The following is a 144,179-nucleotide window of genomic DNA, read 5'->3' as shown; positions in this document are numbered from 1 at the left end:
CCATCTTTGTTCACCGAGCGAACGGATGGAACTTACTCATCATATAAGTTGCAGCCTGTGGAGAAGGGCATCTGCTAAATGTCTAGCTATAGGGTGCGTTCGGAAATTACGCACCGGAGCACACTCGCCTATTAGTTTGTATTGGCCAGTGCGCTCAGTGCTGTATTTTCGAACGCGCCCATAGAGTAGCATATAAATATAAAAGGAGCTGTATTGGATATTTTTTGGTGTGTGTGTCGGGGGTGGGTTTGGGATTTTTTTTTAATAGTGAGGTATATTTTGTTTTTTATTTGTCTGCGTCCCCATGCTGATACTTCATTTCACTTCATTATACTGAAAATAGCAGATCTACAAGCTCGCAACCCGTTGAGAGCTTGAATTCTTGTTTTTTAAATAATTTAGTCCCCTTTAGTTGTTGTGGTATTTGTTAGTCTCTTGAGACAGACTGTATTTTCAAATGCTTCCACCTAGCAGTCTACTTTGGAAATGCTGAAAAATACAAAGAAATTAAAGCAGATGTCCTGCCTCCCCGCCACTTCCATTTCACCTTTGCAGTCCCATAAATAAGTCCTACTATAAATCCCTCTAGCTTGATGCTTAGCAGAAATGGAGATTCAATTATTATTGAAATTCTTTATTAGGAATAGCCCCTTGAGATGTAGCATCTCGTTTACGAGGGGTTCCTAGTCAATCAATATGATTTTAAAGTAAAATCTTGTTTGTCGCGAATTCGCCTCAAACCGCTCAAGGGGTTAATGGGTTAATGCAGCTGAGGGGCAAATAAGTGAGGGTGGGTGGTGACGGTGGTGGTGAGGTGGTGACAGGCACTCATCCCTGGGCCTGTACCAAGGAAGAATAAAGGCACTTCGACACCATCTAGTGGTGAGGTGTGCAAATTACATATGTTTAAAGAACAAGGAAGTGTTCACATCTCCATAAGGATTTCAGCTCCGTTCCGGTAGCAAATATAACACATCCGGTTTCTGAGCTAGCAAATATAAGGTTTCCGGTTGCCTTCAAAGTAAGAGCATCACATTTAATGTTTTATGAAAGACATACATGCATTTCGAAAAAGACATTTATACAGTGGTGGAAAGTAACTAAGTACATGTAATCAATTACTGTACTATGCATTTTGAAAAATACACGTATACAGTGGTGGAAAGTAACTAAGTACTACTCCACTACATGTCAGAGGCAGATATTATACTAGTTACTTGTTACTTTGTATATTTTTGATTATAATTACAAGACCACTTCAGCCCTATTTAAACTTTGGAAATTTGAAAATAGCCGATCTACAAGCAAAAGATTTTTATATTTATACAAGACCACTTCAGCCCTATTTAAACTTTGGCAATTTGAAAATAGCCGATCTACAAGCAAATATTTGTATATTTAATTACATTTTGATACCAGTACTTTTACTTAATTACATTTAGAATTCAGGACTTTTACTTTTGCAGAGTATTTCTACATTGCAGTATTGATACTTTTACTTAAGTAAAACATTTTAGTACTTTTTCCACAACTGCATTGATGGATGTAAATATAAGAATTAGCCTATACGCCCTAACAGGTCGTTATTGAAATTGGCCTTTGATCCACATTCAATGGGCACTTAGCACATTTTCCATACACCCATGTTTAACCACTGTGATTAGACTGTAAACAGGTTTCAGATTTAAATTGGAATGCCAAAGATGGCAATCCCCTTTCTATAAATAATAATAGTAGCTTGTACAGGTGTAACATGTGGGGGGTTTATAAACATATTTAACAATACAATACAGTGTGTGTGTGTGTGTGTGTGTGTGTGTGTGTGTGTGTGTGTGTGTGTGTGTGTGTGTGTGTGTGTGTGTGTGTGTGTGTGTGTTTGTCATGGCATGGTGTTTTTTCCCCTCAATTTCTTTAGAGCACAAAGCCCAAATACCATTGAATATAATATATATGTATATATATATACGTATACGTATACGTATATGTGTGTGTGTGTGTGTGTGTGTGTGTGTGTGTGTGTGTGTGTGTGTGTGTGTGTGTGTGTGTGTGTGTGTGTGTGTGTGTGTGTGTGTGTGTGTGTGTGTGTGTGTGTGTGTGTGTCAATGCAACAACTACAGTTGTTAAAAAACAGTTTTGTCTGAATCCAGCCACTGTAGTCCACACACTAAACCTATATTTTCTACAGAGGTTGTGAATATTTGATTGTTAGGTTAGTGCATCAATGATCTTGTTGTACAGTATGTTAAAATGTTTTGTTGAAATGTATATACAAAAAATCTGTTATTTCTAATTATGCTGCCGGTATCGTGTCTGTGATTATAATGAGCAGGGGATTTGAGCATGTGTGGATGTGTTTTTTTGCAATGAAAGACCAAATCACAATATGTGTGAAGCCATACCATTACCAATACTAACATTTCTAAAACAGACATCTGCTTTCCAAAAATGTCACACACGGCTTGCAGCAGCAGCAGCAGCAGCGCAGTCCCCAGCATTGTTTAAAAGAGCGCTTGAGAAACTTGCCAACACTCAGGTGGTGTCATTAGTGTCTCGGCAATTTTCTATGACAGACGTGTACCACATATTAAACAGCTTTGTGAATGACACACTTGGGGCTCCTTTCCTTGGAAATGACCTGCTTTGCCTTAAAAGTCTTGGTCGCTATATTTGTACTCAATGTGGTGACCAGGCCGTACCATCTAGAAAGAACATATCAGAACTCATAGTGCAGCCACTTGAAGTGTCACAAAAAGGCATCTTGGACACAGTTGCCAAAATATGTTCTGCTCAACTTGACCAATGTGAAACATGTAAGCAGGACTTAAGCTTATCAACCTATCAAGTAATTCACAGCCCACAGACTTTACTTCTCCTGCTAAGATCTGGTGCAGAAATTCCCAAAACGTTCACTCTCTCCTGTCTGTACCACCAAAATGATTATGCTGTGTCCAGCATTTGTGCATTTTTTGACAAGTCACCATATGTGTCATTGTACACGTGTAAAGACCAGCAATGGCATATCATGACAAAAGCATCCATTGACACAGCAGGCTATACCTTTGAGCTGATGCTAAAAATACTGACCACAGCTAGTTGCTTTGTCGTGTCATACGAGAAAACTAATAGTGTGAAACTAATCAACTTTCAGCAGGTCGAACAAAAACATAAATGCACAGACAGATGCAAACAACACAAGCAGACAAGGGCTAGAAAAGGGAGATCCATTCCAACGGCAGCTGTGGAGAATAACGAGTGGCTGAGTGATAAGATGATCGATGAGTACCATAAGCTCTTGCTTTCGAGTGTTGAAAGAAAAAAAAATGCATTTATTTGTCCCAGCACTTTTGTAAGCCAACAGTTACAGAGTTTTTGGTGTGATGACATCAGTGTCCTCCCAGATGTATCACGAGCATCACGCAATTGGTGGAACTACGAGTTGGTGATATTGCCCGTCAACGCAAATAAGTCCCATTGGGGAGCCATCGCGGTAGATTTCACCAAAAAGACAGTGAATGGTGATGTTATAGTATTAGATGTTGTGATAATGGATTCACTACGTGTGCATGAGCAAGACCTGGTTAAGGCATTTTTTCCACTGCAAAGGTACTTAGCATTACAGTACTTTGCATTGTATGGTAGAGGTATGGGTATTACATTTAGATATGAGTGTTATCACAGTTGTCCCAATTTCATAGAACAAACTGACGGCAGCAGCTGTGGTATTTTCACTTGTTTGTTTTCCAAAGCTGTTCTGTTTGATGTGAGCCTCAACACTTTCAAAAGCCACCGTGAAAAGCGAGATTGTGTTATGCATGAGTTGTCAGGCAAAAAGATATTTATCTGAGTACAAAGTTAAAGCATGTACTGTGATTTACTGTATCTTGGACAAACTACCTAAAAGGCTCTGTTGTGTCTGTTGTAGGAGAACGTCACAAATGGAGGATGCGAGGGACCAGAACTGACATGTTCCCAAGACACCAGGAGGGAACGTCATTTTGGTCTTCCTTTTTTTCCTTTAGGTTTTGATTTAATCAAATGTTTTCTTCTTTTTTTCTTTTGTCTTTGTGCTTACTGTGATCATCTAAAAACAAACATTAGAGCACAGGACTATGCAATGTTTGGACTGAGCTGGTTCTGCTTTATATACGTACATCTATCTATTGATCAATTTGTGTGTGTGTGTGTGTGTGTACAATGTTTGCACTTTAAGTTTGCTGTGTTGCACTTTTGAGTGATGTTTGCACTTCAGTATATTGCATGTTATACTTTTTTATACATTTGAGTGATGTTTGCACGTTGGTACATTGCATGTTGTACCCGTTTATTATACATTTGAGTGATCTTTGCACTTAGGTACGTTGCACGCAGTACCATTTTATACTTTTGAGTGTGGTTTGCACTTCCTAGAACTTCCACATTTTTACAGTTTTGCATGATGATTGTGTTTGAATAATGTTTGCTGTTATTAACACACACACATATAGTAAATTGATCAAATCTGTGACTACTAAACTACTAAAGTAGCCTCTCAGTCCACCTTAAGACAATTGGCAATGTTTAAAAACAAATATTGGAAAATGTATTTATATATATTCTGTTTTTGATAATTTGTACACTGTTTTATTAGTAAAGAGTAATTAAAAGGTCTTTTTTTAAACTTTCAAAGCCTGTCTGTATTCTTTTATGGTGTGGGGTTGTGTGGCCACTTGTATACACTATTGGGTTAGGGTATGGCCACTTGTATACACTATTGTCTGAAAACGGACCTTTTCTGACCCCTGACCTCACTGGACGGCCCGCCACTTTTCCAAATACACCTCTCCCGCTTAGCGGAGAGTGTGGCAGTGTAGAGGGGCTCTCCCCGAACGCGTGCGTACCTCCGAAGTTCCGGCGCCAAGCATCGTCTCCTGTCCAGTGTCCAGTGTCCAATTTGTATACACTATTGTCTGAAAACGGACCTTTTCTGACCCCTGACCTCACTGGACGGCCCGCCACTTTTCCAAATACACCTCTCCCGCTTAGCGGAGAGTGTGGCAGTGTAGAGGGGCTCTCCCCGAACGCGTGCGTACCTCCGAAGTTCCGGCGCCAAGCACCGTCTCCTGTCCAGTGTCCAATTTGTATACACTATTGTCTGAAAACGGACCTTTTCTGACCCCTGACCTCACTGGACGGCCCGCCACTTTTCCAAATACACCTCTCCCGCTTAGCGGAGAGTGTGGCAGTGTAGAGGGGCTCTCCCCGAACGCGTGCGTACCTCCGAAGTTCCGGCGCCAAGCACCGTCTCCTGTCCAGTGTCCAATTTGTATACACTATTGTCTGAAAACGGACCTTTTCTGACCCCTGACCTCACTGGACGGCCCGCCACTTTTCCAAATACACCTCTCCCGCTTAGCGGAGAGTGTGGCGGTGTAGAGGGGCTCTCCCCGAACGCGTGCGTACCTCCGAAGTTCCGGCGCCAAGCACCGTCTCCTGTCCAGTGTCCAGTGTCCAATTTGTATACACTATTGTCTGAAAACGGACCTTTTCTGACCCCTGACCTCACTGGACGGCCCGCCACTTTTCCAAATACAGCTCTCCCGCTTAGCGGAGAGTGTGGCGGTGTAGAGGGGCTCTCCCCGAACGCGTGCGTACCTCCGAAGTTCCGGCGCCAAGCACCGTTTCCTGTCCAGTGTCCAATTTGTATACACTATTGTCTGAAAACGGACCTTTTCTGACCCCTGACCTCACTGGACGGCCCGCCACTTTTCCAAATACACCTCTCCCGCTTAGCGGAGAGTGTGGCAGTGTAGAGGGGCTCTCCCCGAACGCGTGCGTACCTCCGAAGTTCCGGCGCCAAGCACCGTCTCCTGTCCAGTGTCCAATTTGTATACACTATTGTCTGAAAACGGACCTTTTCTGACCCCTGACCTCACTGGACGGCCCGCCACTTTTCCAAATACACCTCTCCCGCTTAGCGGAGAGTGTGGCGGTGTAGAGGGGCTCTCCCCGAACGCGTGCGTACCTCCGAAGTTCCGGCGCCAAGCACCGTCTCCTGTCCAGTGTCCAATTTGTATACACTATTGTCTGAAAACGGACCTTTTCTGACCCCTGACCTCACTGGACGGCCCGCCACTTTTCCAAATACACCTCTCCCGCTTAGCGGAGAGTGTGGCGGTGTAGAGGGGCTCTCCCCGAACGCGTGCGTACCTCCGAAGTTCCGGCGCCAAGCACCGTCTCCTGTCCAGTGTCCAATTTGTAGACACTATTGTCTGAAAACTGCCCTTTTCTGACCATTTATCCATTTAGATAAATTATTAATGTTTAAAAAACCGTTTTTGTTACACAGAAACATAATATGTGTTGTGTAGAAACATAATATGTCGTTTAAATGCTTAATTTATAGTTTTAATGTGCAAATTAACCGTTTTTCAATGGCTCCTTTTTGCTCTAGAGTGTACTCTTATTCTGAAGAGATCGTCCACCGGAAGTCTTATATTTGCTCCGTTATATTTGCTGATGGAACACTGCTAAGGATTTCGGCTGCTGAAGTTGCACACATTTCAAAAATGAAATATGAGGTAAGTTGTGCTAATATAAAAATAAACACCAGCTTATTGGTTGCTTCAACGACTGATGTATAGAAAAATACTATATTTGACATCACTAATTAGCGTATATTTGCGGACATTTAGGTACGTCCCGTTTTCTCTACATGTAACGGTGGATACACTTATGTTGTATAAGTTGCAACTTAGTAGAGTTGCTGTTCAAAATAAAGTGATTTGAAATATATTAGTGTGCTTTCATCATCATTTTGTGATTGTAAATCTGACGTTTGGTTCATTGATTGAATTTTAGTCAACACTTCTGTTTGGCCCTCAGCTGCTACTGATTGCTGGTGACCACAGCCTGCTACTGATTGCTTGAAAGCAGTCAGAAAACAAGCATCTATGCGTCAATGCAGTGTTAGCCTCGGAAACCCAGGCTTTTTTTTTTGTTACAAAAAAATGCAGTGAGACACAGGAGGTGAGAATTCACAACCATAAATAACAAATACAAATTAATTACCACTGTAAATGGGAAACAAGCAACACCACTGCCTTGCGAAAAGGGTATATTTTTTTCCAGACAATTTATTGGATTCTTTCAGTTTTTCCACATACACTCACATGTCCCCCCACTCCTCAAAGCCCCTCAAACACCATAATAAACATTACAATAACAATTGCAGAAATATAAATATAGACTATGTACAACTGTATGTGCAGAGTAAGTATGTAACATTGCAAAACAATAAAACAAATATCATGCTAATGCAATATCTGCCCTTTTATTTTTAGACATGGACAAATCCACTTTCTATGGGGCGGATGAACTTGTCATGATGAAGCTACTACGAACCAGGGTTCCACCAGACCATAGTGGCGACAGCTTTCTTAGTGAAAGCTGTCATAGGGGTGAAGAGTACAGACCTAAACCAGGTGATGAAAGTGGCACTGACGAAACATGGTCTTAAGTCATTCCTGGTGGTGTCAATCACCTATTGTAAATACAAAATATAAAATATATTTTGTGTACCCAGGTGATTAAAGCATCAGTGATGAAGATCCTGATGTACCTGGGAGCTCCAGTGCCAACAGAGCAAGAAGGCAATCATCTGCTACTTCCAAGAGAAGATGGCTCAGATACAGAACTAAACCAGGTCTGTATTGGTACAAGTGGAAACATTGGCCCCGATTCACTAAGCAATTTACGACCATATTTTAATCGTACCGGCATTTAAGACAATTCCTACACGAGCAGTCAGATTCATTAATGTTTTTTTGTAGGTGATTTGAGTGTGAGGTCCGCCCGTTTTCAAGTCAGCCCCGAGGCTGTCTTACCAGGGAGCAAAGCTGTGCGTATGTCGTTAGAATGCTTTATTCTTCATGCAAAATCAATTACGTGTCAAATCTCAAATAAAATATATATGTGCCCAACATTTGTCAATATATATATACACACATACATATATATATGTATGAAAATGTCAAACGATGTATTGCTTTTAGCCTATGCATAATATAGACATGATGAAAATTCCACTGCTATGTATTTATTTTCTAGGCTATCAGTTGCATTTAGAGCTGAATTATTAGGTCCCTTAGTGTGTTTGCCAGTCACAAGCGGGCCATCTCAGCCAAAGTGTCGCATGTAATAATGAAAATGGGGTATCATGCCTTGATGAAACTGCGGAGGCACTGACGCACCTCCAGTGTCTGCGCCGTGGTATTAATTTATAATACTGTAGTAGGCTACTGTACATTGATCACATGAACGCCACACACAACAGCCTAATAAATCTTACCATCTGATGAGGAAACTAGTGGATGTCCAGAAGATCCATTCCCCATTCCGACGTACAGTAGGACAGTGATATATGAATCCAAAATTAACTAATTTAATCAATAAGTAATCAATGAGCTCTGGTCCATAATCGGATGGCAGCGTTCCACTTGTATGCCCTGGATTTCAACATCATCTTTTTACCTCGGTAAAGGTGAGCAATGTTCAGTAGAAAAGGCTTATATACTATCCTTTACATGTTTTATTAGCCTTTTATTTGGTCATGGGGTTAAACCTTGTAAACTTCTTTATTCTCATTACACATGAGAGCATTTATTACGTGATCCATCATGCGATTGAAGGACTCGCTTCCAGACAGAACAGTTGTACAAGTTGTCAAGGTGATGCTACGCTGCATCTGTTATTTTTAGACGAGAGACGCAGTTGAACTTGCACCAGTATTGCCAGATGTTGTGAGAGAAATAAGCAACCAGATCTAGGAAAGCAAGCCCCAAAGAAGCAACTATGGCACTAGGCCATTAGGAGCACTTTAATTAAACCTGTATACATTGAAATCATATAGGCTACTGTATACATTGAAAATAGCCGATCTACAAGCTCACAACGCTTCGATGTGACGCGTTGTGAGCTTGTAGATCTGCTATTTTATTTGAAATAAAATGTGGAATATTTGGAAGATTTTTTTTTAACATTCTAACACAAATCTGGTACGGGGCTCCAGCTGGCACAAAACATTATCAGATGGGGGTGATAAGGACACATTAGCCTATTAACTTGGGGGTCCATGACAGTATTTGAGAACCACCGGCTAAAATGATTTAAAAAAATTGAAACAAGCCCAAAATACTGCAACCACCAATATTTACAAGCAACTTCAGAGAAATGAGCCCAATTTCGCTTATAAGTGGACATGGCAACACTGTTCAGTACAGCGAAGTTAAAGTTTGAGGTTTCATTTCCTGTTGCCTTTTATGGTGTGAAAAGGGGAGTAGAACAATCAAAATGAACTTCTCGGGAACGCGCTTGACGTTTTACCACCAGCTGGCAGCCGTCCAGATTAACCCGTTGGGAACGCATCTGTGTAACCACTTAAACCGTTGTCTTTTACTTTGGCTATTCAAAAATAGCAGATATACAAGCTCATAGCGTGGCGCAGAGTGCCGCACTACGAGCTTGTAGATCTGCTATTTTTGAAAAATTATAAAAGTGCAAATCGTTGAATATACATAATTTTAAAGCAAACATTTGTAACTCAAATCTTTGCTTCTGGGGGTCCCTGGAACATCCTTGACATGAAAAAGTTTGAGAACCACTGATATAGTAACATACACCTGTGATCCGCCACCTGATTCGGATTCATGCATTGAATGGGACATTATCACCTTTTATTAGACCATTGAATGGGCGAAATAGGTGACATACTGACCTACCCGCGATTTATCAGACCATTCATTGGGTGTTATCAAGACATACTGACCTACCAACGGAGATGACTTAAATAGTTCAGTTTCGGTTTTGGTTTCGGACCATGACGGAGGCGCGCAGTCTCAGGCGAACTGGAACCCCGTGAAGGACCACCGAGGGAGCCAAAGCGACCGAGTTGCCGTCCTGAACTGTGTGACGTTCGCCTGAGCCTACTCAGCGCCGTTGGAGTTATGTACCGATAGGCACAGAATCGTAAATAATGTTGTGGGGACTGCTCCGCCTCCAAGTAGGTCAGTAGCTCCTGATTACGCCCAATGAATGGTCTGACAAATCGCGGGTAGGTCAGTATATCGCCTACTCGTCGCCTACCCGCCCATTCAATGGTCTGAAAACGTGATAATCTCCCATTCAATGCATTGATAGCATTCGAAGCCGGTGGATCCGCGCGTTTGAGGCATATACGCAACCCTTTGTGAATTGCACGTCAGTTTTAGCTTACAGAAAATACACCTTCCTTTAGGAACTTTATTTACACCTTATTATACGACAAGCTTAGTGAATTAGGGCCATTGTCCTACAGCATGCACACGTCATTTCTGGTGGTGTCAATCACTTATTGTCAATATAAAATATACTATATATATCCTGTGTACCCAGGTGATGAAAGCAGCAGCGAAGACTCCCACAGCAGTCATGATGCACCTGCCTGCTCCAGTGCCACTGATGTAAGAAGCCAACCAGCCGCTACTGTAAAGAGAAGACTGCTCAGAGGCAGACCTACAGTATACCAGGTCTGTATTGGTGAAAGTGGAAACGTTGACGCCACCAGGAATGACTTGTGCATGCTGTAGGACAATCGCCTAATGTCAATATAAAATCTACAATGTATCCTGTGTACCCAGGTGAAGAAAGCAGCAGTGATGAGGACCCCCACCGCAGTAAAGATGCACCTACCAGTGCCACTGATGAGAGCAGTCAACCAGCTGCTACTACCAGCACCAGTGCCACTGGTGCAAGAAGCCAATCAGCTGCTACTGCAAAGAAAAAACGACAGGTAGTGTGGGAGGACGTGCAACAACTACAGAACTCTGAAAAGGACATTCCAATTTGGCAAAGTGCTCTTCCCACTGCAGATAGTCAGAGCCCATTGAGTACTTGAGACTTTTTTTTTAATACTGATCTTTTGGGTACTAAGCAATCTGTATTGCACGCAAAACAATCCAAATAAGGCCCTCAAATGGATCAAAAGGAATTGGAGCAGTTTATTGGCACTTTAATGTACATGAGTATCATCCGCGTGCCAAGGTCAAGAATGTACTGGTCCAGTAAATGTCAAATAGCACAGGTGGCTGATGTAATGCCTCGAGACAGATGGGAAGAAATCCAAAGATTCCTTCATTTCAATGACAACAGCAGCATGGCAGCCGACATTGCAGATAAGCTGTTCAAAATAAGGCTAGTTCACTTCAAAAATGTCAGGCTATCCCTCCGCATCAAATGTTGTCTCTTGATGAGCAAATGGTCCCTTTCAAAAGGTAAATCTAGTCTAAAGTAATACATCCCAAAGAAGCCACTCAAATGGGGATACAATATCTTTTTACTTTGTGATACAAAAGACCTGGTGCATTCATTTGACATTTACACAGGAAGAATTGATCCTGTCCCTGGAGAACCTGACATGGTGCAAGTGGGAACAATGTCCTACAGCTTGCACAAATCATTCCTGGTGGTGTCAATCACCTACTGTATTTTGACAACTGGTTTTCTTCCTTGAATTTGTTTGCTACTCTTAGGAGGGGATACCAGCCCTTGGCACTGTGCAGCAAAATCGTCTGAAAGGGTGCGGTTTCAGCTCAGACAAAATTTTGAGAAGGGAAGAGGGGCATTTGAAGAGAGAAAGGCTGTTGTTGACAGTGTAGAAATAAGAGCAACCAAATGGTTTGACAACAGAGGGGTGATCGTTGCCAGCACTTTTGCCAGTGCCCAGCCTACTTCTACCAAGATGGGACAGAAAGTTTAAACAGGTTGTTGAAGCAGAATGCCCAAGCATCAGCCAGTACAAGTTCATGGGTGGCGTCGATGCCCTTGATGCACTAATTGCATATTATCGCATCAAGATAAGGTCAAACAAGTACTATCAAAGGTTATTTTTTCATTTTGTCGATATGGCAATTGTAAACAGCTGGCTGTTACATTGACGTGATTGTGAGTCACTGGGTGTTCCAAAAAAGCAGAATGATTTGCTTGATTTTAGATCAGTAGCACAGGCACTCTGTATGCAAGGCAAGGACTTGACAAAGAAGAATACGGAGGCCTTCCTCTTCCTCTGATGTTGACAGGGAAGTTGAAAAGAAGAAACAAGTCCAGCTAAGGCTATTCCAACAATGGAGGTCCGCACAGATTCTGTGGGTCACTGGCCAGTGGTTGAGGGTAATGGGCAACGCTGCAAACTCCCCAAATGTAAACACGGAACCCCTACCATGTGTGTCTGTCGGTAACCTCGCGTCACCAGACTTTTACTCAGTCAGTATTCCCACTACTTGCTTGCCGCAGTATCTCAATACAAAAAAAGGGTTTTACAAGGCTTGTAGCTGCTCTAGAGCTGCGGTACACCACGAAAACTGAGAAGTTCTACCGCACAACGAAGCTGCATGAAGTGCATGGCCAACTGGTGGAAAGAATCAAAGAGCTTCTCTCTGTTGAAAATGCTGGATAAGACATAGCATTCACAACAGACTGCTGGTCAGGGACCACCGAGGCACTGATGAGCTTGAGTGGGAAAGAGCATAAGTCATACACTAATTAATGTGAAGGCGATGACAGGATCCCACACTGCTGTATTACACAAGTGAGCTGCTTTTACAGACAACACTGTAGTGTAGTCACTTTTCTCATGCTTTTCTTTATTTACACGTTACTTTTCATATTATTTGATCATTACAAAACATTTATATTAGCTAGAGTCACATTGTGACACGTGAGCTTGTAGGTCACTACAAAGTATAAAAGTGGTTAATAGTAGCAGATTAAACCACAAATTAGTTTTTCCTTTCCCAGACTACAGTATGAAGCCATTTTACTTTATTTACTATTGCACAGTAAGCTACAGTTTTATAAGAGCAGCTTGTTTTCTTAACTCAACAAGGCAGCCACGATGACAGCGAGGCCTTGACCAGAGGTTCCAGGGGGTCCCCAACAAAATGTGTTTATATATAGCATCAAAATAAGTCAAACCACTTTAAAACTAAACACAATGGTGAAAATAGACAATCTACGAGCTCACATCATTGAGCTTGTAGATCTGCCATCTTTAAAATATGTCTTCCATGGGGGTCCCTAGTACAAAATATTTTCAGATGGAGGTCCATGGCCAAATACATATTAATTTGGGGGTCCTTGACAGGACAAATTTGAGACCCACTGGGCTTGAGGATCGTGAGGCACGCCTGAGCGAACAGCCAACCGACTCGCACATCCACAAGCAGACGGATTAGTTTATCACGTCTTCCTCATGCAGCCATCCTGAGGAAAAACAATATCACTCGCAGCTACAGTACTGTATGTACATCTCTAAACCCATGAAACTGCAATAATACACTACACCTATTAAATGTAACCGTTTAATACATTAAAAAAATAAGTGACCAACAAAAACATTAGGCCTTGTCAAAGAACATAAATAATCAAATCAAATAAAAACCTCTCCCTGAGCACTAAAGGAGGTGTCAGGAGAAATTAATAATCTGCATTTGACCTATCCTCATAATAACCATGAGGAGCAGTGGGCAGTCACTGAGCATTGCCCAGGGACCAGGTCCAGCTCTATGAGGCCAGTACCTTGGTCAAGGGCACTGGCAGGAGTATCAAGAGAATCAATATGTTTGTCACTCACTCCCACAGGTAGGCTACAAACAGTGAAATGTCGGTGGGACATGTTCCGCGAAGATTGTACTAAACACAACAAGATAGTTATATATAAAATAGTAATAATGGTAATCAAATCAAAGCATTTCCCTGAGCACAAAAAAAGGAGTTCTCAGACTGAAGTCTTCAGTCAGCAGCTCCTCCTCCTGGTCGGGATGTTTTCTAGGTCTCATTCTGACTGAGAAGCTTCAAGAGGAGTCCAACTGGTCGTACTGTGCACTGTACTCCTCCTACTCCAAGTCCTACTCCTCTTGAATAGAATAGAACTTTATTGTCACATCACATGAAATACAAGTAAAACAGTGGGTGAAAAACATTATAGTGCAGCTTAAAACAACAACAGCAGTTGAGAGTGCAAAAAAGTGCAAAAAACTTTAAGATCGTTTTAATTGAAAAACCTGACGACACTCATATTAATAAATAGATAAAAAAAATAAACAACAATAATTAAGTCCAGTGTGTCTAGAGTGTACAGCCAGTCCTACACTACTGCTTATTTAGCAGTCTCACTACCGTGGGGAAAAAGCTATTTAATGTCCTATTTGTGGTACTTGGGAGGCTAAGAAACCGTTTGCCAGGGCGAGGGTTTCTGCAGGCCTTGAAGAGTTTATGGCTGGGGTGGTAAGTGTCTTTGATGATCCGATTTGCTTTGGCAATGCATCTTTTTTCAAAGAGTTCTTGGAGGGATGGAAGTTCACCTCCAATGATGCGCTGGGCCGCTTTCACCACCCTCTGCAAGGCCCCCCTGTCGAGTGCAGTGCAACTGCCATACCAAGCAGTACAGCAGTACAATAGCACGCTCTCGACCGTGCTGTTGTAGAAGGACCTGAGGATGCTGGGGCTGACACTGAACTTTTTCAGCTGCCGGAGGCAGTGGAGGCGTTGTTGGGCCTTCTTTGTCACGTGTGTGGTGTGTGTTGACCATTTAAGGTCTTGAGTCTTGGAACCATTTCTTAATGGCCGCCTGCGGATGATCGTCCAGGTGAAATGTTGAAAATCAGTTTTTGACAGTTATTAGGCTGAACACACCTTTCACGTTTTTCTTTTTAGGAAAATGCATGTTTATGTTTCTGATTTTTGAAACGTTGAAATGACCTGAAACTTCTGTTACTTAAGACAATACTGTGCACATAGGTAATTAAACAGTGATGGTGGTTGTAGGACGAAGGTCGAAGGACTCGCCTTATGTAGGGCAATGTCAGCTTGAACGATTTTTTTTTTTTTTTTCAAGTTATTTCGTGGTTTAATTTCAAACAAGAGGCATATACACACGAATACAGTAGCATTAATTATTAACGTAGATAGGGCCAGATAGGCCCACGGGACATTGCGCGGGACATAGCCTGCCACTGCCACGGGAATGGCAGGTGGATCACATCCACTGCTCAAGCTCCAGAGCCCCACCATGGCCTATGTCGGGGTTCCCACATGCTGTGGTCAGGAGCGTGTTTAGGATCAGGACCGTGTTTAGGGCCTATAGGTATACTCATATTGCTTGTTGCCTCTGGAAAATAGAGGTTCATTCTCCTCCGTAGTAGTGTCAACTGTGACATACACAAAGACGTTGCGCAACCTTGACCAACACAAAGTCCAGCAACAACACCCACAAACACAATCCTGTTCAGTTACAGTCCAAGCCGCATCCACGCGCCTCGCTGCCATCTTTTCTTGATTTCCCTCTCTTTATTGGAATCAGCTTGAACGATCTTTTAATGGCAAACGTGGAGGAGTCATCTGGCAGGTCCATGATGCGGAACCACCGGATTTCCTACAAGAGAAAAACACCAACAATTAACTCATTCACTGCCACAATTATTGCTGGCCGCGTTTGCCCACTGCCAGAGATTTTTCATTTAAAAAAAAAAGTACTCAGGAGCCGAGATACAGAATTTTTAAGTTTTAAGTTAACAAGGAAGTGGATGGGAGTGTAGATCTTTAACAAATCATATCTCCTTGGTCTTTGGGTCAAATTTGAAAAAAAAACTAAAAAGAAAAAAAAAAATTTTTTTCAAAAAAAAAAAATTACGTTTTTTACGTCAGTGGCAGGATTGGTAAACGGGACAAATTACGTTTTTTACGTCAGTGGCAGTGAATGAGTTAATTATTGGGAACCACTCGATGTTCTACAAGAGAAAAACACGAATACAAAGAATGATACTCGAGGAGGCGTGGGTATGTACCTTGATCTCATTTTTCGGGAATTTGAAATTTGGTTTGTGGACATAGTTTTTTCCCTCTGCGTCCCGGATGAGGAAGAGGCAGCCTTTTCGGTCTGCCTCTTCAGATCGGAAAAAGTAGTCTGGGTTGTGCTCATAATTGGAAATAATGAGTTCGGTCTCCTCCTTAACCTGTCAAAAAGCTGTTAAAAGCATATATAAACCCCTGTATTGCCTATGTTCTTTGGAGAACTCCTCGGATTGATCCGTACAATAAACTGACACAGAGAAGGACTTCTTCACTCCTGTCTAAATTTCTTTTACCAGTGCCAAGCCATGAAGGATTCGTATTATCAGGAGTGTTTTTGACTCGCCTCTCTTGTGGCGCATGCACTAGGCCTCTCATCAAACTCTTTTTTCCCCTTGGGGAATCCCCATGTCTGTGTCCTCCCTTCCTGAACCAGCACGACCTAGAATGGAATGACATCAGTTAGTAGGAGTGACATCATATGGCTCTTTTCGACTACAAAGGGTAACCGAGAACATTCCATAACCTGGAACTTTCCAGGGGGTCCCGGACACCACATTGAGAGCCACCGCTATAATGCAATTACTCACATGTGTCAGTGGGTCATTTAAGATTATGGCGCCGTAGGTGGGGAGTGTTATTGTGACGTTGTCATATATTCTCATGACCGCGTTGATGTTCCTAGTCTTGTCTGGACGATGGATGAAAAGATGATTGACGCCACAGAGTATATCGCTGTCAAGAACAACACTAACCAGTGGTGGACAATAAGGAAATGCATTTACTTGACTATTACACTGTAAACACTTTGAACCTGGCGTCCCTATTTTGGGCATGACATTATAGGTGAAAATATAAAGAAATAGCTATAATAGCAGATCTACAAGCTCACAATGCATCTTGATGAGTATCGAGATCTAGAAAAACTTGTCCATGCATTCATCTTCAGTACACTTCTGAATACTACTATACTAATATACTAATACTACTATAACAGTATCTTTACAGGTCTACCTAAAACATCAATCGGACGACGGCAGTTGATTCAGAACGCTGCTGCTCGACTCCTTAATAATACCAAGAAAGTGGAGCATATCACCGCAGTTCTTAAATCCTTACACTGGCTCCCTGTGTGTCAAATAATTGATTACTACTAATCTAAAATACTACTGTTGGTCCATATAGCTTTGAATGGTTTAGGGCCAAAATACATTTCTGATCTTGTGCGATATCATGAACCATCCAGACCTCTCTGAGTCTCAGGTCATCCGGGAAAGAATCGGCTTTCTGTCCCTAAAACCAAACAAACAAATGTGGAGAAGCAGCATTTAGTATTTTTGCACCACATATCTGGAACAAACTCCCAGAAAACTGCAGGTCTGCTGCCACTCTTATTTCTTTAAAACACAACTAAAGACCTGTTTGCCACGGCCTTGATGGAGTTACTTTTCTTTTGCACTGTAACTGTATGTTATTTTTTACTTCTTTTGTTTTATGCATCCTAATGTCATTGTATAATTGTGTTTCCTTTGCTTGATGTTCTGTGTAAAGCACATTGAATTGCCTTGTATGATATGCTATACAAATAAAACTGCCTGCCTTGCCTATCTGCACTTTACTTTCTTTTTATTTGTGACAATTTATGACAATTAATCGTCAAGTAAAATTACAATATTGTGACAGTTTTTATTTAGTTTTAGTCAGTCTTTTGAATAAAATGTTATGTAGTTTGTCATATTTTAGTCAGCTGAAATGTTTTAGTTTTAATCGACTAAATCTACAGTTGATTTTATCGACTATGTATTTTGGCGGGCCTTGATAACGTCTTAGTGCCTGATTTTACACTTGGTTGCATGCTGAAAATAGCAAATCCACAAGCTCAACGTGTGAGCTTGTACTGTAGATCATAAAATGACTCATCTTAGTTCTACTGGATCTCTTCTCCACTAGTCTCTCCCTAACATTTTAGTCTAGTTTTTATTTGTTGACAATTGTTAATATATTTAGTTTTAGTCATCATAGCTTAGTTTTTATTAAGTTTCTATTTAGTTTTCGTCAGTGAAAAAAGGTAGTCGACAAACATTTTTCATCATAGTTCTAGTCAACGAAATTAACACTGGTGACAACCCTCCTCACTCATTCACATGGAAGGATATCAGCTTTGCAAGTGCGTCCACACACACGTGTCAAATCACCGGAAGTTCCACAAAAAAAAACGAAATCAAATCCATATCATTGGAGTGGATGGAACGTCAGGTGACTTGACACGTGTGTGTGTGGACCCTGTGAGGCCACACCAAGGAAAGTCCTGGTCTTCCTTCCTGAGGACGTCCAGGTAATGCCAGTGTGCCCTCGCTGACCTGCTCCTTGGGCACCCTCTCATCCTCGGGCAGGTCCTGCATGAACCTGCATTACATCCAGTATTTTATCAATACCACGGTTGTGTGTCACCAGTTCAGCCTAATATACACAAAAACACCAATTAATCACTGAGCACCCATCATCATTACACAATAAATATAATATACTGGCACGCCCAACGTCCTACCTCCTAGGCACCTGTGTACCCAACAGGTAGGAGCATGATGGGCTGACCAGGGTCTGGTCTGGCACTCTACAAATATAGAAAATATTAACATCACAAAACGGTATGTAGGTTTAGTCATAAACCACCTAGCCTCGATCTCCAGGCTTTTATTGTTTAGTGTTGCTAAAAAATATAAACCACCATGCTGGGTGAATGCAATAAACTCCATGGGCAACTGGCAGCCCCAACCTTCACTTAATGCAGCCCGCAGGTTAATATCGGAATACAGTGATTTATTATTGATATTGGAGCTTGTAGATCGGCTATTTTTGCTACTTTTGTGTGCCATAGAATGGCGAAGTGATTGATTGATGTACTTTATTTACTAGTAAGACATGTGAAACAGTACATGGAAGTACAATTCACAATACAAGGTCTACTAAACTGGATAGCTCGTAAAGCACTAAGCTGGTTTAAAATGAGTTCCCACTCACACAAATCATGACATAAGAGACAGACAGATATACACTACTATACAGAACGTCATACTCATACATTCAGTTTACAGGTTACTGGTATGAGACATAAGAAATATGTATGGCATTAGTTTAAGAAAAAAGTTAAAATATGGAGATAAGACGTGTCTGCCCAACAGTATATGCAACGTGGCCCCCTGGAGTGAGTGTGGAAATATAGTGGTCCTCTCCATCATCAAAGTTGCCCACCCCCATAGGCGGCGGGTATAATGAAGGCTAGGGTAGCCTAAACCTTCCCAAATGTTATGCTGGGAAATTCTGGGAATTGTGCAAATTATATATAATATATGTGCACAGCGTTATTTAGTAAATTTTTTGATAATAAATCAGTAAAATCAGGCAAAAATAAGAATTAAATAGCCTAACCCTAACCAAAACCTAACCCTATAACCGAAATAAAGTAACCAAAAACCAAAAAGAAACTAACATAATCCGCAATTTTTTGCGCACGTGCGCTTCGCGAATTGTCAAGCTCACCTGCCGCCTATGCCCACCAAGCCCCCAGAGTTGCTGAGAAACATTGAAGCTGCCACCCCAGTGGCCAAAGCTGGAACTGCAGGCGGGGAGAAATACATGCACGCGCAAAACATACTGACAGATATTTATATCTATACATATAAATATGTAAACATATTATACATACATACATATGCATTTACATATTAATATGCATCTCGAGTGTATTTAATAAATATCTCGCGTTCAATCCTTGACACACGGGCTGCCGTAGAACGCTAAAAGGACACTAGTGCGCATGCTCATAACTCTATGGGGATACAAAATCGAACCAATAATTCTACTTCCGGCAGGTTTCCGGGTGCTTCAAAACGCCACTGAGCACATTCATTGAAATGATAGCTGGGGGCGGGGCAATCCGCCCTCTAGTTATATTATACCTCTATGATGCCCACCCCTGATGCACGTGAACCTCTGGTTGCAATCAAACACAATGAACATATAAGTTAACTCCTACCTCAGACTCTTGGGCAGCTCCATAAAGAACCTCTCGAGTGAGAGGTTCTTTATGGAGCTAGGGCATAATGTGGTTTCCTGCTGCACAGCACCACCAGAAAGTGCAGTAACAGCACTCATAAAACAACTCATGAAAAATAATAAAGCATAATAACCCGCATTTTGGCACATGCCTCTTCTTTAGTGAACACAAGGACAACACACGACGGACGTGAACAAACGTGACTCTCCGTGATCTCACGGGTTCTTCCATAGATGAGTTCTTCTCTTAAGCGTATGGCTGCCAGTGCCTGCTGCTGCCTGCTCTGGGCTCCCAGGTCCTAAGGTTCCACCCTCTGACATTTACATAACCACTTGAACCCTAGCACTCCTATATTCTGGTGGAAACATTTGCCGAAAATAGCAGACCTACAAGCTCACAACACCTGGCAGTGTGAGCTTGTAGATCTAATATTTTTGGCAAAGAGGTTTGGTGTAGAGGGATAAAAGAGCAGACCAAGTACAGAGTGAAAGGTCAAGTCTACTAAGTATTGACGGTTTAAGTTGTTAAATGTCTGAAAATACACATTAACATGAATCCAATATATTAAAAAACGTTAATTTACACAACACAACAAGTCTTTGAGGCTATCTATGAAAATGTTTTATCTGCAACACAATTTTATACAATATGTAGTGGGGGGTCCCTGTTTCATCTCTCTCTCAGCTAAGGGGCCCTTCCTCTCTGACAAGCCGTCCATTCGATGTCCTGGTGATGATGTCAAGATCATCCATATCGGCTGTGATCTGGCCTAGTACTGAACGTCACCGGAGGACGTCATCATGACGTCATCAGGACGTCTTGATTTTGACTAAACAACTTTATAATCACCCAAACTGGCTGTATATCAGGCTGTTTTAAGTCACTAAAAAGCCGTCCATACGATGTCCTAGTGATGACGTCAAGATCATCCCTATATCGGCCATAATTTGGCCTAGTCCTGAACATCACTGAAGGACGTTGTGATGACATCCTTCGTAACATTCAGGTCATCTGAACAACTGTTTAATCACCCAAACTGCCGTAAAAAGGCGTCATACAATGTCATGGTGATGACATTGTATATGCCATCAAGATCAAAGATCATCCCCATATCCATATCTACTGTGCTATATTGTAGTCCTGAATGTCACAGGAGAACGTCATCAAAACGGTATTGGTAGGCAAGTAGTACACATACACTTCCTTGTCATAAAGAGAGAGTTTTCTTCTCAAAATTCACCCAACCCAAAACTGTTTTCAAAAGCCACCAAAAAGCATTAGCCTAAACCCAAAGTATTATGTCAGTGTGTAAAATATTTCAAGTTTAAAATACAGCATTCCATACAAAGTGCATTTAGTCCAAAATGCAACTAAATTAAGCAGTTGAATTGATCTGGCGCATACTGTAGCTCTCCAAAGCGAAACAAATAACATTGAACAGGGATTTGGCCACCTACAGATATTAATAATTATGCTGCGGTGTAGATTTTTTTTATGCGTCCACAAAATCTTCCAATGAAATCAACTTGTTGCCTACATCTGTGCAAATTATTTTATTGTGTCACACAAAAGCTGGCAAATAATCCGACTTTGAATAAGAACAGGCCAGGATTTTAAAATACGTGATTTGACCATTACAACAATTTTGTTGTCCTCTGAGATTTCAGTGGAAACATATATTTTCTCTATAGGATTTATTTGACACAAATCTCAAAGTGCTACATGGCATAATAAGTCAAGAAAAAGGTAACAATGATCAAATTCAAAGCAATGCTAAGAGACCCCCCCCCCCTCCCCAGTACACAACTAATACAAAGTTTTAAGTAACACACAAAGGCATCAATAACTCTTGAACCGTAGGTCATACAATCAAAATCTCTGGATGCCTTGGATCATGATGCAACTCCAAATATAGGCCCCTGGCCATTTGTGCCAGGCTAGATGTTCCCCATTTCACATTTTCTTCCAAATACACTTTTTGCTAGTCCTCCCTTAAAATATTGTTCAAACGTCACACAAATTGGTACATAGTATCTCTGGATCGGAGTCATGTGATAAAAATGTATCACTTAGTTAGCAGATTTCATTCCAATTGTGAAAATGAGTGTGCCTTGTGGTGGTCTTACTGTATGCAAATCAGTTTGACATATCAAGGAGAGAAACAGGCATGGGGTTCCCTGATTGGCCAATCCAACCCATCAGTTTAGCAGATTTGCCAAACTTTGCATGACATTTGTGCTGCTCTACTGATATAAGTGGCAGCACGAAGTGTCACTTGACTCAATTTGATTGAGGTTTTGCTGTGAAATGTTTAGCTGGGTTGCGCATCACAAAGGAGGACCGAGCAGGGCTTGGCACGCTGCTCTGACAGTCGGATACCAGATGTATTCATTTGGAGGGTATTGTGAGGGGGAGACCCACACCAATGATCAGATTGATGTCCATGTCTTCAACACACTGTCTTTGCGTTGGACGAAGTTACGTCCATTGACCTCTGGAAGAGGAGAACATCCCCTTGAGGTTCCCTCCATGCGTAGAGGCCACACAGTTGTGTTTATACAAGATATCATCTACATGTGGGGAGGGTATCCTCACTGCAAGGTGTTTTATGCATTTGATGTCGACACCCACAGATGGTTCATACCGGAGGTTTCTGGGACTGTTCCACAGGAGAGGTGCGGCCACTCAGCCTGTGTCTTGGGGAAGGTCATGTTTATCTATGGAGGATACAGATACGCTAATGACATCTACAAGTTGGAAACGACGACAATGGTCTGGTCTTTAATTAACACCAGAGGAACTCCACCACTTTCTTCATGGTGTCAGCCTGCCACCATCATTGGGACAAAGATGTTTGTATTTGGGGGCCTAGGGGACTATGGGGTCCACTACAACAACATCATCAGTGTGTTTGACACAGAGACAAGCTGCTGGCTGAACACACCTTCTGCACAGCCTCTTCCAGAAGCACGCAGGTGTCATTCATCCTTTGTTTACCATGGAGAACTGTACATATTTGGTGGCTGTAACTGTAACAAGACCTTCAATGATCTGTGGAAATTCAACCCAGAGATCTTCTCCTGGAAGAAGGTTGAACCCAAGGGGAAAGGACCGGGTCCAAAATATAGCATGAGCTGTTGCATGGTGGGAGATCTTATCATCCTCTTTGGAGGATACAACAGAAATTATGCATCCACTGATGACCTGTATATCTTAGACTTGAGTTCTAGTCTGAAGACATTGTGCAAGCTAGCAGTTATTCAGTATGGTTTGGAGCAGTCAGGACTCCCACACAACATCAGATGGGAACTGACAGCCATGGTGGAATGAAAATAACAGTCAAAAAAAAAAAAAAAAAAAAATCTCAAGCTGAATAAGTATCAATGGTCATGTAGGAGTGGAGCGCAAATCGTTGTTCAAATTATTATTATTTTTTTCCTCATGGGGTGACCCAAGGAATCCAGGGGAAAAGTGTTTTTTATTCTACGACCTACGGTTCAAGAGGCCAAAAGGTAAAATGGGCTGTTATAGCGCCACCATGAGGCCGACTGGTGTGATTCTTTCTTTAAAATAATTTGGCAATAAACTATGAACCTTCTCTCAAAGTCTTGTAACTCTAGCCGTTATGGTTTCCGAGAAAAGAATACTTGAATGGGAGTTTTTTTCATTTTCCCATTGAAGTCAATGGGGAAATGTAATGCACTAATAAATCAATATCAATGAAACTATACAACGTATCTCTTAAAATCTATCCAGAGGGCGTGGCCTATATGGGGAGTTGCGTCATGACCCAAGGAATCCAGGGGAAAATATGTTTTGATTCTACGACCTACGGTTCAAGAGTTATAGGCCGAAACGTAAAGTGGGCTATTATAGCACCACCATGAGGCCAACTGGTGTAAATATTTCTTTAATAATTTCGCACTGGACTATGAACCTCCCCTCCAAGTGTCGTAGCTGCAGCCCTTACCGGTTTCCGAGAAAAAAATACTTGAATGGGAGTTTTCGCATTTTCCTACGCAAGTCAATGGGGAAAATGAATTCACTATAAATTAATATCAATTAAACTATACAACGTATCTCTTGAATGAGAGCCGTCGATTCCAGATGAAGCCGGTCAATTTTACATAATGGTGTGTATAAAAAATAATAAAGTTTATCTAGAATAAATAAATAAAGAATAAAGATCATCTATTACTATAGTCTGGTTGCCCTATTTGGGCAACCACACTAATAAAGTCGGAAGAGTACTATAGTCTGGTTGCCCTGTTAAGGCAGGTGAGTCAGTAGGATACGACAGCAGTGACAACCCATAAATGTGTTTTCTGGAGGAATTAATTGGCATAACGACTAAATCGGGGAGAAAAAGGGGTAATTTTTTTTTGGCTACCCTAAATTTGAAAAAAAAACGAATATTATTTATTACTATAGCAGCACACACGTGTTCAGTGCACAAACACATTGATCAGTGTGTGTGCGTGCATGTATGTTGTTAGTTAAAGCAAGCAATGGGTAGTTACACATCAGATATTTTAATAATATATATTTTTTATTTTGACACGAAAATAACCCACAGGAAAAGTGAGGGTGGCTGTTACGAACATTCGGGGCATACTCACCCATACTCGCCTATCCCCATAAATGGAGACAAAGCCTGACAGTATAGAATAGCTAGAAAGGGAGATTCCTAAAACATACCTAGCTCTGACATCAGAACACTCCTTCTAGAAACCCCATATATGGAGATAACCGGAATCATCCAGGACTGACATCATAGTCCCCGGTTTGGGCATGACGGACATAGCCAGCTCCATATATGGGAATGCCTGATACCACCTGACATCACCACCGTGATGTCAGGAGCCACCCCCAGTGGTATAAAACAAGCCGGATGTCAGGGTTGAACTACTCTCATCATCGGCATTAGACTCAGTCTTAACCCTTCCAGAGTAACCAACATCGACCCAATCAGGATTAGCTCATCAGACAACCCAGTGTACTCAGCGATGCTCGAAGAACATATTGACCCTATACAGAGTACCAGGACGACTGTTTGGCCGTACAAACCAGCTAGGCCTCTCAGTGGCTCTTGAGCCCGGTTCTAAACAATCAGCCGATTATCAGCGTTTCAGTGGCTATGCCACTGACTGCACCTATACCTATGCAGACACCAGATGCAGTGTTGTCCCCGCGATTTCAGAATGTTGTTTTATGCCTATGACAACAGCTTGAAAATCAACGCAATTAGTTGATAGTAAGGCTAGTAAGACTGTCAAATAATCAGACCAGGAATGAAAAATACGTGATTTGACCAATATTAAAACTATTTCATTATCCTCGAGTAGTTTTCAGTGGCAAAGTATTCTGTCTGTGGGATAGTTGAAACAAGGTTATATTCTGGGCCAGATCTGATTAGTATCTCTGATTCATCCAGGACGTCCGTTTTCGTGGTCAGGAATTATTTTGGTTGAAATCAGGTGATATTCTGGGCCAGATCTGACTAGTCTTGGTTTGACTGGATCTAGCCCCAATCGAGACGTCACCGATTCATCCGGTCCTGACTGTGCTTGCTGGGTACAGTACGGTATGAGAACCATGTATGCCAGCTAGTTAGCCATACCACTGTAAAGAGGCACAATATTCATTTGAGAAGTCTTCATTTAACTTTTGGCAAGTTATCAAAGTCCAGAGATGTTAACATATTTTGTGTGAAGTTTTGCCTTTTTAGTATTTGTTTTCTTTTAATTTCTCACATCCTACAGTACACATTAATTGTTTTAAAATAAATCATAATCATGGGGAGATCCTGTGATGTGTGCACTGTTTTAGTACTAAAATGCCATTGGTCAGATATCAGAACCCTTATTACCACCTGTGCTGAGGCTGATAATGCAGATCTATGTCAGTATTGTGCAGAACCATGTATGTATAATGCCGATCTACTGTATGTCAGTGTAATGTTGATCTATGTCAATATAATGCCCATTTATGTGAGTATAATGCTGATCTACTGTATGTCAATATAATGCTGATCTAGGTCAGTATAATGCTGCTCTATGTCGGTATCATGCTAACCACAACCACAGTACAGAAGAACACATTTCAAGTAGAAGTCACTCAAATCTCATCGACCACGCCCCCTCACAGCATTGAGACAGTTCATGTTTCGACATATTCTAGTCATGTTTTTGATTATAGTACTGTAATTTGTTTGTTTTTCTCGTTCACATGGGAGTGCCTTCAGTGTCTGTTTTATTGTTGTTTTAGCACATTTATGGGTTGAGCTTCTCACAAGTTACGGCAATTTGTCATTTGTGTTGCAGCTTACAGACAAAATAATTACTTTTTAGAATTCTATTAACAGAAGTGCAATAATTTATCATATTATAAAATGAGTATAAAAAAAGAGAAAAAATAAATACAAATAAAAAATATATACGTATGCACACACAGACACAGTAGCACAGTTATCTTTCATTGTTGCTTCCCGATGCATTGATCAGCACAATGTCTACTTATTCTACTGTATGAAGTTGAAGTTATTGTGGGGCTAGTGGCTGTGGGGGGCAAGACAATATGCCCAAATATGGACGGGGGGGAAATAACCCGGAGTATGCTGGGTACTGGAACCTGAACATGGATATTTAACTTCTAGGTACAGAAGTACACTCCCATTTCAGCAACTGAATCTTACCTCCTCCATCCATTTCAGCCTTCCTTTATGAAGATGAGAGGTTTTCCTCTTTTTTTTTATCGGCAGCAACAGAAAGTCTGCTTCATCCTTCTTCCCAGGATGATGTCTATGTTTTGCCATTGCTGTGGAGAGGGACTCCAGTGAAGATGTCCTGCCCTGTTCCTCAGTCCCATCCTCCAGTATTGGTCCCTTCCTCCCTCTGCTGCTCTACCCATGATATGACTGTCACACTGCAGGGGCGGTCAGCTGAAGAGGAGCTCACAGTGAAAGGTAAACTAAATGAATCAATGCCTCTAGCCCTCAGGGACAGGATGATCATCATCATCATACTATCGTTATGATGATTTAACAGTATTACAATATATTACTGTATATTGTATTGTATAGACATTTTTGTACATTTTCATACTGATAAAGTAACATTCAGGATTTGGCCATGTTTATTCAAATAGATTTGTATGTGAATGGGCAGAATTTACATGGTCAACATTTTGATAATATTTACACTGTTTCCATATCATGTTTTACAATACTGTAGCTATTCATTGATTTTATGGAAGAATTCAATCCTTATTTACTTCCCTACAGTGAGAGGAGAGTGGACCCCTCTGGTATCATTGGCCCAACAATGTGGCTACACAAACAACCAGGAGAGCTTCAGATGGCTGCTCCTTTCATTGCATGTGGCATCACTGTAAAGGTCAGAGGCTACAGAGGTCACATTTATTGTCTCCGCCGAAGGTGGAGAATATGTTTTCGCTTTGTGTGAGCAAACATTGTTAGCCAAGCTAACATTGGGCAAGCTCCACGTGACACGTGTCAATTTGTTGACACCAATGCCTCTGATTGGCTAGAGGGACGCGTGACGAAATAAAATTCTATAAATAGGTGTGTCACTTCAAAAAGCCTCTACTTTTTGAAGTGAGGTAAAACAGGATCAATCAGACTTGATTGGAACAGTACCTTCAGTAAGTCCAAGTCACCCGTCTGTGCGTGTGTGTTTCCCTCTGAGAACACCTAACATTGGTCAAGCAAAGGCGCAGAAGGCCAAAGCTAAGAAAGCATACTCATCTACAATTGTAACGTAGAAGAGGACTAGAGTTGAAATGATCCCACAACAAAGCCGAACTCTTAATACGTGTCAATATGTTGACATCAATGTCTCTGATTGGCTAGAGGGACGCATGACGAAATACAATCCTATAATAAAAAGGTGTGTCACTTCAAAAAGCCGTTTACGTTTTTGAAGCGAGGTAAGACAGGATCAATCAGTCTTGATTGGAACAGTATCTTCTAGTCCAAATCACCCGTCCGTGCGTGTGTGTGTCCCTTTGAGAACACCTGACATTGGTCAAGAAAAGGCGCAGAAGGCCAAAGCTAAGAAAGCATACTCATCTACAACAGTAACACAGCCGAACTCTTAATACGTGTCAATATGTTGACATCAATGTCTCTGATTGGCTAGAGGGACGCATGACGAAATACAATCCTATAATAAAAAGGTGTGTCACTTCAAAAAGCCGTTTACGTTTTTGAAGCGAGGTAAGACAGGATCAATCAGTCTTGATTGGAACAGTATCTTCTAGTCCAAATCACCCGTCCGTGCGTGTGTGTGTCCCTTTGAGAACACCTGACATTGGTCAAGAAAAGGCGCAGAAGGCCAAAGCTAAGAAAGCATACTCATCTACAACAGTAACACAGAAGAGGACTAGAGTTGAATTGATCCCACAACAAGACCGAAATCTTAATACGTATTAATATGTTGACACCAATGCCTTTGATTGGCTAGAGGAATGCATGACGAAATACAATTCTATAAATAGGTGTGTCACTTCAAAAAAACGTTTACGTTTTTGAAGCGAGGTAAGACAGGATCAATCAGTCTTGATTGGAACAGTATCTTCTAGTCCAAATCACCCGTCCGTGCGTGTGTGTGTCCCTCTGAGAACACCTAACATTGGTCAAACAAAGGCGCAGAAGGCCAAAGCTGATCAAACACCAATCAACTGACCAAAACACCAATCAACTGCTGAAACTGTTCAAGACAATGAAGATGAAGAAGACAGACAAGTATTTGAACAAACCAGTCAATTATGACGACTCCCATATGATAGATTGCTTCAATGTAAACAGAGCATTGTCTGTCTTGGAAGGAGACTGGTTCTGTCCAAGCTGTCGTCCCAAGCAGCGCTCTGTCCGTCCCGTGTCCTCCCGTAAGTTCTCCACTACTGATGAGGTGGATGAAGACGAGGAGGAGGAATCCTCCTCTTCCTCCTCCTCTTCCTCTTCCTCTTCCTCCGAGTAAATTAGTATTATTGTCTGTTCCCCTGACGGAGGTTGTATCTCATTACTTATTGTATCTCATTACTTATTGTTATGATAATATAATTGCTATAATATAGTAACATGTTCTATTTTACGTAAATTAGAACATTCCTAAAGAACTATGGTTAGAGATAAGGTAGGTGATTTCATTTGATTAAAATAGCACGGGTCCGCTGGCGGAGACTTGTGCTCCGAGGAGCACATTTTCTAGTTTAATTTGATTGTGATGCAAGTCCATTTTGACCACAAACATTTGCAGGTTTTTGTTTATTTTTTCCCCTTTCTTTTTAAGTTTTGCTAGGTTTATTTCCACTGCAAATGTATTTTATTCTTAACCATCGCAGTCTCCTCTACATACTGGTTCTAGGCCGGAGACCCATTATTACTACCCTTACCACATGCTTCCTGGTGAGGGGTACAAGGAGTTCACCATCTCCAGTTCCCCCTTACAACCAACAGGTGGATCAATAGATTCAAATGGACCACACACAGGTACAAGAAACGATAAAGTAATTCATAAATTAAGTCACCTTGAAAGTCACCACAGCTCACATTCTCCCTCGTCTGCTGCAGAATTCCCAGTTCATGCTAAACCTCCTTCACTCCAGCCTTCAAGCTACACCTTTGACCAGTACTACCACTACTACCATCACCCTAAAATCCCTGTCCCCCCCCTGACCTTCGTCAAGACCACGATCCCGGCACTGAGGCCGTCAATGATGAAAGGCCACCTGCGCATACATTTCCTCCTAGACCTGAAGCTCCATCTGGATCAACTCCCCTTATGGCCACTGATCCTATTCCTGCAACTTATTCCCCTTATCCTCCTCAGCCCTATCCTCACCACTAATTCTACCACCTTCCACATTTCTTTCAGGCTGAGCTCGAGAGGTCACACCATGCTTATCATGTGTATATCATATAAATACACCATTTACTTTCACCACTACAAGCTCACCTGTTGACCCTCTGTGAAACCTGTTGTGAGCAGTCACACACTTCCTATCTTGCCAAAGCCTCTGACTTACTATGGCTTCCCTTCATATGTACCCCAGCCCAGCCAAACCCAGGTGAACCCTCTGATCCTGAAACGGAAGCAGACACCTGCACTGCTTTTGTCCGTAGAAGAAAACATGGAGAAAGAGGGAGACAATTAGGAGAAAACCCAACATCTGTGCTTTCTGTAAGCCATCCTCTTCTCCCTCCCAGTTACCATTATGACCCTCTTCCCAAACCACTTAAAGGTGAACAAATTGAACTGGTCTCATCTTATAGGTACCTGGGCATTTGGCTAGATTCCAAGCTCTCATTTAATATTCATGTGGAGAACCTAACCAAAAAAACTAAGAGGGCAGATTGGTTTCCTCTACAGAAACAGGTCCTGTTTTTATTTTTCCAGCAGAAAAACTGTTATTCAATCTGTCATAATGTCTGTGTTTGACTATGGTGATGTGCTATACATGCATGCCTCAATCTCTACACTAAAGCCTCTTGAAGCAGTCTACCACAGTGCCCTACGTTTTATCACTGGATGACTATCACACCCATCACTGTATTTTATATGATAAAGTGGGTTTGTCATCTCTCGCAGTACGCAGAGAGCAACATTGTATTCTTTTTATTTATAAGGCCTTGTGTGGCAACTGGCAAGCTTCCTCTATACCTATCTTCGCTCTTAGAACCAAAGGTTTCTGGACAGTCAACGCGTTCACAAAAACACATTAGATATACTAGTCCACGTAAGAAAAGTGAACAAGGAAAGACTGCCTTCATGTATTATGCTCCACACAGATGGAACAAACTTCAGGACTCTCTGAAACTGGAGCGATTGGTCTCAATAGAGACATTTAGGGTACTTCTCGAGGACACATTTCATAGTAACTGCACCTGTTTCATGTAACACTGTTTATTTGCATCTGTGATGATTGTAATATGATTCAAATGTTTGTTACTGAGAGCTTGCTCTCAGTGGGCTCCCCTGAATAAATAAAGGAAAGAAAGAAAGAATGTGCAAGAAGGCTACTAGGCCTACATCAAATGCACTTGTCTATTTCACTTGTCTGTGTAGGCTACATTTTTGTCATTCAAATGTATTTAACTAAATGCATTTGATATTAAATAACGTCACTTTTCAGGATTCTAATTCAAAAATCGCAACAACAAAAATCAGGATTGTCATTCAAAATGTCATTCAAATGTAGACATTTCATATATTTCTTGTTGAGAAATTTGAAGTAATGCTGCCCTCTTGTGGAACGACGCGGTACAGGAAACTTGGGTCGAATAATATAGGCCTTTGTATCATTCACAGTTCACACTTTCACCATAATAACTTTTCTGTCATTATGACGAATCAGTGAATGTCATGTCCAGCATCTTCAGATAGAACTCATACCATCAGCTAAAGCTACATATTCCTACTGTAGTAGCTACTAGCTACTGCTACTTCATATTTTTCTTTGTTAAAAATCTCGGCCTAAGATTATTTTCATCAAATACATTTCATAAATAGGTTATTGATAGCTGTCATTATGGTTATAATCACTCTACTTGCAACTCACCCCAAATGATACTTTTTGAGAGTAATTGGCCAATTAAGTGTAATTTGTGGGCGTAAACAGGTGTGCTGCTTATCTCTGATAAGTTGACTTCATCAACAGTCTTTGGTGTTGCCTACAGAGAGAAACTCTTAGACAATGCATTTGAAAGCAAAAGCATACGGTTACGGTGTCATTCTCATTTACACCATCACAGCAACAATAACTTTTATTTCACAGGGACTTTGTGAACCTACAAAAACAAACGAGTACTTATCTCGTGATTCTGGTGAATCTACACAACAGAACTCCTTCAGAATCAGCGCAGACTTCCATAATGAAAGAAAGGGGCGGAAAACGTTAAGGGAAAAACTCATGGATCAAGCCCCCGGGACAGTTCACCCAAGGCTCCGCGGTGGGAGACACAGTGGTGGACCTAGAAGACACTATTACCACCAATCCAGGCCGAGACCAGTGACTGGAAACCCTTCCTTCCAGAACCTAAATTTAGATCCGAGAAGGTCGCACTCTAAGCCTGTTGGGAGGCCTATTGGATCAAACGCACAGAGATTCCAACGCAGGATGGTGTCCTTCACTGACAGCCGCTTCAAACACCGTGATGAGGAACAGAAACAGCCATCATCCTCTTCCACAGATTCTGACAGACAGAGATGTACTCGAGGACAAATTAAGACTTATATGAATGGCAGGTTCTACATGGATGATGGGCACCTTGATACAAGCATCATTAATTATGGATATCAATCAGACTATTTAGATTCAGGTAAACATTTCTCTATAGCAGTGGTTCTCAACCAGTTATTTTTTATTTTTTTTAATATCCAAATTGTCAAATAATAGAATAAAGCAGATCTACAAGCTCACATTGCGAGGCGTTGTGAGCTTGTAGATCTGCTATTTTCACAATATTTATCTGTGGAACCAAGTTAAACTAAATGTAATACCTCAACTCCTACATTCCAAGTGCTTATCAGGGTGGGGGGTCCCCAGTTCAAATATGAACAGTTTTGAACTGTTCAAATATGATCACAGCCTGAAAAGGTTGAGAACCACTGCACTAACCCATTGCATGCATTTGTCAAATGGAGTGTATATCATTGTCATTGACAAAAAAACGCATTATACAACTCCCATACAACATTGCCCATAGCTTGTCCTTTTTGAAGTAGGCTAATCAGACAGACAAAGGCAGGGCTTTTTTTACAGTAGTTTTTTTCCCCCAGCACTGCAGCAGTTGGATGATTGAAAAACTGTTGGATAATGTACATTTATGATATTCAAGAAAAAGGACAAGGGCTAGTTATTTGAATGTTACTCTTGAAAACATATTTACAACAGATACAACATCATATCATGAATTATTGTTTGCAGCACTGACCATGAGAGGCCCCGTAAAGATCAGAGGCCAGTTGGTTAACAGTCCAGAAGTGAGTTGGAAGAGGCTGGAGCCTGTGGTGGAGTGTGGAGATGATGCCATGTTCCTCACTGTCCGGAGGAGACGATCTGCTCAGCTACTGTTGGACAGAGGTGAAGCTATTATGTTGCTCTCTGGCAAGGAATGATACGATTGATGAATCTATATACTCTATCGCATGACCGTCACCGTGTCACTTAACTTTTGAATCAGTTCACAAACATAACTGATTTAAAAGTGTCGCTCACGTCGCACTAGGGATTACAAATTCACAGCATAACTTTAGATTTCATGTGTGTATAACTGTGTTTCTTTATGCCAAGGTCGATTGTTCTGTGAAAACTTCCTATCCTTTTCATAGTGAATTGAATTCTCAAAAGTACATAAAATGATTGTATCAGGTTGTGTTATGCACCAGTAGCTGACATTGTGTCAATCACATTTTTGTAGCATTGTTCTCTCCTTCTGTCTCAGTGAATTCCTCAGCTCTTCCCCTGTCCCAGCTGTCCTCTGATTGTGGTTACTCTGTCAACACCACATGGAAGGACCTGCTTCTGGTGGCTCATTATAATGCCTGCTACATCACACTAACGGTACAGTACTGTATGAGAACCATGTATTTTAGCCATACCACTGTAACAAAGCACAATATTCATTTATTAAGTCCTCTTTTAACTTTTGGCATGTTATCGAATAGTCCGGAGAAATTAACTTCTTTGTGTGAAGTTTTGCCTTTTTTAGTATTTGTTTTTCTTTTAATTTCTCACATCCTGCAGTACACATGACTCATTGTTGACAATCATAATCATGGGGAGAGCGAGCCTGTGATATTGGTACTCTTTTTGGTACCAAAATAACTTTGCCATTGGTCAGATATCGAGTGCATCCCTTATTACCAAATGTGCTGCGGCTGATAATGCCGATCTATGTCAATATAATGCAGAATTATATCAGTATGATCTAGGTCAGACATATGCTAGTCATGTTTTTGATTATAGTACTGTAATTTGTTTGTTTTTCTCGTTCACATGGGAGTGCCTTCAGTGTCTGTTTGTTGTTGTTTTAGCAGATTTATGGGTTGAGCCTCTCACAAGTTGAGGTAAATTGTCATTTGTGTTGCAGCTTACAGACAAAATAATGACTTTATATATGCCCATATGTGGACTGCACATTCATCGGAGGCCCCCCGCCTCCGATGAATGTGCAGTCCACATATGGGGGGTGAAGCCTATTTCACAGGTTCATACTGGAACCATATCAACATATAGATACATGCAGATTGATGATATTTAACTTATAGGGACAGAAGTACACTGGCATTTCAGCAACTGAATCTTACCTCCTCAGTCCAATTCAGCCTTCCTTTATGAAGAGGAGGTTATTCTTTGTTTCCTTCTTCCCAGGATGATGTCTATGTTTTGCCATTGCTGTGGAGAGGGACTCCAGTGAAGATGTCCTGCCCTGTTCCTCAGTCCCATCCTCCAGTATTGGACCCTTCCTCCCTCTGCTGCTCTACGCATTATATGACTGTCACACTGCAGGGGCCGTCAGCTGAAGAGGAGCTCACAGTGAAAGGTAAACTAAATGAATCAATGCCTCTAGCCCTCAGGGACAGGGTGATGATCATCATCATACTATCATTATGATGATTTAACAGTATTACTGTGTATTGTCTAGACATTTTAGTACATTTTAATACTGATTATTACTAACTAACATTCAGGATTTGGCCATGTTTATTCAAATAGATTTGTGTATATATGAATGGGCAGAATTTACATGGTCAACATTTTTGATAACATTTCCACTGTTTCCATATCATGTTTTAGAATACTGTATCCATTCATTGATTTTATGGAAGAATTGAATCCTTATTTAAAGGGATACTTCACTCTCGGGCCGGGGACACATTTAAAAAAAATATTAAAAATAAATGAAAAAAGTTATGGAAAATTCATGGCCCCCTCACGACACGCAGTGTCCTACTAATGTGTGAGGGGGCCATGAATTTTCCATAACTTTTTTCATTTATTTTTAATATTTTTTTTAAATGTGTCCCCGGCCCGAGAGTGAAGTATCCCTTTAATTCCCTACAGTGAGAGGAGAGTGGACCCCTCTGGTATCATTGGCCCAACAATGTGGCTACACTTTGATCAAACAACCAGGAGAGCTTCAGATGGCTGCTCCTTTCATTGCATGTGGCATCACTGTAAAGGTCAGAGGCTACAGAGGCCATATTTATTTAATTTGATCGTGATCTAAGTTGATGTAAGTTTTGCTAGGTTTATTTCCACTGCATATACCTTCAATCAAATAATTTTTATTTGATATAAAACATTTTAATTATTACATTTTCACTAAAATAACCCTTGTTGGTTTCTAGGATGGAAGATATACTCTTTACCTTCAGATAGGAGAGAAGGCGGTCACACTGGCCTGTCCGATCTCTCCACCTGAAGAACTAGCCCATCAATCTGCGACCTATGGCACCCATTATCCAACCAAAGGACCCATGGAGCCAGCCTTTGAAACCCTGCGTCCGATATCGTGGGGTGCACCTTTCTACCTAGCACCATTTTACTACCCCCACCCTACTTATCCGCAGAAGTATAGTAGTGCTGACAATTATGACGGGAGCAATCCATCCACTCCAACTCCCACAGTTCACTCGCAGTCTCCTCTACATACTGGTTCTGGGCCAGAGTCCCAGTATTACTACCCCCACGACATGCTTCCTGGTGAGGGGTACAAGGAGTTCACCATCTCCAGTTCCCCCTTACCACCAACAGGTGGATCAAAAGATTCAAATGGACCACACACCGGTACAAGAAACGATAAAGCAATTCCTGAATTAAGTCACCTTGAAAGTCACCACGGCTCACATTCTCCTTCGTCTGCCGCAGAATTCCCGGTTCATGCTCAACCTCCTTCAGTCCAGCCTTCAAGCTACACCTTTGACCAGTACTACCACTACTACCATCACCCTAAAATCCCTGTCCCTCCCCCTGACCTTCGTCAAGACCCCGATCCCGGCAATGAGGCCGTCAATGATGAAAGGCATCCTAAAGATGAGCAACCTGCCCATACATTTCCTCCTAGAGCTGAAGCTCCATCTGGATCAACTCCCCTTATGGCCACTGATCCTATTCCTGCAACTTTTCCTCCTCAGCCCTATCCCCACCACTACTTCTACCACCATCCACATCTCTTTCAGGCTGAGTTCGAGAGGTCACGCCATGCTGATCATGTGACTGTCACCACTACAACCTCACCTGTTGACCCTCTAACTGTGGAACCCATTGTGAGCAGTCACACACTTCCTATCTTGCCACAGCCTCTGACTTACTATCGCTTCCCTTCATATGTACCCCAGCCAAACCCAGATGAACCCTCTGATCCTGAAATGCATGTGGATCAATCCCCTCACAGAGTAATATCACAAGCCATGCCTGAACATCCAGGCAAGCCTCAACTGAAGCAGCAGACACCTGCTCTGCTTTTGTCCATAGAAGAAAACATGGAGGTAGAGGGAGACGATAAAGAGAGAAACCCAACATCTGTGTTTTCTGCAAGCCATCCTCTTCTCAGTTACCATTATGACCCTCTTCCCAAACCACTTAAGAGCAACCATCAGCAAAGACCAAACCCTATTCAACTCTCCTCCACTATGCAGTCACCCAACCCTGACCCTTATCCTTTCCCATACTACTTTCACCCCAGCTATTATTATTATTATCATCATCATATGTACCATGGACCTGAGAGTTTATCCAACCCTCCACCTTCATACCCTCCAGCTCAGGTTTCTGCCTCTTCAGCTGTAGAACCAACAGAGTTTCCATTTTACCCATTCTACTACTATTACTACCCCAACAAAGACATGGAGCCTGCTGGGGATCATGGTGACAGTAATGAACCTCAAATCCAAACTCTGAATGCGGAATCAACTTACAATGACCAAAACATTCCCCTTCACCCATACTACTATTACTACCGCCACTACTACCAGCCAGTTGTGTCCCAAAGCAACCAAGAACCACACCCTGCAGTTGGGAGTCATTCAGAAAAGGTGGCATTAAAGAATGAAGTTGAGGTGCCCTCTGATCCTGTGTTCTGCACAATGGGTTCCCCTGTCCAAACTGCTGAGGAGGAAGGATCTCCCAGCATGCACCAGCCACAATCCAAACCCTTCCATAACCCCTCGATCCATCATCTGCAGCCTGACCGTGAAGAAACTGAGGAGAGATCAGAACCTCACATGAGCTTTAGAGGCATGTTGCTTACTTTATGTTTATTACTTGTAGCACATCTTTTTTTCACTGAGCATTCTTTATTCCTCAACCTTGTTATTGCTGACGGATGGAACTTACTCATCATCAGTCGCTGTGGAGAAGGGCATCTGCTAAATGTCTAGCTATAGAGTAGCATATACTAGCTAGAGTATATGCTACTCTTTTATATATAAAAATATAATCTTTAAATGATTAGGTGTTAAAACTGCTCAAGTTTTGAGAGAGGCCTCTCTAGTATGCTGTACATTTTAAAATCCCTGTGAGTTCTTAAAGCTGAATATTTTGTTGCCTGTATGACAAATCACCACAAGGGGGCAGAATGGCTTCATATATTTTCTTGGTGTGATAATAGGTATTTAGGAAGGCTTTGAGGGGATATATATAATATATATATATACAAAACTGTGTTAATTTTTTAAGAGTTGTGCCATAAAACGTATCTGGCTGGCTGGTCTCTCTGTCCCATTTCGTTTTTTCTTCCCTCAGACCTCTTCAAGGCCAGTGCATTTGTTCCCACTGCATCACCCTGTAGCCTTGGGCCTGACTGCAGCAACTCTCTGGGCTGCAGTTCTTACACTGTGAATGGTGAGTCACTCCCTATAACTAACCTGACAACAGGTCCAAAATTCACCATAGAAAATATTTTTGAAAGATTGCTGGGGGACCGTAGCTTTTAGGCTAAATCCAAGCCAAACTGTTTTGAGTGTTATTTTGGAGAAATAAAGGTGTGTGTGTGTGTGTGTGTGTGTGTGTGTGTGTGTGTGTGTGTGTGTGTGTGTGTGTGTGTGTGTGTGTGTGTGTGTGTGTGTGTGTGTGTGTGTGTGTGTGTGTGTGTGTGTGTGTGTGTGTGTGTGTGTGTGTGTGTGTGTGTGTGTGTGTGTCCGCAGATTGTACAGTGGGGCAGCACTTGGTCTTTGTAGTCCCTGACTCTGTGATGGACCTTACAGCAGCTCCTCCTGATCATTTGTTTGGTCAGGTCCATGATGGGTCCTGCATGCCTCACAGACTGACCTCTAACCCTGACCTCTACATGGTGCCTCTGGAAGGCTGTGGAATACACACACATGTAAGCCCCTCTTACCCCCTTCATTCTGTCCCTGTGTTTATTTTATTTATCTTCATTTATAGTGATCCAAATTAAGACATCATTACAAACACATCCTCATTGTACTCTCCTCTTAGCTCTTGTGCCTGTTCCAATTCTGGCACTTCACTTGATCTTCCATGATAACAGGAAAATTGGCTCTGACATTTGCACATTATTTGTTAGATTATAATGAGGGTGATCTTGGGAAATGGCATCTGACTACTGTTGCAAATGTTGTAATTCACTGTGGCTTGTCAGCTAAATGCCTCATAATAATATTATATACTGTATAGTTTAACATGGACCACCATACGTCTCAGATGTTTCTGTGCATTATATGGAGCACATAGAAATTACACGCTACTCAGATGACTTTATTTGACTGGGTCACATTGCCTTGTACAGGGTGTATTACATGAGGTTTGATACGTCTAAATAGATGAATGGGTAATCGATAACATTACTGCAGCTTTCGCATTGAATTATTAGTGTACTCCATAGTGGTGTGACTCTCTCAATTGCAGTGTTAATGTTATTGGAACGAAATCAATCATCCTGTCTCATTCACTTGGCAATTTTCCCTGCCCTGTGTGCCTGGTAGGTGGCCGGACAGACAGTGGTTTATTTGTTGGAAGTCCAAGGTATCCTGTATCTCCAACAAGACTACAGCACCATGCATGAAGGAACCCCTGTAAGGTACCGTGCTCTGGACGTGTATAAGAGAAAGTAGTTCCTCTGTGCCTTTTTGCAAATACATTTCAAATCAGATGACCATAGCATGGGATCATAACAGCAAGTAGGTGATTTGTGAAACTGTAAAACTACATAGTTAAAACATCATAATGCATAGGCCATTATTGTCAAAAGGGTCATGTGAATAAGTGTAAATTAGCCTTTGGAGTTACTGGTTGAAAACATGTATAGAAAATAAGTATTTCAGGGCACTCAGGTATGTGTCTACTTCATCTAATGGGGTCCCTAGACAAATGATGATTGTGATTGGGTTTTTAGGGTCACAGTGACCTACTTTTGTTAGGTGACACACTGTTTCCCTGTAACCATATACCAAGTCATCCTATGGTGTGTAGAAGATATGTGCCGAAAAATATCTCAGCCAGGCAAAATGGTAGAGGGAATTACAAATGGACATGCGAATAGGCGACAAACCATCAGCTGTAACCATATACCAAGTTTGTTCATCATATAATAGGCTTCATTGTATAGGATGTATGCTCCAGACAAGATCTCAGACAGATGGATGTGCAGAGTGCAAACCTATAGTCACGCACCCCCCTCCCCCGTGGAGGACTGGTGAAGGAATGAAAATCAATAATGGGTTTATGTTTCACTTCATCTCTTCCTCTCCATGATGAAGTTATGCATTGTTGTTCAATACATTGTGTACAGCAATAGATTACTAATAAAGTTGGCTGTGTCCGTGCCTAGGTTGATGGTAGAGTGTAGGTCCTCCCCGGGTTCTCCAGGTAACGTCAGGTTCCAGGTGATGTGTCCTTCTCCACCACCACCCGTCCAGACTACGTCTGCTGCTACGTCTGTCCAGCTGAGACTTGCTACAGGTGAGAAAGTGGCCCTAAGATAAGATGCACTTTATTGATCTCTGTGGGGAAAGTAGATCATCACAGCAGTAAGGAATACGGTATAGAATCGAACAGGTTATAGAAGAGTTTGAAGTTCAACAGAAACTTATAGAATATGGGGTGGGGGAGGTGATATCCGTATCTGTCTGTCCGCAGGTCTGCGGAGGACGCACCTAATCTGTGTTTTGGGGGTTGTAGGCACCGACTTCCCTGAGTGGCCAGCCCGAGCTGTTGGCTTCACTGATAGGTTGAGCTTTGCCACGTTTGTGCCGCTTAGCCAATATAAGTGGCAGCAATGGAATAAATAGCACGACATCGGTGCTCATGGGTGAAGGAAGCTGTAGAAAACAAAACGGCGGTGTGAAGCAAAACACGATGGAGTGGGTACCACGAGTACATCAGATAACAGGAGTATTGTGCAACGTGGTATCGGATGGGCACCGGTATAGTAGTTTAATAAAATAATATAAAATGACTATACTGGACAAAAGTGAGACTGTACCGTTTACCCGTTATGATTTGATTTGCTATTTTGTCCAGTCTGACTTTCAATGATCCCATAGAAATTAGATCTGAATAATGAACTTTCATTCATACCCTCCAGCTCAGGTTTCTGCCACTTCAGCTGTAGAGCCAACAATATTAATATTAATATTTGACCCCTTCTACTACTATTACTTCCCCAACGAAGGCATTGAGCATGGTTGATTTGCATTCAACCATAAAAAATGTAAAAGACAAATCAATAATAAGTCCATATTGTTGCAATGTTCTTTTCTTGCTGAACAGATTTGACATGATATAATCTTACACTAATCAGTTTGTCCTATTAGATGAGTCTTATACCCGTTACCATCCAGAGGCTCATCTGCCACTGAGCCTTGTACAAGGTAGACCTGTCTACATAGAGGTGGGCCTGCTGAACCCCCCAGAGACAGACCTGGTACTCATGGTTGATTACTGCCTGGCTTACATTTATACTCCATATCCCAACTGGATGCTCATATATGATGGGTAGGTCATGTTATATAATGGATAATGTATAAACTGTATAGCTTTTTTATTTATTTTTAATATTAAGACTTGAATAGTTACTTTACAGCATCTATTTGAAAACAGCATTTATAGCAATACATTTATAACACAAAATTAAACCAAATTAGGGCACTTGTAAAAGGACATTGGTTGCTAAAATGGCACATGTTTACAGACTGTGTGCTCTAAATTAGAGATATTGAGTGATAAAATCCAGGTAAATTTGACTCCAAAATGAGGTATTGTTCTAGCAATTTGGAATGAAAACCACTGACTTGTCAACCAGAGACATTGCCCAGATTATACAAGGCTATCTTTCTCAGCCTCAAAAGTGCTCTCAAGGAATTGTCAAGCTCATTTGATTTCTTATGCCTAATTTCACAATGCGTTGTGAGCTTGTAGATCTGCTGCTCTCAGTGCAGGACACCTGTACCGTATGTTTAAATCAATTAACCTTGCACTCTCACCCTGTATTTTGTCAGCTGCCCTAGCCATGATGACTCCCAAACTCTTCTTCCTCCACCCACACACCTCAACCACACCTTCAGACTCACTGTCACCCATTTCCCATCGCTACCCACAGGAAGTCCCTCTTACCTGGATACTGTAAACCACTCTCACCTGCGGGAGCCAGACGTATGTCCCACTTAATAAACATGTCCTGTCCAGTGAATGTCTTTTCCTTGCTTTGATGTGACATAATAACGCAGGTTTACAAGATAAGGCTGGTTTAAGTTGGGAGAGTCTTCTTCCTTTGAAGTCAGGACTTACTTAAGCCATAAAAAAACATGAATTGTGGTGGCAGGGGGTTGAGTTCCGTCATTGCACCTGTGGAGTGCAGCCATCTGCTCACCTGTGGTTTTCTTGCTCTCAGATCTACTTCCTGTGCTCAACGGATGTGTGCTCTGATGCTGATACTGCTGATGGTCTCTGTTCTGTTGGCTGCATCAGTGGTGAGTGAGTTCAACCCAACACCAATGTCATTTAACTTCTAGTGCATTGTACATTCCCTTTACTCTACAATAATTACGTTTTATGTAGCCCTTTTCAAATGTGGTTACATACAGATAGGTCAGTCAGTAAAGCACAATAAGACAATAAAATGCTTAAAATAACTAAACTAAAAATAGATAATAAATTACAATTTGGAAAAATGTACTGATTATACAGAATAAAGAGCAGTCGAATCCTAGACAGAAAAGACCTAATCGCTATCACAATACTATAGTCTTCATGATTTCACTGTGAATTCAACAGTATAGTAACACATGTTTTTCCCTTTTTATTTAGGGCAATAATGACACCTGAGCAATGAAATAAAGGTGCTCTAACTCATAAAATTGTCCTTGTTTTGCTTTTCTCAGCCATTTTCTGAAAATAAGTGAACATATAGATCTTGGTGAGGGTGAAAAAAGCTCTTGTATATTTATTTCTTTGACAATAAACTCCATAGATGCAATGCTATAATTAGTCATCCAGTTGGTAGCATAACATTTGCAAGAAGACAAGCAATGTATACATTTCAAAACAAGGAGGTTCTCCAAGACATATGACGTATCTCACAACATTCGTGATTTAGTGACAGTTGACTCTCTCACACAAGACTAACGGATTCTCTTGTTAGATGCTGGCTTTTCTAGGAAGTCGGAAGGCAACATTTTGGCTTCACAGCTGTAAAGCACTTCTTGTGAAGTGTTTATACAATCAATGTTCAACAGTCTCACTTGTAACTACTTGATGGTGGAAAGAATATGGGAAAATGACTCTTAAGAACCAAGGAGGCCCTTGATCCTCGTGGCTTGTGCATATGGCCTGGGTCTTACTGATAGACTCAAATCTGAAACATGGTATTTAAATGTCAATTATCTCGCGCAATGCAAGTTGCAAAATTATAGCTGAAATTAAAGCTGAAATTATGGCACAACAGCAAAATTATAAAGGTGCACTTTCTGTAGAAAACAACTGGAGCAATGAACAAAAGAAAAGTTAACATACCGGTAATACACCAGTCAGATATAACACCAGCCGTGTAATGTGAAAGCCAACTGCCTGCCACTGAACACTTGAGCACTAGTAATGAGAGAGATAGCATTTCAGCCAACACAAAGGCATGCTGTCAAGACAGTAATTTGACCTAAGGTCAGATATCAAGCCTATAATACACAAATACTAAATAGTATAGCTAATTATAAATGTAAAAATGGTCCCTTTTGCATGTGCAAATAGCATTCCGCCGTTATGCAAAGCAGCAACAAAAAATGTTCACTAAGCTATATAAATGGGGTTTAACCACTTAAACCCTATATACACACAGTATTTAGTTGACCGGGGTCCCCCAGGGCTCTGTACTAGATTTGCTAGTATTTCCCTCTACGCCAAATCTCTTCCTCAAAAATAGCCGATCTACAAGCTCTCGATGTGTCGCACTGCGACATATTGTGAGCTTGTAGATATGCTATTTTTGCATATCCCAGAATATGGATGCTAGGGTTCATGTGGTTAAACTCGAAGTGATCAAATTGCGTTTGAAGAATATGATACAGATTAAGTTCACTTTATAAAAAAGAAAGAAAGTAAAACAAGCCAATTCCATGCCTAAAGACGTCATGAAATGGCTTTTTTGTGACCCTTTATTGTGAAAATCCTTGTCAAACAGTGGCTGCTTGTGTCTCAGCCAGTCGCAGTCTACTGTCCCCTCGGGTTATGGGATGTAAAACGACACTGCCTGTCTGCCTTGTGTCCACAGTAGTGCACTGCGAGGCAGAGAGAGGAGGCAGTGCGAAGCCTGTTTGTGTTAATGCCACCTCAAATGTTTTCAGATACATCTTTTATATCGTACTGTTTTAAGTTTAAACGGTAACATTTGCAATGCACCATCATCTTGAATAAGACTCACAACAGTGTCTCCATAACGAGAAACAGCTGCGTGTGGAGGAACATATACTATGGGCAGCGCAGGGATTTCCATGGCCCCCTCGTTGCCCCTCTATCTGGCCGTGAGCCCCTCAGAATATCAGAGGCCTTGTTGCACCGTCCCAGCTGATTACACCGGTTTCTCATCTGCGCCATCTTCCTGTCAATACGTTCTTTAGACACGTCTGTGGTTGAGATTTTAGATATTTATTGGACAACATCAAGTGAAACACTTCGCATATAACCAGTGGTACGTTTGATTTCGAGCCCGATAGGAATCTTGTGCAGCTTAATATGCAGCCGAAGTCAAGTGACACTTTTGACAGAGAAAGAGAGAGAGAGAAACACGAGACCGAAAGATAGCTGCTGTTTGTTTAACATTAAAAGAAACCTTTTTATATTGTGGGTGTCACGAGAGCAACATTATGTTCGAGGGGGAGCGAGCGACATTATGTCCAGTAGCTTGGCTTTGCTAAACAATTATGTGATTTGTATCCACCACAAACGGCGGTCACGATTTTACTTGATGATTAATTGTTGCGATTAATGAGTGTTTCTCTGTTGTTGAACATTGGAATATTATGAATAGAAGGTACATTGCCGTTTGGCTTTTAGGCTTCGTAAACTAAAATTGCACAGGGCAGATATGACAAATAACTTGCATATTTAATAAATTTATACTTTAAAACATGAATAGATGAATAGCAGATCTACAAGCTTGTAGATCTGCTATTTCCATTCCATTTCCATCCACATTTTTCGACATGGAAATGATTGACGATTATGCGATTATCTCAAATAATTGCGATTATGTAATAATTGTGACAGGCCTACTAAGAGAGTGAAATAGATTAGGAAAAATTCATAAAAACCTGTTGGATGACAGTTGATAACATTAATGCGTATTAGGCTAACCAAATTAATGATCAATAAAGTTAAGAAATACTATATTTTAAACAGTGAAAAATCAACAAAAGTCATTACTGCGAGTCCTATCACAATTCATCATGAATGAAAGTAACTTTAGTAGGGAAAGTACAATATCATCTACAGTCCAGGACTGTATGTGACAAATATTGAGACCAATACGACTTTGTACAAATATTGGTAATTTACCAATACATTCATTTGTGAAATAAACAGGCTATATTTCACTGATACTTGTACTATATTAAAATGTAATCAAATCATCCTTAACCTTTTTAAAGGTAGGGTAAGTGATTTGCTTTGGTTAAAATAAGTGTTAAATAGCTCTATATTCTGATAGTACTCATTGCTAGAGTGTTTGTTCAGTAAAAGGAGTCTCCTTGTCTCTCCAGCTCTTTATAAAACAGAAAATGCATTTTTGTTTCAGTTTCAGTTTCATTTCCAATTTGATCCAATCAGGATAGAGAACTCAATCAGGATATAGATTAAACAAGTGAAATTGGAAGTGATGACACTAAGAAATGAGCAGACAAAATTGGAACTGGAACACTATAAAAATGAAGCTTAAAAATGGGTACTTTCTCCTGATTGGCTGAGATTTTGACACCTACCGGAAAATGTATTTTCTGTTTATTAAAGAGCTGGAGAGACGTAGCCTGGTAAACCCTCCCTCCGGAAATCTCATAGAAATTAGATTTCCGGAGGGAGGGTTTACCAGGCTAGGAGAGACGGGGAGACTCCTGTTACTGAACAAACACTCTATAGCAATGATTACTATCAGAATATAGTGCTTTAACCTTTAACCTAACAAAATACTTTTTGTTTTAACCAAAAAATATCACTTACCCTACCTTAAGTTAAATTATTAATAATTTATAAATCATTGTTTTATTTGTTGGCCTTCCTGCCCTGGTATTTGGCCTTTGTGCCCTTGACAACACCAAAGGCCAAGTGGCCTTGCCCCTAAAATGACGAAATTCCAGGCCTGGCAATGGGAATCACACAGGTGAATGAAATCATGAAGGGCTTGCTTGATGTTATATCACGCACTACGTTTTCGTTTGTCAGGAAGTAATTAAGATTGGACTTTTAGGGACTTTTGACATAAAAATACACAAAAATAGATTTTTCTTTCCAAAAATAATAATAATCATCTATTGTTAATTATATCTCCATTATGACCACAGATATGCTCTAAAAGTGTGAATAACATATTTTATCATTTCATGACGTCTTTAAGAGCTGGAAACGTGACAGCGGCCCATCAGGTCATCATCTCAGTATTCTGCCCCGCTGAGATAGATCATAGGATGGATGGACTGCTGTCATCCTCGAGAGATCGCTAATGGCATGCCCCATGAGATGCAGGCCTGTCAGGATAGTATGCAAATCCTGCCTGACAGTGACATTTCCCAAGCAAGAAGAATAATGGCTAATTAAGAATGGCATCCATCTCACCAGCCACACACAGCATGATTTAAAAATAAAACAAAAAGAGATTGATGGAGGTGATCGTTGCTGACAAGTCTGGATATAACATGTTTCTGGACCTCAGTTCAGTCAAACCCGCACTGCAGAAATGACCTGATATACTTTGGAGGGGGTCCACACAAATTAGTGGCAGAACCACAGAATGATTTGAAAGAAATAAAAATGTCAACGATAACAAATAACACCAAGGTAAAAAATAAACGTATCTCAACACAAACCTGTGGCAGAACCACAGACTTGTTTTCAAAGCAAATCATGTAAACAGAATAACTAGGTAAAAAATAAACATATCAGTAGTTTGCATATGGAAAAAAATTGAATCTGTAAACATATCTATGCCGGCTCAGCTCGAGGTCCAGCAGTCGTGACGATGGGGGCAGGGATGGGGGGGGGGGGGGGGAGGGGCACGTTAGGGTCTCGGGGAAATCATAGCTCATCCTCCCTTTTTATGTCCTCTTCCCGTTTCAGTACACTGCAGTGTAGTATGCAGTGACTGGCTGCTGGACTCTCTTGATCCGTCTGATGAGTATAACCGTGCACAGCAGGGCTGTGATCTATCATGGGGACAGCGAGGGGGGGAAAGAGAAGGATGCAAAGCAAAGGGTTAAGCGGAAAATGGGATGCAGTAAAAGTGGTGTGTGTGTGTGTGCGTGATGGTAGTAAACAACACTCTCCCTTTTTATCACCTCCCGGGTTTAATCCAGCTGCAGTGTGAGAAAGTATGTAAGAGGAAGCGAGAGAGGTTTATGCGTGTTGTCTCCCTGCACCCACTATCAAGGCAATTATTTCCTGCCACCTGCAGTATAAGAAGCATGCATGAAACTGGAGAGAGAATGGAGACAAAACGTGGAGGACGGCAATGGGAGAGAGAGAGACCACCATGCAGTAACCAGATTCAAAAGCCCTTAACTTGTTAAACAATTTGTTAACCCATTAAAACCGGGAACGCGTCTGTGTAACCACTTAAACCATTATTTTACACTTTGGCTATTGAAAAAGAGCAGATATACAAGCTCATAGCGCGGCACAGAGTGCCGAGCTATGAGCTTGTAGATCTGCTATTTTTGAAAAAACGTGAAAACTTGTGCAAATCTTTGTGTGTGTGTGTGTGTATATATATATATGTATATGTATATGTATATGTATATGTATATGTATATATATGTATATGTGTGTATATATATATATATATATATATATATATATATATATATATATATATATATATATATATATATATATATATATATATATATATATATATATATATATATATATATATATATATATATATATATATATATATATATATATATGTGTGTATATATATATATATATATATATATGTATGAGCTTGTATATGTGCTATTTTTGAATAGCCAAAGTGTAAATATATATTTTTTTAAAAGAAATACTCAAATCTTTGCTTCTGGGGTAACAACATATATTGAGATGGGTGGGGTCCGCGGCCAAATGCATATCATTTTGCAAAAATAAATTGTACATTTGTAGAATCGCAAATACAAATGTTTGCTTTAAAGAAATTATATTCAAAGATTTGCAAAAATGTTCATGATTTTTTTTTTTTTATAGCAGATCTATGAGCTTGTATATCTGCTATTTTTGAATCGCCAAAGTATAAGCTAATGGTTAAAGTGGTTAAAATCTAAAATGACGGATGCTTTCCCTGTCTTAATGGGTTAAGATAAGATGCTATTCTCCTCTGAATGTGTTCAGCAACGAGAAAAAGCTCTTTATGTCAGTAATGGAAGAACGAAGACTGAATGGGAGTCGACAGCAGAAACTGTGATGACAAGAAGTGAGTATACAGATTGGGAGGCGTGAGGGGAATTATTGCTGTGCCTCAACCACTGGGACATTAGCCAGAGTGAGAGGGGCAAAGACCACAGGGTCTTGGTCATAGGAGGGGTAAGAGGTGGAAACCATGGTCGGCTGGAAGAGGGGTTGTGGGCTGGCGGGAGTGGAATGAGACAGGATGATGTACTGAGGAGCGGAGAGAGAACGACGGATTTTGCTGTTGAGGATTAAACTACATATCAGAGCAACCATCTAAAAGGAGGTATAGACGGATGGACAGATTTGAAATGAGGAGGAGGAGGAGGAGAGGGGTGAGAAAAGTGGGAGGGTGTACAAAAGAAAACATGGACGGAGGTATGAGTTATAAAAATCAACTTAAGTGATAGACATTAAATGAAAGCAGTGGTGTCCTATTATAGCTCTAGCAGTGGTGTCCTATTTCAGCTATATTCTGTCCTAGCCCTTCTTCCTTCTAACTACAGTTACAACAGTATTGCAGCAGCTCATACTCTACTGTTGCTGTCGACGTTATGGTGCTTTTTTCCCCTCCTGTCCTCAGAGCAGCTCTGCCCCATACTGTATCAATCATTCTATATTAGTGTTTGTTTTCTGCTACAATACAGACCCATTCCATTGATTTATAATCCAGTTGGCATTGTTTAAAAGTGCAGTATACACACGGGAGAGTCTCTTTTCCCTGTGTTTGGCCCAGGCGGACAGGGTTTTGAGGTTAGGTTTAGGCATTATTTCTGTGACGATAGGGTTAAGGTTAGGCAAAGTGTTTTTGAGTTAGGGCTAGGTTTAGGCATAGTTTTAGTGAAGTTAAATGCTTGGGTTTAGACACAATCAAGGCCAAACACCGTATACTGAAAGCATCTTTGGCTTCATACAGGGAGGGGGTACTTGTTTCATAATTTTGCTTATATTCTACATTTCAAAATACTACCAGGGAGCATTTATGTATTATTTCTGTAATAACTACCCTGGTGTAACAGCATAAACTAATAATAATCTGGACTAGAGAGGTATTAACAGGCTTAACAGGGTATCACTAAAATAATTATATTGAAAACATTATTCATGAAAAATACAAGGGGGGTATAATCTGGACTAGAGTGGTAATTTCTGGGATAGTCCGTTTTATACGCCCAGGGTATAAACTGGGCTAGCCTGGAATATACCCTGGGATATAAAAAGGCTACCCCAGATTAACTGAGTGATATAATGTGGCGGGGGGATATTTTGGGCCGTTACAGCGGGACTTCCGTCCTTCAGGGTGGAATGGGACAAGATTGTATGCAGCCATGAAAATGCCAATGGAATGGGCCTATTATACTGCAGCATAATTGCAGCCTTTCATAGACACTGCAGTTGCATTGTGTGATAGTGTATGCAAATAAAATGTGGATGTTGCCCTTGTGTTAATATGTTGCAAACTATAGTGGAGTTGCATACTGTGTATTTTCATACAGTATATACAGTACATACCGTATATAGAATTGTATTAAAGTACTGCTATGTGTAGTACTTTACAGTATATACAGTACATACCGTATATAGAATTGTATTAAAGTACTGCTATGTGTAGAATAATGTTTTGTAGTGCTCTGTACGTTTCCACTGCCTACCAGAAGAGCTCCAGTTATGAGGAAGATGGCCAAGATCACTGGCGCTTTACTCCTGAAGGCACTTGCAATGACTGCAGGGCAGGCCTATAGGGTGACAGAGACAGAAGGGTTTGTCAGGGCCCTTGGATATGGGGAAATGTAGGACAATTCCATAATGTAGCTAGCCAAATGTCTCCAAGATGCAGGAACTCCACTGCATCTAGGCCTACATTCACACAATGGCCCAACGGAGGAATGCTGATGTAGCATTACTCCTCCGACCTGTTAATTTATTTATTCTTTGCGCAAAATCACATCTCTTCCTGCTTTGGTTGAGCTTTCAACTGAGATTTGTTGTCAATGCAAGTAACAATGATTTGTGACTACTTAATACTTAGTCTTAAATTATTGCAGCATGCATTTTCGGAAACTTTGATCAGCATGCATCTTGTCTGATACTCAACTTACAGGCATAGTGAAAGTCTCCCAGATCCCACTTGGTTTGGGGCATGTCTGTTTTACCACATCCAACATGACTCCCACCACACCACAGCAATGGAACTGGAGAAAGAGGAGAAATGGAGGGAGATTAGGCATGTTCCTCCAAGGAAACTCCCAAAGACGCTTTGTCACGTCACTGTCTGTTGAACAGCTTCAATTCCAGGGAATTTCATAGATGCAAAACATGAAAAGGGCATGATGACTGTAAGCTGTATATACCGCATTGTGGAAGAGCGTGAGCGTGACAGCACTGGCTGGGTCTTTGTTGGCCACGTACAGAGTATACATGCTGCTGTAGAACTCTGACAGCTGTGCCCCAACCTACACAGTGAAAATTATGATAAATATAATGACAAGATAAATAAGATCAATGGTAGATTTCTCTGGTACTAGTAGTTGACATTTTTTGTTATTGTTCATCCTTTTGCCAACTTTTCTTTTGTTCTTTCTCACCTCGTCACTTCTGGAGTAGGCGAGCACCCCAAGTGCTACCTCAATCCCAGCCATGAGGCCCAGCAGAACAGCAAACTGAAAGGTAGTGGTAAACAAGCATTAAATAATGAGCAAGTGTTCACATGTCATCCTCACTCACAAAATGTGCAACCAGGTGATGTGTTTCATAATTTCCCATGTTATTAAACGCTGGTCTTTAACCTCCAAAAATGTTCACTTCACCTCCCTCTTGTGTTCACTGGCTTCCGGATATTGGCCGCAGTTCAAAACACTGGTGATGACCTACAAGGCAATCAAGGGCATGGCACCCCCTTACCTTCAGGACATAATCCACCCCCACGCCCTTTTACCGGTGCTCACTGTTCTTTCTCTGTTCGTTCCCTTCCCAGAACACCCTGGCCAATACTCCAAATGTCCTGGACTCATCTCCCTCCTGGCTTTCAGGCAGTGGAATGACCTTTCCATCTCAGGCAGGACTGCAGACTCACTCCCCGTTTTCAGTCACAGTCTGAAAACCCACCTCTTCAGACGCTACCTGGCCCCTTGCACTCCTCTATCCTTACATCCCTTCTTTCAGCCTAATTGATTTGATTCATGCTTGTTTATACTATGCAGATATATGTTGGTTACTTGTTTACATATGTAAGTTAGATAGACATATACTGTTTGCTTGACCACAAATGCTAAGATACTTGTTTAGACAGATGCTAGGTTTGATGTTTACCTGGTATCCTAGATTCTTGTTGATTCTAGTTTTTCTTTGCACTCTATTTACGTGACCATTTTGTTGTTTGTTGACTAGGGTTCATCGTGTCATTTACTCTGATCTTGCACTTCTGCTAAATGCCTAAATTGTAATTGATTTGTAAGTGATTTTGACCAGGTTGGAGTGTGTCCCTGAATGTAGTTTTGACTGCTTAAACTGTTGCTAAATTGAATAAGAGAAAGTGATGTTATGGGAGTGAAGCACCTCATAAACCATGGAAGGTGAGAGAGATGGTTGTTGTGGTGGGGCTGCTAGGTACTTTCCCAGTCCATTTCTGTGAGTCATACCAGCTCAGCCTGAAGGCAGTTTCAGATTCTCAATAAGGCTGCCATGTCTTAGAAGAAGTAATGGGACCAGCTAATGGACTAGGGATAGATTTATGACATTTATTGAGGTCCTATGTGGCTTCCATCAGCACATAGTGGATTGTGTTGTACACAAAGTGCAAATGTATTGCTGTGTTGCAAATACAAAATGGACTTGCCTGCATTATATTTCTATAAGAGAAAATGGCCTTGTTTCTATTTTATTAACTGAAAAACATGGGCTGCTTTATTAGATGATTGGATTGGTACAATATAGCCAGGAACATGAAATCCCTGTGCATGTAGTGGAATAAATGCTGGAATTCTAAACTATTAATCAGGGAAAAACTGGATCACTGGATCAATCTCCAGGTCTGATGATTTATTAAAGCTGCCATCAAACTACAACCCCTTACAAATAATGTGCAACCAAACTCTTTAGGGATGTCTATACGGGAGTCCCCACAAAGACTGAGTGGGCACTGCCTGAAACCCCTCTAGGACATGAGAGGTATGACGGCAAAACAATGTAATACCAAGAAACGTGAGACTAATGCTATGCGGAAATGCTATTTTTGAAAAGTAAGCTCTGTGAGCAGCGGCAACCCCTTTCATTCACACTGATTTTGGCTTTGTTGTCACAAAACTTGCATTTTTTATAAGAGAAAAACGTCAGCAATAAGTAGGCCTATACAAACACTGGTTGAATATAACATAAGCACACCATGCCTCAAATGAAGAGAAAGGGTCAGAGTGCATGAATGTTAGGGATATGGGGACCTGAGCAGAGGTAGAACTACAGAGCCACAAGCAGGATCACCCTGCATTCCACACCATCTCCTGACATAGATCAGGTTTCCACTGCTGCGTTTCAGTGGGTTACAGAGCCACAAGAGGATCAAATCACAGGGTGTCTGCATGTTTCCAGAAGTTACAGTTACTGTAACTTACTGCAAAACAAGTAAACCCTTTACCTCCTGATTTTAAGACCATTTAGTGTGTAATTTAAGCTTATTAATGATTAATAAAAGAGATTATATTAAAACAACAATAGCTAACAAAACATTTGTCCATTTAGATTTATGTCATTCACCTAAACGTTTTAAGCCCTTTGAAACTATTCTTAAGAATTAACTGAAAAATTCTGATTATTTAGGACTACTTACGACTCTTGAAAACCAAATGTGGTGTTTAGTCAACGTAACTTATTTTGGTTTTACTGGCTGGCTTTATAACAGTGTTGTGTTTTAGACTTTCGAAGGGCCCTGATCCATTCCAGACCCACTACATTTACCCAGGTCAACCATTCACGTCTTTAAATCACTGCAACACATCACTTCACCTCACAGAAACACCAGTGAACATTGCAACCATTACTCTCTGATACCCCTGACTGATTTGTTTTGTGTGGAGGTGGAATAGAGCAGAGGAGCTTCTCTGGTGAGATATCCCATGCAGGTGAAGACAGGATTTGTCTGAAGACTAGCAGGAAATGTAGCACATAATTATCATACCGCTCTCACTCCTTGGAAAACCATACTTCATTATAATGTAAAACATGTCAAATTCGCTATTGTCAGTATTTCTTTGAATAACCTGCAAACATACATTAAAATGGCTGAGTACAGAGGGATGAGAGATAGTGGAATGGACAGAGCTAAACGACATCAGCTCAAAAAACACCGTTTATCTTCAGGTGAAACAGTCACTAATTTAACTATAAACCAATTTATATGAAGCAATTGTGCAGACCATCACAAGAACATACATCAAAACTGTGTAATATTTTGGAGGTTTGACCTGCACCCCAGTATCTGTAGAGCTATTACTGATTAATTCTAGTAGCTGCATGAGTATATACTGCAAAATATATTCTGGTAATGCCATGCACTCCACTTTATCAAAGATACTGCACACCAAAACATACAGGATCTCTCACTCTTGAAGTAAAACTCATCTGCTTATTAGAACATCAAATATATAAGGTAAGCTTTCCCTTACTCACATGACTGTATGCAGTACACAGTCAGTTCCTGTCCAATCCTTGTCTAAATCTATCAGTCATTTCAATTCTTCCAGCCACCTCTGGAAATTTATACATGCTCTGTATGTGCTTAATAAACTTTAGAACTCATCATGTGATACTGCCTGGTGTCATCTGAGATCACTGCTGGCTTACAGACAAGTATTTCAACTGAATGTTGAATTACTTGTCTGTACTCTTAATAGAGGATTACTTTTAATTCACAACAGAGTGTTACTATAGGAAGAGGATAATTTCTCTCTCACCACTTGGAGGGCACATCGATTCTCATTACAGGCACCAAAGTCTCCGAAGGCAACCACAACCAGCATCACCGAACCCAGTGAAATCAGTACAGTCACACCTGTTATATGAAGACAGCGAAAGAAAGAGAAAATTGGTCAATGCCTTGAGCTGAGAAGTGTCAGTTTGTTTCATTTTCTGGAGATAATATCCCATGAAATTAAATCTTAATGATAGCAAAGATGAACTCACCAATGACAAATGCACTTGTGTTGAGCATATCTATTTCAAAAAAGCCTCTGGTGTCATTGCTGAATCTCAGCCACAAGCCGAGAGCCAACATAGCAAACCCCACCACCTGCCAAACAGGACATGAAACCACATTCGTGTTACGAACATCAAAACAAAGGTGAGAAGAAATTTAAACGGTTCCACCAATATCTATAGGAATTGTCACCTGTGAGTTCCACGTCCAAATTAAACAATTGTGCCATACAGACACTTAAAGGAGGAGTTCACCCAAAAAAATACTTATTTTCTATCAATTACACACCCCATGAAGCCTTGATTTCATGGATTTATTTTTGTTTTTGTGGCATTCCTAAGACAATAATTTGATGACTGTGTGTATTTCCGGTAGGAGACACAAATAATCTACTTTGTGTCTCCTACCGGATACATTAGCCGGTAGGAGACGGGAATCAAATTATTAGCTTAGGAATGCAACAAAAACAAAAAAGAATCCATGGATTCAAGGCTTCATAGGGTGTGCAATTGATAGAAAATAAGTACTTTTTTGGGTGAACTCCTCCTTTAAAAATCCTGTCATGTACTGCAACAAATGTAAATTGTAGTCGTAGAGAAAGTTTACAAACGAACAACAGGATTTTATTGCCTAGAACTATTACAATGTTAAATGTAAGCGGAAAGAGGAAGTGGAACAATGTTTCCAGATGGAATGCAGGTCTCCTGGCCTAGTGCCTAAACTATGCGTGGGTGCGCTCAACCCCACTACTGAAGGATGACCCCTGGTCGCTGTCCAAGGTGCTGAATGTGCTGAAAACATGATTTTGCCCCCCCCACCCTCAATAATAGCCTACCGGTGCTTACAAGGATGACTTATTAACGGTATCTTCAACATTGCAGTGTTTTTAGAAATCCACATTAAAGCAAAAACAACAACCACAACGCCTGGGGCGATGTAATGTCTCTGGTTGGACTCAGCATGAACTTAAACCGAGAAAGAAAAAAATACAATCCTCCCCATACTATACGTTCCAAATCAAACACGGTGTAGGCCTGTAATTCAATTACACCAGATCAACTGTAGGCTAATACTTACAGCGAAAAAGATGTTGAAAATGATGAGGACATATTTGCATAGCTGGCCGCATCCGTCCAGTGCCATGATGATAAAAAACCTTTGCCTTCTTTTTTTTCCCCTTCCTGCGGTACACAAGAAGACACTTGCAAAGTATGCGGGATGTGAAACAGTCGCGTTACCACTTCAGTATATAGGCCTGTGCTGCGAGTCACGACCAACAAATACACATCTGCGATCCCTGGATTGTATTAACAGTTTATCACGACATGCTCATTTGATTTTTTTTTATGTTAGCCTACATTATTAAGCAGTCACGCCGAGACCACCAACATGTTTTAATTAAGTCATCTTCAGTAATGCAGACATGCAACGCTACCATAGCATAGTAGGATTAATCAAGATTGCATCGTTTATAGCATACATTTCAATGCAGATAAATTGAACAAAATGAAATACCTCTATGGGCGAACGCTCCTTTAAGTGTCCTGCTGGGTCTGATCCGTCGCACTATCACAGACAAGAGAAAGATTAAACAACATGTAGGTAGGATAATAAGCTTTGTTGCGACGGAAGTCCTAAATAGGATCACGATGTGGCAACCCCCTTAGTACCAATAAAATTACATTGGCTCAGCTGCGGTGTTGCCAGGTTTTGAGAGAGAAACAATCAACCAGGTAAAACAAGCCCACAAAGCCCTTTAAACATATACATTGATTGGCTATTTGAAAATAGCAGATCTACAAGCTCACAACATGTTGCAATGTGACGCATTGTGAGCTTGTAAATCTGCTATTTTCGAAAACATCATGAAAACTATTTGACATTTTAACAACACAAATCTTGTATGGGGGTCCCTGGCATAAAATGTTTTCAGATGGGGGGGGTCCGCAGACTTGAAAATGTTTTAGAACCACTGGTTTAAAGAACATTAGGAAACAAGCCAAAATAAACAACTACACTTTAGAAACAAGCCCAAAAAAACACAAATATTTACAAGAACTTTACAGAAAAATAATCCCAAAATCGCTTATAATAAGCGGACATGGCAACACTGCTCAGTGGCTTGACTGATAGGAGGACACACCAATGAGAAAAGAAGGAGCGTTCTAGTGTGTTCTTGACTGGGGAGAAAGAAAAAGAGGATAAATGAAACTGAAGACTTTTAGAGATTTCGTAAAATGAAACGTAGACTACTACCATAATAGGAATCCCATTATGGTAGCTAGTCTGCCATAATAGGATGTGTGTTGTCCTTATGGTATTTGCAGTTGAACAGATTATAGGTGAATTATTTATTTATAGCCTAAAATCATTATCCTATTATATTTATATTGAATAGATGAGTTTATTATTATGTCAATTATTATGTGGACGTACTGTAATTTAGTGTCTCTTCTCATTCTGAAATGATATGACTGGAAAGTAAAACACACACACACACACACACACACACACACACACACACACACACACACACACACACACACACACACACACACACACACACACACACACACACACACACACAGTCACACACACACACACACACACACACACACACACACACACACACACACACACACACACACACACACACACACACAGATAGAGAGAGAGGGGGGGGGCAAACCTAGGGTGTTGGGGAACCCGTAGGCAACGATATTTGGAGGGGGGTTATGCAGCTGGTTTATTTTTTCCATTTAGGACAGCCTTTCGGGGATTTTTTGAGGACCTTTACGTTATTGTAGCAAGTTCACACCATACATTATAGGTTATAGTATTATGCTAATGAACAAGGCGTTCCACAAGAACTTGGCCCATATCATGTTGCTGAAGTAACTTAATGCTCAATACTCTCTTCAGATTAGTAGGCTACTTGTTGCAATTCCAAAAGAGAACAAGAGCTTTTGTTTAAAGTGATTTGATATAATATCAAATCGCTTTAATATCTTATTGTTGTCATCTTCTTTGGATCGATTGATTGACAGTCAGACAGACAGACAACAGTGGCTAGATAGAGCAGATATGCAGCAGAGGTCAGGATTTCAACCTGCCTCACAATAACCGGAATTATCACAGTTTACCAGGACATCTGATTACCTAATATGCTTTTATTCAAATTAACTTTTAATTTAATATTAATATAATATTGCAATATTTTAAAAACAATCACTTTAAATGTAAAAAGGAAAAACCAAGACAATTCACCTTACTTGCTTGACTTATCTTCAGTAGGATATGCAACAACAGCTGTTCTACCCAACAGCTGGGTAGAACAGCCTTATCCAAAACCTTTTCAGCTGAGACAGTCATTTACAGTTCTCTGACAATCAGCTTGATCAAAGGGTTCTGTCTTTCTCTCTCTCTATTCAAATCAATTCAATTCAATAGGCGTTATTGGCATGAGAAAACATACATTTATATTGCCAAAGCAAAAGTGGAACAAAACTATTACCAAAAAAAATGTAAGTACAATTAAATGGGAATAAAGAAATGTGTAAACAGATCTGTGTTACATTGCACCTGTCTTACAAAACCATACAAATTGCGCATTTGCTGTCAGAAAAGGTTATACATCCACGTAAGAAAAGTTATCTGTGGAAAAACTTTTGAAAGAAATGGCATCAACATTTCAATGTTTTGCATTCTCTTCACTTTTGTATAATACCTTTTGGACAAATAGCAGCAACGTTTTCATAATGCATAACAGTAGTTGTGCTGTTAAAGACAAGCAGTGTGTACATGTAGATTAACAGTTACAATTTACAGCATTGTATTTTGAATTGAAAATGATTAAAAACACAGAGGTCCGCATATGTGTTATTGTTATAGGCCCTATAGGCTACTGTATATAATTTTTTTTAAATGTAGTGAAAGGAATCAACCAGTCAGTCTATCAAATAAATACAAGGGCCCCAGTATGATATATCGTCTATGAAACCAGACCATATTGTACTGCAGGCTTATGAAACTATCTCATATTTTGACACTTTTGCTTTTTTCACTGTAGGAAACGGAAACAAAAAGAGAAAAAAGAGAAAAGTATGACCGAGATAGGCAACAGATGCATGCGGTCAAAAAGACGCTAGGGTTCATGTGGTTAAAGAATAATAGGTGCATACAGGAAGTCAATCACAGTTCTGGAGATATATGAGAGACAGACAGCCATGCATAAAGACTTTCCTGGAATTTGTAAATAGCATTGTCATACATGAAGACACATTTTTAATCAAATTATTTATAAAAACATGTATTTAATTTTGAAACTCAGTGTAAGATACTTCTGATGGTATTTAACTTATTTAAGACATTTGTTTTCCTTTCTACTGTTTGTTACAATGTGTGGAAAATGGAACAGGATGAGGAGGTTCATATCATATTTACTGCAGAGGCTTATGAAACTAGCCCCATCTCATATTGACACTACTTGCATTTTGTCACACTGAGATGTAAATTGATGACCAAAAAATAAAATCAGAGAGTCAGAGAAGTATGACTAATAAGGCACTAAGCTACAGAAGCGTCAATTTTACCATCAACTGTAAGTGGTTATTTGGCTCCTAATCATATGGTAACCTCTTTAGGTGCTATATAGCACCTAACTTGAAGGTGCTATAGGCCTATAGCACCTTTGTAAAATGGTGCTATATAGCCTACTGTGGAACCATTATTGGTAGGCTACCTATAAGCTGAAGAAACAGCAGAGAACCTCCTAATGGGGTCAGACTCAGAGGAGGTCCTTAGGGGAGTTTTACCACTTTAACCCTATATTTTATACTCCAGTTATTCAAAAATAGCCAATACAATAGCCAATCACACAACGTGTCACAATGGGACAGGTTCTATATACATCAGTGTTGCTTACAGCACCTCAACCACCGCAAAGAACCAATATTTTTGTGTGTGAATGGACGAAAAAGTGGCAAAAAAATCATCGAAAGTACAAAATAATTATTAAATATAACTAAAGTGCACAGTGCAAAGAACTAACTCAACCCTAAAGTCAAAAGTCATGCAATAATTCTCAAAATGCTGCTTGTTTTGAAAAGGTGGACTCTCATAATAACATCTTTGAGCTTTAGTATCAAGACTGAGGCAAAATATTAATTCCAATTCATGATTCGTAATGTTTCACACTCTATTGAACATTGAACAACCACATAGGAGCTTTACGATGATTACATGACATGCATTTTCACCCCTGTTCCTCCCAGCCAGATGTAAATGGATTATTGGCTCTTCAACAGTAATCAATATATTCCATGACCCATGAGAGTTGTGTCCATTTTAACAGGCAGCCTAGCTGTTGTGTGCTCTCATGTCAGTGAAACAGGCAGGAGTGTGATGGCAACCTCCATGTTGGCTTGTCATTGCAGGTTCGGTGGGTGGCAGGTGTACAGGTAACAGGACGCACACTGGGTTTTGATAGAGTGACTCACACTGAGGCACAGGCAGGCACACACACACACACACACACACACACACACACACACACACACACACACACACACACACACACACACACACACACACTGTGTGTGATAACACTGATTTTTCACTTCAGCTTGGCTGCCTCTCAACAGATTACTGCCACTTTAGACTGGCTGCCAATTCTCTCTCTCTCTCTCTCTCTCTCTCTGTGTGTGTGTGTGTGTGTGTGTGTGTGTGTGTGTGTGTGTGTGTGTGTGTGTGTGTGTGTGTGTGTGTGTGTGTGTGTGTGTGTGTGTGTGTTACTGTTATTGCAACTTTTAAACTCAGAGTCTTGCCAATTATATTCGATTAGCATTACTTTTGAAATAGAAATACTGTCGATGTTTCTCTCAAGATGAGACTCATAAAAGCGGAGAGAGCTCTGCACTTCAATATCCACCAGGGGTCGCAATGCCATTAGAAACATGACTATACTGTAAAGCCCCCCCCCCCCCCTAAAAAAAAAGACCCACCTCAGAGCCTTCCCTCTTGCTTTATTGTTGTCAGCTGTTTATTATGCCCGTTCACGGTATTTGTGGTTACAAAGTGGGTTTCTAATGCGTACTTAGTCAGAAGAAGTAGTGCGTATTAGTTTAATTCTAATCGTGGACTAACTCTATTCTGTTTCCACTATTTCTGCCCCATAATAGGCCTAATTCTTATTATATATATTATATATTATCATATTAGCGTATCATTTTACGCTCTCAAGAGTTAAATTAGTGTTAAACATCTGCATTACTTAATTACATAATTGTTATTTTGATCAACGTTTGCCTGTTATATCTCCTATTGGTACCAACATCAATACAGCATGGAATTGTGGACAAATCTTATCCAACGATTACGATAACAAAATATTTGAAGTCTTGGGTCTGAGAGTCTAAAATCTCATCAAACGGTGAACTCCGTAGCTCAAATGCCGAATAAATAATGGCCTTGCATACATATGAAAGGGTTGAAAACCACTGATCTGAAGGAAAGGTACAGTAGGAGCATGGGGGGGCGTGTGAGAAGAGAGGGGGGTCAGGGGGTAGAGAGACCAGAGGAAACGCAGACCCTGGGCCAGTGCATTCCTACTCCTCTGTGTGACCACTGTAGGCAAATCTGACTGCAGATCAGTGCGTCCAGGCCTTTTCCACGCTACACTGACTGGGACGTAGACTAGAGGAAACCGTGTTCTCCGCCAGCCAGCCAGAGGTACACACACGCACACACGCCAAGACGGATCCATACAACACACAGCGAGGAGGAAAAGGACGGTGATAAGAAGAAGAAGGAGCTAAATCCAAGAGACGGGTGGTAAGAACACCAGAGAGATTGAATGCCTAAAGCTCTAGTGGAGGAAGGATAGACTCGAACCCGACGCCAAGGAGCGCTGATCCCGTTTCTCATTCCCAACATTGTCTATTATTGGCAGACAGTGTGCTGCTCGCAGAGCCACATTTATAAGAGGGCTAGCGGAATGTGTTGCTAGCGAGCTAGCTAACGAGAGCTAGCTAATTAGCTCGTCAGGCACCCAATATTTAGACCTGTGCTCGTCATTGATATTCAGCCACACGTTGTTTTATTTTCCAAAAAAAAGAGCCCATATTTCAACGTGTTTTTGTGGAGCAGCCTCGCACGGCCATGACGTTCTGTCTTGAATAGCGAACGTTAAGTTAAACAATAAACATTGCACGCGACTTGTATTGATACATTTGTTAAAGATCAGTACGATATTAATAATTTCCACATTTTCATTGTGTTCTCTGAGCCGGGGACTGACCAAAGCGCGAGGAAAAGGTGAAAATACAAAAAATAGGGACTTTTCGAGTGGAGACTGTCTGCCGTCCAATGTTAATGTCGACCGACGTTGCATCCATCATGCTACCCGTTACTCGGGGAATAATGGATCGAGAAATAGACATTGATACAGCAACCGGACCCCACGCGATCGCGACCGGAGGTCCGGCGACAGTCCGAGGGATGAAACGAGGAGACCCAGAACCAGACGCTCAGACGGCGGCAGTTCTGATCGACCTAGCCGGGGCGGAGTGCAAGCGGCCACGGATAGACGGGACCGAGGGTGTTGGTGGTGAAATTGGACAGGTATGGATGAGAATGTAAACAAATTGAGTGTGTGTTCATCGTTGTGTGCTATCGCTATGCGTATTTCATCTCCACGTTTTGTTTGCAACATTGTAGCAAAGTCCCATGGTTTCCCCTCCTCCAAAAGCTTTTGTTACAAGAGCATCAGTGGGGCATGAGGATGTTTTGACGGGCCGTTTGTCTCATCAACAACATAATCATGCATCATTGCAGCAAACGGGGAAACCACTCAGTGCCAGCATAATGTTAACAGTGAACCCAGGTAAACAGACTGATAGTGAGTGTGAAATGTTGAAATCCTTGTGGCCAATGCCCGTGGCACTGCATGGCGAGAGAGCATGACCATTCATTCCAGGCGAGACAAAGGTAATGTGATACAGGCATCACTGCATGTGCAATGATAGAAAGCAGAGATCAGACCCATTCATCATACCCCTCTTGTGGGAAACACACTGGCGTTCTATCACACACAGCAATGCATGCAATCCTTTTTTTGATGCACACACAGATACAATTTGTCTGACCAATGTTGATAATTTGCCACAAGGCAGTAGGCACCGTATCAAATCCAATACTACAGACTGTATGTGGCATTCATTTCTCTCCTGCCCACCACCCCCACTCTGTGTGATTGTCACTCACTAGGTGTTAAAAGAGGAGAGATGCAGACAGGCATTGGGGGAGGGGTCACAAGGAAAGACAAAGAACAGCCTTTTGGTGTAGCCTAGAGGAGGAAGGGGGCTTTGGGGGGAGACCCTATCAGGAGGGCCCTCTCTTATGACTTGACTGCTGAGGCAGCAAAGGAGCGGCTGCCGCTCACCTCCCTGCTGGGCAAATCTATGTGTAATGTGTATTACAGTAAACCAGGGCATTACAATAATAATAAGCTATGTCTCACTCTCCCCGTGCTCTCTGATCTCTCTCCCTCTGAATGTCTCTGTCGTGCACACTAACACACCACCCCTGCACACACTTTGAAGTATCCATAATCCAATGGAAGCACAGGAGGATATTTTAGCTGACGTCCAGTGTTTTAGTCAGAGGCAGGCAGGCAGCAGTGGGCAGAGGGCAGGCGAACATGGTTCCGGGTCATCTGCGGGTAATTGAATCCCTTGGAATGAGTAAAATACTTCAGTTGGCCGGAATAGCCACACAGCTGACCTAGTGCAATGACAAATAGGGCCAGGGTAATGCCACAGTGTTTGGCCATTCTCAGAGCAGGATGGATTCTGTTCATGATGATGATGGGGAAAGGTTATGCCGGTGGCGCAGATGATGTGACAATGAGCAGCGCTGCATTAGGGGGACTCTCACCGTGCATCAGCTGTATCGATTGCAGGGCACCATGGGTCACCCTAGGAAAGCACACATGGATTGGAGGGAGGGTGAAAGAATGGATTGGTGGGTGGATTGAAGGAAGGAGGGATGAGAGGCTGAGGGGTGAAAGAAGAGAAAAAAGAGAAAGGGGATTGATGTCGGGAGTAAGGGAGGTGGGAGTTTGATAGAAAGCAAATGGGAGTGGTAGGGGGGACTGTTAGACATGGGGGGAGAATTAAAAGCAGAAAAAAGGAAAGGGAGAACACAGCAAAGACTTCAGTGACATTAGGAAGGAACCATAAAGGAGAATGAAGGAGAAGTGATGGGTGGATGGACAAACGGACAGATGTGTTGAACTGCAGAATGAGAGATGTTGAGAGAGAATAGGTTTACGCATGAGAATGGTACATGAAGTGGTACTTTATGCATAGGGTAAATTAAATGACATTGGGGTGGGGGAGTTGCAGCCTAGTCAACTAAGGCTTTGAGAAGGACCGTCAATCTGCTCTGCCATCATGCTGGGGGGGGGGCTGAGCTCCTCTTGTATGTGATTACCATAGTTTTACCATTGAGAGGCAGAGATCCAAGGTGGAGGGGAGCCGACCTTCCCTGTTGACTGTAAATCAGGGGCTGTAATAATAAATGAGAGTGCAGGACCGACTGCAGTCCCTTCTTCCTCCATCCTCACTTTTATTGTGCCTGACCTCCTCCCCCTGCCCTCCTTTCCCTCCGAGCTAAGCTTCATACACCCCCCCCCTGTAGCTGTCCTCTAACCCCCCCCCCCCCCACCCCGACGGCATATTTCCAGATTGCTAATTGACTCCTGGTTCACAAGCACTCAGTGTGCCAGTGAGGCGCATCGCCCCTCCCCCATCACTCTCTCTCTCTCTGATGTCCCATCTCTCTCTGTCATCTTTTACTCCATCTCCCTCTGTCACTGACTCGCACCACTCAAATCTCTCTTAATGTATATTGCGTACTTTAGCCCATCCACTGTGGCCCTGCTTTAATCTCGAGATGCTGACTCGCATGTGTGTGTTTTCCTCCTCCTTTCTCATCTCTCACTCTCATCCCCCTTTCTTTCACCCACACCCCCCACTCTGTTGGCAGTATTGATGCCACCCCTCCAATCCAGGCAGTGGTCCACTCTCCGATGCAGTGCAAGAGAGAGAGAACTCTCGCCTTTCTCCGTCTCTCTCCCTTTCCTCTCTCTCTCTATGGGAGAGCCGATTTGTCCTATCGTTGGCAGTAAAGAGGCTTTGTGTCGCGCTAACGAGATCAAAGCTCATTTAGGAGAGGGCATTAACCAGACTGATCGCTTTAACGGCCTGGAGCAAGAGGGAGGGGGGGGCATGTGAGGGAGGGGATAATGATGCGAGCGGACAGATCATCCAGATAGGGCATAACCAGTACACAGCAAGTTTGTAGTTTTGGATTGAGTAGCATTCAAAACCAATGGTTGGTTCCATGCTTGCTTCTGCACTACCAGACAGGGTGCCTGCAGGTTCTGAAATGACTTAAGCTGTGTTTTCTGGTTTCCAGGCCTTAAAAAGAAATTACATTTAAATGTAGTGCCTAAACCTTCATTTCAGCCTCAAAGCCTTCGAAAAATCGTTATTCTTGCCACAGTGTCTGAATCCCTATTTTGAACCCTCAAGGATTTGCACACAGACTCTCATTTCACTGGTGAAATTGATCTATTCTTTAATTCTTGTAGTTATTAAACATTTCTTAAATTTTATTTAACTTGTTGAAACATTTAGCCACCCTGAAAGAGTACATTTTCAGTTCTATAGCTGGGTATTGCAGCTGATTTTGTTTTGAGCAAGCAAGGACACAATCGCATCTGTATCAATAAATGGCCAAGCATTTGGTGGCAATTGTATGTACTTGACAGGCTGGCATCTCCTTACCAGATACTGCTTTATTTAAATATTGTTTTCCTTACCAGATACGGCTTGGTTTCAATATTTCGTTCCCCTTTATATCCTGTATTTTATACAATGGAGGTGAGAGTGTGAGATAATATTCAACAGTTAAGCATTTGAGAAGTTTTGCCTTCTTTTGTTAAACAGGGGGAGGGGATGGGTTATTGTGAAAAATGTTTTCACTCAGCAAAGTAAGGTATTGGTATAGAATCCCAAGTATTGTGGCAAGATAATGATAATCATAATAATAATAATGCCCAGCTCTGTTCAGCTCTTGACCCAAATGAGACATTTATGTTTTATTGGCAGTCTGGGCTAGAAGAGATAAATTAGAAAAAAATATTGTTGTACAAAAGAGATTTGATTTAAGTGTGGAGAAGACTCATTCTTATAGATCCTATATTCCGATGAGGGGGAAACACCAGGTCACAGCACATCAAAATATTATTATAATTGATTATTTAAAAAACAAACATATTTTATGTATTTGGCTGTCTGTCTACTAGACAGTGTCTAGGCTGTTAACAGACTGCTAAAACTGTGAAAATGCTTTGTAATGAGAGGCTTAAAGAAAGCCTGGTCAGACTATAGCCTACCTTACTAGCACCCTGGGTGGTGATTCGTATCTTTAGCCATAATTATCATTATCAGTAGTAGTACTTTTTAAATGGTCTATGGCCAGGTTGTTGAGGTGTGTGTGTGTGTGTGTGTGTGTGTGTGTGTGTTGTAGTGGGCTGGTACACTATGCATCCCACCACGTTTTCTGCTGCTGTTTAATGATTGCTGGTGAACTTTGAGCTGGAACGCAGCAGAGTCACCCTTGACCTTTTGAACCGGCAGTGATAAGCTTAAAGTTCTCCTGGAGAAGTTGCTAAACTTTTCTCCTCTGTCAGTCTATCTGACTGTCAGGCTCTAGTATCTCTCTAGTATCTCTCTTTAATCGGACCCGGGTCTTGCCTCTTTAACATGACACTGGTATTAACAGGGTCCCCTGCATACACGCCGTGTTGTCATCTTGTCTTCCCCTTGACCCACGCCTCTTGCCCTGCTCCGCCCCAAGGCTGGCCCCAAACTGTCACATGTACTCCAATCTCAACACACACACGCACGCACGCGCGCAAGCAGAAACGTGGAGTGGAGAGTGAGTGAAATGTCACTCCTCCATCATGCTCACCCTTTTGGTTCTCTCAGACCCTTTTTTCATCCACACCATATAGGCCACCCCCACCATTACCCCTCCCCTCTCACCATCTGTTGACCTCATGTCATTCTGCCTTCCCTCTCTGAAGCTACCCCCCACCCCCCCCCCCCCCCCCCCCATCTACACCAACTTCTTTGCTTTTCCTAAAATAGCGAAATGGAGAGATAGAGAGAGAGAGAGAGAGAGAGAGAGAAAATAAATAAACTGAGAGACGCCCTTTTAGTTTGGCCCTCCGTGGATAAAACTAGTTTTTGTGTATGCGTTTGTGTGACTCTGTTAGTGCAGCCCCCCCAACAAGCAGCCAGCCAAACAGCCGGTTCCTTCAAAGGCGACTAGACCCTGGCCCAACCCCACTTACTAAATGTATGGAATTAAGTCAATAGAAACGTGTTAAATTACAGAATGAAAACGCAGCACACAGTGCTCCGGGCGTATCTGCCCTGACATAGGTTAGAGCTCTGTGTTTTTTTAAAACGCATAGCTGATATAAGTCTGGGTGCAGAAATGTTTACTTAAAACGCAGACAGACTTATTGTATATTCAACCATAGCGCCATATGACAAAGACCGGGTGTGTGTGCCTTTTATGCGTCTCTGTCGAATTGGTGTGAATCAACTTGAGTGTGTTTTGAAAACTAGGTATCAGATTCTGCTCCCATCCCCCATGGCCCCTTAAGAAAATATAAGTCACATGGCATTCTTCTCTTATGACTCATTGTGTGTCCATTTGGTTGCTGGTCTCTGTCTTCTAATGCCATGCATTTTCATTCCTCTTTTTCTCTCTTTGCTTTCGTCTTTTCTTAATCCCCCCCCACATTCCTCCTCCTGTGTGTCTCACTCTGTCCTTATTTTCATCGTTGTCTGTTGTTCTTTTCTTTTCTTCTCTGCTCTCTCCTTCCATCCCCCATTCGTCCACCCTGGCCTTCCCTCCACTCCCCTCCTTCTAGTAGACAGATTGATTCCAGATGTTGCTAAATTCTTCCCTTCTCCCTCCTCCTGTTCTTCTAAACTCCTCCCTTCTCTCTTTCTGTCTGGTTCTTTTGCTCTCTTTCTCCTACCACACTGACTCTCCTACTATACTGTACTGAAATTATAGTGTTTAACCCTATAATTTCTTTGAGTTGGGGATACATTTGGTGTTGTTTATGTTCAAATGCACTAATGTCATTCTCACTTAGACACTTATACTCTTATTTTAAAACAAGCAGAATAAGAATGTCTAAGAAATGCTTTTTTGGTAGATGGTGTTTTTGGAGTACAATAGGGCCAATTAGTGCTCTTTTAGTTTAATGTCACAGCAGTCGCACTCTTTAGTGCCTGTTTTTGTTTTTCATCACGTATCATCGAACAGAAAACATGCTCAAGCTAATTATGTTCTGAAATCACGACGGAGTTGGTCGTCTTCTTTGAGGTGCAGAGCAGAGAGTTTGCAGTTGACGGCTAACCTGTATCCCTGTCTGAGCTGAGCTCTGGCATATTTAAAGAGCTTTCTCATTCTGGCTGACATTGCCAAAGGCATTGTAGATTCAGGAGGCTTCTCCTAGCGGTTCATTATACTCCATTTCCATCTGTTCCATGATGAGCACTACCAGTACATTTCAACCAGTCGGCATGTTGCTGAATATAGCCTGCTCCATTCCCCCTGTAAAATGCGCGCAGAGGAGAGCGCTCCCCCTGGAGACGAGGCACGAGGGGGAAATTGGTTCCAGATGAAACAGGAAGTGGAGTGGGGGAAGACAAAGAGAGGGCTGTTTCAGGCGGGAGAACGGGGCCTGAATCTGAGGGCATATAATAACACACATGAGCGCGCGCACACATACACACACAAATATAGCCTAGATGTACACACATACAGTGTCACCACATTTATTGCCCATGCATCAAACGTCAGACAGACTGTATTTGTCAAAGGAAAACAGTCTGCGCTTTTCTTGCGTTCTGCCAATGTTGTCTTTATCTTCTTCGTTAGTGACTTCATACCCCGCCATTCCATCCTTCCTTCCGTGTCCCCTCTTGCTCTGTCTAGTCGCCCCTCTTCATCCAGCTGTCTACTCTGCCATCTTCACATCTGTTTTTGGGGCTTATCCCATAGTTCCACAAAGTGCTAGTCTTAACGACTTGAACCGAACCCCAGCATTCCTATTCTCGGGGGAACATTCGCCAAAAACAGCAGATCTACAAGCTCAGAATGTGGTGTGTTGTGAGCTTGTAGATCGGCTATTTTTGGCAAAGAGATTTTGATGTAGACGGGAAGAAAACGGTCCAAGTACAGTTGCAGTTCAGGTCTGTTTCACTAAGACCTAGAGGTTTTAAGTGGTTAAAAATGTGTATCACATATGCCTTTCTGTACCTGCTCTCTACAGTCACCTGTACAAGTGGTCTGTGTGTCAGTCGGGTCAAATCTAGTGCTTCCTTCCTCAGCTGGGCCAGAGACACTTCCTCTTGATTGGATGGGAGAGGGTGAATGAAAGCAGGAAGTGGTCCCGGCGGCCGCCAAGCAGGCAGCCAGAGGTCAGGTCCAGGAGGTTAACTCTGTTGACTCTGTTCAGAAGGCAGCGCGTACCTCCCCTTCAATCCAGCATTCACCCAAACTCAAGCTGTCCTCTGAATTGTGTGTGTGTGTGTGTGTGTGGGGGGGGGGGGGGGGGGGGGGGGGGTGGTACAGGAAGCTGAGTGGCTTCGTAGCGCTTTGAAACGTTATGTCAAGAATAGAAAAAACCTCCCCAGTCTCGAACATCAAATGCAGTGGAAACACTCACAGTGCAACACCTACCTCGTCCACTGCCTGCCTCTCCTCCGCACGTCTCCATCTGCTCTCTCCAGAACCCCCCCTCCCCTCCCCTCTCTTGTGTGTGATAGTGGATATAGTCCTGACTCCTGAGCCTCCCTATATGCAGTCCTGTTTTCTCTGCACGGCGTGCCAGCAGGCTAGACCGTGCTGGTGTCATCTCCCTCGCCGCTGTCAAAATATCATCGTTTGGTTAACTTTTCCCATTGTTCCAGTGCCCCCCCCCCCTTCCTCTGTATCTCTTCTCTTCTCCTCCTCCTTACCGAGCTCTGTGGTAAACAATGACTCTTCTACTGGAGGAAAATGATAGGGAGAGGAGAAGAAAAGAGAGGGGTGGGGGGTTTGAAAGAGGGAGAGGGGACGGAGGGGGGCAGAAATAATCTAATTAAAAGTAATTATGGAGCAATTAACCACAACACTGGTTTCTGGGGCAGGGGTGGGGAGGGTTGGCTCTCCGTGTATGGGGTGCGATTAGTAGTCTGGGTGGGTATGGGGGGTAGGGCGAGGAGGTGCTCATCAGTCATGGCGCTAGCCAGGCACGCGCCTGTCGAGAGGCGCGTTAAGCTATCCTCACTCGTTCCATCTTGGGGGCAACATATCCCATCACCCAGTGAACTTGGTTCCCTTCCTCTGCATTATTTTTAGCATTTTGTGTGTGTGTGTGTGTGATTGTTTTTTAGTTTAGTTTTCCTCCCCAGAATAAAAACAGCCAATAAAGAACTGAAAAGAAGATGCCGTGTCTCCTCCTGTTTCAATCCACTGCTCATTGTCACACAGTTGGGTCCTTCACTCGCTGCATTGCTCTCTTCTCAAGGCTTTGGGGATTAATGTTGACGCCATGCCAGCCAAAAAGAACACATTGCAACTGAACTGTAACAAAAAGTTGTGAACTTGTCACTTTGCATCCTGTCATTTTTATGAATTTACACTCTTTCTCTCTCTCCCTCTCTGTCCTCGTCTTTTGCAGAACAATGAGCCTTTAAACCCTGGTTTCCATGGATACCCGGCTCTCAGTCAGGTAAGAGATTAGTTACTGCTCACAATCCCATATGAAAATAAATGTAAAAGCAATGCAATACAGGAATGACTTGAGACATGATCGAGCCACTCGAGCAACCTGACGTGAAAGTGTCCAACACTTCAGTGCTTCACGACCCACAGAAAACTTTCAAAGAAAGAGCTTTTTCTTTTTAAAGGATAATAGATTAATCCCCCCTTGATTAATGAAATGATTTAGGGCAATTTTACCATCACGCATAAAATGCATAGATGTGTAGCATTTGTCAATAAACCCTTTTTAGAGTAAACCCATTCAGTAACTCATTTTGGTGTTTGTCCTCTAGTGTTGTCGTTGGCCATCGCCTTATGACTGCTCCCGCTACAGCAGTCTGGACCCTGTTGTACTACAACATCATTACAGTGACCATTATTAAGTGCTGTAAGAGCCCCCCCTCCATGCTGCAGCCTTCGGTAGCTGATAAATGAGGCCTGTTAGAGGGATTGATAAAAGAGGAAGTGCTAGTGATTGATCTTGGGTTTCAAAGGCTTGACCCACCCATCGTGAGGAGGAGAGAAATTATGTGAACACCTTGTCCAATCACAGCATCGCACTCTCTGTACGCCAAACGTTTCATAAAAGTGTATGTTTCGTCTCCTCTCACTTTCTGCACCCTCCCTATCCCCTCCCCTAGCACTCTCATTTTCTATCTCTCTGTCTCTCTGTCTGTTTCTCTCGTTTTCTTTCTTTCTCATTCCGAGTGTCTCTCCCTGCGTATCGCTCTCCGTAATGAGAGCCGTATGTGTGCAATGTAGCGGTGGGGTGGCTGATGGTTCTCTTATCTACCTCCAAGCAGCAGCACTATAGAGAGGTTCTCAGACCAGCTGTGTGTGTGTGAGTGCACGTGAGTGTGTGTGCGCGTGCATGCATGCATTTGTTTGTGTATGAGAGCGAAAGAGAGAATATTGTGTGTCATGTGAGTGTCTGCCACTTTGTCTGAGAGCATTGTGTATGCTTATGCCTGTGTGTATGCGTGCGTGCGTGTATTTCCAGCCTGTGTTTGTCGCTGTTGAGATGTGCAGCTCTCTGGCAGTGCCACAGGAGGGAGATGTTGGTCTGTGTGCGTGCCTCTCAACATCACAAAAGGTCCCATCCCTCTTTTCTCTCTCCTACTTTTTTTGTCTTCCCTCTCTCTCTTCTCTCCCACTGATCCTCTGATCCTGCTCTGCCTTCAGTTTCTCCTTTCTTGGGAATACAGAAAGAGAGAGAGGGGGGCACGGTGTAGCAGAGGCAAGAGTTTAAAATGCAGAGAGAGAGAACATTTAGAGATGCAGAGCAGTGGTATATTCCTTTGTTTTTGGCATTTTGTTTCGTCTAGTCCCAATGCTGACGGAGAAAAGGAAGAATTGAGATCTGAGGCGGGGATGGAGACGAAATGTTGTACTTAAATCGTTGAGTTCAGTTACATGACCGCACAAAAGTCCAAACCTCGGGGGACAGGCCTGCTTCTGGTCCACATAGTTGTTGAACTAATACCTGGCCATGCGGAGAACCTTGATGAACCTCAGTGCTTTTGAACCTCATTCCTCATGTGTATGGTTCAGTCTTACTACTCACACGTAGCACCACTGCATTTGTTTCATAAATGATTTAACAGTCGTCTCTCTGGAAATGTATTCTGCCCTTGAGCGTGCATTAGGAGTCTCAGGCATGTTAGCTGCTGGTTAAGATGCAAATGGAGCAAGCCTTGCTGGCTGACTTGTTCATCGCTGCAGTGCATTTGTCTTGGTAATGTTCCTGTCTTGTGTTATGTATGCATGTTTGAACTGCCTCTAGGTCTGCCTGTGTCAATATCACCATGTTTATGGATGGTGGGCTCATGTGGGTCTCTGCTGCATGCAGCCAGGGACTCTGTGTGTGTGTGTACAGTATGTATGATTGTGTGCGAGTTGCCGTTGCCACACACACCTTTGCTAGCCCCACACACACACACACACACACACACACACACACACACACACACACACACACACACACACACACACACACACACACACACACACACACACACACACACCCTTACTAGCCTCACCTATAAGGCAGTCCCTGTCAACCTCCTAATGTTTAGGCCACAGAGAACATCAGGGTTGGACACGCACACACAGGCAAGTCATAGAGGCCATCTATCTTAGTGTCCTTTGTGTCAGTGACATTTAGCCGTATTGGATTTAAATCCAATAGAGGACCATACCCTCCTCATGAATAATCGCATTTCTTTGGCAACCACTCTTGGATCATTACTATATAATATGTATGACTGGGCTATTGATTATCTTTACCTTCTTTGTTTGTGTGTTTGTTTGGTAGAAAAGAGGTCTTTGTTTGAATTGGCTAATGCGCCTATAGGATGGAAATAGCCCTTTGTTTGACTTGTGTGTCTGTCTGCCTGCCAGTGTGCCGCGCGATTGTAGTCATGCTACATCTGTGTATGTGTGTGTTTATCAGTGTGTTCAGTCTGTGCGCTTAATCCCCAGATCATCCGCTATTCATCCTCTCATCCTCCTCACTTACACACTAATCCCGTCATCCCTCACTCTTTTTTCTTTCCCCCCAGCCCTTTATCCTTTTATCTCTCTATCCCGTTATCTCTCGCTCACATCCACTGACCGTCCACTCCAGCCCCCCCCCCCCCAAACAACTGCCCCTGCTTTCAACCCCTTTCCCACCACCTACCATCACCTCTCTGTCCTTTCCTCCCACCCTCCTATCCCTCCATCCGTGTACCCATCCCTCCCTCCACTTCTAGCCACGCTCAGCAGATGTCTGCAATCTTGGCATCGGGGCTTTTTCCGCAGAGTCGTCGTCCTCACTCATCCTGTAAAAAAATGCAGTGTGAGGAACTGCACTCTCATCTCACCCAATTAACCCTCCCCCTGCGCACACACACACACACTCACACACTCTCCAAGCCTAACAAGACAGGGAGTTGGAGAATTCCCGAGCCAGAGCCGATAAAATACAGCGCAATGCAGTGTAAATCTGATTTATGCTCACACTGAGTTGGGGGTTATCAGAATCAGGAGCTGGTTCTCCTTTGTTGTAAGAGAGTTCTCCATCTGTGACATGATGGCAGCAAGACGCTGATGTTGGAGTCTAATACTTAACCCAGCTAGCCAGCTGTCTACCATCCGGCCTACCTACATACCCGAGCGCTTCTTCCTGGAGTTGACAAGATGCCACGCAATAAATAAATGATCAAAAAGGAATAAAAAGCTGCAGTGCGGTGGGGGGGGGGGAGGTAGCGTTGGCGGTCCGTTAGTTCCAGTCAGCCTCGCTTGGACAGGAGACAGCATCTTCTCCCTCTCGCTTCTCCACAGTGGCTTAGAAACCAGCAAAGACGGCAACATCAACCGCTTTCTGACTCCCGTCCACTGTGGATGATGGATGGATAGATCAATGGGTAGATAGACTGATAGATTTGAAGGAGGGACAGTTTGTATAGGAGGGACTGCAGCTGAGAGGGAGGGAGAAAGTTGTTTTTGAAAGAGGGAGGGAACATGAAGAAGCCAGGGAGGTAGCCGGGACGGGTAACGTGAGCGTGTGAATGACAGACGCGGAGCGAGAGAAGAGAAGAGACTCGAGCTGACAGGAGGAGGAGAGACAGAGAGGCCCTAGTGTTGGGGGCGGGGGGCAGTGAAGGGAGAGAGGGGAAGAAAGTGGAAAGGAAAAAAAGACGGCAGAGTGACGGAATCACAAGGCTCACGTAGCGCCGAAGAGGCAGTGGAAGTTGGGACGCTGGTGGAGGAAGACGAGTGAACGAGGGAGAATTTGAATGCGTCTGTGTGTGTGTGTAAGAGAGAGCGAGAAAGGCTTGGAGAGAAGTGGCCAACAGCTTATGGTCCCTGAGCACAGACGGAGAGGAGGAGTAGGAGAGGAGAAAGACAGTCAGAGGGAGAATTTGAGAGAGAAGAGGAGGCGAGGCGGTCAACAGTTCCTCTAGGATAGACCATGATGGGGCTGTACTGCCCCGCAGCGCTGCCGGTGAGTTCATGTCTCAGAGTTTCTACACAGTGGCCTCATTCCATTGTATGTTCACTTTTTTCCATTCTATTAAAGGCAATGCAGATGTGTCTGTAAAACTCGACGGTTATTTCCTCATGCTTTGGCTAACATCTCTCATACTTTTTGAAGCGGAGTAGATAATTCATCTTTTTCTCATGGAGTAGTAACACCATTATAGAGCTCCACACTGCTAATATACAAACTTAATACAGACCAATAAGGTCAGTGTAACGTGTCACCAATTATTTTGTAGGAACAACCTTTCTGAGCAGGTCCTGACTTGCAAGTTCAGAACTGAGTGGGGGAGGAAAAATAAAAACCTTGAACGAAGGGATTAATAATGAATTATTTTCTCTCTTTTTTTCAGCCTTTCATATTGGCTTGCATGAGAGCATGCATGTGATCAGCACGCTGTTTGTTTTGATGGTGTGTTTGTATGGTGGCTCAGCTGAGGCCTGTATCAGAGTTGGCAGGGCATCGGGGGGGCCTTGTAGCGGGGCGTGTCCCGGCAGCTCCACTTTTAACCTCTCAAAACCATTATATTTATTTGACCAGAGTCCCCCAGGGGTCTACACTAGGCCCCCTCCTTTTTTCCGTCTACACTAAATCTCTACTCTGAAAATAACCAATTTACTGCCTTTTTCACTGAATGTTCGTCCCAGAATAGGGACGCTAGGATCTGTGTGGTTAACTAAATTCACCCAGGCAATCACAGAAGACTCAATGTACAAGACAAAATGTACAAGGAATGTGTATGTTTTAGAACTCTTAATTACTCAACCCTGTAGTTGGTTGACTAGGTTTAATGGTTGCTTATGACCGTGCGCTTTGCAAGACACTCCGGATAAGAGCGCCTGCTATATTGCACATGCCTAAATTGTAAAATTGGTGCTGTGTCGTAATATCTGGACAACTCCAATAGTTTCAGGTAACGTGCTGCTTACAAACACACCATACATGCACAAACAACATCATGTCAAATGTGGTTTGTAATACAGTAGTAGTTGCTTAAGAAAATTAGCATTGACTGTTTATACAGTGAACCTACTAAGCTAGGCTGCTGTTAGTATAAGGGCTGATGAGTTTGCACTGCTTGAGAGACAGCCTGAGGAGGTTAGAGCTGTTCTTGTGCTCCGTTGTGTTCTGACATGTCCTCTTCTGTGGTTCTGGGTTCCTCTGGCCTTTTTTGTGTGCCTGTCACAGTGTGTGTGTGCGCGCGCACGCGTGTGTGTGTGTGTTAGTGAGAGAGAGAGAGCTTGGAGGTTAACATGCAGACGCTAGGTAGCAACTGCTGCACATCGACTTGGGTTAGCTAAGTTGAGGGGTGTGTGTGTGTGTGTGTGTGTGTAGGGCAGACCGTACATGCTGCTGTCATGCTGACTGCACAGAATGTCAAGTCACATTTTGTGTATGTTGATATGGGGGATGGATGATGGGTTTGATTTTGTTACATTTTTTCTCTGTTGCCGGCTCAGCTGTCTCCACAGTTTAGTCCCCATCCGTCCCTGGATTGAGAGAGACGGGTGCCAATGGACATTTGTTCGGTCCCACTTGCAGTGGGCTAGAACTCTTCATGCTAACCACACACACACACACACACACACACACACACACACACACACACACACACACACACACACACACACACAGACCTAGAAGAAACTGTAAGCACATACACATTTAAGGTGTTGAGGGTTTTGAGCGTCTGTATTCTTGGATTACCTTTGAAAACGGACGGAATCTCCCCCAAGTCCTCATAAAGCTACAAAACTATTCTCTCTTTGGTCTGCCTGTCTCTCTCTTATTACTCTGTTTGACTGTTTCTTTCACTCTCCCTCTTTCTCTCTCTCTATCTGTCTCCCTCTCGTGAGCGGTCTCCCCGCTCTGCTTGGCCCTCTATTTTTCCTCTCCACCTTGGAGGCTGTGGCATCTGTTTCTCCGAACACGTTTTTCCTCTTCAGAGATGGTCTTACAATCCGAAAGGTGGATGGGGCAGGCTGTAAAATCTAGGAACGTGGGCAGATACACACAGGATTTTATTTAGGATGTGGCACACTTACCATGTCAGGGGTCACATAGAAGTTAAACACTTGGCATCCCTAATCCCTATTTTGGTCATGTAATCAAAAATAGCAAAAATAGACAACCTACAAGTGATCTTCAAGATTTTCTTGATGCTATTTTCTCTATTTGCCGTACAATAAAGTACTGAGGGCTGAGTGTCAGTGCAACACCCGGGGTTATTACCCAGGTGTAGATGACACCTGGTTCCAGACGAATCTGCCATTGCAAAAACAAAATTGCCCATGGCAGATTATGTCTGGTCCCTCTCAATAGAGATTGGATTTCTCTCCCTCTGAAGTTGTGAGGGACCAATCAGGGCCCAGTATCCAAATATGGGGCGGGTTTATCACCAGAGGCATTTTTTTTATTTGCCCCTCGGAAATGCAGGTTCCACACAGAGATTCCAGACTAATATCTACGCAGTGATATTAGTCTGGCCATGCCAGGCTAGTAGATAAGAGCTGGCCGCCATTGACGAGATAACATTGTTATGTATTAAAGAAGAGGGTCTTATACACCCATTATCTGTAAACAATCCATAAACTATAATTTTATTTGTTTAAGTCTGTGACAACAAAGATGTTTTATTAGGCTTGAAGAAATTCAAAATTGATGTTCCAGTTTGGTTTACTGACATTAACTGATTCACTGCCAATCACGTAGATCTACGCGAACCGCTTTAAAGCCGCCACGTGCCAATCGCGTAGATCTACGTGAAGTGATTTTTTTTATTTATTTTTTTTAATGTTGTTTTTTTCCAATTTCACCCAAAGACCAAGGAGATATGATTAGTTGAAGATCTAGACTCCTATCCACTTCCTTGTTAACTTAAAACTTTAAAATGCTGTATTTCGGCTCCTGAGTACTTTTTTTTTTCCAATGAAAAACTCTGGCACTGGCTAAAAAAATATGAAAATACCTCTGGCAGTTAATGTGTTAAGTATCATTTGGATGTGAATCGACAGGCAGAGGGATAAGTGTGTCACTCACTAGCAATAATTTTTTATTTCTTCACTTTACCTCGTAGCTCTCCACTCAGACTTTTGACAGCCCATCTTAGTCTCGAGCTAGATGCCAAGTGTCAAACTAGAATGGGTCATCAGACTGTGAGTGTTTTCTAAGTCACTGATGAGATAATGACTGAAACTCAGATTTCAATAGCACATGCTGGGCAACTCGAAAGTGTCATTTCACTGCCTGATGTTGATATTTGATACATTGTATCATATTGTCTTAACACTTTACCTTTCCATATTTTTGATTGGAATTTTTGACAGGCTTGCGAATAACACCGGCTTAAGGCAAATCAATAAAGAGAGAGGTAGGAGATGGGCTTTATGCATGTAAAATGCAGTGGCTGTAGTGTCACGATACAGGGAGAACACAGACCCACCCACATACATGCATTGACGGCAAGCACACATGCATGCACACACTAAGTCTTTCCCCACACATAGCCTCAACCAAAGGTGCCAAGCTGAGAGGATATGCGTCTGTGTTTGTATAGTGCAGCCACACACGTGTGACAGACGACACCCAGTACACCACACACAGGTGCGCGCGCACGTATTCGCTCAGCCTAACTTGTTAATGCACATTTAGCACTAAGCCAGAGTGGCAAGCATAGGCTGCTGTTGCTGCTATGACTCCTGAATTCCCCCCAGGCATCAATAAAGGTTCATCTTCTTAACTTCTCTTCTCTTATTTGGTATAAAAGAGTGTTTAGATGCATGCATAAGAATAAGAGACAATAGCTTGGATAGTACTTTCTGTTCCTTTTTTATAGAATAATAAAAAACATACACAGTTGCACACAGCCATTTACCTGCACATTTAGCAGTAACCTAATGTGCAGAGCTGGCAGTATTACTGGTCTAATGCACTGTGTGACAAGCGCTCTGCCTCAGGATTAACTCTTCTCCCTCTGAAGGCTGCTGCAGTATTGACACTAGCTCTAACCTAATACTGCTGTTACTGCCACTGCGCATGGTGCTGAGGTGTCAACAAAATAATTTATGCACACACACGCGCGCACACGCACAAATGTGCACACTCGCAAACATAGGTCCCAAATGACGCGGTATACAATTTTGCTGCAGTGCAGTCTTGTAATGTGTGTGCTCTTACCCTCCCATTATGGAAGCAGCACTGGTGGCTCTGGTAAATCTGCATGCGCTGTACCGCCACCTACACTGCAGCACAAAGTCACTGGTCCTAACCAGCACTGGGTTTGAATGGACTCACTGTTGTCTATTTGCTGCACTGTGTGATTATGGCATACTGGTTGCCAATTGTAAGTTACTACCCTGCATTTATATATAATGAATGAAGCTAGAGTGCAGCGAGCATGTAGAAGCCCGGGACTTCTTATTTGATTCTCTCTTCGGCAAGACCGAACAGTGAAAGGGAGGGCTGAGAGGAGAGATGAAATTCTACACGGAGTCCTGAGGTGGACATCAAACCCAAGATTATGTGGATCAACTTGTCGCCTGCTCGCACCAGATTACTAGGATTTGTACAATAGCTGCCCTTTATACACTGGGTCACAGGAATATTTGTTACATCTTCTGTTGTGGCTTTAGGCTTTCACTCCTGTTTACTGTTGGGTTGCTTGTAATCGCGGCACTCTTGTCGAAGCTTTAAGCTGGTGATGCTGTGGTTGACCGGTCAGTTTGGGTAAGACCGTCAACTACATCACTAAAATACGAAAGTTTCAGTGTTTACTTCAGATGGTGTAAATGTAACAAAGGAGAAAAGACATCATAAAGACCTGGAGACTAGACGATGGACAGTTGAATAATGTTTAGCAGGATGCTAGGCCTACACCTTGTTAACACTTGAGAAACTGTACCTCAAGGCAAGGTCAGCCAGAGAAGCAAACATGGGGTTACGGTGTGTTTGGACTGAGTTGTAACTTGGTCATCATTTACCAGGAAGAGGCCAGACATCTCACCTCGTTTAAACAGACAGTGTCCATGTTGAGTCATCATCAACTGTTTGCCAGACGTTTTCTTTCAAAGATAGAACTTGAGATTCAGGATTTGTAAAACACATTGTGCGCCAAGTACAACAAAATGAGTATTGGGTGGGTCAAATAATAGTTTAAATGAGAGATGGGTGGGTTTATCGAATCAACGGTTTGTTGACTTGAAAATGCATTATTGGCAGATAAGACGGTTATTCCCGATATGTCACACCTAGAGGATGACACATTGACATTTGATGCGTTGTTGTTAATCCACCTACACAGGAGACAATGTCTGCTGTTTGGAATTATTTCAAAGTCTGAAATCAATTTGGCCTGTAACTTCAGTCATGCAAGGAGGGAGCAAGACACAATCATTTAATACCAAACTTAATAAGCCACCTGATGATCCAACATCCCGAAATGTAGCATTGAGGAGTGCTATATTTATGAGAGAATGACGCAATAGCATAGTTGTGATCATAATTGTGTATATTCATATATATCACAGCTCATTTAAAGGTAGGGTAAGTGATATTTCTTTGGTTCAAACAAAACGTTTATTGAAAGGTTAAAGCACTATATTGTGATAGTAATCATTGCTATAGAGTGTTTGTTCGGTAACAGGGGTCTCTCTGTCTCTCCAGCTCTTTAATAATATAACAGAAAATACATTTTCAGGTAGGTGACAAAATGTCAACCAATCAGGAGAGAGTACCCATTTATCAGCTTCATTTTTATAGTGTTCCAGTTACAATTTTGTCTGCTCATTTCTTTGTGTCATCACTTTCAATTTCACTTGTTTAATCTGTATCTCACTCACTGGGTTTTCTATCCTGATTGGAGGAAATTGGTATCCATACCTAAAAATGAATTTTCAGTTTAATAAAGAGCTGGAGAGACATGGAGACTCCTGTTACTGATCAAGCACTCTATAGCAATGAGTACTATCATTATATAGAGCTATTTAACACTGATTTTGACCAAAGAAAATCACTTACCCTAAGTCTGGCCCTTGGAAACAGAGTGTTATGTTCAGTAGGCCTAATAAATCGGGTCATAGAAAGCAGTGCTTTAGAAATCTGACAGTTGCAGTATAATAGGAGGTGGAATGGTGGAAACTGGTATTGCAATATCGGTATTGATATTTGTTGATATGACATGGAAATAACTGTTAATCGGATATCGGCCCAAAACATGGTGTATCCCTAATGAAAAGGTCTTTACACTTAGTAAATCAGAGAGAGAAAACTGACACCGGCATGAATAGGTCCACCTGTCTTTTCCTGACAATGTGAATCCAGGGCAAAGCTGTGATCTCTTATTGATCTTGCCTATTACATTATTATCTTCACTCTCAAAAAGATGTAGATGAAAGGGAAAATATGACAAGTTAAAGGATTTTCCATTTAGTTCACTCTACTGAGAACAGCATGCCACAAGCCAGTGTGGAACAAATGACTAGCCGTGGGCCACCAGTTAAATATCCAAATGAGGTTTATCACAGAGACAAATTCATAGACATAGTGTACTTTGCAACTGAAGTTGATAGCGATCCTGAGAGAAAACACTGTCAGTATGATTATGATGACTGTGATTGGAGCTGTCAAATGCAGACAAGCATGTCACAGGTCTCAGCAGGACAACACAGCTGATGGCTTTGACAGACACATCACTAAAGCCTTGTTCTTCTTGGGCTTGTATTGGCAGGTGAGAAATCATACACAGCCTGGTTGAGAGAGATCATTTTTGGCTCTCACAAATTATGGCATAGTTTGTTTAATTTGGGGAGTATGGGGAAAGAAACCTTATATATTGACTTTTGATGTTGGAGTGAGTGAGTGCCCATTGCTTTTACTTTTATGTAATTCACCATAGACCAAATATAGCAGTTATTTCCAGAAACCTGGTAGTCTAAGCCTTTGTAGTACTAGGCAGTATTCATTGTCAACGGGTACTATGATGTCAGTTTCTGTTATCAGAGTAGTGCAGTACCCATCATTCATGAGCGACGCCTTGCATTCGCGGCACATCATTCGTGGGTGACACTCGTCATTCACGTTGTGTCATTTGCTGGCGACAGCCATCATTTTTCTTTGCATTGACTTTGTATGCCGATTCTGGAGAACCGCTGACCGCGTGGACGTCGCACTCTGCAATGCACATCCTTGGGGTGTCAGGCGTCAAATACCCATGCCATATAGGAAGGCGATTGGTTGGATTGTTTTCGAGATGAGCAAAGAAAACCCTCACTCACTCACTGACTAGATTATAGATGTTTTGCTCTCGTCTGAAGTATTTGTTCATAGTTGTTTTTAATTGAATTAAATTTGGTGTAGAGACAGGGTTTGGGACGGGTTAGAGTAGAATTCACATAATAAAACATGACATCATGGATAACATCAATTATTATCACAAACCAACCACAATGCATTATTAAAGGTAGGGTAAGTGATATTCTTTTGTTTAAATAAGTGTTAATAGCTCTATATTCTGATAGTTATCATTGCTATAGTGTTTCTTCAGTAGCAGGGTTCTCCAGCTCTTTAGTAAACAGAAAATGCATTTTCAGGTTGGGATAGCAATTCTATTCAATCAGGAGAGAGAACTCCAGGAATCAGGATACAGGATAAACTAATTAAATAGGAAGTGATGACGCAAAGAAATGAACAGACACTATTGAAACCGGAACATTGGTACTCTGATTGGATCAAATTGGCAACCCACCTGGTTGCCTATTTTTAACCCACCTGGTTGCCAATTTTCTGTTTATTAAAGAGCCGGAGAGACAAGGAGACCCCTCTTACCTTAAAAAACAAGAAGTACAGAACTATAAAAAGGGAAATGAAAGTGCTATGAACTGAAGCTTAAGTGTTTATTTTTTACCTGTTTTGAAAAGAAGTCTGGAGACCAGAACTTACAGCTAGAAGGTAGCATCTGAAATGCGGTGAAAAGTGGTTGTCATTGATCTGAGGACATTTTCTATGCTTTGCTATGGGATCTTGATCTATAGATGTCTGCTAGGCTGCTCAAATTAGTGCATTGCAATTTGCCCTGGCATTGTTAAAAATGTTCCTCATCGGGTTTTTTTTGTGTGCTACTGTTGCATTGCCAAAACCTACAAATGATACCAAAGGCTCACTGAAGCTGAAGCTTACCAACAGCTCTCAGTAAACTGGGAGCCTTTTCCTTTAACATAAATGACCATGTGTTTTTCTGCTAGCTACGCTGCCTTCTGTGTCTCAGCCAGTTATCTGCTGATGTACCTCAGAGGGACAGTCTTTCTACACAACTATCCTATCTCATTGGTCAGCCGCAAGGAAGTGGAGATTGGGGGTTCGGCACAACGGAAACCATATAAGGAGTTGGGGCGGTGACTTGTGCTGTTTGACTGACAGCAGTGGAAGCTTTGAGTGACTAAAGGGGCGGGTGTCGGCAGTAAAAAATGAGAAAAATAAAATCTCCTTCTGGCTTTCATCAAGCGTGGCAGGCCAAAGCGAAGAGGGGAGGAAAAAAATAGGAGGGGGTGGATGGATGAAGGGAGGCATACTTACTTCTCCAACCACAGAAAAGGAAGAGAAATATCGCAGAGACCATAGGGAGGCAGAAGAAGCTGAATGCAGTGTTTTGTCTTTTGAACAGCAGCAACTCTCAGGCAATAGGTGGATTACTCAACAGTCTCATTGTTATGAGTTGTTATGATCGTGACTAGGTCTGGTGTCATCGCTGAGTTACAATATAGTGTGACCAGCAGCTCTCCTCTCCGATCCATCCACTGTGTGTGTATTGTGTTGCTGATGTGTGCTCCGCCTAGTTGGCTGGGCTGTAGGGGGCCGCTGGCAGTGACACACAGAGACGCACGCTTGAAAGGGTTGCAGTGAAACCCCCCCCCTCACCCCCCGACCTCATCCACTTGGTGTATGGAAAAGCATATGGTGTCTCAGGTAACCAAACTGTGCTTTGTGTGTGTGTGTGTGTGTGTGTGTGTGTGTGTGTGTGTGTGTGTGTGTGTGTGTGTGTGTGTGTGTGTGTGTGTGTGTGTGTGTGTGTGTGTGTGTGTGTGTGTGTGTGTGTGTGTGTGTGTGTGTGTGTGTGTGTGTGTGTGTTTTTTGGTGTGACAGTCTCTGTGCACATGCATGTGAGAGTGTGGCTGTGTCTAAATTAGTGTGTGTGTGTGTGTGGACATAGTGAGCTCGAAACAGGATACATGAATGTATCCTTCCTTTCACCAGATGGTCCTTTTTTTTGCTAATTTATACCTCTTACTGTTGATTTCAACAATTTCATGTTTTGGTTTGCCATGCTTTAGCTCTATGATAAATTGTTGAGTTTATCATAGAGCTGAGCAATTAACCGAAAATATACCGAAACCAACATTTAGATCCAATAACCAGCTTGATCTTGTAGGTTAATCGAATGATCGAGAAGCAGGTTTTGTTTTTCTTCCTATATCAACAAATCGACATGAAAAAATTCTAATAGATTTCCCCTGTACCCTGTATTATACTTTGTTGTGCAATGGTGGCGTACAAAAACAGCCAGAATTGCTGATCTACAAGCTCACAACGTGTCACATCGTGACGTGTTTGGCTTGTGGATCTTTTCACTATTACTTTTCACTTTAAAAAAGAATATTGCTCATTAATCATAATTGAGGCAAAAGTTTTAAATAATCGTGATATTGATTTGAAGTCATATCGACCCAGCCCTAGATTATCATGTCTTTTTTTAATGCTTCATAATGCCCGGGCTAATTGAATTTACTACAGATACAAACTGAGTCTCTTTCTTCTCTGTCTATGTAGAGAAATCTGGTCTGGAAAGTTAGCGATAAGAATAGACCAAACACAACTCTAATAGAGCGTAACATGATTTTCCACCCTTCCCCTTTTCCTCTTGTTAAACCTCCCCCTTCTCTCTCTCTCTCTCTGTTCTCCTTCTAGTCTCTCTCTCTCGTTTAGACTATACGATGCTACCATTTAGGGCAGTGCAACTCCTTTACTCAGTGTGTCAGGAATGCCTCTGTTGACTAATGGCTGTGCTCTGCTGCCGGCCCGCACGCAGCAGTAGTGCCCCCATTAATCCACTCAATACGGGAACGCATCTGTCATTTTAGATTTCTGTGGCTATTCAAAAATGGCAGATATGCTATGAGCTTAAAGATCTGCTATTTTTGAAAAATCGTGAGCGTTTGTGCAAATCTTTGAATATACTATATATTTTTAAAGCGAACATTTGTAACTCAAATATTTGCTTCTGGATGTCCCTGGAACAAAATGTTTTACAAATATTGAAAAAATAAATGTATTCAAAGATTTGCACACATTTTCACGAAATGTGTGCAAATAGCAGATATACAAGCTCATAACGCGGCACCGAGTGCCGCGTTATGAGCTTGTAGATCTGCTATTTTCGAATAGCCAAAAGAAATCTAAAATGACATGCTTTCCCCGGTCTTAATGTATTAAACAGCCTCTCTCTCTACCTACCCATCCTTATAGCCATGCTCCATCCATCCATCCATCCATCCCTCCCTCCCTCCCTCCCTCCCTCCCTCCCTCCCTCCCTCCCTCCCTCCCTTTATTCTGCCTTGCTCCATGATGTGAGGCTATCACATGATCTCACATAGTGCACACACAGTACTGTACACAGTCACTCAGTAGGTCAGTGTTTTTGTAGCTACCTCTATTGGGACTCAATATCTACAATAATGCTTCACTGGACCCATTTGTGTGGGTCATTGTGTCCGCTTATCTGACGACATTTATTTATTTATTTTCTTTCTATGCTTTGACCTGACTAACTTGCCCTACAGTGTTTTCTTCAGCAGAGGAAGCATAATTACAGCAGCCAGGAAAGTGCTGCGACAGGAGAAACTAGTAGCTTACAGATGAAGTTCAAGTTTTAAACCGTCAGCTGTTTCTGAGTAAAAAAATAAAATGGGGTGATTGCTCTAATCTTCCCAGCATGCAACAGAGGGGATCCCCCAAGATGCCTGTGAAATACACAAGGCGATCAGGCTGCAATATCCATTTGAGTTATATTTTATTTACCAACATTAGCGACACATGGGGTTAGTCTCCATTCAGTCGGTGTCAGAAGGACCTCACACCGTGTGCCACAATGGCACACTACAGCGTAGGACAACACAGTGCGCACCGCCTCTCCATTCAGTGGTCAATCGCTGCGCAATCGCTCAGCATGCACATGTAATGGCAGGTTACAGCCACAGACGAGAAGCCAAATTGATGAGAGCCTGTGAAAGTAGGAATGTTGACTGTTGCTCGGGTCTGGGTTTTTAAAACTTAATTCCAACCCTCCCAGCCGATTATGAGAGACCTACCCCACCCACCAGACGTACCCGTAAAAAAAAAACACATGCATGTGTTTTTGTGTGTGTTTGTGTGTGTGTGTGTGTAGGACCCACACACAGGGCAGGGCCTGCGGGGTTGTGAGTCGACCCGCACATCACTACTGACCGTGTATCACTGACTAGGTCTCCTTGACATTCCTATTCAGAATGACCTGAAAGGCAGAAGCACTGCTTCTACGGTACCTTTTCATGTGGACTGTGGATGAGTAGCAAATGATTCATGATTAAGTTCTAATACCTGCTCTTTGTAATCACCAGCTATTTAATCTCTCTCCTAGTGTTGTTGCTCCCCCCCTGCTTCTCCGTCTCACTCTCTCCCTCCTCTCTTCCTTTGTTTTCCATCACTTGATTTTGTTTACATTTTATCTTATTGCGCAATAATAAGACACAAAGTAAACAAAATAGGCTACATAAAAATAAAAATAATTGCAGAGGGGAGGAAACAATCCTTAATGTGCTTGCAAGGGCCCTCGCATAAAATGAATATGGGAAATAAGTACAATTATTCATCTCTATTTGCACATCCTCCTCTTTAACCACTTAAGCCCTATATACTGTTATTGAAAATAGTCAATCTACAAGCTCACAATGCAGTGCATGTAAGCTAACTAGATCAGCTATTTTCACCTATAATGACATTCCCCAAAATGGGATGCCAGGGTTAAAGTGGTTAATCCTGGCCTTTCTTTCTCCGTTACTTTTCCTCTTTCCCTTCTCTTCCTCTCTCATATGTTCTCCCTCGCTCCATAACAGATACGGTACGTGTGACTCAGCCTTGGGCTGGAATAGGCCTAGAGAACACACCCTTTTGTGGCTAAACGCAGGCTACTGCATGTTTATAGTGTCACATGTCCTGACACGTTGGCTCAGTCCTTTGATTGAAGCTTCAGCGAGCGAGGGGGGGTGGGGGGAGTCCCTCCAAATGCATTTTACACGGCCCTATCATCTTCTTTTTATTCAGTCTTTTTGATGGTTACCCATTTATCACCAGGGCAACAGATACTGTAGCAAATGTGAAACACCATCATCTGTCACGCATTCTTTCCTATCATACGTTCAGCATTTCCACGGTGGAGTGTGGCAGCAGGCTTCTAGATTTTTCCATCCTGGAGTTTTGTGTGGGTTTCTTTTTTTTTTTTCCTCCAGTTTTTACTTTTTTGGGATCAGGCAGACTTTTCTGATGCGCTCTCTATCTCTCGGGCCCAGACCCAGAGGCCTCTCTCCATCCATCTGTCTGTCTGCCTGTCTGCAAGCGGATAGGGCTTAGACCCAAGCTGGCTTTTGCAGTACAGTTAGTGTCTGTGGGTTACTGCAGCCTGAGAGCTGTATGCAGTTGGAGCTATAGGATTAGAAAGGGAGTGGGTGAGAGAGAGAGAGAGAGAGAGAGAGAGCTCATTTGCTCTGTGGTTCCACATCTTAGTTACTCTGGCTAATTAAAAAGGCTGTCTGGAGACGGGAGTGTCTCCTCCTGGCCTCACCCAGCTCACAACCAGCCCACGACAGCACCAGACTAATGGTTAATGGTGTGTTGTTGTGCCTGGCTTGGTGGCCCTCTGGATGGACCGACCCCTTCCCCTGAAGCAAAACAAAACCATAAAAGCACTCTCTTGGATGTCTGTGGCTTTTTTGGAGGAGCCACTTTTGTCATTTCTCCTGAGCCATCCATCTTTTATTCTGTCTCTCTCTCTCTCTCTGGCTGCTGTAAAGGGATTTTGTGGAACTCATCCCACACAATGCCCTTGAGTGTTCAAAAGTGATTGAAGCATGCAATATTGCAGAGTCACTGCACAGTAGAGTAAGGTTTGAGACGTCTTTACAGTATAGCAAGTAGGAGGGTACAACTGCTGCTGATATGATTGTAACAATGCACAGGAAATGGCCCGCAGCGAGTAACCAACTGACCCACAATTCATTTGAAATATGAATGATGTCTGAAAGAAGTGCCAAAGCCCTGCAACACCTGCTCTCACAGTGCATATGGACCAGGGCCATGAAAAGTCACTTTTCCACCTGTGTGGTAACGGCTTGGCTCACTTTATTTTTCCACTGCAGAATCAGATAGAACCCATTCAATCTAGCAGCGTCCAACCCTCTGTGTAGGAGAGTGCTAAACAAGTTAAAGTTAAACCAACCCTTAATGCTGTCTTTAAACTAAACTACGTCTATTTCACCTGTACAGTCTCAACAAAACGTTTCTGGTTTTAGGTGAGAAACGGGCCATGCAGTTGCTCAATATTGATTCATTGCACACTTACAATGGCTAGTTTAAAAGTTTTAACAATATTCAGTAGCCATCCATGCAGTATAGGGGAGCGCAATGACACTACATGAGGATTCTCTCCTGACAAATCAGAGTATTCTGCAGTGTTTTCACGTCCCATTTTGGTGTTGCCATGGGCAATTGGAACCTCGACCTTAGGTCAAGTTGAGCCGGTACCATGCAGTGGAAAAGCCTCATGTGTCATGGCCGATATTTATCAGCTCATCCATCCTACACGCATCTTTGTATCTCAAACTGTGTATCAAATTTTCTGACTCTGAATAATAGATGTGTTTGCCGTAAATATTTCATGGTTGGCTGACTGAAAACTCATGCCTGACAGATATATTGAGAGAGAGAGAGAGAGAAAGAGAGAGAGGAACGGAGGGAGCCTTGGAGGTAGTGATGGATGGAGAGAGAGAGAGTGAAATTCAATAGTTGTGTGTTTTTTAACCCTTTCTTTCTATGTTCACCTACCATAAACATATTAAGACGTTTCTTTTTTTCCTTTCCTCTCTCCTTCTCCACTCCCCTCCTTCCCCTGCAGGGTTCTCAGGACTCGACGGGGGTACCGGAGGGCCTGGTGGCCCCACCCTTTGCCGCCTTCCCCCCTCCACCCCCTCCTCAGAACGGGCTGCCGGGGACAGAGTTCGTCCCTGGGACCCTGTTCACCGCCGGGGCCCAGGGGGCGGCCGAGACGGTGGCGGGCGCTAGCGGACCCACCGCCACCAACAACAACAATGTAAGCACAATGCTAACTATGCTTAACCCATTAAGACCTGGAACGCATCTGTGTCACTTTAGATTTCTTTGGCTGTTCAAAAATAGCAGATCTACAAGCTCATAGCGCGGCACCGAGTGCCGCGCTATGAGCTTGTAGATCTGCTATTTTTAAAAAAATCGTGTTTTTTTTTTTTTTTTTTTTTTTTCAAAAACTGTTAGGATTTACATTTTTTTTTATTCTTCTCAGGTCTTAATGGGTTAAAAGACCTGTTGGGATTGATTTTGTATGTATCCATTTATGGGATATTCAATGTAAGATTGTTTAATTTAGCTTGTTACATACGTACATTTCCTCTTGTTCAAATGACGATGGCGTACTTTGTTTGCAGATGTCGCGCTTTAAATTTGTTGTCTCCCTCGTACTTACTCCATTTTTTCTGTTTTCATCTGTCCTGTTCTTCCTCTGTCCCATCTTCCTGCTAACCTCTCTCTCTCTGTCTCTCTCTCTCTCTCTCTCCCTCTTTCCTTCTGTCTCCCTCTCCAGGGAAAGGCAGAGGAGACGTCCCAAGGAGAGGCAGGGGGCCAGTGCAGTGCAGGAGGGACCGTGGCAGTAGCGGGGCCAGGCTCTGTGGAGGACTCCTCCGAAGCCAAGGGGACCCCCAAACGCCTTCACGTGTCCAACATCCCATTCCGCTTCCGGGACCCAGATCTCAGGCAGATGTTTGGGGTAAGGGCGGCGGAGCTGGGAACGTCCCCGGCTGCTGGCCTAATTTTTCTCCCTCCCCCAGCAGGATCAATAAATCATTATAAATCATTATACTGCTGTGGCAGTCTGAACCATATATGAAGGGGGGCTGGGTAGGAATGGACAAAAAGACCTAACTGACAAAGGAAATACACGCTCATGGACATTCTTGTGGCTGTACTCGGAGGCTCAGTTAACTACATGTGTGTTAAAGTGACCCAGAGGAAAAATGGAAAAAGAGCGAGGACAAAGCTGAGAGTGATGAGGAAGGATAGAAAAAAGGGAGGAGGGGCATAGACGAAAACTAGCATGGAAAGCGACTTCTAGTTTTTGTATAGCAGTGACCCCTAGTGCAGCATTGCTGTTATTCATGTTGCTGTGTCTGAAGCTTGCACACAGTGAGATTCACTTTGAATTATGGCAAATTAAAGGAAAACAGCTCTTTTACATAAGCCGACTTCTCGCCTGTGACTGATTGTTGGCTAATGTCTTTTTTTCTTGTCTGCATTTTCAGCAATTTGGGAAAATCCTGGACGTGGAGATCATATTCAATGAGAGAGGCTCCAAGGTGAGTCCATTGTTTTTCTCCCCTGCTCCTTGCCAATAACACTGTTGTCTTGGACTGTTGCTTACACCACGTGCCACAGGGGGAATCATTTTACTGCCCCTCACAATCCCCACCGTATCAGATATAAAGCAAACAGTGAGCATATTGAGATTACATTGTGGACTTAACCCATTAAGACCAGGAATGCATCTGTGTCATTTTTAGATTTGAGCTAAAAAAGCATTATTTTACACTTTGGCTATTCAAAAATAGCAGATATAGCAGATATACAAGCTCATAGCGCGGAATGAATATATATACATTATTTTAGACCGAACATTTTTAAGTCAAATCTTTGCTTCTGGGGGTTCCTGGGAAATATATTTTAGGGTGGGGGGGTCCTTGATATGAAGAAGTTAGAGAACCACTGATATTATAGCAACATAAGTTTTTTTTTTAAACTGACATTTGTAGAATTGGCCTCAGGCCTTAATGTTTTAACTAGGTATTCAATGTGTAAAAAAAAAAACTGCTAAGAAGCACATCCCCTCGGTATCTGCGTACACCCTCTGGTGTGCCCTGCTCTCACTGTCAACCTCTACCCTCTGCCGCACACCACAGGGCTTCGGCTTTGTGACATTTGAGACCAGCGCAGATGCAGAGAAAGCCCGGGAAAGGCTCCATGGCACACTAGTGGAAGGTCGTAAGATTGAGGTAATTTTCCATTCTCTCTCTCTGCCTCTCTCTCTCTCTCTGTTGTCTGTCTTGCGCTCTGTCTTGTCCCAAAGTAATTCTGCCTGAAATCTGCTAGCTAGCTCCCATCCTCCCTTCACTGACATGCTCTGATGCAGCCCGCTGGTATTCCCCTCCCTGGTCTGTTGCGGTATACTTTTATTTATTCTTTGTTTTTGCCTTGTTTGGGACCCCCTCCTTATTTTTTGTTTATTTTGTGGTGGGAGAGGTTGGGTATGCAATCACACAACGCAAGGCATGCTGGGTATTATTTAAAAACAATTGCATCCATTTTTGGACATTAAACTCTTGATCATCATCACCTTTTTTATTTTCTTTGTTTTGTTCTTTGCGGTGTTACTTGTAGTCATACCGATATTATAGCTTTTTCATTTTTCCAAAACCAGTTGAAACGATGTTTGTGCATTTAGATCTGGAGGGCATGAGACAAACATGGCGAAAAAGGGGGGGTGCATGGCAGATTTGTATCTCCTCCATAGATATGAAGCTAAGTGGTTGTGACAAGCAGCATATGACTCCTGGTGCAACAACAGCAGCATGCTGGGTATCACAGCAACACCAACGCATGTTCTCCTTTTATACTCTGGATTCTTACCAGAGAAACTGTGCCCTCTAGCTTGTGTAAAAGAAAATAATAATAATGTTCATCTCTGTTGTTTCGTTTACGTTTTGTCCTGAAGCACGTTTATGAAGTCTTGAAGGAAATGCATGTTGTTTTTTTGTTGGTTTTTTTTCCGGAGGGGGAGGTCGTCTTCCTGCCTTGTGATTTCTATAGCCAAGGCAGCTTGAGACACCAGTTCTGCATGGGTTTGCCGTGTGTTGATTTCCTGGTGACGTGTGCGTGTTCACGTGTGCAGTGTGCATGCTTAGGTCAGTCCCTGCATGAGAGATGAGGCTGGCTTGGGCTCCCTTGTTTGGTTGTGTGCGTGCGTGTGTGTGTGTGTGTGTGTGTGTGTGCGTGCGTGTGTGTGTGTGTGGTAGCGAATGGATGACAGCCACCTGCATCCAGTGGTACAACATAACCCAGCCCGCCACCCCCCCTGCCACCTCCATCTTCAGTCAATCAGCAAGCTAAATGAATACTGATGGGGCCAATCTAACCTGCATCAGTCACGCATCTTTATTGAATCAACAACCTTGTACTGCCCCCCCCCTCACCGGCCCACACCAAATTTACTGCTATAACCTCTGTCTTTCTATCTCTCTGTTTGTCTACAAACTAAGTTGTTCTGCATGACATCAGTTACTTTTTCAATAATAAAGTGGGCAGTTTTTCCTTTCCCGTTGTTTGTCACTGCTGCATGTACCGTTGTACTGAAGTAGTCGTGTTAGGCCAGTCATGCATCATCTGCATGGTGGGGCCTGTGGCGATCTGCCAGGGTCTATCTCTCTCTTTCTCTTTTTCTCTGTGCGTGCGTATCAGTGCATGAGCTGGTTGAGACAAAGGGCTGATGGAGTTTTATGTGTTAATTCTTACGTTGTTTTAACGGAGGGGGAAAAAACGACTAGAATGTCTTTCTTTTTGAGGCAACGCTACCTGGCGATTATCCCTTTGTCTGGTAGATGTTGCTGTTGTAGCTCTGGCTTTACCGGTCATATCATTTCAGAGTTTATTGAACTATGGTGTCGGGGACAAAGAAAAAAAACAGCTGCCGAGATCACATCACTGTATTATAATTCAGAAACTCTGAAATATAGGCCTACTGTATGCCTCTTGTTTTACTAGTAACGAGTGTGAACTTTCTATTTTTTATTTTATTTTGCTATCCACTGGCATGGGGTTTAGTTGAAATAGCTATGCATGGTTGGTATTTTAGTATGGATACTTAAGATAACTACGGTCCTGTTGTCAGACAATTTGGTTTTTATTGCATGTCTATTGTTCAATTTTATTTTATTCGTATTTATTTTTGGTGATGGTAATGTTAAAACATTTTGTTCTTAAACTAGCATGAAGTCTGTTGAACCTGGTTGTCCTTGATATAGTTCTACAGCAATGATGATTGCATAGTTGTTGTTGTTTTTTATTAACTTTAAAAAAACTAATGTTTAATTTAGTCCTACAATGCCGACTACTTAACTTGAGTGTTATTTCTAATTCTTGGCCGACTATTTTGGGTAGCGCATGCTATTGGGACTTGGTGGTTTCTTCTCATAGTTTCACTAACCTCAAGTATGCATGGATGTAGCCTGTAGCACCGAAAAAAGAGAATTGTTGTCTTTTTAAAGTTACATTGTACTTCTTTTTGTCTGGAGTAAAACTCTGCGCTTTGAAGAAGTCAGTTTCCTGTGTCGCTTCCAATGTCTCCATGTAAGTGGCCCAACTCAAATTCACTATATGTCTTCCTGCTGTCTGTGACATCATCTCATCTCCAATGCTTCCATATATAGAGTCCTGTAGGCCTATATATAGATATGATGATGATCTGTGCTCGTGCAGATACGCACACCTCCATGCATCTTTACCCCATCGTCTCTCTGTGTTTTTCATGTGTCCTGACGTCAACCGTGGTAGAAACAATGATTTAAAAAAAATAATGATAATAATAATGGTCAAGCAATGCTAGGCTTAACATTTTGTCTGTCATTGACATTAACATTTCGTCTGTCATTGACCTCAGACTGCGGGATACTTCAAAATCTGACGATGGAAAATGCCTTCAACTTCATTTTGTGTGTCTTGCATAGTCGCATCTTTTCATCCCTTTAGCAATATTGACAGGCTTGCAGGCTCCCCGTCAAGTCGTCCAACTAACCTCCTGGCTCTGTAACTCTGTGTTTGTGGTCGGTGTGTGTTTGTGGTTGGAGTGTTATGGGAAGTGATGGCTCCTCCGCGGCGCAGAGTTTTAGTCAGACCTGTTCAAAATAAAAGCACAACACGTCAGGCGAGTGCCTCACAGCACAGCTCTGCATGCATTTTGTCTCATCTGCTGGGGGCGCTGTTCAGAGGGAAAAGACCTTGTCATGAAGCCACGTGTGTTTCCCACCACTGCATGGACGTGCGCGCGTGACACGAGGGGTGAGACTGAAGTTGAGTCTGACTGAGGAAGTCTCTCGGCACGATTCACCTGCATGTTTGACTGTGGACGTTGTCACCCACCATCACTATAGTCAGTCACTCCACACAACAGGGAGCCACTTTTTCCCAGCGTTCAAAAGGAGCCTTCATCTCAGCCTTCATCAGCATTGGCCCTGGCCCTTATACATCCATCATTTTCAACAACAAATAAGCATGTCATCTTGCGATTTGAGTTGAGAGCATGTTTGAAATTGATGAGAATTTAGATTCTATCAGATTTTGAGATGTGCTGAGGTGAAGGCTTGTTTGATGCGATGTGTCCCGGTCCTGTGGAGGATGACTGTCTTAATCTGGGCTGTATGTCATGTACTGGGCCTAGCTTTGGATCGGGCTGAAGTCGTGGTTCCTTGTAGCTTGCATGACTTTTCTACAGTAAAGGTTGATCCATGAATGAAATGGTGTCAGTCTGAGTGTGCGGGTGTGTGCGTGCGCACAATGTGTGTTTCAGTGTGAGCGGTTGACGGTAAAGGGTAAAGGGTTTGTACTTTGCCCTTTCCAACCCTCTTGTCTTTATTCCTCCCAGAAAACTTCAGTCTGTTTTTCCTGTCCCTCCATTCTCTTCATGCCAGTCAAGTTTGTCTTTCTTTCACCACTCTTGGTCCACGCTACCTTGTTCTCACACCTCTTTCACAGTCCTTGCCTTGTGTTTTGTCTTGTGACCCACTGTTAAATTATTATAGTTGTACGTTTGTAATTTTCATGTTACCCTAAACCTACCTATATTTCCTACCTTTAACCGCCATCCTCACTTTTGTTTCTATCTGCCTCTGGTCTTTTTTGTGTTATTTATTTTATTTTGATTTATTTTTCAAGTTACAGTATGTTCCTTTGTGGTGACTTGTGAAACCAGTGGGAAGTGACGTGTTTCTATCCATGACCCTTCGCCAAATAAACACTGTTCTCTTGTGGCGTAACTTCACCACCTAAGAATCTTGTCTTGCTCCATTTAACCAAAGCACTCAGACCGCCAGGCTGAGGTAAACCTAGGGCTATTTCCAGACAGCGTTGAAAAACCCAAACAACTTTTTCTACGGTTATGACAGAGGGTGACTCCCACTCTTGACTCCCACTCTTGCCTTATAAATGCAGATTTTCCTTTTTTTGAGGGATATTGTGTTTTATTGAGTTAAAGTAAAGACGCCCCTGGTCTAAACGGCACTTGGTTCAAGCTTCATCAGTAGTAAAGAGCAGAACCAGTGACCCTAATACTATTTAATAGTAAGCTCTGTCTACCATTTAAAACATTAGCACTCCCATTTTCTTTCTGCCTTTCGCTCTCCTATTCTGAAACTGTTACACTGCTGCTGTCAACTCTTATTTCACGTTGGTGGGTGGGTTGGGGGACCTTACTTTATTTTGGGGTTATTTGTTCCTTTTATTTATTATATATTTTTTTCTGTTTCCCTGACGACTTCTGTGTGTTGTTGTCAGTCTCCACGGTAACCACTCGCTGTTTCTACGGCAACGGTAAGTTGTGTACTGCACAAATAATATCAATCACTGAATTGAACCCACCTCCACCCCACCCCCTTGCAATGGGCTTTAGGCACAATACAATCATATATCATATTGTAACATATTGTAAGGTTAACACAGTAGTGATTTAGATTGTTTTGTCCATTGTTGTTATAATTTACATATAGATTACTGTACATCCTAACAAGTAACAAGTGTGTAGGTGCACATTTTGCCCTACCTATACATGCACTTCAGAGCTAATGATATCTTGTATTGTACATGTGGTATAGCAGAGACACACAGATGGACAAAACATCAACGACAAGCTTGTATCTTTTAGTAATAATATTTTTCCCCATGCCCCCCCCCCCCCCCCCTCCCCTCCCATCTCATTAACACCTCACTGGGAATGAACAAAATGTAATCACCCTCGTCTCTGCAATGACACGGCTGTCCGCAATCCCTCTCATTAATTCTCCATCGGAGTCGATATAAGTATTTATTTTTCCTAATTAATAACAATAATCAGCAGGAATGATGATATTGAGCTTTCGGTTCTGGCGCTGAGTTGTAATGCCTGCCGTTGCTTTGACTTGAATGCGGACCCCAAGCTGCAGGGCAAATCACGCTTCTCTGATCTAGAGTTCCTTTGTGTCATTGAGCTGTTTACATTCAGCATGCCGTGCCACTCGATGGATTGGGGCAAATGTCAGCCGACCGGCTACAGTGTACATTAATCCATTCAGACTGGGAACGCATCTGTCATTTTAAGATTTCTTTGGCTATTCAAAAAAATAGCAGATATACAAGCTCATAGCGCGGCACTCGGTGTTGCCTATGAGCTTGTAGATCTGCTTTTTGTTTTTAATCGTGGCATTTTTTAAAGCAAACATTTGTAAAATATTTTGTTCCAGGGACTTCCCAGAAGCAAAAATTTGAGTTACAAATGTTCACTTGAAAAAAATATATATTGAAAGATTTGTACAAATGTTCAAGATTAAAATAAAAAGAATAGCAGATCTACAAGCTCATAGCGCGGCACTCTATGAGCTTGCATATCTGCTATTTTTGTTTAGCCAAAGTATAAAATAATGGTTTAAATTGTTACACAGATGCGTTCCCGGTTTTTAATAGGTTAAAAAATGTTAGCTAAGTGGGTTTCAAACTTGGGATGGGAATGTGTCCGGGGCAGGCCTGTGAGCTAATGTTTAATGATAGCTGAGTGGCTCTCAAACTCAGGAAGGGAATGAGTCGAGGCTTGTGAACTAAATGTTTAACGCTTGGCTAGCCTGCATCAGCCACGCTTATATTATCGTACGGTAGTTGTGGGATATCAAGACAGTCTAGAGTATGTCCAAACTACACATTTTGAGATCTTGCCCTTTTATAGAACAGATAACAAATAATTATAGCGTGCATTTGCCTTCACTATTTACGTGTTGATTTATGGAACACCATGCAACTATTGGCAAATCAGTTTAGGCCGTTCCAAATGGGCTCAGAAATGGGCTCAGAAATGTCACATAGCTGTGTTAACCATATGCATCTTTAAACCGATATGGGGTTTACATTGATCTTCTTTTGGGTCTCTCTCTCTTTCTTTTATTATCTTGTTTCATTTCTTTATTTGTTGACTTGATTTTGTTTCCCTGTCATGGATTGTGTGTGTATTAGTAGCTGCAGTAGTACTAGTAGTAGTTGCAGTAGTAGTTGTGTACTAGTCTTAGTTGTGAATTGTTGTGACACAGTATTAATGCCTGGCAGAGTGTCTCGTGTTTATTTGATTTCTTTACTTTTTGGGGGAATGAGGTTTGCTCTTTATCTTTTCTCAATATCTCTTTGTCTTTTCTTAACTTCATCCTTTCTTTGGTGCTCTGTCTCCCAACCCCCTCCACATGAAATACATTTTTAGGAGAATGGTCACCAAATCTAATTGCTTTATATGAATGACGCACCTTGGTATTATTTCTTGATTGATTGATTTCATTTTGTTTATTTTGTGAATAATTACTTTTTATTGGTTGTTTCTTTGGTGTTGCTTATGTAGACAAAATGTTTCTCCTTTCTCTCTCTCACTCTTCACTCCATTTTCTTTTGTTTCCCTGTTTTTTGTATGTGGACTGGCTCTGTCTGTCTCTATTTCTCACCTGCATCTGAACTGTCCCCTTTCCGTCTCTTATGTGTTTGATATGGGAGTGCTGCGATTGTTTTGATTGGTCTCTATGCTGCATCCGACGCTTGCTGATTGGCTGAACTTTTGTTTTCTATTTTCTCTCTTTCTTTTTTTTTTACTCTCACTCTTGGTCATGTGATGCGCCCATTTGGCTGAGTGTAATTTCTGTGTTAAACGATTATTAATTTTATGAAACAAATGTTTTTAGCACCCCTTTCTCTCCCTTTCCTTTTGGTTTTATTCGTGAATATATTTTTTTTAGGTACGTAAACCCCACAAGTTTGGTTTCATATGGGAGTTTGATTTCATTTTGTCCAGGGTCGAGCTGGATTTGGGATGGGATCAAAGGTGGAATGGGAAAAATGCAATGTTATATTCTTCTTAAAATATTTGCCTACTACATAAGTCTCTCTGTTTGATTTGCATGCCTGCCTCTCAGAAAGATCTAATTGCAATAATTTTTCATGACATGCACACACAAATGCACATTAGAAAAAAACACTGGCTTTTCAGACCAAAGATGAAACAAAAGACATGAACGAGTCCTGCAGCGATATTGAAAACCTCATTGGCATTAATTGAATTTGTTAACTTAATTTTTATATTTCAAGATGTCTTCACTCAGACACCCGTGGAGACACCCGTGGACAGTTGCATCAGCTATCTAGACGGGCTAGGGGTAATTGAATCATTTTCCAGTGACCTTCTCATTTGCAATGAAGGAGGAATGAGGTAAATCTCATTTCCATTTGAATGAAGCCCGGCCCATGACTCGCATGACTCACAGAGAGGGCCAATACAGATCCCAGCCGGGGCCAATACAACAAGCCTCAGCCTCGTTCACAATGGTTCTCTAAATGCAACTATATCTCTCTTGTGCGCGCACACACAAATATGGTGCTCTCGCTTTTTCACTTATTCACCCAAATTCTCTGCATTTCTCTTTTTCTCACTCTCCCTTACACACACACACACACACACACACACACACACACACACACACACACACACACACACACACACACACACACACACACACCTAAACTCTTCTCTTTCCACCTCTCCTCTCTCTCCCTAAACTCTTCTCTTTCCATCTCTCTCACTCTCACACTCTCTCTCTCCCTCTCTCTCTCACATACTCTCACTCCCTCATTCATTCTCCTGGCTCTCGCTAGCCAAAAGGTCATTAATCTTTAGCTTGCCACACAGTTAGATATGAGGCTTCAACAGCACACTTAGACAGTGTGGGTTACTACAGAGAGCCCCAATCTCCCTCCCATAAAGCCCATCAAAGGGAGATAGGGGATAGATCAAGGGACCTGAGTATGAGCCTTTGAAGCTCAGAGAAGAGATTATCAGCCATCTTGGATTGAAAAGCTGGAGCATTACGGCTACAATATGAGCCTGCGTGTGCACTCAAAACTCACACCTAACAAACACTCAATACCTCTACCTGTGCATGCCATACACAAAAAACTAAGTACGTACTAAGTTTCTCCCTGCTGTAACATGCCTGTGTACCCAAGTTTACCTCAACTTTCCTCATCCAGCTTCATCCATCTCTATTTGTCTCTCTACCTCTCTGTGTATCTATTTCTCTCTCTCCCTCCCTCTCCCCTCCACCCTTTGAGTTACAGCAGGGTTTTAAACAATGTCACCCATGGTGCCCTTCATGTCTCACTAGAATGAATCATCAAATCTCTATTGGGGTAGCTCACCGTTTTTTAATTGCATGATGACTAAGATCCCCCCTAACAACCCCCCACCCCACCCACCCTCCCACTCATGTGTATAGGCACACACCTAAACTCTCACACGCACGCACACACACGCACTCACACACGCACGCGCGAGCAATCACAAAAGTGTAGAGGGAGTTGTATGCGTGGTACTGGTAAACGTGAAGTTTCAGACATATTGATTTCTCTGTTAATGATCCAACTGCAGTAAATGCAGGCCTTAGAGAGACATCTCAATCTGTGCACATCTTGGATATGCAGGTCTACACCACACATAGAGATACTATACATAGACTACCACTCAACCACCATCTCACAGCCATATAATGGTAGGCTTTGATTATGTAAAGTGGGGAAACATCAAGTTAAGATTTATGACTGTTGACATGTGTGTGTATATGAGTATGCATTAAGGCTGCCTTTTCTCCATTAAGCACTACTTTTTGTCAGTACGGTTGACTCTCTGCCTGTCTGTCCCCAGGTGAATAATGCCACGGCCAGGGTTATGACCAACAAGAAGATGGTCAGCCCCTACCCTAACGGAGAGGCCCTCAGCACTCTGCCTTATGGTAAAAACACCAGCATTAACAACACTGACGCACTTAACAATAACTATAGGTCTGCCAAGGTGTCCAGTCTCAGATACAGCTTAAAAACGGGTAACTCGCACAGTATAATCCTGTGTTGATTTAACTCTTATTATTAGTATTATTGTTGTTGTTGTTATGATAATTATTTTGTTTTACCGAATGGGTTCCCAGATTGGAGTTAAATCAACACTCTATGCCAAAAAAACGGACTTTTGGTTATTTGGGGTTAAGTTAATAGTTTATAGCTATTGTCTAATTTGGATGGGAAATGTAGCTCTGCGAAGCTAACATGATAAGAAATGACGGCTTCAGGTTTGTTGATCTTCTCTAATTCAAACTCGAAGAGACATCTTACTTATTTCAATAAGAGCAAACCCCAGAGAATCGAACCTTGCAACCCATTTCAGGTCCTGGCTTGTAGCGGGTGAAATTTGCACTTTCATCCAAAACCTTATGCATGCAGAGAAGCAGATAGCAAACAGTCATCATATAAAGAACAAATTTCACTGGAGCCTTTGGACATTGGCAGTGTCTCCAAGCATCATCCTCTGAATGAAAACTGTGTAATACAGTTGGAAACCTGCCACTTGGCTGATGTCACATCATAGTGACAACATCCCAGGAGTGACTAGAGTCAGACATTTGCAAAGATTCAACTCTTAGGGCACAATGTACCATTTCGTCTTTACAGCTTGCACATTATTAAAAAGAACATTTGGAAAAACAACTGTTCCATTTAAAATGTCAAAGGTTTGTGTAGCTGATGAAATTTTACTTTGCTCATTCCTCACCAGAGCTTTTTCAAACATTATCTCAAAATAATGCTTAGCATTTTAAGCTGTAGCCTGCTTGGAGTAGGAGGTAGGCTTTTACATAGAAGACGACACTGACATTGTGTGACTGTTGCTTGTCAGAAATAATATATGTTAACAAAACGACCATAGTTGAAGAATGAATTTGCCACTTCAGCCGTATCTATTGTGTTTTACAACAAATAGCCAATGCATTGTGAGCTAGTAGATCTGCTATTTTTGAAAATGTTTAAACAAACTTATTATAATAATTGTGACATGTTCTTTTATTTGTCCAAAATAGGGATGCCAGGTGGTTAGGCTTTAGCAGTAGTGCACACACTAGAGATATACTGTACCATACTTAGACACACAGGGCACCCCTCAACCATCTCCCACAAAATTGGAATTAATGATTTATAATGATTGTCAACCTATCTCATGTGTGGGCATGTGACATGTGAACTATTCTAAAGCAAACTTTCTGTGAACTGTTTCAAAATCTCAGTGGGTGACAACTTATCTGACCCTTAATGTTATCTTAACTGTAAACTGTCGGAATGTGTGAACTACTAAACCCCACGTCTGGCGAGGTAAACTCCACGCATCTGGTGCTTCAAGCAGGTTATTAAAACAAACATTCCTTGGTGCTCCAGTTCTGACGCTAACGCCAAACACGCTGCTACCATTCTCCCGTGTAGCTTCCCTGTAACAGATGCAATAACTATGAATGGCAACTTCAACGTTGCCATGAGATGTAACCATGAATGAAAGGAAAAGCGGGCTTTGTCCAGGTACTGGATACTGCTCTAGTAGCCTTACATTCCCTATAACCCAGGCTTACTAACTGTCACTCCCCTCCCTCCTGTCTCTCTGTGCCTGTCAGCGGGGTGGAAGTTGAGCCCTATGGTGCAGGCCATGTACGGACCAGAACTCTATGCAGGTAAAATCGGGCTGCCTCTTCTCCCTCCTAGATTTCCCACATGTTTTGTCCCAACCCTGGTTCTTGGGCACCTGTGCTGCTGCTGCTGGTACTGCTGGTTTTCTAACAAACATTCACCTGGTGTAACGCATGCAATTCACTTCCTTGAAGCATAGATAAGCAGCAGCAGAGCCCTGAGGACCTTTGTTGGGACCCACTGCTGTACTCACACAGATCTGTCCTTTCATTCTGTCTCACTGAAAAAATGCTTGATTTAAATCATACTCACACTCAAAGCTTTAATTTATATGAATGTGCTGTATTATCCAGTGTTTTTTCCCCACCAGCCCATTGTTATTGATATCCTTTGTTATAGCCTCAAGGCCATATTATATTAATATATCCTGTCTGCTTCCTTCTGCTCTCTTTTACTTTATTCCTGCTGTCTCTTCCTCTGTACCCCCCTCTCTACATACCTTCATATCTCTCCTTCCTCCATCTTCCTCTCCCCCAAACTGGTTATCCTACTCCCATCTATCCTTTCCGTCTTTCTTCCCTCCTTCCTTATCCCCCCCTCCTTAACTCTTCCTCTTTCTTTCCTCCCTTCCCTTCTTTATCACCTCCTTACCTCCTTCCATTCAAACCTCTCCTCCCATCTCCATACCTATTCCAAACCTCCCCCCCCTTCCTTCCTCCCTTCCTTCCATTCCCCTCCACCTATTCTCCTCTTCCAGTTCCAGGGTTTCCTTACCCCTCTGCTGCAGCGGCAGCCACCACAGCAGCTGCAGCGTTCCGTGGGGCCCACCTCAGGGGCCGGGGGCGGCCTGTCTACAGCGCGGTGCGTGCTGCCGTGCCCCAGCAAGCCCTCCCTGCTTACCCCGGGTAAGAGAGGGAGAGAGATATGTTATTAGCCTTTCATAGGGACCCACACACGCACGGCACTCACGCACACGCACCCACACACACACAAACACATCACTTCATCATTTCTCAGAGCTTGAGTTGATAAGCACAACAGACCTGGTCAGAATAGTAAACAAATGTTTGTGTGTTATCTGTAGTTGCCAAAAAGAAAACCTGAATCAATGTTTGAAAACGAGATATAGAGGTCGCCAGCAGTTTTCCCAAGTGGGGAAAAAAATATGTGAAAGGATGAGAGATGTTGTACGTTATTTTGTAGATTATTTATGTATTCATTTATTTATTTTGAGCTCAAGTGCTCATATGGTTGAAGTGTGCAGCCCGCCTTGAAAGACATTTTTCAAAACCATTTTCCAATTCCTATTTAACCAGGTGTCGGTACGGTTGTAGCTCATACCGGTGAAATGCTGTTTGCACTTGAGGTATTATCAATCTCATCCAAACCACAGTTTTATCAGTCAGGTCAAGATATTTTCCTGTGGAATGTACCCTATTGACAGGATTGCACTGTGGATTGCCGATTTCCATAATCACGCAGAAAGCACAATACCCATGAACACACAAACTGCACTCGGTCATTGTGCATAAGCACCAGGCACCTCACTCGCGGATTTGTCACAAATTATTCATATTACTGTGATCTTGTTTTGGTTTGTTTTTTTCCACTGTGTGTACTGTGCATGCCATTGTTGCCGGGTTGGGCTGGTTGTGACTGCTGTGATATTCAAATCGAAACAGATGTTGATTGATTAATGAGATTGTGACTGCGTACTGTTATTATATTCAGATAAAGCTAAGCAATTATGAAATGATGGGTGCTGCAGGAATTACCATCTCCGTGTCTGCTCCACTATTGGCTTCAAAACGCCCAGTAAATCCACAGCTTCGCTTCTGAAGGACCATTTCCTCATGAAAAAGAAATCTATTTGAAGTGGCCTTCACCGGCTAGATTTCCCTGTGGCAGGGGAACAATAGCAGTTTATGGTTTCAATTCAGTTTAATACTGGTCAATGTACTTTATTTATTAGCCCCAGGGGTCCATTCTCGCCCTGTATAATGGCCTTTGATTGTTGTTTGCAAAAGTGGAACATGGATGGAAATTGTACTTCTTCTGCATGCTGCATGGGTGTGAAATAACTCTTTCTTTCTTTTTTTCCTCCTTTCTCTTTTGCTCTGTTTTGTCTTCTTGCTGTGATGTCACCTTCATCCACTCTGGTTTGGGACGATGCACTACTCCACCCCCCACCACCACCATCCTTCTCCATCTGTTTCAACCCCCACATCACTCCAACCCCCTCTTTCAACTGTGCCTTCCTTTCCATTGCTCTTCTCTCTTCCCTCTGTTTCTGTGTGATCTCCTCTCTCAGTGTGGTGTATCAGGATGGTGGCTTTTATGGAGCGGCAGAATTATACGTGAGTAAACCACCACCACCTCCTCTTTGTCAACATCACTCTCTCTCTGTCTTCCTCCTTCTCCTCGTCCTCCTCCCCTTGTTTTTCCCTTTGGGGGGGTTTATATCTGCATGTGCGTCCGGTCATGTGCTGCACAGAGCTGCCCACCTTACAGGCGGTTGAGAACCTCCCCCCCACCCCTCCCCTCCTGTGATAAAGCAACCATTCAAAAGCAAGCGGTAGTCGATTCTTAAGACCCAGGAATTAGGTTTTGTCCAATTCTTTATGTATATTTATTTGTATTCAGAATTTCTGGCTATTTGGACACACAACGTATTCCCCTCATTATATTCGACTTTTGCGCCAATCACACTCACATCCCTGATCACACAGATTGATCACAGCCAAGCGGACCAAATAGGCTGTTTTAGATTTTTAGAGAGTGAAAAAAAGGAAACTCATCAAGAGTTTGAACACTTGATGATAATGATGGGAGACAAGGGTATGGTCTCAACCGCCAATACAAAGGCTGCTCTATGGGCAGATGTGACAGTGTGCGTCAGTGTGGGTGTATGAATATGTGTGTGCTTGTGCTTGTGTGCTTGTGTGTGTGTGTATGTGTATTCAGGTTGACAACGGCTGTTTCTGTTCTCTCTATAGACTAGTGTTTCAGGACTCAGTCCTTAGCCCCAGATTGCCTCAGGTAGGGTCATCTCAACATCCAAAACCCACAGTGTGCATTGTTTTACTCTGCTACTCTCCCTCTGGTCTTTTGAATCATCTTCTGGTCTGATCTGGAACACATTCTTTTTAGTTGGTTGAAAAATGACAACTGCTTTGATTTTTGTTTTATTTTTTTCATTTAGTTCTCATATTTCTTACTAACTCACTGAAATCTGCACTCTTTTTTTAAATTGTGGTGAAGGCTTTTCTTTTTTTGCTTGTTTGTTTTTTGACTAAACTGCTAAATGGAGTGTTTGTGGTTGCTTATCCCACCAGTTCTAGTTCAAAAGAGAACCCGGTCTCTCAAATTTGGCTGGGTATCTTGTTATAGTCATCCTAATGTTATGCCCATCCTGTTTATTTGTCCCGATTTGCTAAGGATGGCATTAAAACCCACACACGAAAAACACTGCAGTGGTTAAAAAGTATAATTTCCAGGCATCATCTCATTCAAGTTGGAGGCTATTATGGTAATGATAGACTACATATTGTACCAGACCCCCAAGTTTCTCACATCATTCTCTCTCAAAATTGGACTCTTTCAACATGGACCACGGTCCAATCGATCATAGCCCCGGGTGAGATTATGTTCTGTACTTCAGTGCCCTAAGGCGCTGGTGTTAAGAAAAGAGAACATGGTCTCTTCCTGAATTACATAACCCTCCTCCTCTCTGTCTCTCCCAAACTTTCACTGCCCTCCCAGAATGGGTATTGAAGCATGTCGATCCACTGCTGCATGCAGGCATCCTATACTGTGCTATCTTTCCACCCTTCTACAACTCACCTTGCTCTCTCTCTCCTCTCTCTCCAAATCCTCCACTCGACTTGGATCCAAGTTATTTCACTCATCTACCCCCTTACACACACTCTCTCTCTTTCTTTCTCTCTCTCTCTCTCTCTCTCTCTCTCTCTCTCTCTCTCTCTCTCTCTCTCCTTTCCTTATCTCCTTACCTCATTCGTCCCACCCTCCTCTCCCTATCCTGCAGATGTGTCTAGGAGAATGCTGGGATGCTATGTTATGTTATGTTATGTTAGGTTATGTCCTGTTCTGATCACGTCCATCCAAACTCGGAGGTGTTGCGTTTTGATAGGTCTGCATTATAACCAGGGGCATGCATGCAATCTTAATGCAAGGACAGTGATTGGAGTGTCAGTCACAGTGAGCTTGTTGTGTGTTTGTCTGAGTGTATGATCCCCCTCCTTCCTCTCTCCCTCTCCCTCTCTCTCACCCTTTCCTTTTGTCTGTCTTCTAAAAACATGTGACAGAACTGAAAAAATTATTAACAATGGTAATAATATTGCACCCTAACACGTTTTCATGGTGAAAAATGCCCGCCTGCTATTTCTATCCCATTTAGTATGGTATTCTCTAGTATCCATTGTAGATACAATCCTCCTCCCTCCCACCCAATTATGCCTATAACAAGATGTTAATACACTGATGCATCTTGTTATTTAACATTTAATTAGCACATTTCAATAACTGTACTAACGTCATTAATCTATTTAAAGAAGATTTCACCAAAACAGAAAGAAAAGAAGGAGAAAAAAAGGTTTAATTTTTAAAGTAAAAATTGACCTGTAAGAATCCACGGTTAAATTAAAACTCCATACAGTTAAATGAATTAACTTCCATTTTATAGATGTCAGTAAACTATGTCTCTGTTCAGTGATATTGTTCAGTAACATCCTCAGTGTTCATTTAGTTCCGAGATTGGGGTCCATTTGGTTACATTTGTTAAGTGTTGGAGCTAAGTGAACAGTGAGTATTTTACTGCGTAGAGATAGGCCTGGTGTCTGTCACCTCAGAGGGAGGCTCACTCTGTCAGTTACGCCGTTAAGTCAGCTCTGTAATCAGTCTGTGTGCGTTTGTGTTTGTGTGCGTGTGCATCTCCAGGGAGGCTACCCTGCTGCCGCGGCTGCTGCAGCTGCCTATCGCTATGCCCAGCCGGCCGCCGTAACCCAGGCAACTGCGGCCGCAGCCGCTTACAGTGACAGGTGAGTTCACCTCAGGACACACAACTTGAAAACATAAAGTGATGGAAGTAATTTTACCAACACACACACACCCATAAACACACCCATAAACACGGCACGGCAGTGTGATTGATGGGCACTCACTGTGATTGGAAATGGCCAGATGGTTTCTGTAGTTTGTTTTACATTGAAGTTTAAAAGTTAAAGGGCCATACTTTGGCCATATTATACAGAAACATGGACTCATTACAGCAGTTGTTCTCAAAAGTTTTCATGTCAGGGATGACCAAATTAATATTTTGTGCCAGGGACCCCTGGCAAGATTTGTGTTGATAAAATGTTATAAAAAAAAAAAAAAAAAAAAAATTCCTACAAGCTCACAACACGGCGCAATGCATTGTGAGCTTGTACATCTGTCATCTGAGTATAATGGGGTTAAAGTGGTGAAACAGATTTTGATGCTATATTAACTCATTAACTCAATCCACACATTACAATGCAACGATAACGACGAATAAAAAAAACGCACAGCTCTATTTTACCGTGTTAGGTTACCTATCGCTTGGATAGGTAAGTTTAAAGTCTCTTGACTTTTATACGATACTGAAATGAAATAAATCCAGTGCTTTCCTCAAAATCAAACAGAACGGGTGGTGCAGTGGTAAAAGTAACTGCCCACCACCACGGTGTCTGGGGGTTCAAATCCGCCACAGTGCCTCTGGCTGTGTTAAGCGTCTTATCCATAAGTCTTACGGCACTTGAATGCATCACTCCTATCCAGGGCTGAGCCATGGGTGTGTTTGTCAACACACGCACATGGCTCTGAACACAGCCAATAGGCAGCCGTAATACTGCAGGGTCCCCGCTTTCCACCTATGGTTACAAGGGTTACAGGAAGTAGCGTTGACCACACAATGTGTGTGCGTGGGGGGCTCCAGGAAAAAATAGCGTGTGAAGTAGTTTCAACTAGGCTACCTGGCTACTTCTATTTCCAGTAGTATTTCAAAATAAAACTTGTGTTGAATTATAACACATTTCAAGTATAGATTTAAAAATGCTTTAATGCTTTAAAGATGTGAAATGCACATCGCTTTGAAAGGAAACAGACTTCTGTGGCCGCTTGCTTGACTACGTTCCTACGTTCTTCTCACACACTCCATGTTGGCTTGAGTAAAAGGTAAACAACAGCAACACACGGACGTGGACATATGGAATATAAAGACTTAAAGTTTGGGGCAAAAGTTCATATTTACCACCATGCTCTGCTCTCTGAAACCAAGACAATCTTTGCAGAAGGTGAGTAAGTAATTTTAATCTAACGCTGAGAGTGAGTGGTGGAAAGTAACTAAGTACATGTACTCAAGTACTGTACTCGAGTATAATTTTAAGGTATTTTTATTGAGTAATCAGGGGCACCCAATCGAAAAAATAAGAATTAAACAACATAACCCTAACCCTAACCCTAAACCCGAATTAAAGTAACAAAAAAACGAAAATAAAGTACCAAAATCCACGAAATTAACCGCAAAAAAAAAAAGAATTAAATAACATAACCCTAATCTAACCCTAACCCTAAACCCGAAATAAAGTAACAAAAAAAACAATATAAAGTACCCAAATCCGCGAAATTAACCGCAAAAAATCGCGCTTCCCAAAGCGAATCCAGGCCATTTCCACCACTGGTTACTTGTCACTACATGTACTCCTACAGGCTGGGGCGACATCTATCAGCGGGGAGTGTTGGGCAGGAGGAGTAAGACGTCCTCCCAGTGGGGGCTAAATAACTAAATTGGGGAGAAAAAGGGAGAGAGAGAATTATACAACAATCTGTATACAGTGAAAATCTGTTATGTCAGTTTGTCTTGACAGGCCTCTGATTGCATGGTTGCATTGATCACTAGCGATGGGATTCTATCATTTTGGTTGTAATGACAATAATAATGGTCAAATGTGTTCTTGTGTTGTCAGTTATGGGCGGGTGTACACCACAGACCCCTATGGCCAGATGGGTTTAACCCCAGCTGCAGCTGCTTACGGAGTAGGAGCCATGGTGAGAAAACTACAACTGCTTAACACCTTTATGCACACCAACCAAGATGAAGCTGTAAGTGCTGTGTAGAAGTGGGGAGTCATGGGCCTGAGTTTGCTGTATCTACACATTTGGAGAGTTCATTAATTATACCTGGTTGCCTCAAAGGAACCAAGTAATATTCAGTTTGTATACCTAAATAGAGCTAGTTAAGTTAATCATACATACCGCTTTGTGTTTTTGTACGTGTACATAAATATCGATTTGTTATTTTAGTATGGGGAAGGTTGTGACAAACTCCCACTTACTGTACAGTATTTCAGTGCAAATTTTAAATGCCAGACATACCGTACGTAATACCATGGTATCCCATAGTTGGATGAAAATCAGCTGTCCAACAACTCAACATCTGACTTGTTGGATTAATCCATTAAGATGTTTTAGTGTTGGGGTATAAGATGTGTTTCACAAGACCCGCGATCATTCAACTTGGAACGACCCACATAACTATAATTTAAATCCTAGAAAAAAAATCTGATGTCACTGAAATTACACTTTTCACTCAAAAGGCCTAAAGTTTTCTCATATCGTTTCCTCTCTGTCTCTTCCAGGCTAGTTTATACCGGGCGGGATACAGTAGGTTCGCTCCATACTAAACCACACATCACACCCAAGGAATTCTACATTGCTCTTTCCCCCTTTCCAAGCTCTTTGTTTGGCAAGAGCTACCCTCCATTTTTCTGTGGACTGGCGGTAGTGACAAACCATGTGTTTTTGGAAAGAGAGAGAGGTCATTGCCACATCATCAACTCGAACTCAGTTTCTGTACTGTTCTGTCTATCGGTGACAAGGAATACAATGAAAACTGCCAGTGGATCTCCCACATAGAAAGCTGAATGAGGCTATTTTTGAAGACGCTCAACTACAGTACGGGACACAATCTAAAATGGTTCTATTTAGAAACACTACCGGACATACGAGAGGGAGAGAGACTGCTGTTTGCCTTTGTGGCCCTTCACACTACAAACCTTTTTTTCCTCTTCGGAATTCTACGCAGTTATATCCACTGCCCCTATGTTAACCTAATCAGACCTAATATACGCACACGCATACGTCATAGCACCCCGACCTTCCATTTCCTCATCATTTTCCCGTAACCCTTGAACTGCACAGATTGATAGACACTACACAGAATTACCACCCTGAAATATAAGGTACTTTCATCTCTTTTTATTTACACAAATTGCATTGATTGAAAAAACAACAAGTAAACAAAATCTATCCCTCCTACAGTAGAGACCTCCCACCTGTGTTAAAAAATAATGATGCGAAACAAGTACATTTTGGACTGCTCAACACGGAGACAGACAAATGCTTTTCTTTTTATTACTGTTTTTTGGAGCGTTGGAGTGAGAACATTCGGCCGACTCTACAGGAGACATTTCCTCTCCGCTTAACAACTGACAAGTAACTGAAAGAAAGTGCTGTGTTGCCAGGGCAACAGGAGATCATCAACTACATGAGAAATGAGAAGTCCTTTTCTGTCCTTTTTCTGACACTACACAACTTTCCTGACTGTAAACAAATTTAAAAAATAAGAAAATAAGAAAAAAAAGTATGTGAAAACGACATGGGAAAAAAAGAAACCAGTGAGATGTTTTTCTGCATTACCTCAGTTTTTCTCTTTTCTTTTGTTATTTGTTTTTATTCTGCTGCCATTGAGAAGAATTTGCTTAGCAATGTCATTATGTGATCAGGCGGACGCAACAAAACTGTCTTATCATCTGTCCTTTTTTTCATATAGTCCACTTAACTGCTGGTTTAGGTATTAGTTATTTCATTGCTGTTATTGCGAGTACAATGACAACACTAAGACATTGGAGCCTTCAAATTGGTCTGTCTGCATTTCTAATCTGAATAGTATTTAGTTCTCCCCCTTAGAATTCAGTACACCTCAACCCACAAGAGATTATCAGGTGCTCCTTATCTACTTTATTTTTCTCTTTTTATTAACACTTGGTCAAAGATTCTACCAGACTGTCACACATTCCAAATGTAGGGAGTAACATAGCAATTAAGGTTCAGTTCCGGTTCAGCTGGATGTCTAATAACCATAAAATGTACATTAATTACATTTAGCAACGGATGCATTGGAAATCGTCAGCCAGTCAGCTAAACGGGTATCCCTGTTGGTGAATTTAGATGCTTAGGCCTACAAGCTTCAGGCAGAGCTACCGAGTTGACTGAATTGAATTCTCCAAAATGGTAGATCTCAATAGAGTAAGTTAGCTTAGAATGCAATGGAGCCCTTTAAAACTAGGAGACACAATCTTCTAGTTAAAGTACTATTCTCAAGGAAGGGGAACTGGATTCTCCGTCCAACAGAACTAAGCAGAACTAAGGCTCCATACAACAATTTCTTGTGTTTTTTCTCATGTTAGTTTATTTTTGATGCCAATAGGACACTACTTACCCCCTTGGAACTAGTTTGAAGGGTATACTCTCTACATTGCATTGCAATCTTGACCTGACTCCCTCCTTATTCAGAAACACTTGTAGGAATGTTTTAGGTGGTCCAGGTAGTTTCAAACTCATCCTTACTGTTCTGCTCAAAGGTACAGTAAAGGAAGTGGTAAGCAAACCATGTATAGGAGTCTCTGTCCTATGTATTATATCTCCATATACTCTCAGTATGTTATTATTGCTATCATTTGTCTTTTGGTTCCAAAGATTCTCTGGAAAAAGCACATTTTTGGTCAACATTTATTACACTTTTTTCATGGTTGTTTCTAGTTGTTATTTTAGCTTTTATGTTGTTGGTTTTAACTTGTGGGTTAAAGCTGTATTATTTCAGATCACGTCAGCAAGGTGTTTTTCAAAAAGCGCCCTGGGAAATGTCATAGGAACAGGATCTAAAGATGACTGAGGAAAAAGGCTTTATTCTTTGTAGCAACATATTGGAGTCCTGAACCGCAAGCAAAGCAAGTCCTAGATTTCATTTTTGTAAAACCCACTTAACATATTTATAGGAACCACCCAACCCCCCATGCTAAAGAGAACGCACTTGTCAATCATTGAGGATGAACAGACTGCGTGACCTTGTAATGCGTTTGTGGTGGACATTGAGACCGAGTGTGGACAATACTTTGACGAGCATTTCCGTATAGGGCCCAAGCCACAGTTCGAATTGAAGACTACATACTGTCCCTCCACATAATGTCAAAAAAATGTATCCTCAAGTCCAGCTGTGGCCACCTTTTACTTTTTACTCTTTTTTTTTTTACAATGGAGCAGTAGTGCGTGGGTGGTTCCGTCAAGGGACATTGCAGAAGGTGACAAGCAGAGCCATTAATCATGAGCTGACAGGATAACAATGTTACCTTCTGCAGTACAGGACACACAGTGGCCACTACAGGCCCTGGGTGAGGTGTAACACTAATGATGAAGGCTATGCTTATTTCATATGATCAAGTATGTTCTGCAGAGAATGTCCCAGTGAGTGTCTATGATGAGATCATGAGGACTCAAAAATATTTGTTTTGATATATATATATATTTTATATTTTCGTTTGTTTTGTTTTTCCTCTTAACAAGTATTATCAGAAGTATCAGTATGCATGTTTTTGTGTGAGAAAGGCAGGGCGTCGTGACAGAAATGTATCATTGGTGCATGAACTCAAATCATAGTGCTGGAGGGGGGTGGGGGTAGTGGGGTGACGGAGGTTTAGGATGGAGGGGATGGGATTGGAGGATGAGGACCAGAAAGATGACAAGTCAGCGGAGGAGGTTATGTGATGTGAGGTGGCAGGGGAGACAGTGGAGCTCAGTAATGGTCCACCAGAGAATGTGCGTGTCTGGGTGGGTAGATGGGGGGTGGGAGACAGTATCCTGCAGCCACATTACGTAAAGCCACAGCCTATTTAGCTCAATTTAATAATGCAGGTTATCTCTCCTCTGTGGTCGCTGTAATCACCAGTCATCATATCAAATGCTCAGAGTTTAATTTGGAACGTCGGACCCCCTGGCCCCTTGGTGTTTACTTTTATTATGAAAATAAAGATCAAAGTAGCTGATGGAGGTTGTGGGCCACCCGATGACAGCTCAGCTCAAATTGTGTGTATTGGTTCTGTACTGATAGCAGGGCGTTGTAAATGGATGCTGGATAGCTATACGCTTTAGAAAGCGCAACATCTCTCTGGCAGCCCTTTCTCAGTGATCTACAAGCTCACAACGCGTTGCCAACGCATTGTGAGCATGTAGATCGGCTATTTTCGGCCTGTGACATGTCATACGATTTAACGATTAAGTATAAATTGGTCTTTAAGAGAACATTATGTCCCCGTTTGCTCCTTAATTTGCAACATTTTGCTTCCAAAAAGAGTTGCAAAATGTTTTCCAAAAATGGCTGACAGCTTCCTGTGACATCAGGAGGAAGCAAAATAGTTGAGTTCAGTTTAGTCCTGCCTCCTAAACTCCCTGCACTGTGCTCAAGTCAATCCAGTGGAAGTTTTTGTACAGGGACTTAATAAATGGGTTTCAATTGCATGTGGATTTTTATATGATTTCACATGCTCATCATTGCTATAAGAAAAAGCTCATTTATCCAAGTGATTATTGATTATTTCTTTTATGTCTTTATGAAAAGTGATGTATTTTCTCACCATTTTTGTTTTCCCTTTTTGCCATCCTTGTGTCTGCCTTTTTGTTCTGTCATTGTTATTATTGAATGTATATAATAAACTGTTTGGTTTTTATATTGGTATGTGACTGCCTGGTTATTAACTTATCTACAGTTTTGTGCTTTTCTCAAGTATTGTGTGTTGTAGGCCAAAAGCACACCTAACTAGTGCTTATCAGGGAGTGATAGAGCATTCTCAGATAAACGTTTGAGTTGGCAGTTGTGTATTCGCCTACAGTTTTTCATTCACATGATTGTCTTCCTGTCTTTTTTTTCCCCTTCACTGTTGTCCATCCGGGCAAGTGGTAGGAAAGTTGTTTTTGGTTGCCTATCATTGGGAGAGCCATTTCTTGGTGCTATTAATGGCCATATAGGCCTAAACAGAAATGAACTAGAAAACTTTTTGTGTTTTACAAAGATCCGTGTGTGTGTAAAAATATCTATAGATATATATAATATATGTGAAAGCACAAAAGCTTGTGAAATGGCAACAATTGCACACAATTAACGCCACATCGCCTGGCAACATTGCTGGTGTTAACTTGGTTCTAGTGAAGTCCAATCTACTGCAAGGTCCCACAATGACGGAGGTAAGACCACTACAAAATGTCCAATTGTTACTGAGGGAGAAATCTGGAACTATCTTTAATTGCATCTGAACTTAATGGCCGTAAATGGTTTAAATGTGGCGGAAACCTCATATCCCTGTTAATTGCTCCAATGCACAATAGGCCAATTGCCAATTTGATGGCGTGTGCTCTGTCAGAGTAATTGAAGTAGCAGGACTGATTGAAAGAATTGGTTGAATACTGTACCATCAGATAAGTGGGAAGAAGGATTGCATCTTGGTCAAAGATTCTACAATCTCAAATGAATGGTCATGGTCAAATGAAGATTTGACCACCTTCAGTCGGTGAGTGAGGCTAAAGTTATCATTATGGGGCAAAACAGCGTCATAATTTTGGTGTTTGTCACGAAACTAATGTCAAAGTATTCTGTTCATTGTATTAATGAGGATGGCATAGTTGTATGATTATATATGACCTCAAACACGGCGTCTTAGGTTAAAAATAAATAGCCAACTTCATAAATGCATTACAGCAGAAATCTCCATCTGAAATCGAAAGGATTGCCATTCCTTTCCTTCACTCAATACTGGGAAACTTGCTCCTCCATTTCTGTGACTGAACTGTAACAGTAGCAGTTTAAAATGCCTCAGCATTGCCACCTAGTGGGTATTGTGGTGTACTATCACATAGCGCCCATTATAATGCGACCCATAATTTGCAATGAATGCCAGGAGGCATAACACCTGCTCAGGCTGAGAGACAATAATTGGCCCATGCTGAGCCATCTGTGGTCTTTGTGTATGGTAGGTGCTTAGGCATCGCTTTGTAAGCATAACAAGCAAATACGCACTTTCATTTATGAACATTTTATTAATAACACTTGTTAAAGCCACATGTAGTACAAAAATCCATTAGAAAAATGTATCATTTAAAATAGGTGCGTAAAGAAAACCCATTGCATTTGGGTACAGTTTGCCTTGTTAATGAGACTTGTCTTGCTGTAAAAGCATGACAACTGCATTGTAACTTTCTTTATGAAGACATTAAGCAACAATGACTGGAGCCCCACAGAGATGACATAATATCTCATTGTCTCCTATCCTCCACTTTCCTCTTCTCCTTCCCTCCGTTACTTTGCTCTCCTCTTTCTGCTTCTTGCCCTTTAAACCTAATTTATACTCCGTAGTATGACAGTGTCACCAGGAGAACAGATCTACAAGCTTTTAACTTAATGATCTGTTATTTACGAACCGGTCGTACGCTGGAGTATAAGTAAGAAGTCAAGATTTACCCCATCTCCTCTCCTCTCCAATCTCCTCTTGTCTTCTCTCCTCCTCTCCCCTTCTGTCCATCCTTCATTTATATTACTTTCCTCTCTTCACCCTTCATACATGCCTCTGCCCTTCCCAGCAGTTTGGCACCTTCAGAGTGACAGCTTCATGCTTCCTCTCTCACCCCAGGCACCATTATACTCCTCAGTGCAACATGCAGCTATAGCACGCGTGTGCACACACATTGACTGTCTCTTCGACAGAGTGCAGCAGATCTGGATTCTGACATGCCAACGTTGGACTAATCTGGATTCTGATAGGCCAACGTTGGACTAATCTGGATTCTGAAAGGCCAACGTTGGACTAATCTGGATTCTGACAGGCCAACGTTGGACTAATCTGGATTCTGACAGGCCAACGTTGGACTAATCTGGATTCTGACTAGCCTGGCATGGCCAGACTAATATCACTGCGTAGATGTTAGTCTGGAATCTCTGTGTGGAACCTGCATTTCCAAGGGCAGATTAAAAAATGCCTTTGGTGATAAACCTGGCCCATATTTGGATACTGGGCCCTGATTGGTGCCCCACAACTTCGGGGGGCAGCGAAATCCAATCACAACCGAGCAGGGCCAGACTAATCTGCTGAGGGCTTTTTTTTTTGTTGCACTGGCAGATTCGTCTGGACAGGCCAACGTTGGACTAATCTGGATTCTGACAGGCCAACGTTGGACTAATCTGGATTCTGACAGGCTAAAGTTGGACTAATCTGGATTCTGATAGGCCAACGTTGGACTAATCTGGATTCTGACAGGCTAACGTTGGACTAATCTGGATTCTGATAGGCCAACGTTGGACTAATCAGGATTCTGACAGGCAAATGTTAGGCTCATATAGTCTATCTGTGATGATACATCCTCAAGTACAGGATGCCTTTATTTGTTTACGTACAGTAGACTACATGTTTCCCCCTCTTCAGCCTCTCGTTAGAGGACGACACAAACATATTTATATTTGTACAAGAACGAACGTAAGAGAGCTTAAAAATGTTTGTGCCAAGTACATTATGTACATTATAGTGCATGAGTTGGTTCTGCCTCTTGTTTGTCTTTGGTATCTTATTATTTGGGGTTCTGCCTCTTGTTTGTCTTTGGTATCTTATTATTTGGTATTGTGTTATCATTCAGTGCCGTGTGTGTGTGTGTGTGTGTGTGTGTGTGTGTGTGTGTGTGTGTGTGTGTGTGTGTGTGTGTGTGTGTGTGTGTGTGTGTGTGTGTGTGTGTGTGTGTGTGTGTGTGTGTGTGAGAGAGAGAGAGCGAGAGCAGATAGGAAAATATGTGTGATCTTAATCAGAGATAGGGCGTCCATAGTATTCATCATAAGGTTCTCTGATGTTGGTGGTCTGGGGGCGAGGAATGGTGTAATCTTTGTCCGGGTCTATTTCCTAAACACAAGCACGCAAACACACAAGAGGCAAACACAAATATACACACACACACACACATTTATCATGTTAGTGCAATTAACACAGTGATATGTTGCGTTTTCATTAACCTTCCAATATGCCGTAGCCATAATTGCCTCCAGTTGTAAAAAAGGTCATAGTTTTTAATTACTGAGTGTATGGAGTTAGACTGTTAATTGTAATGGCTTATTACTCACTGTCATGGAGAATCCCGACTCATATGGTGATCGTAGTACTGGCTCGGTTCTCCTGCCTGCTGGCAAGATGTAGTCAGTTAATTATTTGTTCATTATATAGCGTTCATCAGAAAGGCCCACTGTGAGAGCTGAGCTGACTGAGTGGAATTCAGCTCATTCATTTAGGCTTTGCAGAGCTATCATTCAGCGTAAAGGATGATCCTGGCCCAGAGGATGAATCACTGTCAATTTGGTCTCTAGTGTCCTTTTTACTGGCCGACTGATCACTGTTCTCATTTCCTTCTGTCTCTCTGATGAAACTGGCTCCTTTTAGGCACTACACTGTAAAATCCTGAGTGTTAATTCAATTCTAACGTTTAACGTAAGTTAAATTAACACAAAATTAAATATTGATAATAAAAATTACCCCCCACACACACACACACACACACACACATACTATAGGGTGGTAAGCTAATGAAATCTCCATCCCTGGTTCTCTCCCTCAGTGTTCTCACCTCTCCTGGGGTCGGCGTCGTTCTCAAAGCTTCCGTTCTCCCTGCCTTCCTTCTGGCTTCCCATTCCCGGGATTTCAGCCTCGGGGCTCGTCCAGCCGGCGAAACTCAGGGGACCCTCCTTGCTCTTGCGCTCGCCCCGGCAGAGGAAGGCGACCTGGGCCACGCCGTGCCCCAGCAGCAGCACCCAGCCGTTGGCCACCAGAGCCACGCTCAGCACGGGGTCGTCCCACTGCGGCCGGTGGCCCATCTCTGCGTTCCCCCTGGTGAGCAGGGCGATCCACACCACCCAGATGCCGGCGGAGAGCAGCAGGGCGAGGCAGAGCAGCGTGGCCTGCACCTGGCCCTGCCGGTGGGAGCCGCCCGTGTAGCTGTAGCTGTAGGTGAAACACGAGCGGCACAGGTTGCGGAGGGAGAGGAGCAAGCCGAGGGCGAGGAGGAAGAGCACGTAGATCAGCAGCATCACAAACTCCCCCTGGCTGTACGCGCAGGGCTTGCCGTCCCGGACCAACACGATGATCAGCCACTCGACGGCGATGACCACCTGCACGGCGAAGAGCCCCAGGGCCAGAGCGGGCTCCCCCCAGCCCCGCGCCGTGGCGAAGCCCAGCAGGGCCAGGCCGCGCGACGCCATGCAGGAAAACGCCAGGGAGAACAACACCCCGAACAGGAATAGCCGGGTGGGGCAGGTCGCGGGCGTGAGACGGATGATGAAGGCAAAGGCGACGGCGAAGATCCCCGCCGTGGCAAACAGGAACAGGCACAGGGAAGCCACGGTGCCACCGAAGCCCCCGCGTTGGTACCGCGTCGACACGCAGACCCACAGGGTCCAGACGAGGAGGCCCACCAGGAGACCAGCGCTGACCAGGAAGCCCAGAGAGGCCAGGCTCTCCAGGACGATGCCCCACGCTGCCTGCCGGTCACACAGGTAGGTGAAGGCGGGGTCCAGCTCCGCCCCGCAGCCTGGCACTGCATCCTGGGAAAAGTTTGAGGAAGCGTTGACGGCAGTGGGCGTGTCTGTAGGGAGGCTGCAGTGGTGGGGATGACGGTGCTGTTAGTGGTACTGTTGGTAGTCTGTGTCTGGTAGCAAACTATACGTAAGAGGAGGAGGAAGAGGGGAAGGCATTTGTGCTTTTGGGATGAGAAGGCCATCCTTGTTTTGGTAATCCGCTTTAGGAAGTGAGTTCAGCCTTTTCAAGTGTCCTCTTAAAGCTGGTCCTTTGACGCGGCGGATCCTCGTTGCCTGAAACAAGCAGCATAATGGAACTCATGTCTCACATGTATCTTTGACAGCTTTGCTTGGCTAATGAATCCTTTGAGTTGTGTAAAAGTGCAAGTTTCCCAAAATATGTTAAGTGTCACTTTGACTGATGCCACAAAACAACAAGCGGGATGAAGTAGAAAATGGGATCGCAAGAAGGTCACGAGGCAGGAGAGAGAGAGAGAGAGAGAGAGAGAGAGAGAGAGAGAGAGAGAGAGAGAGAGAGAGAGAGAGAGAGAGAGAGAGAGAGAGAGAGAGAGAGAGAGAGAGAGAGAGAGAGAGAGAGAGAGAGAGAGAGAGAGAGAGAGAGAGAGAGAGAGAGAGAGGCTCACTAGAGACAGACTGAGAACATATACTGTAGCATGGAGACAAAGGCAGGGACGTAGAGAGAGAGAAAGAGACAGAGAGAGGATTTGAGCCAATAGACAGTGAGAGTGAGACAGCAGGGAGGAGAGGAGAGAGTGTGTGAACAAGCCAGAACAAGGGAGAGAACAGCGTGAGCAAGAGCTAACAAGGAAGGAATAACAAGTAACAAGGTGAATTTGGGACACAGGCAGTGTAAACAGCCATGAAGGACAACTTAACTGTCCGTGTTACATGAGATCATAAAGCTGTGGTCACACCAGGAAAGAGGCAGATGAACAGATAGAGAGTGACCCTGGCAGTAACATACTGTATGGAGGTTGTGCCTGTACACAGATTGGAAGTGGGGGGGTGGAGGGAGGGAGGGAGGGAGGGAGGGAGAGAGAGAGAGAGAGGGGGGAGAGAGAGAGAGAGAGAGAGGGGGGGGGGAGAGAGAGAGAGAGAGAGAGAGAGAGAGAGAGAGAGAGAGAGAGAGAGAGAGAGAGAGAGAGAGAGAGAGAGAGAGAGAGAGAGAGAGAGAGAGAGGCCACAGATATGCACTCCTGATAGCTGATTGTCACTTCCTCTAGCTCATAACAGAGCCCTTGTTTCTGTGTCAGAGATCCAAAGATGACATTTAAGAGGCTTATCAATGGGTAAATATGGCCCAGGCCCAGAAATTAACCCTTGGGCCAGTCGTGTGTTTAAATAGTAGGTCAGGAGAGCATAGTAGATACAGGAGTTATAAAAACATGACTGACTGAAAAATGTTCAGCTAGACTGCATTATTTACATATTCATGTTTGTGTTTTTAACTTAAATCTTGGATTTTGATTGTCAGTAAGGTTCCGAATTTGATTGTTGGTGAGGTTCAGTGGAATTATATTAGCTTTACTAGCAATAGCTGACACAGCAAGCCCAAACCACATACCCATTATGGTTCGTGCCCAAATGATTACAGTAGTAAAGACCACAAGCATTACACAACTTATATTACAGTCCCGTAGTCAATACAGCTTTTAAACTAGTTACTGTGTTGTTCAAACCAAGAAATCCATCTCCCAGACCTTGACTATGGCCTGATTTATACTTAGTTGCATGTGGGTGTCGCAGATCAAAAATAGCAGATCTACAAGCTCACAACATGTCACATGTCACGCTACGACACATTATAAGTTTGTAGATTGGCTATTTTTGGTGCGTGGCACTTGTGTGCAACCAAGTATAATTCAGACTTAAGCTTGTGTATGAAAGATGACATACCTTCTGTCCTGAGGGATGTAAGTCAACACACGGCCCCGTTTCCACTCCTTCCACTTGCTTTCTTCAGAACTCGCCTTGAAGTTTTACCAAGTAGTCTCACGATAAACTCTGAAGTGCTGAGGCATCAGAGGCCACTCATGTGAGAGTGTAGCCAGCCATGTGCCTTCTGTCTCCAGGATGTGCCCATATCTCTGTGAGCTCCGAGGTAAGCGGAAGACCGTATGAGGAGGAAAAGAAACGGTGCAGAGATTGAGCCAATGGGTGTTGATGCGAGAGGAGAGGATTGTTTTCACTTCTCTCAGATTTACATCAACAGGTGAGAGCGGCGACTACTGCACCCCCCCTCCACTCCCCCTGGCTACTCTTCTACTTTCAGTCCTCACCTCAACCCTCTCTCTCTCTCTCTCTCTCTCTCTCTCTCTCTCTCTCTCTCTCTCTCTCTCTCTCTCTCTCTCTCTCTCTCTCTCTCTCTCTCTCTCTCTGTGTGTTTCTGTGTCTCTCTCTCCCTTTCTCTTTTTCTCTTGTAAGGTTCTCGGAAGGTATAGGTGGGGCTCAAAGACCTGGAGGCAATGGCACACACACACGCAGGTGTGGGGGGGCTTGAGAGAAAGGGAAGGAGAAACTCCACGCCCTGATATATTTGACTCCCATTTCCCATAACCTCCCACAATCACTGCACATCATAATCTTCAGTATCATAGTGACCTTCTAAAGCATCAAAACACATTTTGACAACGAGTCATTCTGAGATTGGTTGAAATTTAAACTGTAAACACAGACACTGAACTAAATCTGTAAAACTGTACTTCAAATCACTTTTAAGGTGACTGTTCAGCCCCATATTAGAGCCCCCCAGAGGTGAATCGGAGAATAGGGAGTGGAGATTAGAAGACCTGACTCAGCCTATTGTCACCAACACTACAAGTCAGTAGACAAACCAGTAGTCACAATAGTTTACTTGTGAGCTGTTTGCAACAGCCCATGGAAATAGTGAGGAGCCCTAGGAATAGAGAATACCTTCCACTGATCATCCCTGCAAGTCTGTACGCAACACTTCAGCTCATGTCTGTACAGGCATTTGTTAGTTTACAGGGTGTGTTTATTCCGTCAGAAGGGTTGGGAATGGTGGAGAATCACTGTAGCTTTATATCTCTGATAGAGAATAACAGTGGGGGTATGCCTTTCAACTAAATAATTAACAACAAGCTTGCTTGGAGCCTGGAGGGGAGTGTAATGTTATGTGCCATCATGTATTCTGAGTCTGCAAAGTATGTCAAGGGCATTAAAGCCTAGAGCGTGTGCGATGCTTAACATTAGTGAGAATTCAAGCATGGTGTCATGATTTAAGAAAACCCGGAGGTGCTACATACTGTATTCATTCACACAATGTTTGCTGGGTATTAACTGGGGAAAGAAAATAGAGGAGTCTTTGTGTAGATGCTCAGCCAATGGGTGTCTCTGAGTTGATATTAGATCATCAGTGTTATTTGTGGGAATAACCCTAGCAACCAGTTTTGATTTGTTTTTCATGTATTTATTTGGGAGTGATTCAATTTGCTGCTTGAGTCGACAGATTTGGAACTGAATGTCCCCATCAGTGAATGTATGTGAAGTGAATGTCCAACCTGGGACCTGTGTCCCCTCTGAGGAGCACACCTCTGCTAGGCAGGAAGCCTGGGAGGCAGAGATCATGTTTCCGCCTGTGTGTGTGTGTGTGTGTGTGTGTGTGTGTGTGTGTGTGTGTGTGTGTGTGTGTGTGTGTGTGTGTGTGTGTGTGTGTGTGTGTGTGTGTGGTGTGTGTGTGTGTGTGTGTGTGTGTGTGTGTGTGTGTGCGTGTGGATGTGGATGTGTGTGACCTGTCTGTCTGTCTGTCTGTCTGTCTGTCTGTCTGTCTGTCTATCTGTGTGTGTGCAAGGCTAATCTTGGAAACCACCGGACCGGTCGGCATCAAACCTTGTGTGCACGCAGGAAGACGCTCCACCTCCAATTGATCTCATGGCCGAGCTATACCAGGTACCAGCCTTATATCACATACGCTCTGCGGAGTGCCGCTTTCTAGTTGATTGCTGCTATTTGTGTATGTTGAACTTGTTTTGCTATTAATAATAATGCATCAAACTCCCCAGGTTCGGTGCTTGGTCCTGGGGACTACCAGGAGGTTGGTGTCACCAGACCTGAGGGAACGGTGTGGGGTGGGGGGGCTCAGGATGTTGTAGGAGGTCAGAGTGGTTGGGGGGAGCTATGGTAGGTTGTTGAGGGTCTTGTAATTGTTGAGTAGAATTTTGGAGTCTATTCTGTGTTTGACTTGAAGCTGGTGAAGGTCATAGAGGACTGGTGTGATGTGGTCTCTGGAGTGGGTAGATACTGGTCTGGTCAAGTCAAGTCGAATTTTATTGTTGCCCATTATCACAAAACATGTCCCAAACGGCTGTACATAAAAACAAGCAGTAACTAGAAAAAGTGCTCCTCGGAGCACAGGTCTCCGCCGGGCCAGCAATGTTCTGAATTCAGTCATTATAGAGGTGAGTGGAATCTGTAGAAGCTGAGATTGAGGTTCAATGTTAAAGGAGAATTCCGGACAAATTAAGTGTTATCTTTCATGTCTCGTTACTCACCTAGCGACGTAAAAAGTGGCGTTCTTTTTTTCCATATATTCCCCTGTCGTCATTTTTTAAACACCCTCCGTTGTTATAATGGGAGCGAGTGGGTTAGTGAAGTTCGTCTATTATAACCGACGCAATGTTATTTTTTTCTCTACTACGATTCATTGTAGAGTCTCATGATAGTCAAACATGCGCTGAAAATTCCTGTGAGCCTGCCGTTAATGGCGAACGATTTAACACTGGTTGCTTGTTTCCAGAATCTGGCAACACGAGTTGCCAGGTTCTGGAAAGAAACAAGCATCCAGTGTTAAATCGTTCGCCATTAACGGCAGGCTCGCAGGAATTTTCAGCGCATGTTTGACTATCATGAGACTCTACAATGAATCGTAGTAGAGAAAAAAATAACATTGCGTCGGTTATAATAGACGAACTTCACTAACCCACTCGCTCCCATTATAACAACGGAGGGTGTTTAAAAAATGACGACAGGGGAATATATGGAAAAAAAGAACGCCACTTTTTACGTCGCTAGGTGAGTAACGAGACATGAAAGATAACACTTAATTTGTCCGGAATTCTCCTTTAATGAAGGTATTACCAATCAGGATGGAATATGAATGTTGGACAAAATCTGTAGGAGTAATATTGAAAAAATTGTTTGCAAAAATAGGCCTGCTGGTGGCAATATAATAGGCCAATGTGAAAAGGGTGGCATTTCTTCCTCGGCCTAGTGGGAATGTGTGTGCAAAGTTATACGTCAATCGGACGCTGCGTTCATGATTTGAGGCATTTTGTTCAAAGCGAACGACTCCTGCAAACTTCAGATGCATATCTTAGCCAATCAGGATGGAATATGAAAAATCAGACAGATGGATCCGTGTTGATCACATGACCATAGAGATAACGTGTACCGATTTGTGTGATGTTTCGACAAAATCTGTAGGAGTAATTTGTCATTTGTTTAGCAAAGGTCGGCCTCCTGGTGGCGCTATTAAAGGCAGATGTGAAAAATGCAGGGCAGAGGTTTTTCCTTGGCCTCTAGGGAGTGTGCCCAGTTTCACCGGGATCGGTGCATTTATAGGTAAAAACGCGAATCAGCCTGTTATAGTGCCACCATGAAGCCAATTTGAAACATTTAGGGTGGCATTTCATCCTTGGCCTTGTGGGAATGTGTGTGCAAAGTAGGCATGGGACGATATACGATATTATCGTATATCGCGATTAAAAAATGTCCACGATAACAGTATCGCGGGGTACTGTAATTATCGCGAAAATTGTCAGGCTTTTGGGAGCACCCCGGACAGTTGCTTGATTCAGTATTTAGATATTATATATATATATTCATTGTATAGACACGCCCCTCTCTCTAGTCTTAACATTGCCTGCCAAGATATTAAACATTGTTTTTTATCCCCTTGCCAGCGTAATTACCTTAATCCGACGACCTTTGAAACTCAGTGGAAGCTAGATTGTGTAAAAAAAAAAGTCCCTGTGAGAAGGCGGAGGGATTCGTGTGTCCATTGGAACAATAACATTCCAACACCGATCGGCCATTTTGGGGCTATGGCCCGTGGTTTTCAATGCAAAAAAAAAAGAAACTGAGTTAGGAGTGTTTTTCTGAAAATCCCATAGTCAGGGTGGATGGATGTGACGTTTTTTGGAATGACGTCACATCCACATACTTCTTCTCTGAGTGACGATGGATCATTCCAAAGCTGTGTTAGGGTGCCCCTTGTGGAATTCTCAACAAAAAAAAAAAGATAATAGAACGACTTTATGCGTCTTGGTAGGCAACGTGTTAATTTGGTGAATCCATCCATCCACCCACTTATCCATCCAGCCATCCATCCATCCATCCATCCATCCAGCCATCCCTCTTCATCCACTTATCCAGAGGGTCGCGGAGGTAACAGTTCCAGCAGAGAATCCGTCTTCCCACATCATCCACTTAGCTCTGGGTATAATCTCCACTGGTCCTTGGTCTACACATGTCACTGTGAACCACATGATCTTTTTATGTTTCCTCTTCGTCTGCATTTTCTCCTGAGGGCCATCATCTTCCTCTTCATCATCTTTCTCTGATATGCTTCGACCCCGTTGCCACTTGCAGTTTGTTTGTTTGTTTGTTTGTTTGTTTGTTTGTTTGTTTGTTTATTTATTTATTTATTTAAATGGGATTACAGTGTGTTACTCTTTTTGTAGGGCTATGTTAGGTTTTCAGTTATTGTTGGTCATGGCTGCCAGTTCCCACCTGATGTCATGTGTGAGTTCAGACTGCTCCACACCGTACTGAATAACTGCTAGTTTGCATAACATCTTCAGATTAGGATTTAAATCTAAGATATATAGGTAATCAAGTGTGTTGCGTCCTCCAAAGAGGATGATACGATCTCCCACCATGCAACATCCCAACATCCAAGTCATCCTACACGGGGCTTTCCCTTTGGCCTCAACCTTCTTCCATGAGTGGGTCTGTGGATTGAATTTCCGCAGATCATTGAAGAATTGCTTCGAGTTGCTGCCGCCAAATATGTACAGCTCTCCATTGTAGACAAAGGCTGAATGACCCCCGCATCTTTCCGGAAGAAGCTGTGCAGAAGGTGTGCTCAGCCAGCAGTTGGTCTCTGTGTCAAACACTCTGACCTTGTTGTTGTAGACGTCCCACTGGTTCCCCCTGCCCCCAAATACAAACATCTTTGTCCCGATGATAGTGGCAGAGTGATATGAAACAGGTGCAGGAGTTCCTCTGGTGTTAATTAAAGACCAGACCATTGTGGTGGTGTCCAACTTGTAGATGTCATTAGTGTGTCCAGTCAGCTGGGTGTTTCCTCCATAAATATACATGACCTTCCTCAAGACACAGGCTGAGTGTTCGTACCTATTCTCTGGAACAGTACCAGAAATATTGGGTTTGGACCATCTGTGGTTGTCAACATCAAATGAATAAAGCACGTTACAGTAAGGATATCCTCCCCAGATGTAGACAATATCTTCTACCAGAACAGCTGTGTAGCCCGCGCGCACGCAGGGAACCTCAAGGTGATGTTCTCCTCCTCCAGTTTTCACTGTGGTCAACTTCATCCAGCGTAAAGACAGTGTGTTGAAGATGTGGACATCAATATAATGACTGTTATAGATGCAATAGATGTCCTTACCTCCAAAAGAGTACAGCTTGTGTCCGACTACCACAGCAGCCGGCCAGGAAAGCCTATCTCCTCCTTTCAGATGTATCGTCCAGTGAAGCATTTCACACACCAGCACCACTGTGAATCAGTGCAACTAATTTACAGAAGAGGTTAGAAGGCAAGGCAATGTGTTGGTAACAGTTGCTGAATGGTGTTGTGTTGGGAAATACAATAAAAACATTTAAAAGGACAATTATGTTGAATGTGAAGACGATGGTGTGATGTCATTCCTTGATGACATCATTATTATGGAATAGCAAATGACGTTACTCAAAGTGAATGGCCATTTTAGCAAAATCTATAATCTGAAATGTGCTAATAATAAGATGTGTTTTGTCAGTATGACACCAGTACTATGACATCAGTCATCCATATTTGGGCATATTGAGATAAAGACACAGACAGATATGCAGAGATGTAGAAAGGCAACACCTCTGAGTGTTTGTGGACTGGTAAGAGTTTGAGGCTCAATGCTCAGGAAGAGCTTCTACCCAGCAGCTGTTAACACATCGGGTGCCAAACACGGTCTGAACCGTGTTTGCACCGAGTAGCGCTTCGGTGCCGAAAAAGGTCTGAAACGTGTTTTCAGTCTCTTTTTTTTTTCACGGGAGGGGCTGGAGCAGCTCTGGAATCACCCACAGTGTTTCTGAGAAGGAAGGGCCTTATAGATCACCGTGCCAAAACACATGGCTCCCCATCCGCTTCCGTTCTATCTCCTTCTCTAAAACCCCTATAACCCAGAAACTTTTTACGTTGGGGAAAACGACTCATTTTGTATGGGCGATCGCTTTGCCAATGTGACCCGCGTGAAAGATGTTATCGTTCCAGGCGTTAGCCAGGACCATCGTCCAAAATGCATGCATGCTTTTTTTCCCCATGGATTGCTCGTCTTGCAGTCTACAGCTTAAAACAGTGCCGCGCAGCTCAATGGTGAGATTTCTGGCACTGAACGTAATCTGTTCTGGCACCGAATGTGTTAAGAGTCATAAACAAGGACATGGTCAGTTCCTGTCTTTCTAGAATATCTAATCATCTTCATCTCCCCCCCCCCCCCCCCCTCTAAGATATCTAAGATATACAAAGTGGCATTTTAAGATTTTTAAGCATATTTACATTATCGTGATAATATCGTAAATCGCAATTATTTTGGTCACAATGATCGTGACATGAAAATGTCATATCTTCCCATCCCTAGTGCAAAGTTTCACGGCAATCGCACGCTGCATTCACGATTTGAGGCATTTTGTTCAAAACGGATCACTCCTGCAAACTTTGGAAGCCAATGTTAGCCAATCAGGATAGAATATGACAAATCGGACAGATCCGTCTTGATCACATGACTATAGAGATACTGTGTACCGATTTGGCGTGATGTTTGGACAACATCTGTAGGAATAATATCAAAAGAATTGTTTAGCAAAACTTGGTCTCAGGTTGATCTGGAAAATTCGGGGCAGAGGTTCTGCTGTGGCATCCAGGGATGGTGTGCACACACACACACACATAAAAACAATGTAAGCAATTTAAGCTGGATGTAGTGCTTGGTTTAGACTAGGTGATGTCAAAGGCTGAAGCAAAAAGGTGTGTTTATTCTTGAATATGATGACTGAGCTAGACTGTCGGATGTGGATGGGGAGATGACTCCAGAGTCAAGGGGCTTGATAAGACAAGGCTCTGCCACCTACTGGCGTTTTATCTATTTTTGCGATAGTTAACAGACCAGCATTGCTTGATCGTAGGGATCTAACTGGAATATAGGGATTAACTTGGTACATTATGATAGATAGGGTGGTACTAGGTTGTGTATTATTTTGAAGGTTAAGAGTAAAATCTTAAAATCAGATCTGGCGTGTATAGGGAGCCAGTGTAGAGAGAGATGAGTACAGGGGTGATGTGATCAAATATTCATGTCCTGGTTAATATCCTGGCAGCAGTGTTTTGAATGAGTTGTAATTTGTTGGTGGTTGATTTAGGTAGTCCAGAGAGAAGGGTGTTACAGTAGTCTACCCGCCTAGATGATACAAAAGCATGGATGAGTGTTTCAACATCAGTCATTGACAGAATGGGGCGGATCCTGGCAATATTACTTAGATGGAAATATGTAGTCTTTGTCATTTCGTTGATGTGGTCTGAAGATGGGCAGTGGAGTTTTGTAGTTTGTTGTGGACTTTGGTGGTGGTGATACACAGAAGGCTGTTACAGTACAGTAATCAAGTAACGATGTAATGAAGGCATGGATGAGTGTTTGTGCAGAGTGTGATGGTATCTAGGCGGGCAATGCATTGTATCATATCATAGAAACTGTAGCTGTGCTGCAGTATGTGGGGTTACCCTTTGTATAGCAAGGTGAATTGGTGTGTAATGGTTCTGGTTTTGTGATTCCATTTGGTTGTTTCGTCGAATTGTAATTGTACATTTTAATTTCAGGCCTTCTTGGATGTGATCCGTTCCAGCTTTGTATAGATTCCAGATAAAGACACCGGACAATATGAGTACTAAAAATTGACACAATTTATTTTGGCTAAAGATGACATGACCAATTCACAGAAGGCTACACATTCAGTGGCTCAAGTGAGTTTTGTGTTTGCAACAGAGAGGGAAACGAGGGAATTCCTCGGCCATAATGATCTGGAAATGCATTGTAGCGTTGGTTGTCACGATACATCACACACTCTTGTGTCCCTTTGTTTCCCTGTCTGTTCAAAACAATTTTCATCAACAAGTAATAAAAAACACTGCATAAAAATAGACAGAACCATGTTTAAAGGGACGAACGAGGGGAATATAAAAGGTGAAACATTTTTCTTATTAAATGCGGAAAACAAAAATATTTACAGTTTCACAGACAGCTAGAAGCAAATACAGGCTAGTAGTAGCTAGTGTTTTGCTTGCGTCTGGTGGTATAGATGGAAGAAGGGAGGAGAGGAGCAGGTGCAGGAAAAGGAGTGGGGAGCAAGGTTTTTCTTCTCGCCATATGACTTCAAAGTATATATTATACACTGTAAACAGTATTATATAATAATAATAATATAAACATAAGAATATTCTTATGCATTTCATCCACTTCAGTGGAGTGCAAAGTAGATAGACGAGAGGGGCATTAGTGGGTTGGCCGGCAGCCTTATCGTAGCATGCCGGACTGAGAGAGAGAGGGGGGTTAGGGAAAGGAGAGGTGCAGGCAAGGCAGGAGCCAGCAGCTTTAGATGATTCCATATTTGGCCAGGTCGCTGAGCTCCATGTCGCCGAAGGCCTCCCATGGGCAGACCACTGTGATGTCTGTGCCAAGACCCTCCATGCCGGGGATGTCGTCACCAAAGCTGAACAGAGCAAAAAGGAAGAGAATTAGACCTCTGTGGGAATTGGCCTCAGTCTATCTATTGGTGTCTTATATGAGGAACGGTGAATGTATTAAAGAGTGAGAGGCATAGTCAGTGGCTTACCCCTTCTGGCCAGGCTTGGGGGCCTTGCTCTTGAATGTACGAGCTGCTCTCTGCTTGAACTTGGGTGGTCCCTTCTTGGGTGTGGTGGGAGCAGCGGAACCAGTAGCGGCCAGTGCGCTTCCTGCAGGGTTTGCGGCGTTCATTTCTGTTGCTAGTTCCTAAAAGACACAGGAGAGGTATTATTATTATCATTATTATTATTACATCTGGGGTTTTTTTCTGTCCATCTCTGTAAAGCCTTCTGTTAATCCCTAACTGTCTCCTTCCAGTCCCCACTGGCACTGCTAATCAGTGAGGATGATGCAGATTAGGTTTAACGGACAGATTATGCTAGCTCTAATGCCATTTTAATTCATGGCAGATTAATTGCTACTTTTAGACACCGGGGATGCCCTGCGTAATGAGAGATTAACCTCCGTTGTTTATAGTAAGTCCCTCAACCTTTTCCACACCAAATCATTTCAAACTCTCTTGGACAATTCTTTCCAACACACCACACACAGCAACATGTCCGTAAAGCAGTTTGTTTAATTCTGCAATGGCTGAGTGCACAAACCTCCTGCTAAAGCGAGACATTTCCCATCTCAAAGTTCTATATTTCCATCCAGAAGGTGATTGTTGTGAAGTGATGATTGAGGGGGTGATCAGTGCCATTTGCTATCGTGAGTGTTAAGCGTGATGGCTCTGTCGTTCAAGTCTGAGAGTTTGGGTGTGGGAAGGCTAATGAATTCGGAGGCAGTATGTGTGATGCTGGTAAGCTGTTTTTTGTTGGAGGCCAATATGTATAAATAGCATGGTACAACAATCCAAGATATTCTTCTGCTCATTATAATGCTGTCTATCAGTCTATATTATGCACTATTCTAACTGTATTTTCATTAGTTTAGTTTAGTTTAGTTTTGGTCCCACAGGTGTGAATCTAGCTATGAGTTTAGACCCCGATGGCCAGGTCTCAACATCATGTCATGGTATTGAGAGCAGGCAGTCGTAAGTGCATGGGTGACCAATAGATATCACGTCATTGTCTGTCCACCTTCTTCTTTCTTCATCTGCTTAAAGAGTATCTTTCCTAAGCTCTACTCTGTCTCTATCCTTACCTGACCAGTGACCATAGTAATCCCATTAGGGGAATCAGGGAGTCTGAAAGCAATCTCGCAGGTCACGTTATGTTGCTCAAGTAATAGCTCCACCTGTGTCTCATAGCAGATCCAACAGTCACATGGGTAGACTTAAAATGACTCTCCTATAAGTAATCTATCACACTGATGTATTGTATATAGATCTGTGGAACAGCGCCAGGGCACAGCCAGAGGGCAGCCAACAAATAATTAGCCATCTGCTCCCGTGATTTTTTGCCCCTCAAGTCAATCCTCTTTTCTCCAAGCTTTAGTAAATGCCAGCACCTGTTCTCTTCTCGGTGGTTCTTTGTATCAGCCTTTTCTCAGTGTGCAGAGTTCAATTCCTGAACCATTTTACATTCGCAGCTCAGCATTTACACTGACAATTAAACGCTCCATTTAACCGGTTTACCGAGCCTTTTTACTATCTGTTGAAAATACTGATCTACCAGCATAAGATGAATACACAGATTAGGGTTTCCTAATTTCTTCCAATTAAGTTTCACCAACTGTTAAAATGTTAGTCTCTGCAGAAACTGCAATTTAATTAGATTCATCCATGCATACTATTACTTTAAGCACTTTACCAATCCAAGCACCATATTCAGTTCTACTGTAGAAGCAACTATTGTTTTTTGAAGTTAGTGCCAGTAATTGCAATACTAGGTAACTGTTGTAGCAGCAGCAGTAGTAGTAGTAGTAGTAGTAGTAGTAATAGTAATAGTAGTAGTAATAGCACAGAAATAAGTAAGCAGTTTTTCCTCACCTGTCTTCACAGATGCTCAAAAGGACTGTTCCTGGTCTCTTCCTCCGAGCTGCTTGGTGCTTCTTAGTAGAACCGTGTAACGATGGGTGTCCGTCCTGCTCTTTTATCCTTCGATCTTTAATCCCTGGTGCCTCCTCTTCTTGGTCACATGGTCAACAAAAAGGTCAGACAACTCAATCACCCGACCCAGCATGTTCTCCATCCATGCTTCCTCCCTCCATGCCTTACCCCCTTCCCCTTGACCCATCCTGATTATGTTGCATGCTCAGCCCATAGGCTGGACAGTGTGAGAGGTCAGTCTGGAAGTTTTTAATGGGTTTATCCCTTTAAGCCTCAGCACGACTGCTTTTAGCCTGTCGTGAGGTGGGCAGCGCTGATGCCCACCTGCCGGTCGCGTTCAGGTCCACGTGAGATGGCTTTTTAACAGTCTTTGTCCTGGACAGCACATAGAAACTTCACCATATTGACATGGCATAACATTCAGATGCCTTTCTTGAGAACTAAAAATGTTTTTCTATCACAATCTCTCAGTGTCCCTTATTGTCACTTATTATTAGTTTAAATTATAATATAAATATTGTTTCAAATCTTTTTTTATTGTGAAGCACAGGGTAGGATTATACATTTGTTCATATACATGGATTGCTTCCTTTTTTTTCAAAAACAAACAGACATATACACACAAAAGACAGGTAAAATGAAAAGAATGCACTCAAACGTAAGCAAAAAACAAAGGGACCCCCCCGCCTCCCTTCCCCCTCCCCAGAAGTGCTGCCCCAAATTACGTGCGACACGGGTCATCCACAAGGATTAGCCTTTCAACCTTTAACTAAAGGCTTCCAAATCTTTTCCAAATCTTTCAGTTTGTCTTTGAGTATAAATCTGATTTAAATTATAATATAAATATAGTGAGGCAAAACTAAGTAGTTGTATAGTTCCTTTGTTTTTTCATTTGGGAATTATTTATAAAATGTTTTTGTAAAATATATAACTTTCAAAATAAATACTAGTTACGATGTGTATCATTGTTATATCAATGTGGACAGTAGATTTTGGGGGGGAAACCAGCATAACAGACTAATAGACAGACTAACAGACAGACAGATCACAGTGAAGATTTCAACATACCATATTCACTTCAGCCACCGACAGCATCCTTGTTTGTAGATATGAATAGAGACTCTTCAATTAAAACAGACTTACATATAAGCAGCTGACACATTATAATCTCTTTTTTATTTAGTGGATATTTACAGGGAAATTGGCATTCCAGGGAAATTGAAAAAGGAGCGCTTGTTTTTACCACCCACCCAGGCAATTCGGTATAACCAACACTAGAAGGCAATGAATGCAAGCCACACGCATGCACATGCGTGTGTGCGTGTGCATGTGTGCGCATGCACACATGCACACGCATGTGTGCGCACGCGTGTGCGTGTGTGCATGCGCACACATGCACACATGCACACATGTGTGTCGTCGTGGACACTGGATAGTAACCATAGACTGTAACCCATGAAAAGATCTATTCTCCCCCTATCGGTTCACAACTCGGACGGCGCTGATTCGACTAGCAGACCTTCGGCCTCGTATCAAAGCCCCGCCTCGCGCCGCCTCCTCCTCGCGCCGCCTCGTATCAAAGCCCCGCTTCGCGCCTCCTCCTCCTCCTCCTCGCGCCGCCTCGTATCAAAGCCCCGCCTCGCGCCTCCTCCTCCTCGCGAGCTTCGCGTAAAAAACCCTGTCTCGAAAAGCCCCGCCTCGCGCGAAGCCTCGCGCCTAAAAGCGAGAGCTCCTCTTTCAATTTCCCTGGAATGCCAATTTCCCTGTGACAGATAGACTATCTGTCGTTGAATGAGCCTGTATGGTCTTTGCACCATGCATATTACGATCCGCACTATATGTAGTGATGCTTTCTGGTCTCATGTATACGGTTACGGAGTCCAACTTTGAAACTCAGGTGACAGCTAGGTACTGTGTTTTGGTTGCTTTATTAATGGATTAAAAACAGTTAATGAAAGGGCATCCCAAACGATAAAAAAAACTGTTTCATATCAAAAGTGGCATTAAAGTGCAAAGCATAGGTTTCCATCAGAAAAGGTTTGACTCCCCCACTCACCCCCTCTTCCTTTCATTCATAAATTCCCACGCAGGTGAGCAGCTGATTTTACTACTACTCCTGACCAACGTATCACCATGTGACTCGAACCCCCATTGTGTGACCTATGATTCAATTGAAACCAATAACAACCCATTCAACTATACCTGTCACCTACGAGGCTCCGTACAAATCTTTGTATCTACTAGTGATGTGCGGGTCAGGTTTTTTCATGACCCGCCCCGCCCCAACCCGCCACGGAACCCAACCCGCCTCAACCCGCCCCGCGAACCCATATATAAATCTATGGCTCGACCCGCCCCGCGACCCTTGGTGGGAATATATATATATATATATTATATAGCGCTCTTTTAAGTACCCAAAGTCGCTTTAAATGTCTACAGTAGCACAACATTGTCATGGGCTAAATAAACAAGCATGTTGTTCAAAATATGTTTGTTTGTTTTTTTTGCGTGTGAGAGCGGCTGACCCGCACACCCGCAGCCCGCATAATTGCCTCTGAAATCCTGACTCGACCACCCGCGCCGCAGGTTGACCCGCGGGACCCACGGGTTACGGGTCGGCCCGCTCATCACTAGTATCTACAGTGTAAAGATTCCCAATGTGCTATTTGCTATGGTGCATGTATGGACTTTTTAAGTCATACATTTCAAGTTTCAAGGTTACATAAGAGTAATATTATTTTGTTAATCTTATAATTAGTTTAGTTTAGTTTTCAACCCTGGGGTGTTTTTTCACAGATATACTTGCTCTGTGCAACATAATTATCGTAATTCTCAGGGCAATATTTCTGCATGTATTACATTTGAGTATTTTGACATTTGTATTTCATTGGCCTAAATCATTGCCCACGTAAGTTGTATAGAATTACAGTGAATAGGAAGTACAGTACTGTATGTCTCTTCCCCAAGGAAGTTCTGGGCCCTACTTATGAAATGTATCCAGTTCACATCACCTGAGAAGAGTTAGACATCCAGCTGAGTACATTGGGCACATGCATCAGTGGTGTAAATCTAGGGCAGTGGTTCTCAAATGTTTTCGTGCCCAGGACCCCCAAATTAATATGTATTTGGCTGCAGACCCCCATCTGAATATATTTTGTGCCAGGGACATACAAGACATACAAGATAACATTGTTATATAACCCTAACCCTCTAAATGTACAACATTTTGTGCCCCCCGTGCCCTGCATGAACACAGCGCTTCATTATTTGGCACTGTTTTTTTATCCCCTCCAGGAGGCCGGAACGGCCGAAGGCGAGGGATTATGTTTTCACTCCTGTGAGTCCGTCTGTTCGTCCACCCGTCCGTCCGCCTGCCTGTCTATCTGTTTGTCTGTCTGTGAACAGCTTATCTCTGGCATTTTGTGCGCGACTTTGCCTGCACACTTCCAGTAAGCCAAGGAAGAACCTCTGACCCATTTTTTTTCAAATTGGCATCATGGTGGTGCTGTAATAGGGCAATTCACGGTTTGGCCTATAGCTCTTGAACCGTAGGTCACACAATCAAAATCTTTTTCCCCTGGATTCCTTGGATCATGACACAGCTCCAGCGATTTTAGCTGGACTACATTTTCAGCCATTTCACGTAATCTTCAAAACACACTCTTTGCCGCTACTCCCACAAGTGTCGGTACATATTATCTCTGGAATCATGTGATCAAGATGTATCAGTCAGATTTAGCAGATTTACATTTCAATTGGTTATGATTGTGTTACAAAGTTTGCGGGCCCTGGGTGGGTAACCCGGCTTGGCGTTGATCTTTGTCAGAGGAGCGCACTTTTCTAGTTGTATTTTATTTTCATACAACTGTGTTGAAGGTATTTTTTATTTTGTACGCAATACAGTTAGATGTATTTTTCCCCTTATATAATGATGATGCACTGTGGGGAAACTACGCTATCCAGAATCTGCAATAGACCATTTTGGTGGATGTAACATCAGGACACACATGACTTTTGGGGTTTGAATTGGTGTCATGGGCCTAAACAAAGACCATTCTCTCTGTTGGAGAAAGTTATTTTCTTCTCACTCCAGCAAAAAGACCAAAACAAAAACATGTTGCAATAACTGTGCAATACAATTATATTAATTTGATATTTAGCAATAAGATAACCAACTTGTTTCTTCAGTAGGCTACCGTATATAAGAAGATCTAGGCAATTTCTTTATTTCGCGTTGACACCGCAGCTATGGCTGCCTACAGGCAGCGCGTCTGTGGATTCGTCTATAGAGGAAGGCTTTAGGGGCAGGTTTCGAGAGCAGGACAATACTGACAAATGTAGCTAAAGCAAGACTGAACCGGCTCTCTAATAAGCTCTTGGTCCCTTTAACAAAAAACTATCTTAAGGGCGTCTGACCGGATGGAGCATAGACTAACGGGATCATGGTGTTCTCATTTTGATTCCGTCTGGAGACCTGTGCTGTATGTTTTTATCTTTCTCTGTCCTCCGTTTCCTGTCTCTCTACACTGTCATCTAAATGAAGCAACAACAGCAAAATAAAATAAATTGTCTCTCTCTCCCTCTTCATGATGACACATATATTTTGTCTTTGACTGTGGTGTTGATTTTTTTGTACAGTCAAAGTCAAGACAAGACAAGACAATTGTTTGTCAAGTCCACCAGTACTGATGACTGGAAGGACTCTGTAGCTCAGAATGACACTGACACTACAAAGAAACATATTTAAACCTGCTCTAGTTACAGTGACATTCTGTGGACTAATGCTAATACTAACACATTTACTCAGATAAGGTTATCACAGTGATCTGATCTGATCTGAACTGAAGTGTAAGCAAGGTTCTGGCTAGATAGATTGTAGGTCAATATGTCAATCTTTTCATGCCCGTGACCCACCCCATTTCTGTCCACGTGCCAAGAGCTTTAATGCTTTCTAATGCGATTAGAGCCGAGTCAGGCACTCAAGAGTCAACACTGGAAAAACTGCACTGGATGGATATGACCCACTCCCCTACAGTATAAGACACTGTGTGTGCATGCATTTATGTAGGAGCATCAAAGTGTGTGTGTGTGTGTGTGTGTGTGTGTGTGTGTGTGTGTGTGTGTGTGTGTGTGTGTGTGTGTGTGTGTGTGTGTGTGTGTGTGTGTGTGTGTGTGTGTGTGTGTGTGTGTGTGTGTGTGTGTGTGTGACATCACGTACGTGCGTGTTTGCCTGTATGCCCACTGAATTTCGCAGGCAATGTATTACTGCCCAGTATTTTTATATGAAGGTTTGCCAAGTATGACTTCAGAAGACAAATTAGCTCTTTCATGAGCCTCCTGAATTCCAGCCATTCCGTTTTTTTGTGGTGTCTGTGTGTCTGTGTGTGTAGTTGTGTTTAGGTACAGTAGACTACAGTAAAGGTTTTGTGCAAGGTCTGTGCACTCTACAGTGCATGCATACATTTTACCTGTGAAATCCATGGAGGTATATCTATAGGCCTATCCCCCATCTCCATATAGCTCAAAGATTCAGCGAGTGAACTCTACAGAGGTTGTTTCCTAAGTGGCAGAGACTTTTTGGGTATTTAAAGTGGTCTAGACTGGGCAAAGCCACAGTCTCTAGTGTAAATGTAGGCATATGTACATGTCTTGAAATTAGGGGATTCAGTTGAACATTAAACGTATATCTTTAGGTGCCAGACATTCACCAAAACATCATTCATCATCCGCAAAAACTGGGGGTCCCTGGAACAAAAACATTTTAGATGGGGGTCCGCGACCAAATACATCATTTTGGATGTATTTGGTTCAGTGTTAAAATGTGCATGAGCAAGACACTGAGCCCCTAACTGCTCCCGATGAGCAGGTTGGTGCCTTGGATGGTTTCCTCCACTATCAGTGTTTGAACGTGTATGTGAATGGGTGAATGTATGCACTTTGGATAAAGGTGTACAGTACTGTAAATGCACCATTTACCATTTATGAACGCAGAGAGAAACCTTAACAGGCAAGGTTGAATTAATATGTATTCTCCTACAACTCTGCTCTATTTAAATGAACAGGCTTTCAGGAAACTTGGAATGGAATGGAAAGCATTATTTCCAAATATCCCTCCTATTTCTCCAGGTAGATGAATAATGACAAGAATAATGAGCAAGATGCAAAGCTCTTGGCTGTATCCAAAGCACTGCAAAACAAGAAGGGGGCTCGCAACTCACTTTTAAAATGCTCCAATTTTATTCACAGTGCTTTTTATGCTACAGTGAATAAAATTAGAGTATTTTAAAAAGTGAGTTGCTTCTTGTTTTGCATGACTCTGCTGTTTGTGCAGTTTGTCTCAGCACCAAAAAACTGTGAATGTGCGTTATTTTTTTCTTTTTCTTTGAATGTATCCAAAGCATTGTCATTAGCAAAAAGAAGTGCTACATGAAATTATGCGAAGTTTAATAAATCTAGCCAAATCATTATTTTCAGCTGTCAGTATGTAGGAAGAAACATGGTTGCCTCTTGCAATACCTACTCATGTGTCCATTGTTTGTGTTACACCAGGGATTCCCAAACTTAACTTCTAGCTGTGGCCCCCTTATACAGTAGTTGACTTTTTAGATAGAAAAAGGAAAAAAAATAGAAAAAGAAAATAGCTATTAATCTACAAGCTCACAACACTCTGCGATGTAATACATAGTGAGCTTCTACATGTTTTTGTATGTTTAAAACATATTTTCAAATATTTGACTATAATTACATGCCCAGAATGGGGACGCCGGGTTGAAAGTGGCTAAACGTTCACCTTATGAATTTGATTTGAAATACACGTCGTGTTTATACAATTATATAATTGTTTATACGCAACGAATATTTCAATTAATTTTTTCATTTTTTTTTATTAATATGTTTTACCCCTCTGCCCCCCCTGGCAACGCCCCTGGGGGCCGTACCCCCCACTTTGAAATATATATGCCAGACATGTTTATAACATGTCTGGCATGTATTGACAAGAGGCAGACTGCTCAGGATCAGACTGCATATTAGGTCAGATAATAGTGAACCTGCGTTGGCCTAGACAGTTGCAGATTGCGGTCAGAGAGAAGTAGTGTGTCAGATCACGTACAGTACAGCCTGCTTTAAACACACACGTGTTCCTAATCCAATTAAATCACATGTTGACTGGGAATATCAACAGCATTAATGACCTGTAACCTGGGATTGTACAATAACATACTGAAGTGACACACTTCACAGAAAGGTCAGCACGGTGCTTTCTCTCTCTCTCTCTCTCTCTCTCTCTCTCTCTCTCTCTCTCTCTCTCTCTCTCTCTCTCTCTCTGTCCCACACACAAACACATAGATAGAAAATACATACAAACATGTTGATACGTGCATATATTATATGAGCTTAATTCTTAAATGTATGTAAAGCACTTTGTAAACTCTGTTAAAAAAGTGCTACATGCTGCAGTACAGTAGAATAATACAATTATTGCAGTACAATAAAGTTTATTATTACACACATGCATGTACAAAGGACAAGTCATGATGAATGGACTGTTGGATCGTAAATTAACATTTATTACATGAAAATCAGATGAAAATGAAAATAATATACTGACTAATGAAAGCCCTTACAATCTGCTGTCCCTTTATTATTTCTATGTATCAACCTACAGTACCTTTATATGAATATTATTTTTCTAATATCAAGTCACTTAGTATTCATAGACATATGTTCACTCCTCACCCTCCCTAGATTGAAATTCCATGGCACGGCTCACAAAAACACATTTCAAGACGCAACTAATGATTTTGTTGTTTACTCAAACACATTCTCATTTCCTATTTGCCACGCTCCTTTTAGCTTTGAAGTGCCAACTCCTTGTACCCTTCATTCAGTCATCCAAAATGCTTGCTTACCTTGTAACAACTACATTTTTTAATTCTGGGGACTTTGCCCCTGGTAATGTATTTTCAATCCATTTCATTAGCATTTTTTTAAAGTGTAACAAAGCTTTTCTATTTAAATGCACTGCAATTCCTGAGACTGGTTTGATTGCTGTAGGGTAAGCATAATAATTGAGTTGTGTCCTGTTTTTTATGGTAACAAACTATGTATGTCCTTTTTTGTCTGATTACAATGCAATGATGTTTCACCAGGTTGTATTTTAAGAGGATGTGCGACAGTAAAAATAGTATATTTTTGGTAATGTCAAATTACCAAAAGCTGAAATATGATTTTGTCATCTCCTCCGCTACCTGTGTCTGCCATGTGTTAGTTACGGTATGTAAGACCTTAAGAAGTCAGTGCTAAAAGACCAATTGTTAGGTGACAACTCTGTGGAAATGTAGACACTCCTAAATCTTGTTTCAAAGGCCTATGCACATTGGTCATCATGGGGCACTTATGGAAGAAAATTATTTGTGCTTGTTAATCAACTGATCTAGAATCCCACACCATCCCTAACAGGCCCTTCACACAGGACGCGCATAGGCGACAAGTTCCATTAAAATCAATGAACAGTGATGTGCACTTGTTCCGCGCGGTGATCGCAGCACATCACCAAATTCTCCTTCAACCAAATTCAACTTTGACCCCTCCAGCCATTGACCTTTCAATGTGCTGCCAATATCTAGAGAGTGGGTCGAACTGATTGGACCAACTTTGTAAACGCACACACACATGATAAATGTGTGTACCAGTCAATTCAGGAGTCTGACTACTGTGATTTAAATAGGCTAAATAGAAATTTGCACAGCGAGTCAGCGAAACATCTGTTTTCATTTGGGGCTCCCACGTTTGTAACAAATAAGCACTACTACATTGATCTACTTTACCAGGTGGTGCTAAATTGCCACATTAGCCAGCCCAGGATGTTACTATAAACAAAGATGGTTGCCAATATTTATTTTCATGCCGCTATTTTCACATCTCCCCTCCTGCAATTCCTTTACTGACTTCCAGTTGCTGCCATAATCCAATTCAAAACACTTGTGATGACCTACAAGGAAATCATGGGCAAGGCAGGCCCTATAGCCTATAATAAAGCTCTATACACCCCTCCCCGCACACTTAGATCAGCTAACACAGGACGTCTGTCCCTCCCTTCCATACGACACCCTGTACAATGCTCAAAGTCTCCCAAGATATGGAATGACCTCCACCTCAGGACTGCAGACTTACTTAGTTCCCACTTTCTGCAGCAGTCTGAAAAATCACCTCTTCAGACTCCACCACACCCCCTAGAACTCCTCATTTCCTTGTATGGAAGCACTTTAGAATAACTATCCATTATAAGTAGTTAATAGACCATTCAAAATCTGTAAGGTGATGCGTTATTGATGACTTGTTAAATGTTTGTTCATAGTTGGTTAATATTTCAAACCTGTATCTTATAAATACTTAATAGATCATGAGCTATTAGTTACTACTTCTACTTAAGTACTGTAATTTTCAATAGTTGAATAACAAATTTCAGTATAAGTAAACTCTCTCTATGGCCACTCTTCTCATCAGCACTGGAAAAGGCATCAACAGAGCCCTCTTCTGTAGTAAATGAGGAATAGTTGCAACTTAGAATTACGTCCCAATAATGTTTTCAAACTATTACTAATGGTCTAAACAAATGTATTCAGCAACCTTTAAATAATTATTTGTTACTCAAATTTTCTTAAACGTTGATTCGTTTTTTAGGCCAGCTGTAGGTGCAGGGTGCATGTTTATGTTACTGAATTGCCTATTTCTCACCTCAAATGCTTTCTGATACATATTTTAGTGTACTGTTTTATTCATAAGGAATTGCTGATGTAATCACACATTATGTTTTTGTTTGACAGGAAGTAATTAAGGTTGGACTTTAAAAACCAAAAATATATTTTTGGAGGATCTATTGTTAATTATACTGGATCTCCAGCAGGATATTCTCTCACTACTTCTTAAATGGTTGTTTTGAAAATATCTTGAATTATTTTGAAAGATATTAGATTAACTTTTTTTTTAAATCTTTTAAAATAAGAGGAAACATAAATGTTTTTCTCATGATCCATTGAAATGGGTCAGTGACCCAAAAATGGGTCCCGACCCCAGTGTCTAAACACTGCTGTAGCAGTGCCTGACTAGAGAAGAGAGCTCGTGTTGCCTTTTCCAATACTGACAGAGCAGATGGGGTTTAGCGTTAACAACTGTTAACAATATTTAACATGAGTTAACTCATAGCTTCATGATCTAATACCTATTTACAAAGCATAGTTTTAAATCATTGACCAGCTGTTAACAAACATTTAATGAGTAATTAATAACTCATTAACCAACAGTTTGTGAATGATCTATTATCTGTTTATAAGAGATGGTTATTCTAAAGTGTTACCGATGCGGGTTATGTTGTGCAGATGTATGTTATTACTTGTTTACATATGTACGCTATTTAGGTAAGCATACAGTATATTGTTTGCTTGTACACAAATGCTGTGATCGCAATCATCGCATGTTTAGACAGATGTTAGTTTGATCTTTACCTGGTATCCTATTTATATTGTAGCAATAAATTGTTTTCTTTGCACATACCCTGTTATTTGTTTCCTGTACTCTGATCTTGCACCTGCTGTAAATGCCTAAATTGTCTGAAGAACACCCCCCCCTGAACTATAGTAAGTAACTAGACATAACCATTGATAATTATGTCAAGTTAAAGTCCATTCTGTAAATAATTTGTCAGCAAATTCTGTCTATGGGTGAATTCCATTCAATGTTAATTTTACAGTGGGTCTATTTTTACACTGAGGATTTTACTGTGCAGGCTGCATTGGTGCTAGAAAGGAAGACTCAATCTTGTAGAAGAGAGAAGAGAACCTCGTTGGTTAAGAATGGACACAGTGAAGCACCGGAAGCTCCAGAGAGATAGGAACACAGAACAAAAGTCACACCATGACCTTGGCTTTGATGTTAGATCACTCAGAAATGCTAACGTCAGAGAGAGAGGGAGAGAGGGACGGACGGAGGAATGTTTCTTTTCATTTCATTTTTGAACACAGGAAACCTTGCATTTGAATTGTCAGATCATGTTTTAGGCAAATGGTGCAGAACTAACAGCATACAGTTCTGTAGTAAGGCCACGTCAAACCCATTCACATCTATTTGCAAGCAACGATGTGGATGACTTGAGAGCCATACGAGGTGTAAGATCTGACAGAAAGAATGATTAGCTCATTCACAGGTAATAGAAAATGTGTCCAGCTGAGAACAAATACAGTAAAGCAGAGAAAAATTCAGAGAGATGGTGAGATGACAAGCGTGAGAAATAAAGAGTCCTAAAATGACCCTGACATTGATGTTAGATGAATCACAAATGATAGAGCAGAGTGAGAGACTGCTGGAGGAGAAGAATGTTTTATTTTGTAACACAGGGTACCCTTTTCTGTCAGCAAAATAAGTTTCATCACGTATTTCATATCGTTGCTGTCGGGTGGAAACCTTGTATGTCCGAAGCCAGTTAATTATATTCAGGCAAAAATAGATCGGAGAGGAACTAAAAGGAGAGGCTGGTTTGAATTCAACTGGAATAAAAAGATTCACTCACTATAGCTGAAAACTAGGCCAGTTCTACTACAGAGAGGCACAGGACCATTCTCACGAGTGAGTGACAACATTTTTCTTCGTCTACATACATTAACACAATAACCGCAGGTTGAACTTGAGTTGACTATAAGGAATTATGCTCTCATACTTTACTTGGTTTTGGCTTAAAACCGTACCCCCTACAGATGCTCTCAAGTTTTACAGCCGAGAAACTGCTCCTTGTGATCTAAAATGTCCCCTCTGTAGTAAAGTATTCAAGCTTGCTGCCGAGAAATGAGCACAGAGAAGGTCAGAAGTACTGAGGGTCCAGGATGATGGACGAACAAAAAAACTAGGAGTGAGGTACAGTGGGCAGGGTCCCCACACACCTGGTTGATTTCTAAATGAAGCCTGTTTCATTGCAACCCTGAAGGTGTCTAGTAAACAAAATGTTTTGATGTTCCCAATGTGGAGAAAGAAATGTGTGTGTGTGTTTGTTTCAATGTCTGTTATTCTTGCTGAATAATGCGGTTGAACAATGATGTCTAAATGAGGCTTAAGGCTTGGCTGGGTATTAAAGGAAGACAAGCGTTTTCTTCCTCAGCGTGTACAGACTAATTGGATACGACCAATTAAGGGTATGACGTTACAAACAATGGAAAACACTGCCATTTATAGTCCCTCCCGGGTAAGCTAATGACACTAATGCTACCTAGAAAACAGACCTACAGTACACAAACCTGGGAGGACAAAAATGCTTACTGTAAATTGTATTATAAACAGACTGTATAAACACATTAAAGTACATTTACACTAAATGATTGAATGCAGGTATACGCATATTTTTTTACGCATTGGACTTATGTACAGTATGTATGTATGCACATGCATGCTTGCACTGTACAGACACGGATGAGCTATGCACTTGAAGAGGAACATGGGAAGGAACACTTTGCCTCTGTGATTTCTCAGAGTGTAATGTATGGAGGGAAGTGGACAGATATGCTTTAATTCAATCCCCTGGTCCCTCCACATAACACAGCGCTCAAGGTGAGCACAAACATCTCTTGGTCCAATCGCCTGGTGCAAATTCAGTTTACAGGCTGTACAAAGACACGAAGACAGCCGAGAGAGAATGGCAAAGCTTTTCGTTTCAAGTTTTGTTTTTCAACAACAAAGTAATAATGTGCTTTATACGAAACATTCAGAGCAGTACGACAATGAGCAAAAGAAACGTATAAAAGGACATTTGAACAATTATTAAAGAATAGAAAAAATGAAGCTATAAATAAAGCTGTGAAGTTTATGCAAGCAATGAATCAAAAGCCTCAATAAGTAAAGTCTTCAGCTTTGATTTAAAATAACAGAGTTGTAGCAGAACTGCAGTTTGCTGGGAGTTTGTTCCAGATACAGTTATGTGGTGAATAAAAACTAAACACTGCTTCTTCATGTTTAGTTCTGACTCTGGAGACACAAAGCAGACCTGGCCTGACCTGAGAGGTCTGGATGGATCATAACGTAGCAGAAGATCAGAGATGTATTTTGGCCCCAAACCATT

General features: G+C 42.2%; 4 protein-coding genes across 11 annotated transcripts; 1 reads left to right on the top strand and 3 right to left on the bottom strand.

The window, feature by feature from the left end:
• Positions 1-42,318: 42,318 nt before the first annotated feature.
• cd9r (CD9 molecule related) lies at positions 42,319-55,891 on the bottom strand. 4 transcript variants are annotated; one of them, XR_013934286.1, is made up of 11 exons: positions 55,746-55,891; positions 55,308-55,411; positions 54,218-54,323; positions 53,989-54,086; positions 50,629-50,703; positions 50,395-50,496; positions 50,143-50,235; positions 49,696-49,779; positions 45,610-46,803; positions 44,954-45,029; positions 42,319-44,624 (listed from the first exon to the last, which is right to left on the bottom strand). XR_013934286.1 is itself a non-coding variant. In XM_080446554.1 (9 exons), exons 2-9 carry the CDS (start codon positions 55,371-55,373, stop codon positions 48,101-48,103), a joined length of 843 nt encoding a protein of 280 aa, XP_080302680.1. In that variant the 5' UTR covers positions 55,374-55,411; positions 55,746-55,891; the 3' UTR covers positions 47,865-48,100. The 4 variants fall into 4 exon arrangements, 1 of the variants encoding a protein (XP_080302680.1); XR_013934284.1 differs by having other exon boundaries at positions 42,319-44,991; positions 45,605-46,803; XR_013934285.1 differs by having other exon boundaries at positions 42,319-45,029.
• A 4,940-nt stretch (positions 55,892-60,831) lies between these two features.
• Positions 60,832-113,120, top strand: LOC308098266 (RNA binding protein fox-1 homolog 2-like). Of its 5 annotated transcripts, none has more exons than XM_080446549.1 (13): positions 60,832-61,850; positions 70,051-70,101; positions 88,352-88,546; positions 89,072-89,254; positions 89,787-89,840; positions 90,441-90,533; positions 99,503-99,590; positions 101,289-101,345; positions 102,059-102,206; positions 104,298-104,340; positions 106,258-106,358; positions 108,306-108,441; positions 108,978-113,120. In XM_080446549.1, the coding sequence occupies exons 1-13, from the start codon at positions 61,596-61,598 to the stop codon at positions 109,020-109,022; spliced, it is 1,449 nt and encodes a 482-aa protein (XP_080302675.1). In that variant the 5' UTR covers positions 60,832-61,595; the 3' UTR covers positions 109,023-113,120. The 5 variants fall into 5 exon arrangements, with proteins under 5 accessions (XP_080302675.1, XP_080302677.1, XP_080302674.1 ...); XM_080446548.1 differs by lacking the exon at positions 104,298-104,340 and adding an exon at positions 103,613-103,658 and having other exon boundaries at positions 60,835-61,850; XM_080446550.1 differs by lacking the exon at positions 104,298-104,340 and adding an exon at positions 103,613-103,658 and having other exon boundaries at positions 60,837-61,850; positions 108,306-108,387.
• Positions 113,121-116,077: 2,957 nt separating this feature from the next.
• Positions 116,078-121,597, bottom strand: LOC308099476 (G-protein coupled receptor family C group 5 member D; the record flags this gene model as incomplete). The annotated part of the gene is made up of 5 exons (XM_080448221.1): positions 116,078-116,327; positions 116,546-116,601; positions 117,043-118,090; positions 119,906-119,913; positions 121,531-121,597. The coding sequence occupies 5 exons, from the start codon at positions 121,595-121,597 to the stop codon at positions 116,229-116,231; spliced, it is 1,278 nt and encodes a 425-aa protein (XP_080304347.1). The 3' UTR covers positions 116,078-116,228.
• Positions 121,598-128,885: 7,288 nt separating this feature from the next.
• On the bottom strand, positions 128,886-131,049 carry pde6hb (phosphodiesterase 6H, cGMP-specific, cone, gamma, paralog b). Its single transcript, XM_080446559.1, has 3 exons — positions 131,018-131,049; positions 129,134-129,291; positions 128,886-129,010 (listed from the first exon to the last, which is right to left on the bottom strand). The coding sequence occupies exons 2-3, from the start codon at positions 129,274-129,276 to the stop codon at positions 128,893-128,895; spliced, it is 261 nt and encodes an 86-aa protein (XP_080302685.1). The 5' UTR covers positions 129,277-129,291; positions 131,018-131,049; the 3' UTR covers positions 128,886-128,892.
• Between the last annotated feature and the right edge of the window lie 13,130 nt (positions 131,050-144,179).

This window comes from Gymnoscopelus braueri (assembly GCF_963280865.1).
Source record: "Gymnoscopelus braueri genome assembly, chromosome: 13".
Classification (NCBI taxonomy): domain Eukaryota; kingdom Metazoa; phylum Chordata; class Actinopteri; order Myctophiformes; family Myctophidae; genus Gymnoscopelus; species Gymnoscopelus braueri.
Note: the sequence above shows the minus strand (reverse complement) of the source record. Positions and strands in the feature narration are given on the sequence as shown.

Coding starts and splice junctions, on each gene's coding strand:
- cd9r (XM_080446554.1), bottom strand. CDS start 55,373: ATGGCACTGGACGGATGCGGCCAGCTATGCAAATATGTCCTCATCATT. Junction 50,236..50,394: donor TCACGCTCTTCCACAATGCG/GTATATACAGCT, acceptor CTCTTTCTCCAG/TTCCATTGCTGTGGTGTGGT. Junction 49,780..50,142: donor GGGAGACTTTCACTATGCCT/GTAAGTTGAGTA, acceptor GTCACCCTATAG/GCCTGCCCTGCAGTCATTGC.
- LOC308098266 (XM_080446548.1), top strand. CDS start 61,596: ATGTTAATGTCGACCGACGTTGCATCCATCATGCTACCCGTTACTCGG. Junction 70,102..88,351: donor GATACCCGGCTCTCAGTCAG/GTAAGAGATTAG, acceptor CTTCCCCTGCAG/GGTTCTCAGGACTCGACGGG. Junction 101,346..102,058: donor CGGACCAGAACTCTATGCAG/GTAAAATCGGGC, acceptor CTCCTCTTCCAG/TTCCAGGGTTTCCTTACCCC.
- pde6hb (XM_080446559.1), bottom strand. CDS start 129,276: ATGAACGCCGCAAACCCTGCAGGAAGCGCACTGGCCGCTACTGGTTCC. Junction 129,011..129,133: donor CCCAAGCCTGGCCAGAAGGG/GTAAGCCACTGA, acceptor TGCTCTGTTCAG/CTTTGGTGACGACATCCCCG.